We start from the raw sequence: 123,416 nt of genomic DNA, 5'->3' as shown, positions 1-123,416 counted from the left end.
TGAGGGAATCCATGGTGGAGAAGGATCTGGGGGGTTCTGGTAGATCATAAGCTCAATAATAACATGCAATGCCAAGCTGCGGTTTCCAAAATGAGCAAAGTCCTTTCTTGTATTAAGGGAGGTATGGACTCCAGAGAGAGAGAGAGATATAATTTTGCCCCTGTACAAATCATTAGTAAGACCTCATCTGGAATATGCAGTTCAGTTTTGGGCACCAGTTCTCAAAAAAAGGATATCGGGGAACTGGAGAAAGTGCAGAGAAGGGCAACCAAACTGATAAGAGGCATGAAGGAGCTCAGCTATGAGGAAAGATTAGAGGAACTGAATTTATTCTCTCCTGAGAAGAGGAGATTAAGGGGGGATATGATCAACATGTACAAATACATAAGTTATTCACTTTAAAGTGGGGTTCCACCCAAAAAAACAAAAATATCTGAAAACTTCTAAAAAAAACCCCAAAAAAACATTTGGATATATATATATTTTTTTACTTACCTCTAAATGCCTGTTGCTAGGTGGTCCCTCGTAGTCTGCCTCTTCCTTTGCCTGGGCTGGTGACATCACTTCCCCCTCAGCACAGGAAGGGCTCGGCTCTGCTCCCTCCCTCCTGTCAATCATCTGGGACCCATTACAGGTCCCAGGTGATTAAGCGGCCAATCACGGCGCGCGGCGCCGCGTGCGCAAGCGCAGTGGGTGCCAGGCTGTGAAGCCACAGCCCGGCGCCCACAGTTGAAATGCCGCCGCCGACGAGTGGAGGGGGGGGACGAGCGGGGCTTCGATCCCCCGCATCGCTGGACCCAGGGACAGGTAAGTGTCCAATTAAAAGTCAGCAGCTGCAGTATTTGTAGCTGCTGACTTTTAATTTTTTTTTTTTTTTTTAATGGACCCCCTGGGTGGAACTCCTCTTTAAGGTCATCACAGAGGACAATGGAGCACTCTTTACATCTAGAGGAAAAAAGATTTAATCTCCAACTATGGAAAGGTTTCTTGACAGTAAGAGCTGTGAAAATGTGGAATAGACTCCCTCCAGAGGTGGTTTTGGCCAGCTCAGGAGATTGCTTTTAAAAAAGGCCTGGATTCTTTCTTAAATGTACATAATATAACTGGGTACTGACATTTATAGGTAATGTTGATCCTGAGAATATTCAATTGCCTCTCGGGGGATCAGGAAGGAATTTTTTTCCCTGCTGTAGCAAATTGGATCATGCTTTGCTGGGGTTTTTTCACCTTCCTCTGAATCGACTGTGGGTATAGGATTGTGTATATGGGATTGTATGATATATATATATTTTTTTTTATGGGTTGAACTAGATGGACTTGTGTCTTTTTTCAACCTGACTATGTACCTATGTAACTATTTGACTTGAAACATAGTAGCAGCAACCAGAGCACAACACACAATATAAAATATAAATAATCCCAAAAATGTTATGCTCTGCTTGCTGCTGCAATGTTTCACTTTGTTCAAATAAAATGTAAATGTTTCTAATGCTAATAGGCGTTAGTGGATGAGCATGCATAATGATTTATATTTATATTGTTTGCAAACTAGTTATATGATGGTGCACCTGTTTCTTCTATAGAAAAATTAATTTGGTGGGTGCTTTCCTCCATGGATGGCATCACTCCCCTCCTTCCCCCTTCTACTTCTATTGACATTCAATGACTGAAGATTTTTTACCTTATAGCGGAGTTCCACCCAAAGGTGGAACTTCTACTTTTAGGCCTCCTGACCCTCTGACATGCCACATTTGGGATGTAATTTTTTTGGGGGGGGTACCTAGTTTTGGCAGGTACCCAGCTTCCACCCGCGCCACCTAGGGGACTCCTCCCTCCCTGCAATCTTCTGGAACACATCACAGGTCCCAGAAGATTGCCTGGCCATTCACGATGTGCAGCGCCACTCGCGCATGCACAGTGCGCATCCGGCTATGAAGCCGGCTGCCCACAGTAGTAATGCCGGCATCGCAGGCAGGCAGGGGATAGAAAGGAGGCTTCGGGTGGCTGCATCGCTGGATTGTGGGACAGGTGAGTGTCTGTTAAAAGTCAGCAGCTACACTTTTTGTAGCTGCTGACTTTTCATAAACACGGGTCCAGCTGGAACTCCGCTTTAATGCAGTGGTCTCCAAACTGTGGCCCGGGGGCTGGATAAAGCCCTTTACTTGCCTTTATCCAGCCTTGAGGCATTTTTTCTGCCACTGACACCAACAATGGGGCACTATTCCTCCCACTGACACCAACACTGGGACACTATTCCTTCCACCGACACCAACACTGGGACACTATTCCTTCCACCGACACCAACAGTGGGACACTATTCCTTCCACCGACACCAACACTGGGACACTATTCCTTCCACCGACACCAACACTGGGACACTATTCCTCCCACCGACACCAACACTGGGACACTATTCCTTCCACCAACACCAACACTGGGACACTATTCCTTCCACTGACACCAACACTGGGACACTATTCCTTCCACCGACACCAACACTGGGACACTATTCCTTCCACCGACACCAACAGTGGGACACTATTCCTTCCACCGACACCAACACTGGGACACTATTCCTCCCACCGACACCAACACTGGGACACTATTCCTCCCACCGACACCAACACTGGGACACTATTCCTCCCACCGACACCAACAGTGGGACACTATTCCTTCCACCGACACCAACAGTGGGACACTATTCCTCCCCCCGACACCAACAGTGGGACACTATTCCTCCCACCGACACCAACAGTGGGGCACTATTCCTCCCACCGATACCAACAGTGGGGCACTATTCCTCCCACCGATACCAACAGTGGGACACTATTCCTTCCACCGACACCAACAGTGGGACACTATTCCTCCCCCCGACACCAACAGTGGGGCACTATTCCTTCCACCGACACCAACAGTGGGACACTATTTCTCCCACCGACACCAATGATGAAGCATTATTCCTCCCACTGACACTAACTATTTCTCTCCCTAATACCAAAGATCGGGCATTGTTTACTGGGCACAGTCTGGCCCCCCTAAAGTCTGAAGGGCAATAAACTGGTCCTTTCTTTAGAAAGTTTGGAGTCCCCTGCCCTAGAACGTTCATTGAGCCAGAAGAGTGACTGTTGCTGTGTGCCTGGCTGCTATTGCACTAATCTGGGAAAGGAACCTGGGACAAATCAGCGGGCCCTTATGTGAGAACTACAGTAACATGCAGGCTGAAAGGGCAAGAATAACAGATTCCCTCAGTGCCCTCCCACAATGTTTTTTTTTTTTTTTTAACAAAGCAACCCTGTCTCTTGGATGATTGTGTTTAAGTGAGAAAAGGACCTAAAAGTACAAACTTCAAGATGCTTATATGTACTCTTAGTTCTTAAGTGCTCCATGGGGTCCCTGTACTGTATATAGTGTCTGCGTCTAGCTCCAGAGTGGGAGTTTTGCTGCACATTCTCCAAATCAGTGGTAAAGTTGATATTTGCATATTGTGTAATCTGGGATCAGAGGCTCCCAGGTTGCTTAACTTTTCAGCATTTGCAAAGCACAGACCGTCAGATTGGAAATCCTATATGTTCATCAGGCATTGCAGAGTGCTGTGTTAATCTGAACTAGACTTGTGCACAACAGAAAATTTTGTTTAGTTTCGGTTCGTTGTCATTCGTAAAATACATAATTTCGTTCTGTTATATTCGTTATGTTAGGTTAATAAGTTTTCGGATAATTCGTTATTATTCGTAGAGTGCCGATATTTGTTATACTGAATCTCGAATCATGTTGAATTCATTTGTTATATGCGCTATAATTTCGTTTGTATTCGTTGAAATTCGATATTTATGTATGTATATATATATATTCGTAATAATGATTCGTAGTTTGGAAAGTCGTTTGTTTATTGAATCTATTAACACACACAATGACAATATCTCTTCTCCTCTGCTCAAATACAATACAACACCCTTCTCACTCAGTTCTCAGGAATGCACTTTGCCAGTAATCCAAACTCCAGCACAAAATTAATCAGCTGATTGGACTGTAAGATTTACTTTGAGTTGACCTTTTGTTTCATTAGATCTTTAACGAACTACTGAATCATGTCGAATTCATTCGTCATATTCGCTATAATATCTTTTGTATTAGTTGAAATTCGTTATTTTTTTATTCGGAACATTCGGATGCATCCGAATGTCCGAAAGATGCAAAATTCGGCCGAATTTTCGATTAGTTACGAAACGAATTGCACAAGCCTAATCTGAACGTTACATATATGTATTGGCCTGGGCTAGGCACTCATGCCAATAGCTTTCTGCCAGAGGAGCAATAGCAACTCAGTCTGGTTGTTGGCCAAAATAAACTCAGCTTCTGGATGTGCTTTGCATCCAATGTCCATGTAGACACTTTCTAACTGAGCCCAGGGCCGGTGCTACCACTAGGCAAACTAGGCAGCCACTTGGGGCATCCTGCCACTGGTGTTCCTACTCTCTTCTCTCTGCAGCAAGCAATTAAGTCTCAACAGGCAGCCGCCGTTCCGATCGCACATAGTGTCAGAGGCGCAGCACGGCGGGGGACTGTGTCTGTGTCCCGACTCCAGAATGAATGGAAGCAAGCAAACATTCATTGATGGGCATTGGTAGGCTGCATTGATGGGCGCTGGTGAGGCTGCATTTGATGGGCGCTGGTGAGGCTGCATTTGATGGGCGCTTCATTAAAAAGGTGGGGTTTACATAGGCAGGGGAAAGGGGGTGGAGCCAGGGGTGGAGCCAAGGGGTGGCAAAATGAGGTTTCGCCTAAGCGAACCTTGGCACCCCAGATATTTTTGGAACTACACTTCCCATGATGCTCATGCACTCTGCAGTGTAGTTGAGCATCATGAGAAATGTAGTTCCAAAACATCTGGGGTGCCAAGGTTCGCCATCACTGGCCTAGGGTGTTAAAAATCCTTGCACCAGCCCTGACTGAGCCTGTACCCATAAAGATAACCTGCCAGGATAAAAAAAATTAAACAAATGGTAGCCACCACTGGCGTCTAATTTTGGAAGCTGTAACCCTTACCTTTTGCTTTACTGCTTAGTGAATGACTAACCCAGCACTGATTTGCGGCCAATAAAATGAGCAATGCATTTATAAAGTCCTGGAAAATAGAAAGGTCTGCAGAGTAGATGGCTGTGCTCTTGATGTAGCTCAACGTGTAGAAAGCTTGGCTTTTAGCTTCAAGGTTGAGTTTTTGAATCTGTATGCAGAAAACACAGTTTTGTGTTTCATGAGCCACCAAATATTTTTCAGTTGTTCTCATCATGTCCCATTTGGTATATAGTTCTACAGAGAAGTTGCAGAGAAGAAACCTTGCAAAAAGACCTGAACAAATTAATGGGGTGGGCGACTACATGGCAAATGAGGTTCAATGTAGAAAAATGTAAAATAATGCATTTGGGTTGCAAAAATATGAATGCAATCTATACACTGGGGGGAGAACCTCTGGGGGAATCTAGGATGGAAAAGGACCTGGGGGTCCTAGTAGATGATAGGCTCAGCAATGGCATGCAATGCCAAGCTGCTGCTAACAAAGCAAACAGAATATTGGCATGCATTAAAAGGGGGATCAACTCCAGAGATAAAACGATAATTCTCCCACTCTACAAGACTCTGGTCCGGCCGCACCTGGAGTATGCCGTCCAGTTCTGGGCACCAGTCCTCAGGAAGGATGTACTGGAAATGGAGCGAGTACAAAGAAGGGCAACAAAGCTAATAAAGGGTCTGGAGGATCTTAGTTATGAGGAAAGGTTGCGAGCACTGAACTTATTCTCTCTGGAGAAGAGACGCTTGAGAGGGGATATGATTTCAATTTACAAATACTGTACTGGTGACCAACAATAGGGATAAAACTTTTTCGCAGAAGAGAGTTTAATAAGACTCGTGGCCACGCATTACAATTAGAAGAAAAGAGGTTTAACCTTAAACTACATAGAGGGTTCTTTACTGTAAGAGCGGCAAGGATGTGGAATTCCCTTCCACAGGCGGTGGTCTCAGCGGGGAGCATTGATAGCTTCAAGAAACTATTAGATAATCACCTGAATGACCGCAACATACAGGGATATACAATGGAATACTGACACATAATCACACACATAGGTTGGACTTGATGGACTTGTGTCTTTTTTCAACCTCACCTACTATGTAACTATGTAACTAAGTTGTATTTCAGCCTAGAGATTGTGGTGCAAGTTGTTAGTGTGCTGCTCTTCACTACAGAAAGCCCTAGATTTCTTAGTTTGAATCTCTGATGTGTTAATAGTTTTATGTTTCAAAGGTTTAGAGAGTCTAGATCCTTGATATAGGTGCACTAACAACAGCTTCAAGCATCTTCTGGTTCTGTGGCATGGTATGTAAGTGCTCCATGGTTGTAAATCAGAGGGCTTAAGGTTTGATTCCCATGAGAAAGCAAAGATGTTTTCTCAAAATAGTACCAAGACTTCTAAAGTGTTAATAGTTTTATGTTTCAAAGACTTAGAGAGTCTAGATCCATGATATAGATGCACTAGCAAGTAAGTCTGATGTCTTCTAGTTCTGTGGCGCAGTGGGTAAGCTCCTGAAGTTTGAATTAGAGGGCTGTAGGTTTGATTCTCATGGCTGAGCAAAGATGCTTCCTCAAAGTAGCACCAACACTTTGGGGGTTGTGTGAAGGGCAGCTGAAATTGCAAAGACCACTATGAAGTGGTCCAGAACTAAGTTGGTGGTGCGGACCAACGGTGGATAGGCTTGAGTGAGTCTGTGACCCTAGGACTGGGGCAGGAATACTGTGAGGGAGAGGGCATGTTGATGAAAAATGTGAAATAAATTGGTAAAATGCCTTAAAAAAAAACCCACTCTTGGTCTTATGTTGTTTCCTTAGTGCTGATTAACCCTTAAGTTCTTTACCACCCTCTTTGTGGCACAGTACTGACAGCTTGGGGTTTTCATTCACATTGCTTCAAGGATGCCCATTCAATGGTTACATGGCTCAAGCTCATTTCCTTGAGGCTTCATTCACATGATGGGTACATGGCTGGGAGTCATTTCCTTGAGGCTTCATTCACATGATGGTTACATGGCTGGCTCTCATTCCCTTGAGGCTTCATTCACAGCCACATGATGGATACATGGCTCAAGCTCATTTCCTTGAAGGCTTCATTCTCATGATGGTTACATGGCTGAGACTCATTTCAATGAGGCTTCATTCACTTGGTCTGCTCCTTAACTTCTCATTACACAGAAAGGCCTCTATTCACATCGGTGCTGTTCCAACCCAAACAGCTTTGAGTAGACATCTGTTTGATCTGCTTTGGGAATCAAACTCATGGCCTTCAGATTCCACATTCAGTGCCCTACATGCTGCGCCACAGACCTGGATGCTCAAGCCTGGCAGCAGTGCCTATACATCCTTAATTCAAGCTGCAAAGTGTAGTAACACATAGCAACCGCAATGAAAAGGATTCAAAAGAGGATTGGTTGCTATCGGTTTCAGCAGTTTGTACAGCGTTAATAAATAAATCTAGAGAGGTGATCACCTGAGGATTTGAACTGATGACCATTTTGTTGGTAAGATCACCAACATATCCTAAAGGCTACAATCTAAGATAGTAAGTCCTAGCCCAAACCAGAGTTGTAATATCATGAAATACCATATGATCAATGGAGTAATGTTCAAACATTGTACTAAATAGCCATCATCTAGCAAAGCCTAGTCTCCCAGTTGACCTTTCAAATGATATTCCCATCTGATTTCAAGAATAAGTTACCTTGGGTATCATCCTAATTTGTTGCTTGCAAAGTACAATAACCCAAAGCAACCATAATGAATTAATACCTAGTCTGAAAGGTAATTAGTTATTATGGGCTTCTTCAGTATTTGCAAATTTAATAAATGAATCATGAAAAGGTGGTTGCTTGAGGATTTGAACTTGCAAACTTGTCGTTTGTGAGATCAGCAGCATAAATGCATCACCATTGTCTCAGATGGTGGGAGGGGCTGAAAACTAGTCCTTTAATATCATGAAATAACACGACTAGGGGCTTAATAGTTGAATATTTTACTATTGTTAAAATTAAATTACTAAACTAAATTGCTACCATCAGACCCTGGACCAGTCTGCCACTTGACCTAGAGGAAATTCCCACTTGGTAAAACTATACTTTGAAGTGTCCATTGCCATGAACCACGGGGCACCATCTCAACTACTGCATACAAAGTGCAGTAATCCATAGCAATTAATAAGAAAGGATGAGTTGATTGATTGCTTTAGGTTTTCACATTTTTAATAAATGATTCTGAAAAAAGTGGCCACAGGGATTTGAACTTGCAATCAGTTTGCTTACCAGCCCGATGACTTACATACAAGGCCACTGCCTCAGATAGAGAGTAGGGCTCAAAACTAGAACTTGATTGGTGGCATAAGGTTTCTGCAACTTTAATAACTAATTCTAAAAAGGTAACCACTAGAGGATTTGAACTTCCAACCTTTCATTTGCTAGCTCTGTTAGCATACAAGGGCATTTCCTCTGATGGTAAGTGTTTCTTGGAACTAGAGCTTCAATGTCATGGAATATTGTATACCTAATGCATTAATAGTCAAACATTTTACTAAATTGCTACCATCAGACCTAGACTAGTGTCCCACTTCACTTCTTCCTAAGTGCACTTTCAAGACTCCATTGCCTCGAACCACAGGACACCATCTCAACTGCTGCCTACAAACAAAGTGCAGTAACCCCCAGCAACCAAGGGCCTAGTCTGAAAGCCAAATTATTGCTATGGATTTCTGCAACTTTCATAAATAAAAGCAAGCAGGTGATCATCTCAGGATACAAACAGACAGGCGTTGGCCAGGCCATTTATGGACCCACTGCCATATACACAATGCCACCAGCAAAGATGATGGGAGGGGTTAAATCAGTAGTTGTAATAGCATTAGATATTATCATATCCATGCCTTCACATCTAAAAATTTTACTGAATTGCTATCCAAATACTTATGCCCCATACACAATACAATAAAAATAAAATAAAAATAAATAATAAAAATAAAATCAAGATAAAAATAAAATATTTATTTTATATATATTTATTTTTATTATTTATTTTATTTTTATTATTTATTTTTATTTTATCATTTATTTTAATTTAATTTTAATTTGTATTATTTATTTTTATTTTTATTATGTATTTTTATTTTATTATTTATTTTTATTTGAATTTTATTTTTATTTTTCCCACTGACGTTGGGACCTTTTCTACTCCCACTGGCCCCTGTAAAGTCTGATAGACTGTAAACTGGCCCTTTGTTTAGAACGTTTGGAAATCCCTGCTTTAATGCATTCGCTACCATTAATATCTGTGTGACTTAAAAGAAGTCCCTGTACTACTTTGGTCCGACTTTGATGCGAGTTGAGGTCCATAAGGCCCCTGAGGCCCCTTTCACACTTGTGCAACTTTTCCTGTGACTTTGGACATCAGAGTCGCATGACAAGTCGTACCCCATGATTCTCCTTGATAACCATTCATATCTGTGCAACTTCAAAGTAGTCCCTGTCCTACTTTGGTCTGACTTTGATGCGAGTTGAGGTTCCTAGACCTCAAGTTTACATAGGCATTCCCTAAAATCGCTGAAAAATCGCGGCCACAAAATTGCGTTAAAATCGCGGCAAAATTACATGACTTTGTGAAAGGGGCCTAAATGAACCCCAATGTCTCACAGATAAATGGTTACTTTAAGAGCTAAGAAGAGTAATTATAGTGAAGGAACACCAGATGGTGCTAACCACTTAAAATAAGTAGAGAACAAAAAAATAATACCAGCTCAGTTGCTAATACAGTGCGATACGGCACTGCATAACTTTAACTGACAATTGCGCGGTCCTGCGACGCTGTACCCAAATAAAATTGATGTCCTTTTTTTTCCGCAAATAGAGCTTTCTTATGGTGGTATTTGATCCATTCTGCGGTTTTTATTTTTTGCGCTATAAACAAAAAAAGACCGACAATTTTGAAAAAAAAAATATTTTTTTTTTTACTTTCTGCTATAAAACATAACCAATAAAAAAATATAAAAAATCAAATTTCTTCATCAGTTTAGGCCAATATATATTCTGCTACATGTTTAGTAAAAAAAATCCCAATAAGCGTGTATTGATTGGTTTTGTCTACAAACTATGGAATATATTTATGGCATTTTTATTTATTTATATTATTTACTAGTAATGGCGGGGATCAGTGATTTTTAGCGGGACTGCGACATTGCAGCGGAAAAATCGTACACCTAACTGACACTTTTGACACTTTTTTGGGAACCAGTGACACTAATACAGTGATCAGTGCAAAAAAATATGCACTGTTACTGTACTAAAGACACTGGCAGGGAAGGGGTTAACACCAGGGGTGATCAAAGGATTAAGTGTGTCCTTAGGGAGTGCTTGCTAACTCTGTTGGGGATGGACTCCCTGGATGAATACAGAGATCCGTGTTCCAGCTTAGCAGGAACAGAAGATCTGGGTTCCTCTGTTAGAATGGGGATCTGCCTTGTTTACATAGGCAGATCCCCGTTCTGCCGCTCTGTGGAGCGATCGCAGGAGGCGCAGCCCCGCTGTCTATTGCACGAAATGACATACAGGTATGTCGTTTTGCGCAATAGAGCTGACCTACTGCAATATATGTACTGTGGCCGGTCGGGAAGTGGTTAATTACATCTCTTTTTTTATTTATTGCAGTTTATCAGTCCCTTAAATGTGATGGCTGCATTCGTTTTCATTTTTCAGACTTTAAAAAAAAAATGTTGTCCCTGACGATCCTGCTACTAACACACTTCTGGGGCATCTCAAAACCTGAAGTGCCTGAACAAAGCTCCTCAGGGCTGGATCACCAGAGATTTATTTAAAGAAAGCTGAAAAATGTCAAAGGTACATTAACAATGATCATCAATGGGAAGAATGTTCCTTACATTGGTGATCAGTGGGAAGAATGTTCCTTACATTGGTGACCAGTGGGAAGAATGTTCCTTACATTGGTGATCAGTGAGAAGAATGTTCCTTACATTGGTGATCAGTGAGAAGAATGTTCCTTACATTGGTGACCAGTGGGAAGAATGTTCCTTACATTGGTGATCAGTGGGAAGAATGTTCCTTACATTGGTGATCAGTGGGAAGAATGTTCCTTACATTGGTGGTCAGTGGGAAGAATGTTCCTTACATTGGTGGTCAGTGGGAAGAATGTTCCTTACATTGGTGGTCAGTGGGAAGAATGTTCCTTACATTGGTGGTCAGTGGGAAGAATGTTCCTTACATTGGTGGTCAGTGGGAAGAATTTTCCTTACATTGGTGATCAGTGGAAAGAATGCCCCTTACATTGGTGGTCAGTGGGAAGAATGTTCCTTACATTGGTGGTCAGTGGGAAGAATGTTCCTTACATTGGTGGTCAGTGGGAAGAATGTTCCTTACATTGGTGATCAGTGGGAAGAATGTTCCTTACATTGGTGATCAGTGTAAAGAATGCTCCTTACATTGGTGATCAGTGGGAAGAATGTTCCTTACATTGGTGATCAGTGAGAAGTATGTTCCTTACATTGGTGATCAGTGAGAAGAATGTCCCTTACATTGGTGGTCAGTGGGAAGAATTCTCCTTACATTGGTGATCAGTGGGAATAATGTTCCTTACATTGGTGGTCAGTGGGAAGAATGTTCCTTACATTGGTGGTCAGTGGGAAGAATTTTCCTTACATTGGTGATCAGTGGGAAGAATGACGCTTACATTGGTGGTCAGTGGGAAGAATGCCCCTTACATTGGTGGTCAGTGGGAAGAATGTTCCTTACATTGGTGATCAGTGGGAAGAATGCCCCTTACATTGGTGGTCAGTGGGAAGAATGCCCCTTACATTGGTGGTCAGTGGGAAGAATGTTCCTTACATTGGTGATCAGTGTAAAGAATGTTCCTTACATTGGTGGTCAGTGGGAAGAATGCCCCTTACATTAGTGATCAGTGTAAAGAATGCTCCTTACATTGGTGTTCAGTGGGAAGAATTCTCCTTACATTGGTAAACAGTAGGAAGAAAGTCCCTTGCATTGGTGGTCAGTGGGAAAAATGCCCCTTGTATTGGTGGTCATTAAGACGAATGTCCCTTTTAATGGTGGTCAGTGGGAAAAATGCTGCATACATTGATGATCCTTACGAAGAATGCTCCTTACATTGGTGGATCCTTGGGAAGAATATTTCTTACACTGGTGTTCAGTGGGAAGGATGCCCCTTTTATTGGTGGTCATTGAGAATAATGCCCCCTACATTGGTGGTTTATAAAAGGGGGGAATTTGGGACTTTAAATGAGGCACAATTAGGTGTCTCCATCCCTGTCTCAGGTATATAACAAAGGGAAGTTGGGACTTTAAATGAAGCGGGTGGAATGCGGAGGTAGGAGTAAAACGTTTTTTATTTGTAACATAGTAATGATAGACAAAAAGAATTTCATATATAAACATGTGTAGCGCTGACAACTTTTGTTTTTAGTCATATATGTTTTATAAAGGTGATAAGTTGATATTGTGCCATCTTGTGGACAATTGAAAAGGTACAATACTTTTATGTTTCATCATTAAGAGAAGTGACATGGAAGTGATTGATTGTTTACTTATGAACATTAACTATGACCTACCCACAATGCTTATGGACCAGAACTGAACTGAACTGCATTGTGGGAGGGTATAAAAGGTTTGTGAGCAGGCATCTTAGCTCTCTTGTTCCTGGGACGCGTGGCCTGCCAGCAGAGCTCTGTGGGTGTGTGTGTGTCCCACGGGGTTGTGGCCTACCTTGTGAAGGAGCGGAGTAGCGGCAAGGATCCTGCCATCGTATCACAGTGTGCTGAAGCAGCAGAAGTGAATATTCCGGAGACCAGTGGAGGAGGTAACCGAGGACTCCTGGTCGTTAGTGAACGGAACAGTGTGACGGCGTGGTGGCGGCTCCATACGGACTGAGAACTGCTGAAACTGAGACATCCACCTGCCCGGATCCCGTGTGGTGAGAGGGTTAACACCCAGAAGTTTGTTTAACACTACACACATTTAGAACTTTTACAGATTGTTGCTGGGACAGACAGTCCCACGGAACAAGTTGAGTTGGAGAATATTACATTTGCATAGACTACAATATTCAAGAGCTGACACTAGATGTCTGTCTTCTTCGTATAAGAACACTTAATCAGTTTGCTGGATTATAATTGCCCTTGTGTATTACCTTACACTGCACAACACCTCAGAAGAACTCTCTGTGGATTACAATTACCATTTCATAGCTAGCGAAGTTTGAAGACGTGAAGACTATCTCTTTTATTGCAGGGCCCTGCATCTAGTTACAAAGGGTAGTGACTTTACGGTTTAGAGCAGGGGGAGCTCCCTGGTACAAATATATATTTAGGTATATTTGTGTATGTTACCAAGACTGTCATAACTATTTACTGTACTGTTGCACTACGTTGGGGTGATAGTGTAGTCACTGTAATAACTCTTTATATAAATATATAATTTACTAAAGAAAAATAAGTTATTTTGGTTATTACAGAAGTTTGTGTGCAGTGTTGTTATTTCTCCTGCAGGTGGAGCTACAAGCACCCAGGTAGAGGTAAATATAAATATAAGTGTGTATTGTGGGTTAAAGTTGGTACTAATATCATTACAACACTGCACTACAGCTGTGTCAAGGGGATTGAACAACTTAAGAGGGGTGAAAAGAATATAGGACAGGCCCAATAATAAACCAGCAGCTCCACCGTGAGTTATTGCTACACATGTATATCCTTAGCACAAGATGTAAACATAATAAACAAAAGTACATATCAATGAAACGCATGTTATATTAGATACATGTATGCCATTACTTTTATTACCATGTATCTAATATGACATGTGTTTCATTGATATGTACTTTTGTTTATTATGTTTACATCTTGTGCTAAGGATATACATGTTTATATATGAAATTCTTTTTGTCTATCATTACTATGTTACGAATAAAAAACTTTTTACTCCTACCTCCGCATTCCACCCACTTCATTTAAAGTCCCAACTTCCCTTTGTTTTATACCTACATTGGTGGTGGTCAGTGGGAATAATGCTCCTTACATTGGTGGTTAGGGGGAAGAATGCTCCTTACATTAGTGGTCAGTGGGAAGAATGCCCCTTACAATGCTGGCCATTGGGAAGAGTGCTCCTTACATTGGTGGTCAGTGGATAGGATGCCCTTTTTATTGGTGGTCAGCTGGAAGAATGCCCCTTTTATTGGTGGTCAGTGAGAAGAATGCTCCTTGCATTGGTGTTCATTGGGAAAAATGCTCCTTACATTGGTGGCCAAACAAAACAAAAAGAGAGAAAAGCAGGCCTTTGAAGGTATGGTTCCTCAGTTAGTGAATCACACATCAAAGTTAAATAAAGTTCATGTTTTTTTTCATACAGTACAGATACACTCTGCTCCAGTGACAGGAAGGCTCCACACGTCGGAAGCTTTTTCTCTATCGGGATTCAGGCTAAAACAACAATAGATCACCTATTGAAATATTGTGCCTGCGGACACCCTTCTAAATACTTGTGACTATTTTATTTCTTCTGCAAGATTTATATACACATCTATTAAAGTGACAGGCATAAATATCCGGAATTTTGTGCTGTTGGTGGTCCTGTGGACACAGTGTGCCAGACCATATCCATCCCGACATGTGTGAATACACCACACTGCCGGTTCTTCGGCTCTTCCTGACCTATGGGCTGTTTTCTTTTGATTTTAGATACGTTTATGTTCCACAATACAAATTGTTCCGCTCCTGAAGAAGCGTGAAGACACGTGAAACATGTTGAGCATTGAACATCTACATGATATGAATTAATTGATTGCGAAGTTGCTATCCAGCCATTTTCTCGGATTGGTTGCTATTTGGGATGGTTATCCTCACGTCCGAAGAACTATGTACCTAGATGGTGTTGTATAGCTATCGCTTTAATTTATATACATGAATTGTGTTTTTTTATTAATGTTCTTTTTGTACGTACTTTTCAAATTAAATAAAATAACCTTTTATAGATAACTTTTGTACTCGTGCCTAAAAAGTCCAAAGTCCCTCCTTTTGCTTTTTGAATAGTAGTTTGTAGGACGTGGCACAAGCATATTTTCGGTGTATCCACGGTATCACTCCGTGCTACGATACAATTTCAGTTTTGCAAGGGGATTGAACAACTTAAGAGGGGTGAAAAGAATAGAGGACAGGCCCAATAATAAACCAGCAGCTCCTCCGTGAGTTATTGCTACATGTGGGGGCTCGTCCGGGATAACTGTCACTCTGAAGTCAAGCACCCCCTTAAGAACCATAGAATGGATCCCCCCACTGTGGCACAGTGGTGTGAGGTGGAAGGCACCTGTTCAGAAGCGAGTGTGGCCATGGAACTCTGGGGAGATATCTGGGAGAAATAACACATTAACCGAGTGGTAAAAACTCTGTCCCCAGAGAAAAGAGCCAAAGTGGTCGCAGTAAGACCTAACCATGAGACATTCCGCACTTACGCATTATTGGAGTGGAGGAAGGGAGTTCCGGAAAATTTCAAGGGTACAAGTGTTGAACTTGCTGATAAGACCAAATTTTATCTGACCCACCCAATAGAGCAGGGGGTGAATCCTACCACCCTCCCACAGATGAGACCAGCAGAAATCAAGGTTTCATCACAGTCAGCACCGGCTGCAATTGAGCCAGATCTTTTCACAGCCCTGGGAAATTTGGTGTCCCAATGTCAAAAAGGGAACCCAACATCTTCAGGAATTGGGTACCGGAAACTGGGCATTTTCTCGGGCCAACGGCCTGTACCCAAAGGAGAAGACACTTTTGAAGAGTGGTTTGAATGGGCCACGCAAGTGTCAAGAAACAGGAGAGAAGTTGTCAGAATATATGAGACGGTTAGACAAGGTCATTCACCAGATACTGTTAAAGAAGGAATTAGATCCTAGTAAGGTGGATGAAATTTGAGCCAAACAAGTTTTAAGAGGTGCTCAGCCTTTGGACCCCATCAATCTCCAGTTAAGAACTCGCCAAGATGGAGGCAAATTGAAGTACCCAGATCTAATTCGAATTGTACGGGAGGAAGAAGCTATTCTAGAAAGGAAGAAGGAAAACATTCAAGAACCAAAACACACTGTTGGGTTAAGGACAGTTAGTGTGATGGATGATGATCCCCAGATTTAGCTTCTTAAGACTCAGGTGGCCCAGTTAATGGAGATGATGGCTTTGCTGACCACAAGATCCCCTAATCCGCCCAATGGTTGAACTAAAAAAATAAAAAGAGTTTCAGACTTCACATTCAGAAGGTAATCTGGACTTTGTTTCAACTGTGGAGGGGCTGGACATTTTGGGAAAGTGTGCCCAAGTCCAAGGGCAGCAGTACAACGTCAAAAGTCGGCGGAAAACTTCAAAGGGCCCCAGTGAAGGAGTCAACTGGGTGCCCTGTAACAGTCGTCAACTCTAACGAAGCCCAGGTTCACAAAGTTTTGAGAGTAAGAGGAGGAATGAAGTTGAGTGGGCATCCATGGAAACGAGGAGTCAAGATGCGCACTAACAAGCAAAAGAAGCCAAACACTCATGGTGAATTTCCCCTCAACCTAGTGGGACCCTCTCCGATCATCCCCATTCAGGTAGAAGGAATCTACGCCAAAGCACTGCTGGATACCGGAGCCCAAGTGACCTTATTATATAAAGATTTCTATATGAAGCATCTCAAGCATCTGCCCCTGCAAAAGTTGGAAGAATTGGAGATATGGGGTCTAGGTACCCAGAACTTTCCTTATGAGGGATATATCCCTATCAAACTCACCTTTGACCCGAGTGTGGCTGGAAAGGCGGAGACTTTTGACACCCTGGCGGTTGTGTGTCCTCGGCCCCCTGGGGCTTATAGAAGTTCCCTTATCATCGGAACAAATACTGATCTGGTCAGAAAACTCCTGACACCGCTTGTACAGAAGGAAAGTGCCCCGGCCGTGAAGGTACATCCCATGCTAACCCAGGTGTACAAGGATATAGTACACAAAGAGAAGGCCCCACCAGAAGGGGTGGGGAAAGTTTAGCATTTAGACCGAGGTGAAGAACTGCTACAACCGGGTGAAGTGATGTGCATGAGGGCCTCTCTCAAGTTGAGTTGGAGACAACCTGGTCCTTTTGTTGTCTTGGAAACGGACACTCGAGAAGAGGATGCGGGTCTGTAAATACTCCCAAAAGTGTTATCAACTGAGGAGCTTAAGAGAAGCAGAGGGAGGGTTCAGTCAGTGTTCAGAAAACGACAGCCTTGCCTGTGAAGATACCAGCAAGAATGCTGCTAGGGCAGGCGAATCAAGCAACCCCGGTCTCGCCAAGTGATGTCAAAAGAGGACCCGAAGAGGAGATTCCCATAGAGAACCTCTACCCGAAGAACACCTCCCTTACGCTTGTTTGGATGGAGAGGGCCAAAGCCCAGCTCATGAAATGGAAAGAGGTTTTCTCAAAGAGTGAGTTTGATGTGGGGTATGCCAAGAGTGCAGAGCACAAGATCCGGCTGGAGGAAGACAAACCTTTTCGAGAAAGGGTTAGGAGGATCCCACTGGGAGATCTTGAGGACCTTCGAGAACAGCTGGCTGAGCTGAAAAGGACTGGGATTATCAGGGAGTTCAGGAGTCCATACGCCTCCCCGATAGTGGTAGTGAGGAAGAAAAATGGGTCACTACGGCTGTGTATCAACTATAGGACCCTGAACCGACAGACCATTCCTGATCAAAACACTACCCCTCGTATAGAAGATGCCCTACAGAGCCTGTCAGGGGCGAAGTGGTTCAGTGTATTCAATTTGAAGAGTGGTTATTATCAGATCCCCATGAGTCCTGAGGATAAGGAGAAGACTGCTTTCATTACCCCCGTGGGATTCTATGAATTTAACCGGATGCCACAAGGTTTGTCTGGGGCCCCAGCAACTTTCCAGCGGCTCATGGAGAAGACGGTAGGCGACATGAACTTGATTGAGGTCTTAGTATACTTAGACGATATCATAGTATTTGGCTGAACTCTTGAAGAGCATGAAGAGCGACTGGAGAAGGTTCTGAAGAGATTACATGATGAGGGACTGAAACTTTCAATGGAGAAATGTCAGTTCTATCAATCTTCGGTGAACTATCTGGGGCACATTGTGTCTGAAGAAGGGATAGCAACTGACCCTGAGTTCTTGGCCCAAGCCCACGAATGTGACTGAGCTCAGGTCATTCCTAGGATTCTGCTCCTACTATCGGAGGTTTGTGGAGGGGTTTGCGAAGATAGCCCACCCACTCACAGAGCTACTGAAGAATCAGGAAGTGGCTGATGTGGATTCGGAGGAACCTGGGAGGCGAAAGGAAGGGCCTCGGAAGAAAAAGGAGTCTATCCTGGATCAGTGGACTCCGCAATGTGAGGAGACATTCAGACAATTGAAGTGGAGCCTTACCACTGCTCCAGTGTTAGCTTATGCAGGGCCTACCAAGCCCTATGAACTGCATGTGGATGCTAGCCGAGATGGTCTAGGTGGAGTACTCTACCAAGATCATTATGGACATTTAAGGCCCATTGCTTATGTGAGCCGGAGCCTGTCTCCTGCTGAGAAGAACTACCCCACTCATAAACTTGAGTTTCTGGCCTTGAAGTGAGTCGTGGTAGAGAAGTTGAGAGATTACCTGTATGGTGCAGAGTTTGTAGTCAAAACGGATAACAAGCCCCTCACATACTTGCTTACCACCGTGAAGTTGGATGCCACAGGCCATAGGTGGTTAGCTGCTCTTTCAACATTCTCCTTCAGCTTGAAATACAGACCAGGAGTGGGCAACAGAGATGCAGATGCGCTGTAAAGAAGACCCCACAGTCCCCTGAGCTCCCAAGAGGATTGGACTCAGCTTGCCCCCGAAGGGTTAAGAGCCCTTTGTGAAGGAGCAGAAAAGCAAGAGAAAGGTGGAGCCGGAGCTGAAGAGATTGGAGTGACTACAGCAGGGGTAACTAGGTATTACTGTAATGTCTCTCAGATTGCAGCAGAAGGTCTACCTAAGTTATCGAGAAAAGACCTTGGGAGAGACCAACAGGAAGATCCACTCTGCAGTTTGATATTGGAAGCTCTGGAGAGTCAGCACCCTGATTTACTTTTGAAAAGTGCTCGGAAAGAAGCTCTGTTGTTACATAAAGAGTGGAGTCGGTTGCAGTTGCAACAAGGGGTGGTCTACCGAAGGGGCCCCTCTGAAGATCCGGAGGAGAAGTGGCAACTGTTTCTGCCAGAGAAACACAGAGAGACAGTGTTAATCGCTCTGCATGATTGTCATGGACATCTGGGGGCAGAAAGAACTCTTCAATTGATAAGGGATAGATTCTATTGGCCTTACATGAGGAAAGAGGTGGAGAGTTGCTGTCATTCCTGCCATAGGTGTATCCAGAGAAAGACTTTGCCGCAACGGGCAGCCCCGATGGGTCATTTATCAAGCCAAGGTCCCATGGATTTAGTTTGCATAGATTTCCTGTGTCTAGAATCTGACTTGAGTGGGCAAGGAAATATTCTGGTAGTCACAGACCATTTTACCAGATATGCTCAAGCTTTCTCCACGAAAGATCAGAAGGCAGTCACAGTGGCAAAGACACTAGTGGAGAAGTTCTTCGTCCATTATGGCTTACCACAGAGGATACATCAGGAGATTATTGGATCTGTTGGGAATTCAGAAGTCTAGAACTACACCTTATCATCCGCAAGGAGACCCTCAGCCAGGGAGGTTTAATAGACCTCTTCTCAATATGTTGGGGGCACTGACCTCTGAGCAAAAGTCCAACTGGAGTAAGCATATTGCCGCTTTAGTACATGCATATAACAGCACCAAGAGTGACGTCACAGCATATTCACCTTATCGGCTGATGTTTGGGCGAGAGGCTAGATTACCAGTGGACCTGGCTTTCGGAACTTCTCTAGACCACACCTCAGAGACCTCTCATCGAGGATATACGAACAGGCTGCGAGAGAGTCTGAAGATTGCTTATGAGAAGTCTCGGACTAGTTCCTCCTCAGTCAATCTGGAAAATGAGAGCCCTGTGTCATCCCTTGGCACATCTGTATCTGATACTAAAGTGACAGTTGTGGGTACACAGAATAGCTTTCCAACACCTGAGAATTGGTGGGAGGCTCCTCTGTCGGTCCCGTGCACTCGTCTAGAGGCTAAGATGTGTAGCAGAAACAAGGTCTTGCATATCTTTGGGGACCAAAGATTTAAAGCAGGGGGAGTATGTAACGCTGACAACTTTTGTTTTTAGTCATATATGTGTTATAAACATGATAAGTTGATATAGTGCCATCTTGTGGACAATTGAAAAGGTACAATACTTTTATGTTTCATCATTAAGAGTAGTGACATGGAAGTGATTGATTGTTTACTTCTGAACATTAACTATGACCTACCCACAATGCTTATAGACCAGAACTGAACTGAACTCCATTGTGGGAGGGTATAAAAGGTTTGGGAGCGGCCATCTTAGCTCTCTTGTTCCTGGGACGCGTGGCCTGCCAGCAGAGCTCTGTGGGTGTGTGTGTGTCCCACAGGGTTGCGGCCTACCTTGTGAAGGAGCGGAGTAGCGGCAAGGATCCTGCCATTGTATCACAGTGTGCTGAAGCAGCAGAATTGAATGTTCTGGAGACCCATGGAGGAGGTAACCGAGGACTCCTGGTCGTTAGTGAACGGAACAGTGTGACGGCGTGGTGGCAGCTCCATATGGACTGAGAACTGCTGAAACTGAGACATCCACCTGCCCGGATCCTGTGCGGTGAGAGGGTTAACACCCGGAAGTTTGTTAATACTACACACATTTAGAACTTTTACAGATTGTTGCTGGGACAGATAGTCCTACGGAACAAGTTGAGTTGAAGAATATTACATTTGCATAGACTACAATATTCAAGAGCTGACACTAGATGTCTGTCTTCTTCGTATAAGAACACTTAATCAGTTTGCTGGATTATAATTGCCCTTGTGTATTACCTTACACTGCGCAACACCTCAGAAGAACTCTCTGTGGATTACAATTACCATTTCATAGTTAGCGAAGATTGAAGACGTCAAGACTATCTATTTTATTGCAGGGCCCTGCATCTAGTTACAAAGGGTAGTGACTTTATGGTTTAGAGCAGGGGGAGCTCCCTGGTACAAATATATACTTAGGTATATTTGTGTATGTTACCAAGACTGTCATAACTATTTACTATACTGTTCCACTACGTTGGTGTGATAGTGTAGTCACTGTAATAACTCTTTATATAAATATATAATTTACTGAAGAAAAAGAAGTTATTTTGGTTATTACAGAAGCTTGTGTGCAGTGTTGTTATTTCTCCTGCAGGTGGAGCTACAAGCACCCAGGTAGAGGTAAATATAAATATAAGTGTGTATTGTGGGTTAAAGTTGGTACTAATATCATTACAACACTGCACTACAGCTGTGTCAAGGGGACTGAACAACTTAAGAGGGGTGAAAAGAATATAGGACAGGCCCAATAATAAACCAGCAGCTCCACCGTGAGTTATTGCTACACATGCATATCCTTAGCACAAGATGTAAACATAATAAACAAAAGTACATATCAATGAAACGCATGTTATATTAGATACATGTATGCCATTACTTTTATTACCATGTATCTAATATGACATGTGTTTCATTGATATGTACTTTTGTTTATTATGTTTACAACTTGTGCTAAGGATATACATGTTTATATATGAAATTCTTTTTGTCTATCATTACTATGTTACGAATAAAAAACTTTTTACTCCTACCTCCGCATTCCACCCACTTCATTTAAAGTCCCAACTTCCCTTTGTTATATACCTACATTGGTGGTGGTCAGTGGGAATAATGCTCCTTACATTGGTGGTTAGGGGGAAGAATGCTCCTTACATTAGTGGTCAGTGGGAAGAATGCCCCTTACAATGCTGGCCAATGGGAAGAGTGCTCCTTACATTGGTGGTCAGTGGATAGGATGCTCTTTTTATTCGTGGTCAGCTGGAAGAATGCCCCTTTTATTGGTGATCAGTGAGAAGAATGCTCCTTGCTTTGGTGTTCATTGGGAAAAATGCTCCTTACATTGATGGCCAATCAAACAAAAAGAGAGAAAAGCAGGCATTTGAAGGTATGGTTCCTCAGTCAGTGAATCACACATCAAAGTTAAATAAAGTTCATGTTTTTTTTCATACAAAAAAGATAAAATATCCATTAAAACATCTAGTCAAGTATGTGAAGTCTAAGTAAGTATGTGAAGTGAAGTAATGTATATGATGTTTTTATGAAGCAGAAATTGTGAACTACCCAAGGAACTTCTAGCAACCTCTGGAGGAACCCTAGGGTTCTATGGAACTCTGGTTGAGGTGACCAGATTTAGAAACATCAAAGAATTTCAACCAACCTTACTACTCTATAACTTGTCAGGGATTGCTGTTGGAGCTATAATGTTGCAGTTGCTCAGTTCATTACATCATTTTCATTAAATGTTTTTGATCTCTTCCACAAATATAATGCACGTGTGGAATCTTCCTGAATGTCATGGGATAGGGGGGCAAATAAAAAAAACTCCAGGAAGCAGAAATGGATTTATCTTCCCTTAGTGAAAATGTCAGTCATGAGAAGAGGGATGAGGAAAAAAATAAATAAATGAGAACATTTCTAAAGGCGCCTTTGTTATAAATTTGACGATTCGGGTGAAGTTACTCTTTCATATCTCGGGAGAGGGCGGTGTCACCACCATGTTTGTGTCTTTTAGACATCCTGATAATATCGAAAAATGATAAAGAAGATATAAGTGCACAAATCTCAGTAAGAGCACGGAATCACACACAGCGCTGTGGGAAAATTTTTTTCCTTCTCGTTTCACTCATAAATTAGACATTATTTTTAGGCTGGCACAAGAAAAAATACTGTATACAACCACCTATCATAACTTTATAACTCTCTAAGGAGAAGTCCAGTCAAGACAAAAATCATCAGTATTCAAATATGAACACTACATCAACATGTCAACCTTTTGTAGACATTTGACTACCACTATGGTCAAAGCTATTTTCAGGTGTTTCCAGTGAAGGGTACTGTTAATACTACAGCATGCAAAGGCTTTTTAGAAATTTGCGCTCTTCCAACCTTGTGGTGGCAATTTGCTGAAAGCCTTTTTCTTTTCCAGCAACATCAATATCTACCTCAACTCTAATAAACACCTTTGGGATCATTTCTTCTCATCCAACATCAACTTTCCCTCCCTCTTTTTCCCTATCTCTCCTCTCCCCCATCTCTCCCTCTCACCTCCTCTTTCTCCCCCTCCTCTCCCTCTCCCTCTCTCCTCCCCTTTCACCCCTTCCTCTCCCTCTCTCCTTCTCCCCCTTCTCTCCCTCTCTCCTTCTCTTTAACCTCCTCCTTGCCCTCTTTCCTCCTCTTTCTCCCCCTCCTCTCCCTCTCTCCTCCTCCTCTTTCTCCCCCTCCTCACCCTCTCTCCTCCTCCTCTTTATCCCCCTCCTCTCCCTCTCTCCTCCTCTCCTCCCCCCTCTCCCTCTCTCCTCCTCTTCCCCCCTCCTCTCCCTCTTTCCTCCTCTTCCCCCCCTCCTCTCCCTCTCTCGTCCTCTCCCCCCTCCTCTTTCTCCCCCTCCTCTGTCTCTTTTCTTCACCCATATTCTCTCCCTCTCTTCTCCTCTCCTCTTTGTATGCCCCACTCCTCTCTTCTCCTCTTTATCCCCCTCCTCTCCCTCTCTCCTCCTCTTCCCTCCATCCTCTCCCTCTCTCCTCCTCCTTCTCCCCCTCCTTTGTCTCTTTTCTTCACCCATATTCTCTCCCTCTCTTCTCTTCTTTGTATGCCCCACTCCTCTCCCTCTCTCATCATCCCCCTCCTCTCCCTCTCTCATCCTCTTTCTTCCCTTCCTCTCCCTCTCTCATCCTCTTTCTCCCCCTCCTCTCCCTCTCTCATCCTCTTTCTCCCCCTCCTCTCCCCCTCTCCTCCTCTTTCTCCCCCTCCTCTCTCTCTTCTCCTCTTTCTCCCCCCTCCTCTCTCTCTTTTCTTCACCCACTTTCTCTCCCTCTCTCTCATTCTCTTTCTCCCCTCCTCTCCCTCTCCTCTTTCTCCCCTCCTCTCTCTCCTCCTCTCCCTCTCCTCCTCTTGCTCCCCTCCTCTCTCTCTCCTCTTTCTCCCCCCTCCTCCTCTTTCTCCCCCTCCTCCTCTTTCTCCCCCCCTCCTCTTTCTCCCCCCTCCTCTTCCTCTTTCCTCCTCTTTCTTCCCCTCCTCTCCCTCTTTCTCCCCTCCTCTCCCTCTCTCTCCTCTTTCACTCCCTCCTCTCCCTCTCTCCTTCCCTTACTCCCCCTCCTCTCTAATGGGTAACATAATGGGGGATTGGGGGACGAGTCTGTGTAAAGGATTTTTAAGTCCTCGGTTTTTTTATATCCCTCTCAGTCTTTGACATGTTCTCATGTATTGTGCAGCTATATTTACCACTGGCTCCCCCTCTCCCAGTAGAATTTGAAGTTTCCTCTTATCTTCTATAGAACTGAAGTCCTCTCCCTCTTTCCCCTCCTCTCTTTTTTTCCTGAAAAAATTAATTCAAATAACCTTCACTGATAGGACTGAATACATCTTAGCATTGCCAAAGCGATTGAGAAGTTTGTATAGGTTGGATGGGAAGAGGTGGTGGTGGGGTAGGAATACCACTCTCCTCCTTTCTCTCTCCCCTTTTATCCCTCTCCCTCATTTTTTCTCTCCATTTCTGTTCCCAAGTTGTTCAGGTTGGAAGTATCCCATAACCCAGACATATGCCAGTCTCCTTGGACCTCTGCCTGCAGCATTGCGTCATGAGAAGCACCAAGTGCTGACAACTATTTGGAGTCGCCTTTACTTTGTAAACACTCGTACTATACTCCAATAAAGGCCAGCCTTTGCTCAATGCAGACATATCATCATCCAAAAAGAAAAGAATTCAAAACTACCACCAAGAAAGGAACACAAGAAAGGCGATAATGATAAAATAGTTTCCATGTCAGCCACTGCTTAAAAGAATTGCTGGCTGATGGTGTATCCTTCTAACATATGGACAGGCAAATTATTAAATGACCAAATAGTTACATAGTTACATAGTTAGTCTGGTTGAAAAAAGACACAAGTCCATCTCGTTCAACCAATAAAAGGGAAAAAACAAAAAATGTTTTCTAACATTTCTAATAGCTGGATTAAAACCTAATAAAATGTATGTACAGACGTGGCAAAAGTTTTGAGAATGACACAAATATTCATTTTCAAGTCTGCTGCCTCAGTTTTTATGATGGCAATGTGCATATACTCCAGAATGTTATGAAGTGTGACCAGATGAATTGCAATAAATTGCAAAGTCCTTCTTTGTCATGAAAATGAACTTAACCCTATAACAAAAACATTTTCAGTGCATTTGTGAAGAAGGCTTCAGGGCACCCAAGAAAGTCTAGCAAGCGCCAGAACCGTCTCCTACAGCTGATTCAGCTGCAGGATTGGGGCACCACCAGTGCAGAGCTTGCTCAGGAATGGCAGCAGGCAGGTGTGAGTGCATCTGCGCGCACGGTGAGGAGAAGACTTTTGGAGGATGGCCTTGTGTCAAGAAGGGCAGCAAAGAAGCCACTTCACTCCAGGAAGAACATCGGGTACAGGTTGATGATCTGTCAAAGGTACAGGGATTGGACTGAAGACTGGAGTAAAGTCATTTTATCTGATGGATCCCCTTTCCCATTGTTGGGGGCATGAAGAAAAAACCTTGTCTGGAGAAAAAAAGGTGAGCTCTACCATCAGTCCTGTGTCATGCCAACAGTAAAGCATTCTGAAACCATTCATTTGTGGGATTGCTTCTCAGCCAAGGGAGTGGGCTCACTCACAATTTTGCCTTAAAACACAGCCATGAATTAAGAATGGTACAAAAAAAAAACCATCCTCGAAGAGCAACTTCACCAAACCATCCAAGAACAGTTTGGTGAGGAACAATGCCTTTGCCAGGATGATGGAGCACCTTGTCATAAGGCAAAAGTGATAACTAAGTGGCTTGAGGAACAAAACATCGAAAATTTGGGGTTCATGGCCAGGAAACTCCCCAAACCTTAATCCCATTGAGAAACTGTGGTCAATCCTCAAGAGGCGGGTGAACAAAATACCCCAGAAAAACTGACAAACTTTGAGCATTGATTATGCAAGAATGGGCTGCCATCAGTCAGGATGTGGCCCAGAAGTTCATTGAAAGCATGCCAGGGTGAATTGCAGAGGTCTTGAAAAAGAAAGGTCAACACTGAAAATATTGACTCTTTGCATAAACTTAATGTGGTCGTCAATAAAAGCCTTTAAAACAGTGCAGTCAGCAGCTACACATACTGTCCTGTCCTGGAGTCCAGCGATGTCGGCACCCCAGACGATGTGTCCATTGGCTGTCGGGTGCTACTGCCGCTATTGCCGGTAAGGGAACCCGGCAGTGAAGTCTTGCAGCTTCACAGCCAGGTCCCTACTACGCATGGGGGAAGCTCGCTGGGCTTTCTGAATGGCCCGGTGGCGCGGAGAGGAGGGGGGCCAAACTCCTAACATACCTGTTGATCCTGCCAGTAAAACTTGGAGGTCACGTTTCCTCTGTGCTGCCACCAAAATCTTCACAGTGTTGTCAGCCCTTGGACTGCAGCCTCACGTAGACGTGAAATAGGTTGCCCCGCCCTTTCTCCCTTGTGGTTGGCGATGTAGCAAAGAGACCTAGCTCAAAGTTCTCTGGGATTTGTAGTATGGCATGTGATGTCACAGCGCTATGCCCTCCTACAGTTACCTGCTCCCCCCTACCAGCGGTTGCACTTTAATGTACACAAAAAGACATTGCATGAGTGAATTAATTTGCAGTTTATTTAAATAGTTACAACTGTGTTGTAGCACAGAGAATGTGAAGGCCATGTGACAGCAGAAACATAAGAGAAAACAGGCTGCGTAGACATCCTTGAACATGAATCAGGCACAACATCGTCCTTAAATAACATTCAGAACACACATGTTGTCTTAAGCATGGGATCATGATTATGCAACCTTCAAGAATTCATATTGGATGAATTATTACCTATTACTGTATAATGGAAATCATTATCCATGACTTTAATATTCATTGTGTTAGACCAACAGAAACCGCTAATGGGACTTTTTTCAGCAACCAAATTCCTATTCATATTCTTTGGAAAGAACCTTAAACAATTGCAATATGTTTATGTTTTGTTACAACAAATTCATAAAATAGGAGCATCAGGCTTACAATTAATAGTCACTTTTTTCAAAAGCAATGGGGTTAAAAACGGTGTGATTAGTGTTCTTCCACTTTACTAAAATCCGGACTCACACCATGATTAATAATACAATAATATCGCCCACAGAGATATTATGTTTCAACCTGCTGCACTTCAAAGTGTGAACCATTCTCTAAATACTATTTTGTTTTAGTAATCCTGTTTTACTTTTTAATTTGTTTCATTATCAGATGTTCATGTGCTCTTTATGGTCAACAGTTTGTGGACACCTGACCCCCTTATGAGCTTCTCGAATATCCACCTTTTAAAACCATGGACCATGAAGGTGGCCCCACTTTGTGGCTATACAGCCTTCAGTCTTCTGGGAGGGCGATACAATTTTGTAGTACGTCTGGGGGCATTGGTGCCCATTTAACCAAAAGAACATTTGTGAGGTCAGGTACTGATAATGGATGGGAAAACCTGGCTGCCAGTTGAGTTTGTTGGCACGGGCCATGTAGTTGGCCCCAATTTGTGGTTATACATCCTCCACACTTCTGGGAGGGCTTTCAACAAAATGTTGTAGTATGTCTGAGGGCATTTATATCCATTTAACCAAAATAACCTTTGTGAGGTCAGATACTGATAATGGATGGGAAAACCTGGCTGTCAGTTGCATTTGCTAGCCATGGGCCATAGAGTTAGCTCCAGTTTGTGGCAATACATGCTCCACTCTTCTGGGAGGGGTATTGACAACATTTTGTAGTATGTCTGTGGACATTTGTGCCCATTTAGCCAAAATAACCTTTGTAAGGTCAGGTACTGAAAATGGATGGGAAAACCTGGTTGTCAGTTGAGTTTATTGGACATCCCATTCCAAAAGGATAGGCATTAATATGGAATTGCTCCCCATTGTGGCTATAAGCACCTCCACTCTTCTGGGAAGGAACATTTTGGAGTGGATATTTGAGTGTTTGTGCCCATTTAACCATAAGAACCTTTGTGAGGTCAGGTACAGATGATGAATGGGAAAACCTGGCTGGCTGTTTAAGTTTATTGGGCATCCCATTCCCAAGCGATGGGCATCAAAATGGAGTTGGCCTCCCATTGTTACTGTGAGAACCTTCGCTCTGCTTTGAGGGTTTTCCACAAGATTTTGTGTGTATCTGGGGGAGTTTGTGCCCATTTAGCCAAAAGAGCAGGTATTGCTATTGGATGACAAGACCTGGCTCAAAAGTGATGTTCTGGTTCATTCCAAAGGTGTTCCTTCAGTTCCTCCACAATAAACTGCTCAAGCCATCTTTATAGATAGCACAGACATAAAGCCTGACCTGCAGAATCTAAGAATGTTTCAACATCTTGTATCATTATAGACAAGTATCGACCAGCACCTCTCTAACATTTGCATAAAATCAATTTTCAATAGAAAATCTTCATCATTGCATGGCCTCAAATGGCTTGGATAGGAAAAGTTGGCTCATTACCATCAGATCCAAATACTATGGCTATTAATATGTAGTTAGCCCCTTCTGTCACTATAACATCCTCCACTCTTCTGCAGAAGCTTTCCATAAGGTTTTGGAGTAAATCTGTGGAAATATGGTTTGCAATCTAAATTCCAATTCATCCTAAAAGTTCTGTAGGGTTGAGGTCAGGACCTCAAAACCAAAACTGGTCAATCTATGACTTTATGAAGCTGTCTTTGTACACAGGAGTACAGTCATGCTGGAACAGAAAATGTCCTACACCACACTGTTATTTAGATAATTGTACTCTTCCAGTCTTGTAATGTCTTTGTATGCTGTAGAATTTATAGTACCCTATACTGTAAACACCTAAATCTAGAGAGGGGACCACATACGTTCAGTCATATCGTATATGATATACCGTACACTGCTGTAAGTTTAATGTTGTATAATGTTGGCAGAAGGAAGAAATATTTCTCTGAGACTTGAAGTCTAATAATAGAGTTTATTTCCACTCTTCTGCATACCCTGTTTACATTTAGTACAATATACTAAGAAATTCCCCATATGATATTTTCCATAATTTTGAACTAAATGAGGAATTACAAGAGAGTGCACGACATATGTTAGCACAAGCATGAACCACTACCCTATAGGTCTTAGCCCTTCAACAAGCAAATACAAAAAAAAAAAAAAATCTATCCAACTTTGCCACAACCCACACAGTCCTCACAAACCTCCCCATAACCTGCTAAACCACTTCTCTAAACCATTTAGACGTTCGGCTGTTATGGCCGCATCTCTGAAAAGCAAAGCGGTGAATTGCTTTTTGAAACCTGTATAAAATAGATCATGCCTTGGCCCCAAACATTCTCACATGTTACACACTACCCTAAAAGGATAAGTCGGCTTTAAAACAAAGTGGATTTATCCTTTTTGCCCCCTTATCTAGCCCATCCTTCCCAGCCAAAGATACATACTTACCTCGATACGATGAGGGTGGTTTCGCTGTTTGTTTACATTTAGCGGTCTTCACTGTCCTGGCTGCACCTGTGCATTACAGCCCATAAGACTTCAATGGGACTCTATGATTTGTCTGCAGTCTTGGGACACAACCCCATAAAAGTGTATGGGTCTTAAGGCGTAGGTGAGACCAGGACAGCTAAGGCTTGCAGGCTGGATGTAAACAAATAGCTGAACTGTGGCCATCAAATCAAAGGTAAGTATGCATCTGTGGTGGGGAGGGTGGGTTAAGTTAGGTCAGAAGACGGGCGCAAAAAAACACTACCCTATAGGTCTTAGCCCTTCAACAAGCAAATATAAAAATAAAAAATCTGTCCAACTTTGCCACAACCCACACAGTCCTCACAAACCTCCCCATAACCTGCTAAACCACTTCTTTAAACCAAGGCTACATTTAGATGTTCGGCTGTTATGGCCGCATCTCTGAAAAGCAAAGAGGTGAATTGCTTTTTGAAATCTGTATAAAATAGATCATGCCTTGGCCCCAAACGTTCTCAGATGTTCCACACTACCCTTAAAGGATAAGTCGGCTTTAAAACAAAGTGCATTTATCCTTTTTGCCCCCTTCCTTTGATCTTATCTAGCCCATCTTTCCCCTACAAAGATGCATACTTACCTCAAAACACTGAGAGTGGTTTCGAGGTTTGTTTACATTTAGCGGTCTTCACTTCACGGCCCAATAGACTTCAATGGGACTCTACTATTGTCTGCAGTCTTGGGACACAACCCCATAGAAGTGTATGGGCTCTAAGGCATAGGTGAGACCAGCACAGCTAAGGCTTGCAGGCTGGATGTAAACAAATAGTTGAACTGCGGCCATCAAATCAAAGATAAGTATGCATCTGTGGTGGGGAGGGTGGGTTAAGTCAGAAGATGGGGGCAAAAAAGGGTATATGCACTTTGTTTTAAAGTGCACTTATTCTTTAAATCTGCCTTTCAAGTAGTACCAATGTATATGTTAAAACGTGCTAAATTCTCTCAAATCACCTACGTGCGTCATTATTAACATTCCTTTTTTCACCAATTTTATTGTAATTTCTGCATGCTAGACTTTGAAGCTTTTCTACTGTTTCACCCATAGAGCAATAGAGGCATGTGTAAATTAAAGCTGAACTCTGGGGGAACAGATAAATACCTGTGTCCTAACAAACTCCATCGGTTCCTTGCCTAGACCCCACCTATCAAAACTCATCTGTGATGTAGGGGTCAGTGCAGGGGCATGGCGCCAATGAGGCAAATTGAGATGGCCATTTCAGGTGGCATTAGGTGGGATGTGACAGTGAGGTCAGAGTGTTCATACCGGACACTCCATCCTTACTGACGTTCATTAAAGTTGCCCTGTATACACGGGGCAGCATTACTGGACCGGTTACTAGGATGCTTGCTGCTGGGCTAAACAGCGTCATTGGTTTTAATAATACAAGTGGCCATCTGCACAATAACAACCAATGACGCTCTGTGCCCCTGCCGCCAGTATCCTAGCAACCAATGATGCATAGCTTTTTTATTTGTTAGGACACTAGCGGCTGATCCACGGCATTATTGGTTATTGTGCCAGAGTCCTAGCAACCAAGAGGGGCTGGCAAAAATGGGGCAGTTTCTTAAGCATCCATAGGACACAGTATAGCAGGATCACCAAACCATACACTCCATCCTCACTGCAGCATTACATTGCTGGTTGCTAGGACGCTGATGGCTGGGTGACACAGCATCATTGTTTTTTATGGTGCAGGTGGCTGCTGCACTGTGACAACCAATTACTTTGAATAGCCCAGCCGCCTGTGACCTTGCAACCAATGATGCTCAATATCACTGATTGCTGTGCCAGAGTCCTAGCAACCAAAGGGGGGGGCTGTCAAAAATGGGCTGGCATCTGGAGCATCCATGGGACACAGTATAGCAGGATCCCCAAACCACACACTCTATCCTCACTGCAGCTCCGTAACATTGCCCTGTAAACACAGGGCAGCATTACAGAGTTGGTCGCTAGGATGCTGGCGGCTGGTCTGCACAGTATCATTGGTTGTTATGGTACAGGTGTTCACCTGCACCATAGCAACCAATGTACAGCCCAGCCACCTGTGTCCTAGCAACCAATGATGCTCTGCATCTTTGGTTGCTGGGGCACAGGCAGTCAGGCCACAGCATTGTTGACTGCTGTGCCAGAGTCCTAGCAACCAAAGGGGTACTGGCCAAAATAGGGTGGCATCTGTATGGTCCATGGGACACAGTATAGCAGGAGCACCAGAAATATTCAAAAAACATACAATCTCTGACAGGCATCCCCATTATCATGTCAACCCATCAATCCAGGAGCAGGAACAATATAACAAATGCCCCCCTCAGGTGGCAACCAACATAGGCACACTCCTTGGTCGGAGAAAGGTACCATACTCCACTACCTTTACTGTTAGGGCAGCACTGCTAGAACTAGACTAGAAAAATGGAAGTTGTTACTGTCAATCTGACCAAATATCTATTTGTATGACTTCAACTCAACCTTTTATACATTTTGTCTGCTCCTCTATTCATCAGGTTGTTGCATAAGGAGAGAACTTGGTCTTTAAAGAGTAATAAAATAAAAATATGCAATGCATGTGCCCCTTGGGGAAATAAAAATATTCACAAAGGAATTGCTAAGATCATTTAAAGAATGAAGTTGGTTGTAACTGTCTATGTGGTCTTAAATTAATTACAGCCTGCACAACAGAAAAGTAATTACAATTCTCTACCGTTTTACTGCGGTTTAATAACATTTTACATCATCTTGCCTGTGGGGGTGGTAAGTTGGTGCAGTTCTTACAGGATCTACAATGCCAGCTGTCTCTCCAGCTCCATCGTGTCTCCTACTAGAAATTAAAAGTGCTTGCTGGAAGCCGAAGAAGATTGGGGGCATGTCCCATGTTGGACTGGCTTGTATCGTTACCTTGGCCCCCGTCTTACTCTCCCAGGATACACCTGTGAATTTTTATAGACATGTGGCCAAGAGAAAGAATTCCAATCACCATAGTGTCATGAAATGTGTCAAGGCAGATGATGATTGTCCAAGAACATGATGGGAGTGGTGAAACTACCCTGTTCTATTTCCATAATTGAGTCACCTTTATCCATGTAACCAATTAAAGCTGAACTCCACACACATATAAAAACACAGCTCTGTCATAATTAATGTACCATTAAATGTATTTCAATTGCAAGCAGCAAGTACCTGAATATAACTTGGTATCAGCCTCCTGTCGTTCCTCTACAGTAGAGCTCACGGGGGAGGGGGGCAGTATTTTGTGCTGCACTTCAAACAGTTATGCTGTTTGGTGGAAAGAGTGACACAGAAATTAGCTCATCAGTCGGTTTGTTCTTCTATCACTGTCCAGTCAACCAGTCACAGGTTGAAGGTGGATACCTATAAGTCAAGGGTCCCCAAACTTTCTAAACAAAAGGCCATTTTACTGTCCTTCAGACTTTAGGAGGGCCAGACTGTGGCCATTGGAAGTAGAAAATGTCCCGGCATCAGTGGGAGTAAACAATGCCCATCTTTGGTGTCAGTTAGAGGAATTGTGCCCCATCCTTGGTGTCATTTGGTGGGAAGAATCATCCCCCATTGTTGATGTCAGTCGGAGAAACTGTGCCCCACCATTGGTATCATTGGGAGGAACTGTCCCTCAACGTTGGTATCAAGGAGGGCAATTGTGCCCTTTTTGTTGGTGTCAGTGGGGTGAATTATGCCCCAATGTTGGTGTCAGAGGATGAAATATTGCCCCAAGGGTCAGATAAAAGCCAGAAAAGGGCAACATTTGGCCCCCGGGTCGCAGTTTGGAGACCACTTCTCTAAATGAAAGTGAAACTAGAAGAGAAAGATTCGATTCCCTAACCAATCGGAGCTGTGCAAACGACAGGCCTGGTTGGACAGAATACCAATACTTTGGGAGGAAAAACAACTCCCATGTATGCATTTATTCTTTGTATTTTACTGTTTTTCTGGAGTTCAGCTTTACCACCTAGAATTCATGGCACCATACTGATTGGGTTATGAAACTAGGACATGTTGGGCACCATCATGTCCTAGTTCCATAATCCAATCAGTATGGTGCCCTTACACCTCCCATCTTGTTCTTGGACAATCAACATCTGCCTTGTCACATTCCATAGTGATTTGGTAGTTGAATTAACAGCGTGGCTTTAAATACAGGGGTATCTTCCTGACACTCATCAGTACTGAGGAAGAAACTTGGATGAGTGGTGAAAGGTCTTCAAATTTCCAAAACAGGTTCAGTTGAATGTGACTAACACCTACTAGACAGAGCATCATAGCATGACTTGGATAAATGAGAACCTTCACAGGCATAAAAACGAAGTCATTTAAAATTAACTTTACAAAACCATTAAAATCCTTGAAGTTTACAAAAAAACCCTTTACACTGGAGCTTTATACAACCAAACTCTTCACATAGAAAACATTTTACAATATGTTCTTTTCTTGCATTATCTTGCATCCTATACAATATATTTACTACATTTTTGACACTCGCTTTATACAAAAGACTCCAAAGTCCAAACAAACATTCCTGCTCCTATGTCCCTGGGTGGTCCTCTGTACCCCGTGAGTTTTCATTTTTCTCCTGGACCACATTATTTGTGACACGGATATCATGAGAGGTGGGAGATTTAGGGTCACCGTGCTTAAAATATTCCCGCACTGTGTTTTTCACAGAGGATGGTAAGATGATACGAATTGTCTGACTAAAAGTTGTGATGGACTTGGTGTGACTTTTGGGAAGTTGGGTTTCTTTGGTAGATTGAGATTCTTCATGCTCTTGTTTGCTGGTGACTTCTTTGTCTGTAAAGGCCGAAGATGAATCCCCATTTTTAGTTACTATATCATTTGCAGAGCTTCTTCTGACTACATGTGTGAGCTGTGTTTGCCATTGGGGTTTTTCTACTTCCGGGTGTTGCTTTCTGGAAACGGAATGCAATACCAACGGGGTGTTTTGGCCATAGAAGACAGTCTGAGGTATTTTGAGCTTTGTGACTTCATCACTGGGACTGCAAGAATCCTCATTCAGGTTTTGTTCATTAAGGTTAGTTATGGACATGATGTTAGGCGAGGCATAGAAAGCCACTGTGGCTTCTTGGGGCCTCTTGTCTTTGGAGGACTCTCCTTTTTTAATCTCAATTTGCTTCACGGAGATCTCCTTATGAACACAAGTCCCATTTTCAGAAAGTGATTTGGTTTTGACATGGCTAAATTTGAATTTTGGCGTCTGTAAATATGTGACACTCTCTTTGCCAGTGGAACTGAAAGGTTTACTGGATTCCTTGTCCAAGCATTCTTTGTGAATGCTACCTTGGTCTGGAACCACACTGTTTCCTCTCTCTGTTTCTTTAACATTATTTTTCTTCTTGGATTCCCATTGCATCTCCCATGAGTCTAGGTCACAAGAGTTGGTCCCAAAGAGCGTAGATAGAGGTATGTGCCACTCTCTTAGTTTCTTTCTGGTAATTTCTGGGGATATTGTGTTTAGTCTAGCTGATGTTCCAAACATAAATGGTAAGGAGGTAACATCGCTTGAATTGAACACTGATGACTCTGAGCAAGAGAAGGCACTGTCTAGAGAACTTAGGGAAGAAGCAGAAGGAGAGGTGGTTGTTGAAGAAAGGCTTGAAAAACTTGACCTATTGGAAGGGTTTATCATTTGAGAACTTTTCTCCTTGGTGTTGGGTTTTGTTTGGGTTGACTTCCAAAAACCATATTGTGCATTTTTTATACTAGGAGCCAGATCTTCATGTAGCAGGTTTTGACTTTCTAGCTGTAACTGCTTCATCTGATTTATATAATCCAGGTGACTGTGTATAATGGTGGCATCACAACTGGACTGGCGAGCTACTGGTTCATGACTCTGGACTGTAAGCCTAGAACTTTGACATACGCTTGGTTCTGAAGAACATCTGTCCCGAGCAGGACTAAGGCAGCATGCTGAATCCATACAGTTCAAGATGTCCATCTTTGTTTTGTTCAGGTAGCAGGCAGATATTTCACTAAAAAGGTCCCAGTCCTCCCTTTCCTGTAGTAGCAAAGACTCATCAAACAATACATCTTCATCTTTTAGCAGGTTTGACTCTGACTTGTCCAAGTCTGAAGCTGCAAATTCAAGCTCATCAGAGGAATCTTGCCGTTGGATCATGTGTATATCTGTTAAAATAAGTTATGTCAGAGTTATACTAGATGTCGTGATTGCTCTTTGAGAAAATTCAAATATTTATTTTCACTTTTTTATATTCACTTTTTCTACTAGACTCTAGCACAGACATTCTCAACTAGGGTTCCAAGGATTCCTAGAGTTCCTGTAGAGCAGTGGTCTCCAAACTGCAGACCGGGGGCCAAATGCGGCCCTTTGCGCGCCTTTCTCCGGCCCTATGGGTACTATTCCTCCAACTGACACCAACAATGGGGCAATCATTTCTGCATTGACACCAACAATGGGGCACTATTCCTTCCACTGACACCAATAATGGGGCACTATTCCTCCCACTGACACCAATGATGAAGCACTATTCCTCCCACTGACACCAATGATGAGGCACTATTCCTCCCACTGACACCAATGATGGTGTACTATTCCTCCCACTGACACCTATGATGGTGTACTATTCCTCCCACTGACACCTACGATGGGGTACTGTTCCTCCCACTGGCAATGATTAGGCACTGTTTCTCTCACTGACACCAACGAGGGGGGAACTAATAATTCCCCTAATATGAAAGATGGGACATTGTTTACTCCCACTGACCATGCTTTGGCCCCCTACAGTCTGAAACACAGTAAACTGGCCATTTGTTTAGAAAAGTTGGAGACCCCTGCTGTAGAGGTTGCTAGGGGATCTCTGAGCCTTGCCGGATTGAGCCCCCCTGTTCCAGGACCAATGCCTCTTTGCCAATCCAGCAGCACTATACCAATTATCTTTTTAGCTATCTGTAAGGGTGGCATTTGGACCGCCACTATAAAGGGCATTGTTCCCATTTGCCACCAATGTAAAAGGCAATTTTGCCATTAATAACCAATGAACTGGTCATAGTAAGGGATCCTAAGAAGTAAGAACTTAATTTTTTTTAGGAGTTTCTCTTGAGTAAAAAGTTTTTCCTTCAAACTTTGCTCTCTTGCAGAAGTAAGGCCTTTGGTAGAATCTTCCCATCTGCTTCTCACACCACATGCTGTGGTTCCATCCTCTAGCCCAGCCTTTCTCAGCCTTTTCAACACAGATGAACACTTAAAATAACTTCCTGGTCTCAAGGTACCACTGCTAAAAATTACTATATCTACTACTCATGATGCATTAGTATGATGGTCAGTGGGAAGGATACCCCTTACACTCTTATTGAGAAGATTAACCTCCTTACAGTTAGCTGAAAATATCAATAATGTCAGTGGAAACTTATCCAAGAGGCAGAAATTGCTCAGTGCTCAAGGAGCCCTAGCAGCCTTTGGAGGAACCCTAAGGAACCATGGAACCCTGGTTGAGAAAGTCTGCACTGGATACTAACTACACTTTTTTGCACTAGACTCTACCACAGCCATTCTCAACCAAGGTTTCCGTTGAATCCTAGGCTTCCTCCAGAGGTTGCTAGCGATTCCTTGAGCTTTGGCTGATTGACCCCTCTTTTGATTGTTCCTGCATAGTTCCAGAACTAAGCCCACTGCATGACATCAACTGTCTTGGACCACCGCATGTAAGGGAGACATTCTTCACATTGACCACCAATGAGGCAGATTTACTTTTAAACCCAAATGAACTGGTCTTAGAAAGGGATTTCCCGAAAACTGAAAATTATTTTAGGAGTTCCTCTGGGGTAAAAAAAAAAAAAAAAAGAAATGTCAAAGACACTGTTCTAGCATGTCCTTGCTATAAGAACAGAGGGGATTTTAGGCTTATCTGTTAGATTTAGCTTGTGAGTCTAATTAACACCAGGGTAAAGCTACAGTTTAAATCAACCTTGTCGCTATTTAAAAATAGAAGAATAAAAAAAATCAAGAAGAGAACTAATACGAGAAGCCTATCTGGCCCCCACCTAACAACTGTACATTTATCTTCTCAATTAGCACATCACCCACAGTTATTACCTCTTGTATCTCTTGACCTTCTCTCTTAGATTGTAAGCTCTAAGGAGCAGTGCCCTCTGATTCCTACTGTATTAAAGTGTATTATATTTGTACAGTCTACCCTCAAGTTGTAAAGTGCTACGTAAACTGTTGGCGCTATATAAATACTGTATAATAATAATAATACTTAACTGTATCTCTCCCTTTTCCTCCAAACGTTGTTCTCTTGCAGAGCTCAGTCCTTTGGCAGAATATAAACAACTACTTCCAACACCTTGTGCTACAGATTCATCCTCCAGCCCCTATGCTTGTACTGGGTCCGACAGCAGATAGAACCCTATGGCGGGTAAGGGGATGATGTGAAGAACCTTCAAGATTTCAAAGCACCACCAGCCTGGGTAGGGTAATGTTGGATGTTTGCCCTCTCTGGGGAAGCAGTAGTCTCTTTGCAGGGGTAAACACATGCTTCCCTACTGAGTCAGAACTACAGCTGTGCAATCAGCAAAGTTCATGACTCAGCAGGGGGAATATCAGACCTCTGCAGACTGATCACTGCTTCCCTACTGGGGGCAAGGGTCCCACTCTGCAGCGTGCTTGCTGAGGACAGGCCTTTTTGTTCATTGACATTAAATGCTGTGTGTTTTCATGCACCCAGAATTGTACTAAGCTGATTTAAACTGAGAGGGATTTAAAGACTTTTTTAGATCTCTTGTAAAAACTTGAGGATGAATTGTTCCATTGTGTCTGTAGCTACAGAGGTCAGTGAGGTCTTGTTTTAAACGTATTTACTACTTGTTATGAATATATTAATAGCTGAATTTCATTGCCTAGTTTCTTTTCTATTTTTTAAACTGGAAACTTCTTATTTGTAGAAAACAAATCCACACCACTTTCCTTTCAGTTTTAATATATGTGAATGTGAGATGCAACATCTGAGAGTCAACTTACCTGCCAAGTCATCAGTACTTCCTGAATCTTGCTGTCTGTGTTTGCTGAACAGAAAGGAAGCATCTTGTTCGAAGATGAGTGAGTAATTCTCTATAAGAAATTGCACCAGCTGAGCCACCTGCACAAAAAGAACAGTTTTAAGCAGTGTGATATTTTTGTTGCCAGATTAATTAATACATTATTGATACATGTGTAGCACCCTTTAGTGTACTAGCTGTAGATAGGTTTGTTGTTAGTGTAGCTAAATATTAGTTTAGCTCAGGGCAAAGCCTGAGCTATGAATCTGGGTCAGGGTTTAGTGACTCAGGGCTGGGTGACTCATCCTAGCAGCTTCTCTGGTGCTTTCCCGTTTCAGGGACATTGAAGAATGTTCTAGACATAGTGGGTGGAGGTTAGGAGGAGCTGCTTGGAATATTTATGAGGGTCTCAGCCAATTCCCAGCAAGGGACTGGCAGGGGGCAGGCAACCCCATAAATAGGCATGAGTCATGCAAGGAGGAGCATTCGGTGGAAGGTGTAGTGCTAAGGAGGCTGTCAGTGGCCCTCGAGGGTTCTCCCTAGTCAGGGGGGGGGGTCACCTCAGGTCTGGGGCTCAGGTGCTGGAAGGTTCCTACAAAAACACACAGAGGAAGCCCTTCCTGGAGGCACAGGAGCAAGGAGAGAGGACAGCGGGAACAGGTCAGCAGGTCTGGGAGATCTCCTGAGAGTCAGCCGGGTGGGCTGGTGAGTGTCAATCTGGAGGACTGTGGGGGGGGGGTAGCCTGGAGGGCTAGTGAAAGAGGCAGCTGCAGCCAAGTGGGTTGGGGCAGTGCCTGAAGAGGTGGTGCTGGGATCAGTAGCCACAGGAGTGATGCAAGCTGGACACTAAAATTCTGCTGCACACCTAAAGGGCCTCGGGTTCCTGCCTGTAATGGGTCATTGCTTTCATCTGACTGAGTGAATGTCAGCTATTCACAGTGTTCCAGCTAGGTTCTGCAAGTAAGTGTGTGCTGGAGGAAGACGAGGATCTGTATATAGAGACAGCTTATAAGAAAAGTGTCCCTGAAGTTGTTGTTGAAGTCAAATGGGCATCCCGTAACCTCCCATCCCTATCCAAGTTATTACCCTCAATAAGTACCAAAAAAAACAAAGTCATGGACTGTTCTCTGCCTCAAGAGTGCCTGTGAAAATTTGGTGTGCCTGACTGTGCAGGGTGGGGGTTCCCAGGTTACTTGCGGCTCCTTAGGGGGTGCACTACACATATTTAGCCACTACGACTCCTGTATACTACTTTCATTTTCTATACAATCTACAGGAACAAAAGGGATGTTTCAGTTACCTTGACTATAACTCTCTGAGTCAATGTGTAACTCTCTGAGTGAATGTGTCACTTTACAGCATGGTCTGAGAACTAGGAACGCACACAGGTGCACATTTCTAGTTTTCTGCTGTAGCTTGCATGGGGATTTAAAAGGTTGTATTGTGGTCACAAAGTCGTAAAAAAGATCTAGTGTTACTGCATAGGAAAAATACAAATGATATAGTTTGTCTCATTTCTAATGACAGTAAAGCACCCTAGAAACGTTGATGAACTTTTTTAGTACATATGTCATGTACTAAATATCTTACCAAGTTAAAGTATGTGTATAGCAAATTTATTTAAGTTTTGCAAACAGTAGTAAAGAGTTAACAACAAAAAACTGTTTGCTTATTTAATGCCTCCTGTATCCTGTTGGGGAGATTTCCCTATACTTCCTGTCCTGAACATGCAGTAGGAAGTGAGAATAAATCTCTCCTATGGGAAAGAGATGGATGCCAATAGTCACCAAGATAAAATAGAGAATGCAGGTCCAGTGGCGGCTGCTCCATTAGGGGTGCCGTCCCTCTAATCCATGCACCCAGCCCCTAAACTACATGCAGGGCGCCAGATGCATGGATTTCAATCTTTTTTTTTTCTTTCTTTGAAGCACATGATTAGAGCTTGAGGCTCTAATTTGCTTCAAAAAAAGGTGGGCTCGGGGCGCAGAGCACTGCGCCCTGAGCCCACCCAGTTGTGTGACATTAGTGAATTGATATTCGCTAATGTTATCCTGCTTCTCCTCCCAGCCAATCAGGAAGCGGTTCCTGAGACCTGATTGGCCAGGGAGACCAAATCGGGTCTCAGGACCCACTTTGGGAGCCGAAGCAGCCTCCTAAGGTAAGGCCGGACTGATCGCCGCCTTCCCGTCCGATCGTTGCCTTCCCGTCCGTCTCCCGCAGGGGGGTGATGGTTGTGCGAGTGAGCTGGGGTAGGTTTGTTTGCCACCCCCCCTCCAAAAAATATTAAGCACCAGCCACCACTGCTCAGGTCACTCCCCAGCAAGGGCACAGACAGCAATGAAATCCTGACAGAGGGTGGATATCGAGACATATTTTCCAGTCGTAAGTTATTTTTATCTTCTTTACAGAATTACCTTGATAAATAAATTGTATATCCTTAAGTCGGAATGTCTGGATATTAAGGATATCCTTGAAAAAGGGAACAAAGCTTCAAGTTGTGCCAAAAATACACCGTAATATGAAAGTGGACACCAGCCAGGAGACCTTATTTTGGTGTGAACAGACTCCCTGGTACTGGAACTATTTTTGGAATGTACAACAGCAAATATACAAAATAACTACTTGGAGGACCCTACTCCCAACTATTAGTTGCCAAAAATCGAGAATGTCCTTTTTCTTCAGACATTTTGGTGTGTTGCTGTTTATTTTAATAGGCTACTTTAGCACAGTGCATGTCAAAGCATGGAAAAACAAAATGCAAAATGTGAACCCAGCCTACAAATGACCATATGTTGCTCCCACCTGCACAATACTATCAGGTTGTAGGTACGTTGACCTCTTTTATTTAAGGCTCAGGTTTAACCAAATGCCTACTGGACACTTTAATCCCTTCCTGCACAGGCCAATTTTCAGCTTTCAGCGCTGTCACACTTTGAATGACAATTGCGCGGTCATGTAACACTATACCCATAATGACAATTTTATCATTTTTTTCACACAAATAGAGAATCACCACTGGATTTTTTATTTTTTGCTAAACAAACGGAAAAAGTCCGAAAATTTTATTTAAAAAAAAAAAAGTTTTTCTTAGTTTCTGTTTCGTCTTCACTGATGTGTGCTGATGAGGCTGCACTGATGAGCACTGATAGGCACTGATGGGCACTGATGAGGTGGCACTGATAGGCGGAAAGCAGTCTTGTTTAAAAAATATGATTAGCGGTTAATGAAGAGGGATGAAAGGAGGAACCAGGGAGGGCTAAATATATACATGTAGCACCAGGAGCAGCCCCCCCATCCATGCATCCGGCCCCTTTCAGGACACTGGCGTATGGATTCCAATGCGGGGGGGGGACTGTTTTTTTGAAGCACCAATTATAGCCAGAGGCTCTAATAAGCTTCAATATAGGGTGGGCTGGGGTCGCAGGGAGTGAGCTCCGATCCCACCCAGGTGTGTTACAACAGCGAATGAATATTCACTGTTGTAACATTTATCCTCCTCCCGGCCAAGCAGGAAGCAGGTTTTGACACTGGTCTGATTGGCTGAAAGGACAGGCGATCCTATTGGATGCCCAGGAGGAGGAGGGGAGGAGCTGGAAGCCGCCATGGAGGAGAGGACATGGAGCCGCTGCACCACACTGCCTGCCACCTGCCGCCAATAGGGAAAGTGGCGGAACGACCTGCAAACGGCGGGTGGGTGTCGCTGGGGGGGGATTGTTGTTTGCTGCCCACCCCCCCAAAAAAAAACAGCCACCATTGTGTAACACCCTCTAACTAGTTGCAAGTGTACATAGTTGTTAGTGTAGGAACATTTGGCCTGGCTGAGAGCCAGGACTGGGTTAAATCTGGGTCTGGGCTTAGTGACTCAGGGAGCCTGTATGGGGGCTAAGAATATGAACGCATCATACATACTAGGGGGGGTACAACTGGGGGAATCCATAGTGGAGAAGGATCTCAGGGTATTGCCTAATAATGGCATGCAATGCCAAGCTGCGGTTTCCAAAGCGAGCAAAGTACTTTCTTGTATTAAGAGAGGTATGGACTCCAGAGAGAGAGATATCATTTTGCCCCCCTGTACAAATCATTAGTAAGACCTCATCTGGAATATGCAGTTCAGTTTTGGGCACCAGTTCTCAAAAAAGATATCGGGGAACTGGAGAAAGTGCAGAGAAGGGGAACCAAACTGATGCATGGAGGCACGGAGGAGCTCAGCTATGAGGAAAGATTAGAGGAACTGAATTTATTTCCTCTTGAGAAGAGGAGATTATGATCAACATGTACAAATACATAAGGGGTCCATATAGTGAACCTGATGTTGAGTTATTCAGGTTAAGGTCATAACAGAGGACAAGGGGCCACTCTTTACATCTGGAGGAAAAGAGATTTCATCTCCAAATACAGAAAGGCTTCTTCACATATAGAGCCGTGAAAATGTGGACTAGATTCCCTCCAGAGGTGGTTCTGGTCAGCTCAGTAGATCCCTTTAAAGAGGAAGTAAACTTCCCCGGCCTATATTACGGCTTACATATAGGTACTGTAAATATCTCCTAAACTTAAATTTACTGTATATCCCACTGATATTTACTGTAATCCCACTGATTATGTCATCGACGCATTCGCAATGAAGGAATGGCCGCTGGTGCCATTTCTTCTGAGCCGTGTGCTGAGACCGTGGGGTCCCGCCCACATCCACGGGAGTGAACAGGAAGAAACACCAGGGAAAAGGTCAGCTGTTCAGCAGTGTGCAGGTGCAGCTGCGGGGGCTTTGTTCTAAGGTAAGTATTTCACAATGAGCTAGTATGCAATGCATACTAGCTCATTATGCCTTTGTCTTACAGGGTTTTTTTGGGGTTTTTTTGGGTGGGTGTTTCCAACCTCTTACAAAGGCCTGGATTCTCTCCTAAATGTGCATGATATAACTGGGTACTAACATTTATAGGTAAAGTTGATCCAGGAGAAATTATAAATGCCTCTCGGGGGAACAGGAAGGAATTTTTTCCTCTGCTGTAGCAAATTGGATCCTGCTTTACTGGGGTTTTTCGCCTTTCTCTGGATCAACTGTGGGTATAGTATTGTGTATATGGAATTGTATGATTTTTTTCTTTTTTTTTCTAATGGTTGAACTAAATGGACTTGTGTCTTTTTTCAACCTGACTAACTATGTAACTACTGTATGTAACTCAGCAAGCAGCACCCGTGGTAACTCCCCCTGCTCTCTGGAACCTTGGAGAAGCTTCCAGAAGTAGAGGGTGGAGTTTAGGAGGAGCTGCTTGGAGTATTGATGGAGGCTTCTAGCCAATCCCAAGCAAAGTGGTCTGGCAGGGGGCAGGCACCTCATAAATATTTATGGGCCATGCCAGCAGGGGTAGATGGGTAGAAGATGGAGATAGAGTGCTGAAGAGGTTGTCAGTGGCCCTTGAGGGTGTCCCCCAGTCTAGGGGGGTAACCTCGGGCCCGGGGCTTGGGTGCTGGAGGGACCCTCTACAACACACAGAGGAAACCTTTCCTGGATGCACGGGAGCAAGTGCGAGGACAGCGGAGAGATTCAGCACATCCGGGAGATCTCCTGAGGACTCTGAGCTGGGTGGGCTGGTGAGTGTCCATTCTCGGAGGACTGTGGAGAAGTAGCCAGGAGGGTTAGTGAAGGGGGGAAGCTTTAGCCAGGCAGGTTGGCAGTGCCTGAAGAGTTGGTGCTGAGATCAGTAGACACAGGGATCCATGCTGGACACTGAATTTTTGCTACACACCTAAAGGGGCCTCAGGTTCCTGCCTGTAAAGAGCCATTGCTAAAAGCCTGACTGAGTGCTTTGAGTCAGATTAACTATCAGTGTGCCAGCTGAAGTTCTGCAAGCAAGTGCTGAAGGTAGAAGTGGAGTGTATATAGAGACTGTATATAGGAAGAGTTGTCCCTGAAGTTGTTTGAAGCCAAGTGGGCATCTCATAACCTCCCCAATCCCTATCCAAATGTTATCCCCCCAATAAAATACTAAAAAACCCCAAAGTGCTGGACTGTTTCCTGACTCTGGGAGACTGAGGAGATTCGGTGTGCCTGGCTGTGCAGGGTGGGGGATCCCATTTCATTTGAGGCTTCTACATGGGGTGCGCTAAATATGGATTAAACTTCTAATTTACACATTAACTGCATGTGACCAGGTCTGGTACAGGAATCAGGCATTACCTTTTTGGTGGACTTGCTCTCTTCCTCTGGGTCCCCTCCGGTAGGCAGCCATAACATATTGGGAGCTATGCAGAGAGCAAGATTGGAAGCGGTCATTTGATTTTCTTCTGAGTTCTTCCCAATGTGATTCAGTACAGCAAACAAATGTTGCAGCAAACTGAAGTTGGCTTCAGGGAGCTGGTCCAACAGGCTAGGGATTAAACAATGGAACAGTCAAGATGTGTCATCTACCAACTTACAGTATAGATCATAATGTGTACTAATTCATCAGCAAGTTCTAATCCGTTAAATAACTGACCTTTTTATCACTTTTATACTGTTTTCCGGTTCCTCAATTTCTGTGACTTCCATCCAAAGCCCATACATGTCTGAGGATAGAATACTGTCAGGAATATTGCGGAGAAAATCCTAAATCAAATACATATACATACAGTAGGGGGGTCAGCATTTTGTAGTACTTATAATAAAGTAAAAAAAAACAGGAACACAACAGGACAGGCAAAACCTATTCTAAAGATTCATGTTATGGGATCTGTTCACAAAGCTGAAACAACAGGTTCCTAATTTTCCAAAAAAGTGACAGTTATTTTCAGATCAGTTCAATGAGATGTGAAAATTACAGTCACGTGATTGAAAACAAAAAACCTTACCTCTGTGTTAAAGCTTTGTGAGGTGAGATAGAACGTTATAAGAACTTAAATATATCACTTTAGTATTAAAGTAGTTCTAAATGCAGGCTTCCTTTTCCTTAAGCCCCCCCCCCCATTATACTTACCTGAGCCTGATCCAAATCCAGCGATGTGCACGAGAGCAGTGTCATTCCTGTGTCTCTCTCGCCTCATTGGTTCCTGCTGCTGTCAATCATAGCCAGTGAGCCAATGAGCAGAGAGCGGGGGCAGGGCCGAGTTGCGCTCTGTGTGTGAATGGACAAGGTCCATTTACAGAAGTGTGGCTTGGGAGTGAGCCTGCTCTAGTGCCCCCATAGCCACAAAAGGAAGAGAATGAGGGCTGCTCTGTGCGAAACCACAGAGCAGGTAAGTATAACGTGTTTGTTGTAAAAAGAATTACAGCCTTTATAATCACTTTAAATATACAATATTTGGCCAGGCTTTTGTAGAAGCCTGACCGTCACGTGTGAGCATCCCTTTCAAAAATAATGGGCGTTCATATGAAGTTGGCCCCCGTTGGTAACAGCCTCCACTCTTCTGGGAAGGCTTTACACAAGATTTGAGTATGTCTATGGGAATTTTTGTCCACTTGTGAGGTCAGGTACTGATGTTGGATGAGAAAACTTGACTCACAACTGGAGTTCCAATTCACCTCAAAGGTGTTCAGTAGAGTTGAGGTTAGGGCACTGTGCAGGCCACTCGAGTTCCTGCAACCCAAAGTGATCAAGCCAAGTCTTTAGGGGGTCACTGTGGAGCAAATCATCCTTAAACTCTCAGCTCACTCTATTCCACCCTTCAGCAGTGACTCAGCAATTCAGTTTCCTCTTCCCCCCTCCCAGAAATCCCTCAGCAACTTGAAGCTTGTAGCTCAAAAAAATTACATGAGCTTCTTTTTAACTTCACACATTACTTCAATGGGAACACGCGAAAAAGGCAAGAAAATGTGAGCATTACACTTTTTCTTTGTGCGTTCCCATGCTCATTTACTATTTGTAGAGAATTTGTAAATGTTTGAATGGTCAAAACCCAAGTCACAGTTCTACTTGAAGGACAACATTTCACTCTTTAAAATAAGGAATATTTTTGTAATATTTAGGATATCATTATGTACCGTGATCACTGCAGCTGCCACAAACACAGATTCTCCACCCATCTGGACATCGTCTCCGCATAACAACTTCTCCTTGAGCTCCTTGCATGTTTTGGCATTGGCTGAGCGCCTGAAAATACCCCTCGTGTGCGGCCCTTCTTCATATAACAGCAGGAGCATATCCTAGAATTGTTCAGCAACATGATGTGAGTGACAAAATTATCCTGTACTAGAATTACAAAAATATTTTACTGTCTTCTGATACGGAGTCTCAGATATCCGGTCCCCCAAATCATCATCAATAGCAGTAGTTCAGAACCTGCTTATAATTGTTAAACTGGGCATCTTTTGAAATAGGCAGCCAATTTTTTGCAACCTTGATTTAGCAGAAAAATTACAGATTTTGTCTTGCTGATATTTCTACAAAATTAGCCTCTAATTTCATGGCCAAAACTAGATAAAAGTTCCCATTGTAAACTAGATATTACGAATGCCATGACTTTATTTATTAACAATGTGCGGATACTACATGACTTTGTTTATAATTTTGGATAAAAGAACAGGTCCAGGATGGTTAGAAGGAACTTCCAAGTTGGAAGGAACTACCCAATTTCATGGCACTGAAATTGTCGAAATTACCTGAAAAAAGTTTCCATTTTAAATTAAACACGCCCAGTGCCAGACCGTGTGAGTATTAGAGTTTTTGGGGAGAAGAGCAGGTCCAGGATGGTTGGAAGGAGCCTCCAAGTTGAAAGGAACATGATTTTGTTTATAAACAAAGTGATAGGATTATCAGTAGGAGAAGTGATAACATTAGGGTTATTATTAGGGTTACTGTGATGTTAAGAGTTTTTGGGTAGGAGAACAGGTCCAGGGTGGTTGGAAGGAGCTTCCAAGTTGGAAGAAACTTTCCAATTTCCTGGCACTGCTAGTCAAAACTACCTGAAAGTTCCCCTTTTAAATTATACATACCTCCTGCCATGGCCATGTGAGTGGTAGAGTTTTTCGGCAGAAAAGCAGATCCAGGATGGTCAAAAGGAGCTTCCAAGTTGAAAGAAACTTCCCAAATTTCATGGCATTGCTCTTCAAAATTAACTGAAAGTTCCCCTTTTAAACTAGACATGCTCAGTTCCATGGCTTTATTTATTAAGAATGTGCTGACATTCCATGACTTTGTTTATAAATAAAGTATTAGGGTTATCAGTAGGATAACTGATAATATTAGGGTTATTATTATGCCGCGTACACACAACCGGACTTTACGGCATACTTTGCCCCGCGGACTTTTTGACGGACTTTACGACGAATGAACAGACTTGCCTACACACGATCAACCAAAGTCCGACGGATTCATACGTGATGACGTACGACCGGACTAAAACAAGGAAGTTCATAGCCAGTAGCCAATAGCTGCCCTAGCGCCGGTTTTTGTCCGTCGGACTAGCATACAGACGAGCGGACTTTTCGACCGGACTCGAGTCCGTCGAAAAGATTTGAAACATGTTTCATTTCTGGGGCCGTCGAACTTTTGGGGAAAAGAAGTCCGCCCACACATGATCGAATTGTCCGACGGACTCCGGTCCGCCGAACCAAGTATGCCGTAAAGTCCGGTCGTGTGTACGCGGCATTAGGGTTACTATGAGGTTTTTAACATTTTTTTGGAAGAAGAGCAGGTCCAGGGTAGTTAGAAGGAGTTTCCAAGTTGGCGAACAAACGAATGAGCCTGGATGGCAGCACTCCGATACAACACCTTTATTGGATTAAAATCCAGTGTACAGCAGTCAATCCATACGGTACAAAAGAGGGGGATACAAGCAGCTTACATGTTTCACACCTGAATCTGGTGCTTAATCATAGCTGAGTTTCCAAGTTGGAAGGAACTTCCTAATATCATGCACTGCTAGCTGAAATTACTTCCCCATTACTTCCCCTTTTAAATTAGGCATGCCCAGTGCCATAGCTTTGTTTATTAAGAATGTGCTGACATTACATGGCTTTGTTTATAAACAAAGGGTTAGGGTTATCAGTAGGATAAATGATAACATTAGGGTTACCATTAGGGTTACTGTGAACGTTTAGAGTTTTTGGGCAGAAGAGCAGGCCCAGGATAGTTAGAAGTAGCTTCCAAGTTGAAAGATACCTCCCAATTTCATGGCACTGCTAGACAAAATTTGTGGAAAGTTCCCTTTTTAAACTAGACATGCACATTATTAGGAATGTGCTAACATTGCATGAATTTGCTTATATAAATAAAGGGTTAGGGTTATCAGTAGGTTAAGTGATAACATTAGGGTTATTATTAGGGTTAATGTGGGTGTTAGTTTTTGGGCAGAAAAGCAGGTCTAGGATGGGTAGAAGGAGCTTCCAACTTGGAAGGAACGTCCCAATTTCATGGCACTGCTAGTTGAAATTACCAGAAAGTTCCCTTTTTAAACTAGACATGCCCAGTGCCATGGCTTTGTTTATTAAGAATGTGCTGACATTAGACGGCTTTGTTTATAAACAAAGGGTTAGGGTTATCAGTAAGATAAGTGATAACATTAGGGTTATTAATAGGGTTACTGGGAAGATTTAGAGTTTTTGGGCAGAAGAACAGCTCCAGGATAGTTAGAAGGAGCTTCCCTAGACCTCAAGAGCCATAGTGATTGGTTTTAATTTTTTTTTTGGATGGTTTGGATTTAAGTCAGGCAGCACATCATTTAATAAGAATTTCAAGAAATCTCCTGATGAGGCCTACACAATTTTTTTTTTATCCTGTTGTGGAGAGATATGAATAATTTTTACATGTATAAAGTAATTAGCTGTTATCTAACTCCACCAGCTGCTGCAATCTCATCATATTAGTCTGAAGGCTTCTAAATATGGAATGCTTTCAAGTGGTTACAGTTAACATTAGAGAGTCTTATCTTACCATTATGGGCTTGGGTAGATTCCCATTGGGACACACCGATGACAGGGAATGACCAAAGAGCTTGCGTGGTGTAAGAGGTGATTGAGAAGAAGCTGTGCTCAATGTGGCGCTGCCAGTACGACGTAAAGCCCAGTCAATCAGTGACTTTTTCCTCCTGCATTGTTTTTGTGCAGACTCTGAAAAAAAAATCTATTTCAAAAATGTTTTCTGCCATCTCCGCCACTTCACACTATGTTCTCTGACAGGCCTCCCATCCTCCCCATTGTCCAGAATACATTCTCTCGCATTCCTCCCTCCACACTAAGTTCTCTGGTAGCACTGCCCACTTCCTTACACTCACCATGTTCTTTGGAAGTTCCCCTTCCTATTAATGTTATGTTCTTTGGTTCCTTGCCCTCTTCTACCCTCCATGCTATGTTCTCTTGCAGTCATCTCCTCCACCCTTCACACTACTTTCTCTGGCAGCCCCCTTTTCCATACTATGTTCTTTGGTAGCCACCTCCTGGATCCTCCACACTACATTCACTGGCAGCCACCTCCTCCACCCTACTTTCTCTGGTAGCCAGCTCCTCTTCACTACCTTCTCTGGTAGCCGCCTCTTCCAACTTCCACAGTGCATTTTCTGGTAGCCAACTAGCCCATACTACATTCTGGCAGCAACCTTTTGCATCCTTCACACAACATTCTATTGTAGCCACCTCCTCCACCCTATGTTCTCTGGTAGCTGCCTCCTCCAACCTCCACACTGAATTCACTGGTAACCATCAAAGAATGCAGATTTAACATATTCACGGCATTTCAAAAGACATTTTCCATCCTCTCTACACTACATTCTCTGGCAGCCACCTCCTCCACACTTTCTTCACTGGTACCTACCTCCGCCAACCTCTACAGTGCCTTTTCTGGTAGCGCTCTAGACCACACTATATTCTGGCAGCCACCTCCTACATTCTCCACAGTACATTCTCTGGCAGCCACTTCTTCTACATTACGTTCTCTGGTAGCTACCTCTACCAACCTCCACAATGCATTCTCTGGTAACCACCTCCTCCATCCTCTACACTACATTCTCTGGCAGCCAACTCCTCCACACTTTCTTCACTGGTACCTACCTCCGCCAACCTCTACAGTGCCTTTTCTGGTAGCGCTCTAGGCCACACTATATTCTGGCAGCCACCTCCTACATTCTCCACAGTACATTCTCTGGCAGCCACTTCTTCTACATTACGTTCTCTGGTAGCTACCTCTACCAACTTCCACAATGCATTCTCTGGTAACCGCCTCCTCCATCCTCTACACTACATTCTCTGGCAGCCAACTCCTCCACACTTTCTTCACTGGTACCTACCTCCGCCAACCTCTACAGTGCCTTTTCTGGTAGCGCTCTAGACCACACTATATTCTGGCAGCCACCTCCTACATTCTCCACAGTATATTCTCTGGCAGCCACTTCTTCTACATTACGTTCTCTGGTAGCTACCTCTACCAACCTCCACAATGCATTCTCTGGTAACCACCTCCTCCATCCTCTACACTACATTCTCTGGCAGCCAACTCCTCCACACTAGCTTCTCTGGTACCTACCTCCTCCAACCTCCACAGTGCATTTTATGGTAGCCCTCTAGACCAAACTACATTCTGGTAACCACCTTCTCTATCCTCTACACTACATTCTCTGGCAGCCATCTCCTCCACACTACCTTCTCTGGCAGCCATCAGCCTAGATACTAGTACAGTATCTTCTCCCTACCAAGTCTAAGTTCAGCCTCTGATTCACCTTCTATTTCTTCCCTCGTGGTCCATGATCAGCTCCCTCTCTGCTTCTTATTCCCCCCTACTCCATCTCCCCCAATAATTAGTTCTAGTGAGATGGCACACAAGTCCAGCTACGCTATTTTCTAATTGGCTGTTCAAGCACATCAGTGTGTTATGAATCACTACCAAAAACCATTTAGTTAAAATGATTCCATCCACAATGAACAGGTTCACATGAAGCGTGACAAGTGACAGTTGGTATATAGCAAAACGGCATTGTCACCCCAAAACAGGAAGCGGCTGAACAAGGGCCTCCACGGCAGGGTGCATGGGGATTATTTTAAAGGCAGCTGTAGATTTGAAATGATAGAAAATGTCTTTGTAATGTCAATTACATGGATGTGTTAAATCTTATATGAGATTTATTAATATTAGATTTTAGTGACTGGTGTAACAAATATAATATTACAGTTCCAGTTGATACCTACCCCTCCTCACTTCCATGAGGCCCTGGGGCCGAAGCTTGATGATGAACTGGCACTGTCTTTCATGAGGGAACTGTTCAAGAATACTATCTGCACTGTATTCTAAAGAAAGGTTATTCCCGAGTCCTCTGGCCATAACCGCAGATTCCTGTAGACAGCTCATTGCAATACTGTAAGGGTACTCATGACCTGGAAAGACACAAGGTACAGTAAGTATAGCACTGCCCATGGAGAAAACATATGACATAATACAGCCATAGGTGAACTCAAAGCTTAAAAATGTTTTTATCAAAGCTGAACTGAAGAAAACATCTAAATACATATACGGGAAGCCAAAATAAGGATGTACCAAAAGATTTTTTTTTTTTTTTTAAAGATACTCTTCATTAAGTATTTTGAATTAAAGTACAAAACAAAGCCTATCGTCGCTACCCTAAAGACGTTCCCTGTAGGTCAGTAGAATGTATTTTAAATTGAATTAATCTGTGTTTTGCCAAAACCAGCTGTAGCATAGGATATTCCCAGACATCCACTCAGTCCTCCCAGTCCATATCCGGGGCCTCCACGTGCTAGCTGGCCAGCAGTTTAAAAAGGCCTTCATGAATAGATGGAAGGAGAGCTTTGTATATTGTGGATAACGTTTTTTTCAGCGCATCATCCCACAGCATGCATATTTCTAAAGGCTCATCCAGTCCTGAGATGCACACAGCACAGCCAGGTAGATGGCACCACTTACAGTTAAATAATATAGCCTGCAGCCTACTGATTGGACAGATGAGTGGCAGATGAGGTCACCCATCTGCTCACCCTGCTCTTTCCTCCCATCATCACGTTTATCGTCAACATATTTGCAGTGGCGGGGGGTGTGGAGGACACAACAGTCATCGCCCGACCCACAGCTTGAAGCTGCCTGACCCGCTGCCTGTCCCACAACTCGCCGCCGTCACCTGCTGCCTGACCCGCCACCAAGATAGGGTAAGAGCGGTCAGACAACAAGCGGGCGGGCGGGGGGGTGCTGGTTAAATATGCCACCGGGGGGGGGGTCACAGTGGCTGCAATGGATGGACACAGTGGCTGCTATTATTGGGCACAGTGGCTGTAATGGATGGGCACAGTGGCTGCAATGGATGGGCACAGTGGCTGCAATGGATGGGCACAATGGCTGCAATGGATGGGCACAGTGGCTGCAAAGGATCGGGCACAGTGGCTGCTATTGATGGGCACAGTGGTTGCAATTGATGGGCACAGTGGCTGCAATTGATGGGCACAGTGGCTGCAATTGATGGACGCAGTGAGGCAGCAATTGATGGGCACAGAGAGGCTGCAATTGATGGGCACAGAGAGGCTGCAATTGATGGGCACAGAGAGGCTGCAATTGATGGGCACAGAGAGGCTGCAATTGATGTTTTTTTTTTCAGAATTTTTTTGTTTGTTTGCACCCCCCAAACATTTTGAGCACCAGCTGCCACTGATCCAAAGGACACAGCTGCAACATAGTGAAAAGGGAATTCTGTGCAAAATCTCTCTTTAAACAGGCTTCTGGGAGGTGACATATCGCCCCTGATTGCCTGCTAATCGTGACCAGTCGCTGCTAATTCACCGCAGCTATACCTATGTGAAAGGATCTTGCTTAATTGAAAAAATAAATGCAATGATGAATGAATAAATTCTGAGCTGTGTTAATGTTAGTCTTTTATATCCCTCTGGAATTCAACTTTTGCTATACCTTTATTTTTTATTATATTTTACATTGAATTATAAACAATATGTTGCAAACCTTTTGCCATAATGTACATAATAAGATGCATATTTTCTACATGTTTCAGTATAAGGAAATTGAAAACAATTGAGGAATACACATTTTAAAATCCAGAGTAGATTGCTGGAAGGGAATATCACTTTATAACCGATGCTATACATAGAGGACAGAACATGTGGTGTCCATATACCCCTACTGAGTATTCAGTGAAGATCTTACCGCAAAGAGCATATGGAGGTTCATCCTTTCCAGATGTCACCCACAGATGGTAGTCACTGTGTCTGCCCTGCACAAAAACAATTGTTAAACATTTGGCACTGTGAGCAGGCATATTCATTTCCTATTGGAATATACTATATGGCCAAATGTAGGTGGACTTCCTCCAATTGCTTGAGTTCAGGTGTTTCCAGTGAAGGGCACTGTCAATGCAACAGCATACAAAGATATTTTAGAAATTTCTGTTCTTCCAACCTTGTGGTAACAGTTTGGGGAAGGCCCTTTTTGTTTATTCCAGCATGAATGTGCCCCTGTGTACAAAGCCAGCTCCATAAACACATAGTTTGATGACTTTGGTGGGGAGAAACTTATGTCCTGCCCAGAGCCCTGACCTCAACCCTACTGAACACCTTTTGGGATGAATTGGAATTCCAATTGTGAGCCAGATCTTATTGTCCAGAAGACTGGAGGCTGTTGCAAAGGAGGGCCAACTTCATATTAATGCCCATTGAAATGGATGTCCATTAAGCTCACATAGGTGTGACAGTCAGGTGTCCACAAAAGTTTTGCCATTGAGTGGATATTTAATTCTAAAATAATTCATTAAGGTTCAAGCCAAGTCTTCTTTTCCAACCTGAGTACCTCACCTCAACCCAACTGAACACTTTTAGGACGAATTGGAACTCCAACTGTGAGACAGGTCTTCTCATCCAAAATCAGTATCTGACCCCAACCCAACTCAACCTTCGGGATGAATTGGTATGCCAATTGTAAGTAAGGTCTTCTCATTCAAGCTCAGTACCTCACCTCAACCCAACTGAACACTTTTAGGGTGAATTGGAACTCCAACTGCGAGACAGGTCTTCTCATCCAAAATCAGTATCTGACCCTAACCCAACTCAACCTTCGGGATAAATTGGGATGCCGATTGTAAGTAAGGTCTTTTCATCCAACTTCAGTACCTCACCTCAACTGAACACTTTTGGGGTGAACTGGAACTCTGACTGCGAGAAGGTCCTTCTCACCCAAAGTCAGTACTTGACCTCAACCCAACTGAACACATTTGGGATAAATTGGGATGCCCATTGTAAGCCAAGTCTTTTCATCCAACATCTTGTATTTAATACTTTTTTGCTTAATGGGCATGAATTCCAACAGACACCCTCAAAAACCATGCGTATAAGCCTTCTAGGAAGAGTGGAGGCTGTTACAGTAGCAAAGTAGAACCAACTCTAAATGTCATTACCCATATTATTACAGTAAGTGGATTTGTCTAATGCATTATAAAACCTACAATCCAAAGAAGATCTGCAAAATATACACCCACCAACTTACTGTCTGCTCTGCTTCTCAGTGCAAACCCCCCAAATTTTTGATTTCCGTTGGAGAAGAAAACCTCCTGCCTCCTATCAGCAATACTGGAGAACCCATCGCTATGAACTCCTCCCCAGTATTGGGTAGATAATTAGAGCTTGTATTTTGCAGACTTAATGTAGTACTTAATAGTAATCAAGCAGAACACATCTTAGGGGGCCAACCCACCACCCCTACTCAACATCTACATACATATATGTTTAAAAGAAGTATGTACAAGTGCAGATTTTTTCTATTTACTTTTAATTACGCTACTCCTCCACCCACCACATTGAAAAAAATAACATCATAGTACATTGTTTTGGAGCCTTAAAGGGCCCCGTCATGATGCGTCACGACTGGTGAAGGGGTTTTAAGTGAAGGTTATATCATTTAGTGCAAGGGTTTTACATTTAGCTTTATAGGTACAGTCAATATGTTAGGTTCACTTACGGGAAGTTCAAGCTGTTGAGATACCAGTTTAATCACTTTTTCCGTAGTGTCCATGTTAGACACAGTAACTGTAGTACTCTGCAGAGACAAAGAACATCAGCTTATTGAAAAAACATAATAGAGGCTCTACATAAAACACTCATATTTGCATCATTACTGAACCTTCTTTGTTAAAAAAAAAAAAAAAAAAAAAAAAAAGAAGAGTCTCTTACTAGCCGACTGCTCCAACTCATTTATACCCATCTTTGGCACACAGGGTTTTTGATCACTTGGTACCCCAGTTAAAGCAACCAAACTGTGCTAAATAATTTTCCCAAAAAGATGTACCTGCAAAAGGACAGAATTTATACTCAATTATCCCACTGTCACTGGTTCTTCCCATTGACCTCCTTATCATAACTACATCTTATAGTGATGCGGAGGTTGAGGAACCACAGAGTGCAGAAAGGACACGAAAGAGACTCTTCTAGACTCTATTTTTTTTGGTTAATATTATTACATATATTGCACATTGCAAGATACATATATTACATATGAAATTTTAAAGTGACACTGTTATCACTGTCCAAAAAAAAAAAATTACATAAATTACAAAATAAAATACATATATATATATATACACACACATATTTTATATATACACTTTTTTTTAACTATGACATTTATTTTTTTTTTGCAAATAAAAATTTAAAAATGTAATGCGACACTTTCACCACCATTCTTCTCTAAAAAAAATAAATTATATATAAATATATATGTATATATATATATATATATATATATATATATATATATATATACACACACACACATTTTATATATATATATATATATATATATATATATATATATATATATTTATATTTATTATTATTATTATTATTTATTTATTAAGTGCTGGTTTAAAATTGATTCTGAAGAACTGAATTACACCAAATTTTTCCAAACCATAGTATATATACACTTGGGATGCAGGTGTGAGCGGTGTGTGTGTGCTCTCTCCCGGCCCCGGCTCCGATGCTGCTCCAGCGCGGTGAAGTGGGGACCTTGGCAGCTGTGTGTGTGCCCTGTGAAGCTGCCTGAATCCTGCTTAGCTTATGCCCCAAGGATCTCACAGGTTACCATCGGTCTTACCGGCTTCCCGACCGGCATCCTGACTTGTGGGGAGATAAGAGAGGAGAGGAGGAGAGCCTGGGAAGGATCAGCTGTCTGTGGTCAGCTGACCGCTGTGTGATTTTGCTGAGTAGAGCTCCGAGGGGGAGCCGAAGGGAAACCTGGACACAGTGCCTCCGCTGTGTACGAGCACGGCGGTGGAATGTTGCCTGGTGACAGCTCACAGACACTGCGGGAGGCTGAATAAGGAAAGTTGAGTGAGTTAACCCAGAGACAGATACAGGAAAGAGCGGTGGAGATATGGTGGCTAGAGAACTGCTGAGGAAAAGGCGGCTATATTGAATGGAGGACGGTGGAGCTGGATGGATTACCTGCAGAGTCCCAGGCAAAAGACCGGCAGACATCCTTGAAGCCAACTAAAGACAGGTAACAAACCTGATCTATATATAAAAGCAAAGTGTATTGAATCTGTGTTAAAAGAGGGAACCGGGAGCTCATCTCTTGTTGTCTTAGAGGCTTGGACTTTTAAAGCGTGAAGGGACTGTTTGTTGGACTGGTTAGGCTGGAGGGATACAAATTTCCAAAATAGTGTCCTGGGTGGCTATGACCAAGAAGAAAGGGGAAGATCAGCATCATCATCCCCATGATAATATGCCTGTTCAAGCTACCCGCTCAGCCAAAGAAAAGGAGAAGGGGTCCCTAAACGCAACCGCAGCAGCGGCTGCGGCAAAGCTGGAAAAATTTGCCCACAGTACCTCGCAGTCCCCAGCCAAAAATAATCAGCCACCTGCGGGGAAGATGTCAGCGGGGGGCTCTGGGGACAGAAAAAGCCTGGGGAAAGGTCCCGATATCCCGGTGGTTAGTACGAGAACAGCGAATAAAAAAAGCCCGGAGAGGGAGCCCCTGGGAGGAATAGGGGATAGTACCCCCATCGCAGCTGTAGCCAGTGAACAGGATCCCACTTTAAAAGAGATACTATGCGCCATAAATGCCTGTAGGAGTTCGATAAGTGGGATGTGGGAAGAGCTGAAAACTCTAAGTGAGGAAGTTGGCAATATTAAACAAGAAATCCAGCAATCAGTGGAGAGAATTAAATGTGTGGAGGAAAGGGTTAGCCAAGTAGAAGACACCGTATCCCCACTGCGACAGGAGTTTAAGAAAATGCAAGCTCAGTTAGAGGCTAACAAGCTCAAAATGGATGAATGGGAGAATAGGTCGCGAAGACAAAACGTAAGAGTGATGGGTCTCCCCGAGAAAGTTGAGGGCCCCCGCCCTGAAGAATTTATGGAAAATTGGCTGAAAGAAGTCTTTGGGGTTGAGGCTTTTTCACATTTTTTTTCTATTGAGCGAGCCCACAGAGTCCCTTCCAGACCAGTATATTCAGGAGACCGCCCAAGACCAATGATAATTAGATTTTTTAATTACAAAGATAAGCTGAATTTAATGCAAAAATCCAGAGAAAAAGGAGATGTCCTTTTCAACGGTGCAAAGGTTTCGATCTATCCAGATTACTCCCCGGAATTACAAAGGAGAAGAGCAGGTTTTCTGGACATTAAGCGCACTTTACGGAGCCACAATATTTCATATGCGCTATTGTATCCAGCACGATTGCGTATTGAGGCGTTAGGGACTACCCGTTTTTTCGAAACGGTTAAAGGAGCCACGGACTGGTTTGAAGAGAACAAAAGGAACTTATAAATGCGTTTTTTTTTTTTTTTTTTTCTCTCTTTCTGGGCTGCTCGGCAGCATTAGGGGTTGGGAGGGAGAGTGTAGGGTGGTTGAAGTGAAGAGTGAAAGAAATGTTTAGTGTGGTGAAGAGGGTTATTTTAACCCTTGGGTTGATGGGTTTATTGGGGAGGAAGGGGGAGGGGGGTGGTGGGTGGGGAGGGTGGAGGGAGGGGTGGTGGATGAAGTGGGGTGAGGGGAGTAGTAAGGTCACAAGGAAGGCCCCTAGGGCATGCCAAGTGAGGCACAGGGGGGGGGAGGAGAAGGGATTATTTAAAGTAGGGGGATCCACAGTTGCAAAAATTAAGGTAAAATCGCACAGAGCACTGTTAAAAAATGTGTTGAAGATAAATGAAATGAAGTGTAAATATTTAAAGTTTAAAAAATTTAGGTGGGTTAATGACACTGTTGTGGATGGAGGTGGGAGGGAGGGATGTGGGGGTATAGGTCCCCCGGAGTCGCTCGCTTCCCTTCCCATAATAATAGCACTGAGGGTGGTAGGTAGGACTATTGAGGATTTGAAACACAAAAGCAAAAGGGGTATGTGGGCACATGCGGTAAAGCAGAACATGAGGTGGGAAATGCTTTCTTTGGTATCTCTTCAAAAAAGTACTGGTATGGAACAGTGTCAATTTTCAGCCGTGACTGTCCATTGTATAAGGAAAAGGGTAACTATACCCTGGTATTTGCATAGCGGGTATTTATTGTGTACAAGGTTGAATGAAGCCTAGAACATTTGGTTTAAGCTCATGGAATATCAGGGGGATGAGCGATTATGTGAAAAAAGCCACTGTATTCCAGGAGTTAGATGCTTGTGCTGCTGAGGTGATATGCTTGCAGGAAACGCATTTGACCAGCGAGACTAAATTATTAATTAAAAATAATAAATTTCAGATACAATATCATTCAGTGTACTCCTCCTACTCGAGGGGAGTGAGTATACTGATTAGGAAGGGGTTGACGTTTTCCTGCAGGGATGTCAGTATTGATAGATTGGGCTGTTTTATTTTTTTGCATTGTTTAATTGAGGGCAGATCTTTTGTCATAGCAAATTTATATATTCCCCCACCATTCAAAATGGAGATATTGCTCCTGCTGCTTGAGTTTTTGGAAGATAAAAGAGAGGTCCCAGTTATTATAGTAGGGGACTTCAACACTGTCCTTGATAGCAGATTAGATAGGTTCCCCCCAGGGCTTAGTGGAGGTGGAGGGCCGGGGGGAAGGTTGGCACAGTTTTTGGAGGAGGTTGGGTGGTGTGATATGTGGAGAGCGCGCAATCCTAATAGTCAGGAATATTCTTGCTTCTCAGCGACCCACCATACCCTATCCCGTATTGATATGGCCATTGGTAACCAGGAAGCCCAGCCCTTAATAAATAGTATTGAATATCGTCCAAGGGGGGTGTCCGATCACTCGCCACTGACAATGATAATAACCATGCAGGAGGATAGGGGTCGGAGATTGTGGACAGTTAACCCAGCATGGCTGGACTTACTGGGGAATAGAGAGGAAATTAGTTTAAAACTGAGAGAATTTGTTCAATTTAACACCGGTACTGCCTCGGAGGGTGTGATTTGGGACGCCTTAAAAGCATACCTCAGAGGGCTCTTGATTCAACAGATATCCAAAATAAAGAAACAAACAAGGGCGAGGGGAGAGATTATTAGGGAAGAGGTTCGGGAGTCAGAAAGAAAGTATGTTCTAGACCCAACGAATGAAAACCGGGAAGACTGGGTATTGAAACAACAAAAATACAAAAAGGAAGAAATTAGAAGAGCAGAGAATAGGAAGGTTTTTCAGAGGCAGGGGAGCTTTGAAGAGGGCGAAAGAGTGGGCCGGACGTTGGCCTTGCTGGCCAAAACTAATTCGTCCTCTTCAACAATCCCCATGATCAAAACAAAGGAGGGGGATATCTCTTCAGATCCTAGGGTAATTAACAAAACATTTGTAGAATTTTATAGGGATCTATATAAATCGCGTCATAGCCCTGAACAAGCAGAGATGGAGGAGTTTCTGGGAGGTACTGAGTTGCCGGTGCTCTCAGACGCAGATAGGAATAGTCTGGAAGCACCGATAACATTGGAAGAGGTCTGGCAGGCAATAAAGAACATGCCGAATCAAAAATCACCAGGCCCGGATGGATTGCCATCTGAGGTATATAAACAATATGGGGAGGTGCTGGCCCCGGAACTGTGGAAAACATTGAACTGGTCGGCTGCAGCTGGTAGCTTGCCGTTGTCAATGTCTGAAGCCATTATTGTACTGATTCAGAAAGAAGAGAATAGTCAGTTAGATACCTCGTCATACAGACCAATTTCATTGCTGGGCACAGACGCCAAGATCCTGGCAAAAATCCTGGCTGCCAGGTTGAATAGATGTATATCTACCTTGGTTCACCCGGACCAGTCAGGGTTTGTGCAGAACAGGTCTACTAGTAAAAATATAAGAAGGGCGTACTTGAACCTCCAGACCCCGGTAGAGAACCCAGGCTCCAGGGTGATGTTGTCCTTGGACATTGCCAAGGCATTTGACACCCTGGAATGGGAGTACTTATGGTGGACATTGGAAAAATTTGGGTTTGGCCCCCTATTTATTAAGTGGCTTAAGACCCTATATCGACACCCCAGTGCTAGACTGAAAATAAATAATACATATTCGGAAGGGATCTCTCTTGAGAGGGGGACTAGGCAGGGGTGTCCCCTGTCCCCCCTGCTATTTGCCCTGGCAATGGAGCCCTTCGCGGAAGTAATAAGAAAATCAGCAGGTCTACAGGGCTACAAAAGGAAAGAGGGCGAGGATAGAATAGCGTTATATGCTGACGATGTATTGTTATTCCTGGGGGACATGGGGCCATCGTTAGAAAATGCAATGCAGCTGGTGGAAGGGTTTGGGAGAGTATCAGGGTTAATAGTCAATTGGGGGAAATCTTCACTCCTCCCGATTGACTCGACCAACGGTTCTCTCCCGCAGGTGGTTTCGCGTCTCAGGGTGGTGGAGAAGGTTAAATACTTGGGTATAATGGTGACCAATAATCCAATGCAGTATACTAAAGACAATTTAGCTCCGCTGTTGGAAAAGTTCAGAAGGAAGAAAGACATTTGGTCTCGGCTTCCTTTATCTATGGCGGGGCGTATAAATCTGATTAAGATGATTTGGATGCCTCAACTGTTGTATATATTACACAATTCACCGATTTGGATAGGGAGGGATTGGTTTTTAAAAATAAATGCTAATTTCCGTGAGTTAATATGGAGAAAGGGCCAGGCCAGGATCAGTCTCCAGACCTTGCAGCGACCCAACAGGGAGGGGGGATTGGCGGTGCCCCACCCATACAGGTACTTTTTGGCGTCACAACTGCAACACCTGGGTGGGTGTGAACATGGGGGGGAAGTGGACTCCAGCGTTAAAATCATGCTGTCAGGGAGCCCGCACAAATCCTTGGCAGGGGCATTGGAAGCCGGAGCATTAGGATGCCCATCTCCAACAAACAAACTGGCCATAAAAGTTTGGCGGTTAGTAAAGACTGAAATGGGATATAAGGGGGCTACGGAGTTCACACCTATATGGCAGAATAGGCAGCTACAAGAAATGCAGGCGATAGGAGTAAATAGGATCTGGGAAAGGGCGGGAATAACTAGGCTAGCACAATTATATGTTGGCAATATATTAAAATCTTTTGTGGATCTAAGGAGGGAGTTTCCTATCCCCAAGGAATCATTTTACTATTATCTCCAGATTAGACACGCATTAGACAAGCAATTTAAGACCAATGCACTGGAATGGTGTAGCGCAGCACTTCTTAATAAGGTGGTAAGGGCACATAGCCCGAAGGGGCTAATATCAGTAAGTTATGACCAACTAATGAACAGGGCAACTGGCCTGACCCCACTCTTGCGCGCAAGGGAGGGGTGGGAGGCCGATGTGGGGGAGTTGAGTGAAGAACAGTGGGGGAGAATACTGGAGCTTGGTCCGCTGGTGTCCCTCTCTCCGTCGCAGCGGGCTTCGCACCTCTTGCTTGTGCACAGAGCCTACTACACTCCCAAGAGGCTGCATAGAATGGGTCGTAGACTAGACGACAAATGCCCCAGATGTCTAGATACGGGCGATCTTATACACATTATGTGGAGATGCCCGAAGCTAGTGAGGTACTGGACCGAGATCCTAAACATCATAGAGGTTAGGACCGGGATAGGGCTGGAGCCCGAGGCTAAAGTCTGTGTCCTGGGGCTAATCAAAGAGGATATGGGGGATGCCTACATAAGAATAGCAATTATACGATGCTTATACCAGGCCAGGAAACTGATCGCAAAAGCATGGCTGTCAACAATGCCCCCTACCCCTGAAGAATGGATTAGTACCATGAACGTACTAGTGAGAACAGAAAGGACTATATATATTAGAAGGGGAAGCTATGAGAAGTTTATTAGGATTTGGGGTAGGTGGTGTCAAGGAGAGAATAGGGAAATTTGAAACCGTATCGAGGAAAGGAAGTTATGCACGAGGAAATGGATAATAGGGAATAAGTAATGTGCACAATACTCTCAGTGGGGTAGGAAGTATTACCAAGCGTAGGATTCAACTATTTCTAAAAATTAGCAACTGGTGGGGAGGAGGGAGGGTGAACAGGGGTGGGGGGAGGGTTTAAGGGGAAAAAGGTAGGGTAAGATATATTTATAATTGATGGTGATTCTGGGAAATATTTATTGTAATATGTGTTTTTTTTGTTTGCCTTTTGTACTCTACACTGGTTATGACGTATATTGTATAAATTGAAAAACCAAATAAAAAAAGATATGAAAAAAAAAAAAAAAAAAAAAAAAAAAAAAAATAGTATATATACACTTACCACCTGTATATGTACAGTATATAATATTTTGCCTATTCTCCCTTAAAAAAATTATTGACGATTCATTCTTGAGAATATGCGTCTTTTTTCCTAATTCTATTTTTATTTCAGTTAAAATCTCAAAATGATTTTCATGAGTCTCCACCTTTGTGTCCCTCGGCCATAAATAGCCATAACACGCCATAAATTTGGAAACGACTAGAGATTTTAGTGGGAAATGGAACAGTCCCAACAAACTAGAAATCAGATCATGCAGCCACATAAAAAATAAAAATAAAAAAAAGGGACAGAAGGGTAATACTCACAGACATGTATTCATCTGCATCCAGATATAAAACACCAATTGCAATTTTTCCAGGGAACTCATCTTTCTTTACTTCTTTAATATGCCTGAAAAAAAAAAATATATGAAAACCCCAAGATAGTTTGTCGGCACATAAGCAAGGATCCTTATCTGCAGCATTTTGGCAGGGGACAGGCTTTTATACTCAGGTAGGGGCTGCTTTCTAAAAAAAAACAAAAAAAAAACGAATTGTATGACTTTGCACACACCTGGAATGTATTTACCTGAAAGCTCAGCCAGCATTTTAATAAAACCTTATATACTTCACCACAAATAAAACACACATTTATTAAAACGGACTTTCAATTAAAAGTGAAAACACTGCAAATCTGCCTCTCTCCCCTCCATCCCTAACACATTTAAATTTTTTATTTTTTTGGCAATGGGTATCTTTTTCTGGCAGGCACCTGCTCCCACTTTCACAATTCTTGCTGAGGCAAGAATTAAAGCTAGGTACACACTATTAGTTTTTTTTTTCCGTATAAACCCAATGGGTTGCATGAAAAAAAACCTGTCAGCTCCGGTCGGAGACACTGTACTAACCATGCAAAGTTAGTTCAGCGATCTCCCCCACTGAGGTGTTGTGTTCTGACAGGGGGACGGCCCCCCATTGGCTGAGAGGAAGTCGGTTGGCTGCTGGTTTTCCAGCATGCATGTCCGACAGAAGCCGGGCGAACGGCCTGCTTCTGTTGGACAGACTGACGTACACACAGCAGAACGTTGGTCGTTTTTTTTATTTTTGAACCGGCAGATGCCTCCCGACATTCTGCCTGTGTGTACAAGGCTTAAGTAAGCTTGGCCCAATAATATTGGGCAAAAATTTAGGCATCTTACTTTTGTACTTTTTTGGACACCTGTCCATCAAACCACGAGTTTGTTGGACATCTGACTTCAAAACCATGGCCTCTAATATAGAGTTGGCCTGCTTTGCAGCTATAACAACCTCCACTCCCGTGGGGAAGTTTTCTACAAGATTTTGGGGAGGGGTCTGTGGGAATTCAGTGTTCAAATTCCTTCAAGAGGTGTTCAGTAGGGTTGAAGTAAGGACTCTGTGCAGACCACACCAGTTCCTCCACATCAATCTCATCTAACCATGTATTTATGGAGCTGGCTTTACAATGGTACAGTCAGGGCTTTTTGTTCAGCTGGAACTTGGTGGAACTCAGTTCCACCACCTCTGGCTCAGGCCCTCTGCTCCATACTCACCACTATCACTTGTAAACACAGAAGTCCGGCTTCTGTGTTTACAAGTGTAAGCTTGTTTCCCAACGGCTCCCATAGATTTGATCTCCTGAGTGACTGCCACTGAGTGCAGGATGGGGGCAAGAGAGATGCAGGTGCAAATCCCAACACCCCAACTGAATGATCCCTCCCAAGTGAGAGAGGCAGAGCCACCTACAGTGTGCAGGGAGGTACTAGAGCCAGCTGGGTACTTCAGCTTAATACACCAATACAAGTAAGACATGTGGAAGATGGGGGTTGCATGCAGAGGTCAGAGTTGAAGAGGGGGGGAAAGTGAAGAGGATAGGAGATGCATAGGTAAACAGCTGTGGAAGAAGGCTGAGCTCTGCACTGTGTGTGTAGTGCACCCCTGAGCTTTGCACTCTGTGTGTAGTGCATCCCTGAACTTTGTACTCTGTATGCAGGGCACCCCTAAACTCTACACTATGTACATAGCCCACCCCCGACATCACCACCTGAACTTTGCACTCTGTGTAACACTCCCATTCCCCCCCCCTCGAAACTCTGCACTCTAAACATAATGTGCTCCAGGTATTTATTGCCCCTGTCCTGACAAAATACGCAACTCAACAGAATATAGAACCACTTCCGGTTTCATAAAACCCACAGTAATTCCAGATTTTCATGAATTTGCGTTTGGACACAACAGTGGCAACCGAATGCAGTCAGCTAAAGGAACATTTGGATGTTTTCACAGCACAGTGGATAACGGGGATGAAGTTGCCGTCGCCTCGGAGGCGGCCATTTTGTTGGTTAGTGTTGGAGCGGAGTAACAATCTCCGTTCATAATACCGTGCACCGGATTTTATTCGGTTGCCACTCTTTTGTCAAAACACGTATTTCTCATCATGTGAAAATACTTCATAGAAATCTACAATTAATCACGTTTTTAAATAAACTGGAAGTGACGAGGTTTGATATTCTGCCGAGTTGCCTATTTTGTCAGAACACCCCTTCCGCTGTTAGTGAAATCTGACCACACTCACTATTTTATGCGGTTTGGAGGGTTTGTGTGGGGTGGGGGAGGGTTTTTTTGAGGGGTCGTGGTTGAGTTCCTGCACCTATTTTCTGAGCAGGGGCGGACTGACCATTGAGCTACTCGGGCACTGCCCGAGGGCCCTGGGCCACTAGGGGGCCCCATCAGGGTTTCCAGCCTCAGTAAAACCAGGGACAGTATGTAAAAATCTGTGTTTTTTTTACATCTGTCTCTGAAATGTCCCTTACCTATATCCTTTTGGTCTAAAAATCCTGAGATTATAGCTGCCCCACCTCTCCAGTACCTTCTCAGCCAATAGAAACATGTCTATGTATACTGTGTGTACATGTATGTGTATACTGTGTGATTGTATACTGTGTGTGTAAACTGTGTGGCCCCATAATCTCTGATTGCCTGGGGGCCCCATGAGTTGTCAGTCCGCCCCTGTTTCTGAGAAAAGGTCCTTCAACAAATTGTTACTGCAAGGATGGAAGAATTTAATATTCTAAAATATATCTTTGTATGCTGTAGCATACCCTTCATTGGATACACCTGAACTCCATCATTTGGAAGGTGAGTCCACATACTTTTCTCTATATAATGTAGGTTTGATGGTTAGGTGTCCATACATATTTTCTGGCCATACAGTATGTTTTGCAGCATGTGAAAGAGAGCTAACTGTGAACACTTGGCAAAACTATACTTAAATATGCAACCAAAGTACTAAAATTACTATACAAACTATACGCCAACATATCTAGGTTAGAAGACTGATCTGAGAAAAGGACAAAGTAGTCCGTTGAATTTTTTACATTTTTTTTTAAGATCTCTGTTTGATTTTAGACTTGTTTATGTTTAACAATGTAAACATGGCAGATCAACGTTTTGACAGGGAAGAAGATGGAGAACAGGAACATCGATGTCTGTCTTCATTCAGTCAGAGCAACCCACCCCCACACAGTTAGCAAGCACCAGCTAGGAGCACACTTAACCCTTTGATCGCCCCTGATGTTAACCCCTTAACTGACAGTGTCATTAGTCACGGTTCCCCAAAAAAGTGTCAAAATTGTCAGTTAAGTGTCCGATTTGTCCACGACAATGTCGCAGTCCCGCTAAAAAATTGCTGATCGCCACCATTACTAGTAAGAAAAAAAGAATGCCATAAAAATATCCCATAGCTTGTGGACGCGATAACTTTTGCGCAAACCAATCAATATACACTTATTGAGAATTTGTTTACCAAAAATATGTAGCAGAATACATATTGGCCTAAATTGATGAAGAAATTCGATTTTTTTTACATTTTTTTATTGGATATGTTTTATAGCAGAAAGTAAAAAATATTGTTTTTTTTTTTTTAAATTGTCGCTCTTTTTTGTTTATAGCGAAAAAAAATAAAAACCGCAAGGGGGTGATCAAATACCACCAAAAGAAAGCTCTATTTGTGGGAAAAAAAGGACATCAATTTTATTTGGGTACATCGCCGCATGACCGCGCAATCGTCAGTTAAAGTAACGCAGTGCCGTATTGCAAAAAATGGCCTGGTCATTAAGGGGGTAAATGTGTCATTCCTGGGTTGAAGTGGCTAACTAAACCTCTATATAGTGGTATCTATATGGAGGAATCAGGACCTTCTTCCTCTTGCTGGTGACCCCTCTAGTGATATAAAGATCTATATAGAGGAACCAGGACCTCATTCCTCCTGCTTGATATCCCTCTAGTGATATAAAGATCTATAGAGAGGAACCAGGACCTCCTTCCTCCTGCTGGTGATCCCTCTAGTGATATAAAGATCTATATAGAGGAACCAGGACCTCCTTCCTCCTGCTGGTGATCCCTCTGGTGATATAAAGATCTATATAGAGGAACCAGGACCTCCTTCCTCCTGCTGGTGATCCCTCTAGTGATATAAAAATCTATATAGAGGAATCAGGACCTCCTTCCTCATGATGGTGAGCCCTCTACTGATATAAAAATCTATATAGAGGAATCAGGACCTCCTTCCTCATGATGGTGACCCCTCTAGTGATATAAAGATCTATAAAGAGGAATCAGGACCTCCTTCCTCCTACTGGTGACCCCTCTAGTGATATAAAGATCTATATAGAGGAATCAGGACCTCCTTCCTCATGCTGGTGAGCCCTCTAGCGATATAAAGATCTATATAGAGGAATCAGGACCTCCTTCCTCCTACTGGTGACCCCTCTAGTGATATAAAGATCTATATAGAGGATTGAGGACCTCCTTCCTCCTGTTGGTGATCCCTCTAGTGATATAAAGATCTATATAGAGGAACCAGGACCTCCTTCCTCATGCTGGTGAGCCCTCTAGCGATATAAAGATCTATATAGAGGAATCAGGACCTCCTTCCTCCTACTGGTGACCCCTCTAGTGATATAAAGATCTATATAGAGGATTTAGGACCTCCTTCCTCCTGTTGGTGATCCCCCTAGTGATATAAAGATCTATATAGAGGAACCAGGACCTCCTTCCTCATGCTGGTGAGCCCTCTAGCGATATAAAGATCTATATAGAGGAATTAGGACCTCCTTCCTCCTGCTGGAGATCCCTCTAGTGATATAAAGATCTATAAAGAGGAATCATGACCTCCTTCCTCCTACTGGTGACCCCTCTAGTGATATAAAGATCTATATAGAGGATTTAGGACCTCCTTCCTGCTGTTGGTGATCCCCCTAGTGATATAAAGATCTATAAAAAGGAATCAGGGCCTCCTTCCTTCTACTGGTGACCCCTCTAATGATATAAAGATCTATATAGAGGAATCGGGACCTTCTTCCTCCTGCTGGTGATCCCTCTAGTGGCAAAGATCTAAATAGGGAAATCGGGAACTTCTTCCTGCTGGTGATCCCTTTAGTGATAACTAAAGATCTACATAAAGGAACCAGGACGTTATTTCTCGCTCTAGTGATACACCAAAAAATTGATTTCCTTTCCTCACTGCCAGGCCACACTGTTTACTCAGTATGAAGCTTCACATTGCGGTTTCCACCACTTTGACCAATATTCCAACAATCCTACATAAAGTTCAATATTACAAACGCCTACAAAAGTATCAACCCAAATGCACATCTTTACATCATCAGCATAAAGGCATACATTACCCACAAGAAAACTGGAATGAATGTTAAGCTATAAATGTGGACACAATAGGGTTAAGTGAATTTCTTTAGAAAAAAAAAAAAAAGGAGATCTTACCAGCTTAATGTGGAGAGCCACTTCTCCTTTGTGTCTGAGGAACTATAAGAGAAAAAACAATGCAGACAGAAATGAAGTGACTACCACATATCCCAGTTCCTTCCTCCTACCCCCAACCTAAGCACACGGCCCTTCCTGCTTCTATTTTAACACTAAAAACAATGTCCAGCCTAGATTTCCTTCTCCTGATGTCAAGATTTTGTAACCTGCCAAGTCTTCATTTTGTTTACATCTTCATTGACCCGAACACTTTGTTGCCATCGCTTAGGTCCCACGCCACACATATAGCGGCAGTGCCTACTCTCATTGCTTATTATACATATTTGTAATTCAGGCGCAATAAGGTATGCCGGTATGTGTTTGCAAACCTTTTAGTACAAATGGAGACACCACGGCACATATTACTAAAGTAGTGAATGTGACCTTCATCAAACATTCAATGGTGGTGAATAAATAACTGTTATGTAAAACACATGAGGTAGATTCACCTACTGAATGGTGAAAAACAGATTCATTGCTTTATTGATTTGCCCCGTATGTCTGAAGGTTTGTGGATACCTGACCATCACACCTATATGAAATTGTCGGGCATCCTATTTTAAAACCACGGCCATTAAAATGGAGTTTCCTTAGAGGGTAAGTATGCAGATTAGTGCTCAGTGTTTTTGTGGAGGGATTTTTGCTCATACATCTTGATGGGGAAGGGGGGCACAGTTTGGTATGTTCGCCCTGGGCTCTAGGTGACCTTGTCCCAACACTGATCTGAGCCACACGTGCGCAGCTCAGTGTACAGTACCGGCACCTGCTGGCTGACAGAGGAATTACCTCCTGTGTGCATGCGCAAGTGGTATGCCACAACGGGGGCAGCCAGGAAGAATATTGGAAGATTTCAGAGGCAGCATTGGAACAAGGAGGGTCATCACAGCTGTTGTGGTGCTGAAGTGAGCCACCTTGATAGGTAAGTCTGCCTTAATTTGCAAATATGCTGGGCATACTTTATTACAGATTATTGAAAAAACCCAAGTTTGGGGGCTTTAGAAGAGTTAAATCCTGCTTTAAAAATTAGATCAGAAACGTGTGGGTACAGTTGTCCTAAATACAAACCATATTTCTTAAGAATGAGTAGCTAGAACCCTCTGTGGCAGTGTGAGAGACATATGAACTGAATTACCTAAATGTAACAACGTAGTTTGTTGTGGGCCACCCAATAACAAAGGAATCATCAGCGGAATGCCTCCTTTCTGAAACATCCCAAAGGTTGGCAGAAATCCACACTTCGCTCAAACGAACTTGTTTTTTAAGCTTCATGCTGGAAGAAGACCTTACAGGAAGAAAACACATTATGTTACTGGAGAGATTGGAATATGTTACAAAATTGTATGGTGAAAATAAGAGTAATTTTCTTAAGAAAAGAGAATATACAGTTGTGTTCATAGGTTTATATACCCCTGGCAGAATTTCTAGGATATTTTTTAAGAAAGCATACAGTAAGTGATCAGAACAAGCACATTTTAGGGATCCACCTCCATGCTTCACAGTAGGGATGGTGTGCTTTTCTTCATCGCCCTTCTTGACTTCTTTTCAAGCATACAGTGGAATTCATAAAGAGTGTCGTAGACACTCATAAGAACACTGTCTTCTATGCGTGCAACAAATGTCACTACATGTGAAAGACTCATGTATATGACAGAAACTCGCACATTTATTTTGTCACATGGAGCCATAGTGGGGGCAGCACTGAGGCCGAAGTGCCCATACTTTGTCTGAAGTGCAGCTCAGTAATGTTGATCCTGATAAAGTCACAGGCTCAGCATTATATAAAATACAGAAAAGTGCAGCACCGGTCAAATGTCCTAAAATCAATAAAAATCTGCCAACGAATAATGGTAAATTGATAGAGATGATATCTCGTCACCAGCAGAGGTGGAAAGGGATGAAATGCACTCGTCACCTCTGTGCATAAATGGGGCAATCCTGCTTACCAGAAAATGTTGACTCTTAAATTATAAAGAGTCAACCTCGCATGTATGGAAAGGCTAAATCGTCCATCAGGCTCCTACTGCAAAGACTTCTCCAAGTCATGCGAAAACCCAGACTGCCCAATCCTGGAGCAAGCAGCTCAGAACAACAGCGGTGGAAAGGTGCCCAAACCAATCTTTCCCTTAAAAGGATTGAAGAGTATCACAATTAGTATTACACTATTACGATACTCTTCAATCCTTTTGAAGGAAAGATTGGTTTGGGCACCTTTCCACTGCTGTTGTTCCGAGTTCCTTGCTCCAGGATTGGGCAGTCTGGGTTTTCGCTTGACTTGGAGAAGTCTTTGCAGTAGAAGCCTGATGGATGATTCAGCCTTTCCATACATGCGAGGTTGACTCTTTATAATTTAGGAGTCAACGTTTTCTGGTAAGGAGGATTGCCCCTTTATGCACGGAGGTGTCTGGTGGACAAGTGCATTGGATGGAGCTCTGCAGTGACTGCATGGCAGGTTTCAGGTCCTCCAATCTGCCGAATAAAATTGGGCTGTTGGGTGGTATGGTAACTGAAGAATTGATTAAGACTGGTTCCTCATTAGGTCCACCTCCTCTTAGATCAACAGTAGATGATGCCTGATGAGTGATACTGAGAGACTAGTTCCCCATCAGGTCCACTTCCTTTTAGATCAACAGTAGATGGAGCCTGATGGTGATGCTGAGATACTAGTTTCCCAATAGGTCCACCTCCACTTAGATCAACAGTAGATGGAGCCTGATGGGCGATGCAGAGACTAGTTGCACATCAGGTCCACCATCCCTTAGATCAACTGTAGATGGAGCCTGATGAGTGATGCTGAGAGACTTGTTCCCCATCAGGGCACCTTCTTTTTGATCAACAGTAGATGGAGCCTGATGGGTAATGCTGAGAAACTAGTTCCCCATCAGGTCCACCTTTCTTGAGATTAAGAATGGACAGCAGGGAGCAGATTCAATAGCTGCTAGCACGCCTTCTAGCGGATTTGGAATCCACCCACTGTTGTCCACTGTCAAACACAGTGAAGGAAGGCAGTCCTGATGGGGAACAAGCCTGTCAACATCACTTATCAGGTTCCACCCACTGTCAATCTAATGGTGGGGGGGGGAGAACGATGACATATGATGCAGTTTGTTCAGCCCTGCTTCATGAGGGTGGTCCAGTAGCGATATATACAGCCAAATTAACATTGGTCTTATCTACCTTGTTACCGCGTTAGCATAGAAGATTGACCATATAATTTCAAAAGTAATGTCTCATATTTTTAAATTGGCAGCCTTCATTACATGACATCCTTCTTCAACCCTTCCTGTTATGGGGTGACCACGTTCTGTCCCTGTGTTTCAGTTGAGCACCTGAGTTGTTACTCTGTAACACAGACTTGTGAAGGAAACTACAAATGAGAGTAACCAAGTGAAGGTACTTATTCAGGCACTTCCTGTTGTAGGGTGACAATATTCTGTTTTTGTCTCCTAATTGTGCTCCTGTGTGGTCACCTTATCACACGGGTATCTTCTGGAGACTACAAGTGAGTGTTTTAACACACATGACACACACATAATCCACTATGGTCATCATCAGGAAACCGCCCTGAGAAATGCCATGCAGCCAATCCTTGGAGTATATGTAGACAGCAATGGAGTGCAAAGGGACTGCAGGTGATCCATAAGATATGAAATAAAAGTAAAACCAGTATTTTATAATTAAAGAAAATGGCGGCCGTTTATGATATGCAGTGCTTTAGCAAATACAATGCCAATAAGTTAGGGTTTGCATCTACTTTATCTTTGGCTGGACTTGTTAATGGAAGGTGACTTCTTAAATAAATGGGTAAAAGAAAAAGCTGTCCGGGATGGAAAGAGGTACTTACTTTGACTTGGCGATAATGAGGGAGTCACTGAAGAGGAACATGTACCTCTCTTGTGTGTGCCACCCGCTCGACAGCTGGGCTCTTTCTTTCAGTATGAACATGTTGTTAGGGCTACAGAAAGATCCCAGGAGAAGACCACTTCCACAGTGAGAAGGAATAAGTGTGATTGGCCTATGGAAAAAAAAAAAGAAGAAAAAGTTTAATACTTAAAATTTGTAATACTTAATATTTCTTATCCAACATTTATTCCTGCCAACGAATAATGGTAAATTGATAGAGTTGATATCCCGTCACCAAAAGAGGTGGAAAGGAATAGAATGCACTTGTCACCTCTGTGCATAAAGGGGCAATCCTGCTTACCAGAAAACGTTGACTCCTAAATTATAAAGGTAAGTATTACACGTTTTATAATGCTTGAGGGTGATTGTAGCCATATTAGTGCACTTGCAACAAAAACAATTAAGTACTATCCATGATACTTTGTTCTATTTGCACTAACATTACCATTTTCAGGACAAGCTTTCAGGGTTCACCCCCTTCCTCAAAAAAAGGGGGTACACCCCACCCCACCAAAGCTTGTCCTAAAAATAAAAAAAAAAAATATTATGGATAGTACTTAATTGTTTTTGTTTACATCTTAGAATAAAATAATATGTAATTATACTTTTTAAAATGTAATCTAAAAAAATGTATATTTCTGTTATAGCTTTTTTTCTTTTAGTCTTTCTTTAATGCATTCAGAGTTTCTTAATTACCTAATTTTGGAAGCATCTGTGCACAACACTATATATATATATATATATATATATATATATATATATATATATTGTGTTGTGCACAGATGCTTCCAAAATTAGGTATATATATATTTAAAGTATAAATAAGGGCAAAACTTTTTTTTTTTTGGATAGAGTGGGGAGGGATTAGAACACCTGTCAGGTTTTTATTACTGTCTGTGCCCCTGTTAGGGAGATTCACCTTCTCTTGTCCTGTTTATCATTAAAAGTGAAAGTTAAAGAAAAATCACAAATTTTGGGTTGTCCCGAGAGAAGTAATAGAGGGGACATTTTCCAACGGGGACACTAGTTCTGGAGACCTGGGGGTCCCCAAGGAATTCCTTTAATTTGCAGGGATTACCTCTCACTTCCTGTTTAGCTATGAGACAGGAAGTGACTGAAAGTCTCTGCAATGGGACACAGATGACAAAACAAATCTCATAGGGGTTATAACCCTCCCTTGCTCTATCAAGAATGAAAAAAATAAAATAAAGTTTAACCTATAGTTCTACTTTAACTACTTTAAGTGGAGTTCCACCCAAAAAACAAAAATACCTGTAAAAATTCTAAAAAAAAAAACAAAAAAACATTTGGATATTTTTTTTTTTTTTTCACTTACTTAAAAAATCAATTTCTGTTAGAGAAATGGGACAGGTGGCGAATTATATAAAGATGATAGGGTGCGTAAAGTTCCATTTTAACAGGATAGCAGTAGAAAACCAACTGAGGTTCTAAACTCATCCCACTTTCTAAAACCAAAAAATGTTTTGGCTGGACACAAAATAAACCCCCATCATGTCCTGATCTATATATGGACAAATGTGTAATTTTAGGTTTTCCTTGGATTTTCCCATGTGATCAATGGTCCCTCCACCAAATGTATTCAAGGACCAGACGAACTTAGAGTCTTGCGATCTCTCAAGAACGTCTCGTTGCAACCTCCTAAAAAATTTCCACTGCCAAAATAAACGTCCCCAAAACAGGACAGCACTGAAATTTGGAAAATGAGATCAGAACAAAAAGGTTAAAGGTGTCGATATCAAAGAATTCTAAAAAGGTAAGCTCAGGAAAGAGACATTGAACTGGTACAAGAACACAACAAGAACAGACAGTCTTGGCTTATTAAGGCTGGGCGCATTGCGGAAATGGGAATTGGCATAATGGGGTTCTGTTCTAAAATCAGAGTTGGCAATAACACAAATTGTAAATTCTAAGTAAATGCAGAATTCCAAGCAGGAAAACCAACAGGATGCCTGAAGCATTTTATTCTCCAGAGTATGACTATAAAACAACAGGAAAATAACAGGCTTCCGTGAAACAGTTATAAATGTAATCTCATCTTCAATTCTGCCTATCTGACCTTGCGCTGTCCTTGGTCACGCCTTGCTTTCCAAGTTATGAAAGGACATGCCTCAGCCTTATTGGAGCTTGTGACAGATGCTCGAAATAGCATTTCTTCACTTTGCATGGAATGATATAACTTCACGGAAAATTGTAGATAAAAACAAGCATCAGTATTTGTAAAAGATAACAGAAAGGAAAGAGCAAAATGAAGAGTCCTCACCCTAAAATATTCTATCAGTACCAAATTCCAAGAAACCAATTATAAAATATTAACCTGATGGTACAGAACATCGACAATCATCCATAAATATAACCCAAACGGTTCTAACAAATGCTGGTGGGGCAACCCGGAGAAAGGCTCGCTACTCCATGTATTTTGGTCTTCTCCAAAACTTCTCCAAAGTCAGAGAAATGTACGGACTATCATATCCCAGGTGACCCTGCTTTGTTCCTCCTACATCACCACTAATACATAACAGAAATCTTTCATTTGCCACCTTTTAAATGCCTCTAAATCATGCATTCCTATGATGGCGGATCCCTCCCTTCCCAGGTGGACATGCAAATTATTTTGGTGTTCTCCAAAGTCAGATAAATTTCTCCAAAATTTACGGACTAGCATAACCCTGCCTTCTTCCTCCTATATCACCACCACATTCCCACCAAAACATACCAGAAATCCTGCATTCCTACGAATCCCTCTCTTCCTCTGATATCATTATGGACATGCAGAGTCTTTTGGTTTTCTCCAAAACTTCTCCAAAGTCAAAGAGATATATTAATAATTTATGGACTATCATATCCCACATGACCCTACCACCTTCTTCTTACATGATTACCTAATTTCCACCAAAACATATAAGAAATCTATCTTTTGCCAACTATTAAATTCCACCAAATCCTGCATTCCTATGATGGCAGGATCCCTCGCTTCTCCCGGTATCATTGTGGACATGCAGAGTATTTTGGTCTTCTCCAAAGTGAAAGAGCTTTCTAAAACATTTATGGACCAGCATATCCCAGATGACCCTGCCTTCCTCTTCCTACATCACCACCACATTCCCACCAAAGCAGAAATCTATCCTTTGCCACCTTTTAAATGCCACCAAATCCTGCATTGCTAGGAGGATTGCCTCCCCTTTCCCCCATCATTGTGGACAGGCAGAGTAGAAGACATTAGGCAAATGAAAGATGTTATATTGACCCCCCAAAACAGACAGGAGACATACCACAACATGTGGTTCTATTGAAATGACTTTATTATTCTTTGCAAAATGCAAAACCCTCCAACCAGGAGAAACCCAATCCTAGATGCATTAAGCCCATGCCTGGTAAACAGGTGCTTCGCCCCGTCCCTGTAAACACCCACTCCCCTTTCCTTATCCTCACCTCCCCAATGCTGAGGATTCAAAAGAGCTGGGAGAGGAAATTTACCCTAAAGGGTCACATAGTCATTACCCCCTTGCTGGAAGTGAAGATTTTCCTAATTATAGTAAGTTTGGTGTGGAGAAGCTTGAGTGGCCTGCTGGAGATATGACTGCTACTAGCCAGAAGGGGCTAAATATGTACATGTGTGAAACCCTTCCTGTTTTAATGGGGGGAAAAAAACAGGAATACAGAGACCAGAAATGTTATCATAGCTATGTAGTTCCACTAGGAAGTACATTATATAACACAAGGACACTATTACCTAGAGGCAGGGCATCTAATCACAGTAAAATATATGAGAATGGTTGCTGCACCTACTATGTCTGGATGAACAGTGTGCTAAAACCCCACGCACAGAGCCCTTACCTCAACTCCATTGAACACCTGTGGGATGAATTGGTGCACTGGTGCCAGCCAGGTCTTCTCATCCAACAATAGTACCTGACCTCAACCCTACTGAACACCTTTGGGATAATATGGAATGACAATGTTGAACCAGGTCCTTTTAGCTAACATCAGTACCTGACGTCAACCCTACTTAACACCTCAGGCAATCAGGTCTTCTCATCCAACATCAGTACCTGATCTCAACCCTCTTGAACACCTTTGGGATCAGGTCTTCTCATCCAACATTAGTACCTGACCTCAACCCTACTGAACACCTTCAGGATGATGTGGAATGACAATGTTGAACCAGGGCCTCTTCTCCAACATCAGTACCTGACCTCAACCCTACTGAACACCTCTGGGAATCGGGTCTTCTCATCCAACATCAGTACCTGACCTCAACCCTACTGAACACCATGGGATGAACTGGAACACTGATTGTGAGCCATGTCTTTTCATCCAACATCAATACCTGACCTTACTTGTAGCGGTTGGTTACAACATCCACACATATCACCCTGCTTCCAGACATCCATTAGACACACTCCTTTAGTCAATGAACAGTCTCTTGCTTGTTTTTGTTATTTTATTAGGGGATTGAACTTGGTTAGGGAAAAGGGACATGGGATGCCCATAGGATGAATTAGTACTTTGAAGAATATAGTAACACACTTCTCAAAAGGACAAGATGGCTGACCCTAAACTTGACAGTCTTTTACCTCAGAACACTTCTTCCTCCAGTACACTACTTTTCTGTCACAGTCTTAGTAATCCGGTCACACCATCAGAACATGACTAGGCCTCACTCTGAATAAGTCCCAGTAAATTTACTTGATGACCCTTTGTAGGCCGGGGCCTACAGCACCCCTTTATGGCAGCAACCGTTTACCTGAGAAGATTAAATGGAGATGGACTACTGATCCCAGCAAGTCCGACTTGCAAATCCTGCCCGCCCTCATGGCTGCATCGATTTGACACAAACTCCACAGACTCTTCCTCTGGCTCTACATCCAACTTCCCTGGCATGTCTCTTCCAGATCTCTCCCCTCACCGACACCTGCCCTGGATCCTTCCTGAAGGACTTACTCTGGACGTGCGGACCAACTGTCTCCTCCATCTCCTGTTCCAGGGCACCTCTCCATGGCCATGTAAGGAGAGGCTCCCTCTCACCTCCTGAGCTCCTCCTCCTGAGGTACACCCACCCTCAGATGGGGGTTCCCTCAGACATGACAGTCTAATACTCCATCCTCCAGTTCACCCAGCCGACCACTCCTCCCCCAGCAGGCTGACCATGGGTATATGTAGGAGCCCTGCCAATCCTACATGGGGATTGGTCAGAGCTCCTCACATGTACCCCATGTCACTCTAGCTCTCAGCCCTGCCCCTTTTCCAGAACATTCCCCCTGGAAACAGAGGAGGTGCCCAAGAACTAAAGTACATGTCAGGCACCTACTGCTACACTAAACCACTCCCCTGTCCCCAGGTGCTTAAATTTAACTGCACTGGCAGCTTACACAAAACCCTTACACTTAGCACCTACCTAAGGTAGAGGTTGATACATACAAATGGGCACAAATTCCCATAGATAACCCACACCTCCCAACTTTTTGAGATGGGAATGAGGGACACCTATCAGCAAAAACAAGCAGGCATAGGACACACCCATTGCCACGCCCCCTTAAAAGAGAATTGTACAGAAAAACAAGATTGGTTAAACCCACAAGTGCTTTTTTTTTACCACTACTATTCCTTTATATTGGCTTTTGGAATTTACAAATGAAGCAATTTAAAAATCAGATAAAGGTTTAGCACTGCGAAATACTTTTTGATGGATAAAAAGTGCATTTTATATACAACGTTATAGATCAGACCAAAATGAGGGACTAATGAGGAGGAATGAGGGACAGAGGGACATTGTTCCAAATCAGGGACAGTCCCTCCAAATCAGGGACAGTTGGGAGCTATGGATAACCCCCCCCCCCCAAAAAAAATAAAAAAATAAAAAGCTTTCCCAGAGTGGGGGCTGTATAGCCACAAAGAGGAACAGCTCCAAATCACTGCCCGTGGTTTTGAAATGTGATATCCAAAGTTCATATAGGTGTGTTGATCAGGTGTCTACAAACGTTTGTTCATATAGTGTATCACTTTGTGCTGCTCTGATGTTAGAGATGACGACGGCATCAAAAGACAATGTCAATACACATTGTCTACTGATGTCACCATGAGGAAATCCGTCTTGAAAATTGCCATGCAGCTGTTACAAGAGGATATGTAGCCAGGAAGTGGCTGCAAAGTGGCTGCAGAACTGGCATGCAACTATGGATAAAAAAACAAAAAATTGGAACAACCAACCATCTTGAATAATATTTTTTTTTAAATGGCAGTTGGTTCACAACCAACTGCCATTTTTACTGATACACAGTGCTTTAGCACATTTATTCAGATGGGATTTACATGTATTTTAATGAGTGCTACATTGTCTGGTTGGAACTTTGTTTTTAGTTCCTACTTTTGTTTTGTATTGAATTTTCTTGCAAAATTATGAATAAATAAAAAATGACAACTTCAAAATAATATGACAAAAAAATTACATATATTTCTTTTTAAATGGCAGTTTGGTTCTGATTCAGCAAACTCATTCAGTTGGTTTTTACATGTATTTTAATGAGTGCTATATTGGCACTTTGTTTTTATTTTCTACTTTTTTTTTATTGAATTTTCTTGCAAAATGATGAAAAAATTAAAAAAATTACAACTTCATAAAAATATGACAAAAAAAATGACATGTACTGTAAATAACATTTTTGAAAAATGGCCCTTCTTATACCCAATGCTTTAGCACATTCATTCAGATGGGATTTACGTTTTACGAGTGTTAGGTTGGCACTTAGTTTTTATTTCCTACTGTTTTATTATTGAATTTTCTTGCAAAATGATGACAAATATGACAAAAAAATGACGTGTAAATAACATTTTTTGAAAAATGGCGGCTCTGATACACAGTGCGTTTAGCACACTCATTCAGTTGGCTCCTACATGTATTTTAATGAGTGCTATTTTAGCACTTTTTTATTTCTTATTTTTTCAGAATTTTATTGCAAAATAATGAAAAAAAAACAAAAAACTTTTTAATTAAGCAGTCACCTAATTAAAAATTCACAAGCCACTGAAACCCAAATAGAATATTTATATTATGAATTCTAAATCCTAGGATACCCCACACGTGCGATGTTCTTGCGGTTTCCATGTCTCGTAGGGGCCCGAAGCTAACGCTGCATATTTTTGGGCTGCAATTTTACAGTGGAAATATTTTCTAACAATGCATTGTCTTTGAAATCAAGTTAATAAGCAAAAAGGAAACTACTGGAGGAAAACAATACCACTGGGGATTAAATGAGTGCTATATTGTAACACTGGCTTTTTCCTTTTCTGTACTGTTTTAATCTTTTGGATGTTTATAAAAGCTTAACAAAATAAACAGAACAAAATAACACAAAGATTCTAACATAAATAACCCACTACAAGATGAAAAAATAATCAGATCAACCTTACTATATATTCTATAAGCAGGGCTTTTTTGGGGAATGTGGGGCAATGCAGTTCCGGCACCTCCAGCACGGAATTAGGTAATGATAAGGGGTGCTGGGGTGTGCTTGAGAGTTAAGTAATGCTGGCTTCTGGGGGATCAATTGTTGCTGGGGGACTCTATTGTAGAGGGTGGAGTCTATTTTTCCTGGGGGGGGGGATATGTACCTGGGGAGTCAACTGTTGCTGGGGGGGTCTACTGTTGAAGGAGGAGTCTATTGCTGGTGGTGGTCTATTGTTCCTGGAGTGGACCTGTTTTTGCTAGGGGGTATTTTGTTGCAGGGGGCCCTATTGTTGTTGGAGGGGATCTGTTGTTGCTGGGGGGATAAGTTGTTGCTTTGGGGAGGGGCTATTGTTGCTGGCTGCAGAGGATCTATTGATGCTGGTAGGGATCTATTGTTCCTGGAGTGTTGCAGGGGGATCTATTGTTGTTGGAGGGGATCTGTTGTTGCTGGGGGGATCTATTGTTGCTGACTGGGAATTATTGTTGCTGGTGGGGTCTATTTTTCCTGGAGTGGATCTGTTGCTGCTAGTGGGTGTTCTGTCGCAAGGAAATCTATTGTTGCTGGGGAGATCTGTGGTTGCTGTGTGTGGGGGGGGGGGGGTGTATTGTTGCTGAGGGATCTATTGTTGCTTGTTGGGGGGGGGGGGCTATTGCTGCTGGCTGCAGTGAGTCTATTTTACTGCTTTTCTTTTTTTCATTAAGAAATGCCATACTTAGCACCACATATTGATACGTTGTCTAAAAGTGGCGGTAACTGAGAGGTGGGTGGAACCAAGGGACGGTGCTTGGAGGTGGGTAGGGGGTGCACACAAGGGGTGAATTGGAAGAGGGGAGTACCTGCACATATTCTCTGAGACAAAAAGCTCTCTCAAATTAGTAAAATTTAATTATTCATTGCTATCTATCAGTTAAGCAACCTATCTAAGCAACTATATTTTAACAGTCTGAGACAGTCTACAACTGCTTGAATTTTGGCCATGTAGAGATCTGGTAATCAACACAAAGCCCATTGGCCCTGTGCGAGTAACCTGCAAATTATTGGGCACCAGTTAGGCAGCAGAGCGTGTGTCGGGGTTCTGGACACTGAAACACTCTCTGTGTTCCAGCACTCAGCACTGAGGTGGCGTTATCCTACCACCATGACCACCAATGGTCACCACCATGACCACTGAGGTGGAGTTATCCTACCACCATGACCACCAATGGCCACCACCATGACCACTGAGGTTGAGTTATCCTACCACTATGACCACCAATGGTCACCACCATGACCACTGAGGTGGAGTTATCCTACCACCATGACCACCAATGGCCACCACCATGACCACTGAGGTGGAGTTATCCTACCACCATGACCACCAATGGTCACCACCATGACCACTAATGCCGTGATCACTAATGCAGGAGGTGAAGCGTTAATGCAACACTGCCATGACCACCAATGCAGGATACAATATCCCACCTATGGCCAGGGACCCATGTGTTGCTGGATAGAGGGGTGGGTTACCAGCAAATGCCCATTCCCTGATCTCCCCTGCCTAGTAAGAATCCAAAAACAGTGAGAATTTCTTCACGTTGTTTTCTACTGTCACTTTGACTGATTATATGTCAGTATTACATTGTATATCCCTGTATGTTGAGGTTGTTCAGGTGCTTATCTAATAGTTTCTTGAAACTATCGATGCTCCCCGCTGAGACCACTGCCTGTGGAAGGGAATTCCACATCCTTGCTGCTCTTACAGTAAAGAACCCTCTACTCAGTTTAAGGTTAAAACTCTTTTCTTCAAATTTTAAAGAGTCACGTGTCTTGTTAAACTCCCTTTCCGGTTAAACTCCCTTCTGAAATCAGTAGAGTGCAGGAGAGGAACATCTGGGGTTTAATAGTCTCCTTATGTCTCAAAAAAGAGAAAAGAGAATCACAGTAAAACTTGTTATCACATAGGGAGCAATTGGTACCCTATGTGAAAAATACATTTTGGTGAAAAAAATGTTAAACATTAAAAAGGTACAACCAAGCACTTAAACCCCACCCACAAAAAATTATGAGCCCACCCCGCCTCCATGTACATGCACATACATACACTGTATTACCAAAAGTATTGTGACGCCTGCCTTTACATGCACGTGAACTTTAATGGCATCCCAGTCTTAGTCCGTAGGGTTCAATATTGAGTTGGCCCACCCTTTGCAGCTATAACAGCTTCAACTCTTCTGGGAAGGCTGTCCACAAGGTTTAGGAGTGTGTCTATGGGAATGTTTGACCATTCTTCCAGAAGCCCATTTGTGAGGTCAAGCGCTGATGTTGGACAAGAAGGCCTGGCTCATAGTCTCTGCTCTAATTCATTGAGGTTGAGGTCAGTCAAGTTCCTCCACCCCAAACTCGCTCATCCATGTCTTTATGGACCTTACATAGTTACATTTGCATAGTAAGGTTGAATTAAGACACCAGTCCATCCAATTCAACCTGGAGGGAGTGTCTACAATTGTCCCTATCCCTGTACATTGTGTCTCATTAAGATGCTCATCTATTATATCATTATTTATTTAAGGTACCCATATAGCGCCATCAGTTTACACAGCGCTCCACACATACACACATCAGTCCCTACCCTCAAGGAGCCCACAATCCAAGGTCCCTAACTCACATTCATATACTAGGGGCCAATTTTGGACAGAAGCCAATTAACCTACCAGCATGTCTTTGGAGTGCACCTTGCTTTGTGCACTGGTCCAAATCATTTGGTGGATGGGGGATTATGATGTGGGGTTGTTTTTGGTCATGTTTACTGGTTTTAAGCAATCTTCAGGCCTAAAATGATTTTTTAACATGTGTACAAAGATCGCAAAAAAAACAGCTCTGGTAGTGAAAGGATTAAGCACCAATGACAATTATAAAGAAAACATTACACGGATTAGACAAGATATGCAAATGTTTGAAAGTCACTGAAAACTTGGGAAGTGTTCTCAGGATGGATGAGCGATCGTTCTACTGAAACGTGATATGAAAATCTCGTTCCTTATGACCGGCTGGCTAAAGAAACTCTTAGTGAGAAATAAACACGCAGAGGAATCATTTATACAAAAACGCAGACAGATAAACAGAATGAAGAAGCGTTTGGCCGCTCTTGTCTCTCGTCTGTTATTGTTTAGGAAGGAAAATTATTTTTCTTTGGGCCGAGAGATCAGCGAGATTCCCTTCAAGCCTGTTGAGTCAACTTATACATGCAACAGTGTCACATGGAGGGGATATGAAGGTGTATCGATTAAAGCCGGTATTTACTGCCACATAAAATGTGCGCTTAAAGGGACACTAAATTATATTTTAATATATTCTATCATCGAAGTCCCTAAGGTTGTCAGTGGGAGGGCCACGTTATAAATTTTACAAATACTCACAGTCAGTTTTAAAAATTAATAAAATGTTTTTCGTAAACGGTATAATATTCTTCAGAACAAAGGAGAAAAACTTTGCAAAACTTCAGTGTCCCCATCAGATTCCCCCTTACATTAAGGTCCTCATCAAAGTCCCCTTTACAGCCAGGTTCCCATTAGGATACCCGTTATTATAGGGTCCACATCAGAGTCCTCTTAACATCAGGGCCCCCATCAGAGTCCCCTTTACATTGAGGTCCCTATTAGGATCTCCCTTATATTAGGGTCACCATCAGAGTTCCACCTTACATCAGGGTCCCCATCAGAGTCCCCCCCCCTTTACACCAGTGTTTTTGTCAGCGTTCCCCTTACTTCGGGGTCCCATCAAAGTCCCCTTTACATCGGGATTCCCATCAGAGTCCCCCCCTTTACACAAGTGTTTTCATCAGGGTCCCTAACAGGGAACCCCTTAAATCAGAGTCTCCCTGAAATCAGTATCCCCCTTAGAGTCCCCATTATATCAGGGTCCCCATCGGAGTTCCCTTTACATCAGGATCCCCATTAGGATCCCCCCTGATATTTAGGTCCCCATCAAAGTCCCCCTTTACATCAGTGTCCCCATCAGAGTCCCCCCCTTACACCAGTGTTTTCATCAGGGTCCCCAACAGAAAACCCCTTACATCAGGGTCACCATCAGAGTCTCCGCTTACATCAGGATCCCCCTCAGAGTCCCTGTTACATCAGGGTCCCCCATCAGAGTCCCCCCATTACACCAGTGTTTTCATCAGAGTCCCCAACAGGGAACCCCTTACATCAGGGTCACCATCAGAGTCTCCCTTACATCAGGGTCCCCATCAGATTTCCATTTACATCAGGGTCCCCATTAGAATACCCCCTAATATTCAGGTCCCCATCAGAGTCCCACCTTACATCAGGGTCCCCGTCATAGTCTCACTTTACATCAGTGTCCCCATAAAAATCCCCCCCTTACTCCAGTGTTTTCATCAGGGTCACCTTTATATCAGGGTGCCCAACAGAGTCCCCCCTTACATCAGGATCCCCATCAAACTCCACCCCCTTACATGGGGGTGTGCTAGAGACTGTGGGGGACGTGGAGATCAACTGATCCATATCCTCAATCTATTCACTGAGGATCTGAGTATGAGGATCTGCCACTGACTGTAGTTAAGGGCCAGATAAAAACTTGTAGCAGACCAGATGTGGCCTACGGGCCGTAGTTTGGAGTCCCCTGTTCTATATTTTGTTATTATATAATATTAATAACTAAAGATGGAGCCATCACAGGCTGTAGAAGACTTCAAGAAGGCTTTCTGCTTACATTCTTTGAACTGAAATGGATCCCTGGCTAGTAGGTAGGTTTAGCACACTACTACTATACCCATATGGGACAGGATTGTTTTTTTCTTCATTAAGATGAACTTACACTTTAAATTTAAAGTCTAGGCACTGCCATACGCCATAGGATAACCAATAACTTCACAATCAATTGCTGCACAGCGCCCACAGAACCCCTCTACTTGGATGCACTGCAGTACATTGGGGAACACAGAATTGCTCTATTGCTATTTGTACAGGGGTCCCCAACCACCGGGGCTGCAGTCTCTCTGCAGCTGGGCCACGAGTGCCACGGGCTGGCTGGTAGGCCAGTGAGCGGACCTGCGGGTGAGCAGGCTGGCGAGCGAGCAGAGAGATGACATCATCTCTCACCACTCACCCTGCATCACCGCAGTTCCACCCTCACTGTGCAGCCAGAGAGAATACATCATCTCTTACTGCCCGCCCTCAGTCTGGGACAAAGCCACTGGCAAGTGACAATCTGCATCTGTTGGCAGGCGAGGTGGCAAGTGACATGGCAAGTGACAATCTGCATCTGGTGGCAGGGGACGGGGCAAGTGACAATCTGCATCTGGTGGCAGAGGACGTGGCAAGTGACAATCTGCATCTGGTGGCAGGGGATGTGGCAAGTGACAATCTGCATCTGGTGACGGGGGACATGGCAAGTGACAATCCGTATCTGCTGGCAGGGGGCGTGCCAAGTGACAATCTGCATCTGGTGGCAGGGAACGTGGCAAGTGACAATCTGCATCTGGTGGCAGGGGACGCGGCAAGTGACAATCTGCATCTGGTGTCAGGCGACGTGGCAAGTGACAATCTGCATCTGGTGGCAGGGGACGTGGCAAGTGACAAACTGCATCTGGTGGCAGAGGATGTGGCAAGTGACAAGCTGCATCTGGTGGCAAGTAACTTGGCAAGTGACAAGCTGCATCTGGTGGCATGTGACGGTGGCAAGTGACACGCTCAGGGCTCCCACTGATTCTGCATTATGGTGAGTTGCACTATTTCATTTTATATTACAATGTAATAATAGAAATAATGCGCTTCAATCATCCTGACATCATATCAACCATGGTGCCGTGATGATTGAAGCGCCAACACCAGCCATTGCCCCGACAAATTCCCAGTGAAATCCCCCCCCCCCTTGGGCCTTTGCATAATTTTCTTCCACACAGCCGGTCCCCGGTGCCAAAAAGGTTGGGGACTTCTGGTTTAACATGTATCTATACTCAAGAACATACAATGTAATACATGGCACTGTACTAGCCCTTAGATCTGATGGCTGCAATAGTCTTCTTCTGCAGGTTTTTTTCTGTTCTTTCACTTGGTGATCCTGCCAGTAAGTACCACACTTTCTGTCCTATAATGAGAATGCTCACTTACTGTAGTGTTTCTATGGAGGAGCAGTGTTTTGGAGGAGGTAAGTAGCACACAAATGTGGATAGCTTCTCTAACTCGTTTACCTGGGTTGTTCCTTGTTCTTGCTCAGGGCCTTGCCGATGGCGGACGCAGAACGTCTTCTTTGGACCGAGGCTTTCATTTTCTGCAAAAAAAAAGCAATACTGAATAAAACACAAAAAATTGTTTTCCAAAAATTTGACAACATATTTTTTGGGCTCAATGGCAGAAACTTCAAAATAAGAAACGTTTGTTCTTATAATGGCTAAAATGAGTTTAGTATCTAGAGAAGAGGTCTCCAAATTTTCTAAACAAAGGACCAGTTTACTGGTCCTCAGACTTTAGTGGGGCTGGATTGGCCAGTGGGTGAAGGCAACGTCTTAGGCTTGGTGGCCAACGGGAGTTAAAAAAAATTTAGCGCCTATGGTCAGTAGGAGATGTAGTGCCCCATCATTGGTTTCCGTAGGAGGAATAGTGCCCCATCATTGGTGTCCGTGGAAGAAATAGTGCCCCATGATGATGGTGTCAGTGGGAGGAACAATGCCTCATTATTAACGTTGGTGGGAATAACAGTGCCCCATCAATGGTGTCAGTGAGTGGAATAGTGCCCATCGTTGGTTTCAGCGGAAGGAATATTGGATAGTTAGTGGATTGAATAATGCCCCATCATTGTCAGTGGAAGGAATTGTGCCTCACTGTTGGTGTTAGTCAGAGGAATAGCAAAACAAAACCAAAGAGAATTCCCAGCTCAACTCGCCAGCCAATCTGCTACCAACCAAATTATCCTAACAGCAGTTTAGTTAGCACACATTTGCAAATACATGTGTAAGCTGCAGAGCTGCTCCAAGGCACCCCAATATTTCTGCAGTCCTAACTCTTGTACATTTATGAGAGCCTCCACAGTGGAAGCACATGCATTCTAATGGATAGAGGGCAGGTGAGCCTGGAGGTAGCCCAGGCTCACCTGCCCTCTATCTATTCATTAGAATCCTTAAAGTCAGAGGAATAAGGCCCCATTATTGGTGTCAGTGGACTGAATAATGCCCCAACGCTGATGTCAGTGGGAGAAATAGTGTCCTATCGTTGGTATCAGTGGAAGAAATATTGCTCTATCATTGGTGTCAGTGGATTGAATAATACCCATCGTTGGTGTCAGTGAGAGGAATAGTGCCCCACTGTTGGTGTCAGTGGATGGAATAGTGATTCAAATCCATTGGAGGAACAGTGCCCAAGGGCCAGATAAAGGCGAACGAAGGACTGCATCCAGACTAGAGGTTGCAGTTTGGAGACCACTAATCTAGAGGATCTAGAGATGCCTGCACAAATCTAAGCCAATACCTTATAATTAGGAGGATCATTGGCAACCTGACACTTGTACCTCTCCAATTGGCTTTTGGCTTTCCTATCAGGTCTGTCATGTAGTCAGCCCAAAAGCCAACTGAAGAACCTCACAGGCTGGCAACAATTGAAGGTGAAAATCTTCCAAAGATGTAAGAAAAGCCATGCATTAAAAAAAGATGTGTTGAGAATGAGGAAAAAACAGTGGTGTGCAGCCTGGACAGCCTGCCTGTGACAACCAGGTAGACCAGTCCTCTGATTGACAGACTCTGCATCTAAAGTTTAATGCTACATTGACAAGGGCTACAAAAAAATATAATTTTCATGTTGGTTCCAAGAGTGCAAATGTATACGGTTCATGTAGAATGGAATGCTTTCGCATTTGGACAACAGAAACCCACCACACAACATGGCAGCCACAATATCAAAATTGTTTGTGTAAAAAGTTACATACTGTAGTAAATTAAACACAATTTGACCTCAATCTTTGAGGCTATAACCTTCCTATGGACATATTGTGAACCCACATCTCAGTGACACTGAAAGACTGTAAGACTTCACTCAATTAATACATTATAGAACGATTTCCACTTAAAAGATCTTTGCCAACATTTCCTATAATAGATTATTACCTTACTTACAATCCATAATCCACCTGGACTAGGTAGGCTTCATTCCCAATAGAGAGTCACAAGAAAGCATCATGAGAATCGTGATTGCCATCCAGCTAGCCCACACACAAAATCCCCATGTACCTGCCTTCAACTGATACCAAAAAGTCATTTGATATGCTCAACTGGCTATTTTTGAAATCTACCATCATATGGGCCTTAAGAACAATATATGTCAGTAGCCAGATGCCATTTAAAAAAAAAAACAGTGGCTGTGAGAGCCAGTTAAGGTTTGCATATTTCCTCCTGAGCAAAGGTACCTGACAAGATTGTCCACCATTACCCCGAACTTTGATTCGTACACTTGAACCTTTCCTTAGACACGTCCCACAGAACCCTAACATTGCTGGTTTCTCGCAACGAGGGAAACAGCACAAGGTAGATCTTTATAACGTCACCTGAACTAATCATTCCTAACTTACTGCCTGAAATTAATAGCGGGATTGGGAATGATCCAATTTCAAAATCAACTTACATAAATCAAAGGCCCTCAGAATTATCCCTGTACCTATCAGACTTGTAAATATCAAACCCAACTTCTCTTTCAAATGGGCAGACTCTCATATAACCTGCCTATGGACCAAGATCACCTCTACCATTGACAAAATATTGGAGTCAATTTTTCCCCTTCCGCTCTTACGAATAATAAAAAAAGATCTAAGATAGTGGAGTAAAAACTACACATGGTTTGGCAGAAATGCCTTCCTAAAATGAACATCTTACCACATGTACTTCCCATGTTCCAAACTCTACCAATACTGATACTGACTTCACTTTTTATAATATTATGCTCTGAATTTACATAATACATATGAGCCCAAAACGACCCTAGAATAGCCTATGGGATTCATAACTATGTCTACAACCAAAAGTGGTATTGGACTGCCTGATCCCCTGAAATAATTTCAAGAACAAAAGACTAGAGCAGAAATTCCATCAACAAATGATCGGTTGACCTGGAACAAGTAAACTCAGGCATAACCCTTCAATGGCTCCCCTGGCTGGAGAAAAAACACATCAAGTTTCTAAGAGCCTATCCCATCACTGGAGACCACATGTGGCAGTTTCAGCACACATTACACAGGCATGGTCCACTGTTGTCACCATCAGGAAACTCACCCTGAGAAATGCCATTTAGCCATCCTTGGAGTGCATGTAGATGGGAAGTGACTGCAAAGAGGCACTGAGATGTAACAAAAAAAAGACGAATACAGGTCATTTACTTTGACTAAGATTAATAATTATGGTATGTCAAGTTTCTGTACTCAAATTCCCTGGAAATATCTTGTGCAAGATCTTTTTTTCTTTCCATAATATATTTATTGAAAGTTTTACAGAAATACAAGTAAGGAACATAATGAAATGATGTACCCCAGTGGGGCCATACCAATAATATCAACAATAACTACTATCACTGTGCTTACAAAGGTCTGCCTAAAGCACACCACTGTTTCACCACAGAGAGTGGGTGTCTCCTGTCAGTGGGATAACAGTGCATTAATAACGGATCTCCAACCTCCCTCTCACCACACCAACCAGGGGGGTGGATATCCACCAAAGAAAAATGAATTTGTAACACAGGAGCCAAACTAAATACGGAGCTCCAAATCAAAGCAGAGATCTTGTGCAAGATCTTTAGAATTGCATGGCATTTACTGACTTCTAAAACATTTGTTTATTATTTTCTTTTAGTGTGGTCAACAAGGATCACTGCTGACGTTCGGGTTTGCCCATGTTCTACAAATCTCAACTGGAGATGTGTTCTTATAAATCTTTCACGCTTCCCACTAAGTCATTCCAAACTGGGAGCTGTTCCTTCTGGTGAGGCCATATTGGGTAACGGACTTGGACTTTGACTGGGCTTCGATTTTCAACCTGTCACTTGGACAGATTCATCAACAAATCTTTGTCTTTGTTATGTTCCCAAGGCAACTCCTCATCGCTCAGTTCGCTTTGGGCTCTGTGCTGTAACTGTGCATTATCTGTCAGCTAACTGCCAGCTTCAGATCTGTATTTCTTGGCACAGAAAGATCTTAATATTGTTCATTTTAAACCCATTTATGGCTTAAAGCAACATTAAGTTGTTTTGTTTTTAATCTGCTCCAGCTAAATACTCCTTTTTAAAGATATATTACACCATGTCCAAGAAAAAAGTACAAAACATGAAAACACAGTAGAAAACAGAATAATAAACTAACTAATATAATTAGAATACAGAAATTCAAGAAATCATTGAAATATTTATGTTTTTTGGGATACTATCCAGCCAAACATTTGTGCACACCTAGAGGAGCTAGTTGGACTTTCCATTCCAAAACCACGGGCATTCATTTGAATTTGCCCTCCTTTTGCAGCTATAAGAGCCTCCACAAAAACCCATCTTAATGTTTCCAGGGATGCTATATTTAATGGTCAAACATTTGCGGACACCTGACCATCACACCTAGAGGAGCTAGTTGGACTTTCCATTCCAAAACCATGGGCATTCATTTGGATTTGCAGCTATAAAAGCCTCCACAAAACCCCATCTTAATGTTTCCTGGGATTCTACAGTATATGGCCAAATGTTTGTGGATACCTGACTGTCACACCTAGAGGAGCTAGTTGGAATTTCCATTCCAAAACCATGGCCATTAAATTCATAGCTTTTGTAGCTATACCAGCCTCCATGAAGCCTCATCTTTCCAGTGACACTGTAAGGAAAAACGTTTGTAGACACTTGACCATTGCATTTAAAAGGAGCTTGTTGCACATCCCCTTTAATAGTCATTATTATGGAGTTGCCCCTTTATGCTGCTTTAACAGCCTCCATTCTTATGGGAAGGTTCCACTAGATTTTGGAGTGTGTTTGTGGGAACGTGTGCCCATTCAGCCAAAAGAACATTTGTGAGGTCAGTAATGACATTGGATGAGAAGACCTGGCTCACAATTGACATTCCAGTTCATTCCAAAGGTGTTCATTAGGGTTTAGGACACTCAAGTTCCTCCACACCAAACTCATCAAACCATGTTTTTAAGGTCCTGGTTTTATGCAGCTGAAGGGATAAATGAGACAGATTGCTGCTCCAGGTGAGTATAACAATCCACTAAAAAGGAAGGGCTGGGTGCTAGCTCCGGCTCGCAACCGTGAACATGTAGACAAAGTGAAAAAAAATTAGCTGCACACCAACATCCGTCCAACAGGTTTATTGAAAGACCACCAGGACTAAAACAGACCAAGTGGTGAGGACGTTTCACACATACATTGTACTTCTTCAAAAACCCAGCTGAACTCAGTCATTTGAAGAGGTGTCCACATCCTTTTGGCCAAATGTCACCAATAACCGCTGCTTAGCATTTAAAATAAATATTTGCCTAGTGAGTGGAAATGTCGCCAACACGAAACAAAGATATATGAGCAAAACACTCAAAAATCCAAGCTCGCTACAATTTTTTTAGTCTATTAAACCAATAAAAATTTACATGTGTAGCCATCACATTTTGGAGCTCAAGGGTGTCCCTTTCATCAGAGCTTGAAGTATTTACTTCACATCAAAAGTGGACTCAAGAATTTACACCAACTTTGGGGATCCAGCACCACCCACCCGCTCTCTTGACTCATGTCTCCAACAGGGATACACAAGAAGGTGTTTATTTTGAATATTGGGCTGTCAGCTTCTGCAAATCAAAGAATTTCCATGACCACTTTGAGTTGTGACAGGACTGTGATAGTCAAGCCAAGATACAAGTTTATTCCAAAGAAAGATTGATTACAAAGCCAACGTGGTTCAGGTTTGTAGCTACAGCCCCTGAAATGTGTTGGCTTTGGAAACAATCTGTATTTTTAATCGAAATTTCATACCATGATATTAAAGTCTAGATACAAGTTTATTCTAAAGATAGGCTATTTACAAAGCCGACGTGGTTCAGGTTTGTGGCTACAGCCTCCGAAATGTATTAGGTTTGCAAACAATTTGTTGTGAGAACTAGCTTTGAGAGGTAGCACATTAAGGCCACTCACTGAATTCCTCCTTTTAAGGGCTTTTTTGCCCTTTTTTATTAAAAGAATTTAAAAAAATATAAAAATAAAATTGATCAGTTTTCCTCACAGGGTCTTTCATCATTTATCTTCCATCCAAACAACAAACAACGTTTAGCTTCCTGGCCTTTAGTCTGGTCCCATAGACCATAACACAGTACCATTCAGTAACTCTCCCAAAAGCTTGACCCATACACTGGGCAGCCCCTTGCTGCTCTGGCTCCCATCTGTACTCCTGGACAGAGACCTTCTCTTTCTGCCAGGGTGTAGCACAGAACCCTGGCCAGGTCTCTACAAAAAGCCCAGCACACACCCGCCCAATTAGCATGCTGGTGGTTTCCGAAAACCAGGACCCAGGATTGGAGATTTCATCCCTCCCAGACCACTACAAAATCTCTGGACTCCAGTTTCAAAAACAGATTTAGCTAAACAATGAAGAAACAGAAAAGCCAGTGTCCTCAGAATGATAAAAGCCCCCTGGAGCCCCTCAACCTTCCTGGATGAGAATCCTGGGTCAGTAACCCATTTAACTACCTGGCAGGGCACAGCCTGCCACACTCTCTTTAGAATTTAAGTATCACACCCTGATTTTCAAGTCTAGATACAAGTTTGTTCCAAAGACAGATTGATTACAAAGCCAACATGGTTCAGGTCTGTAGCTACAGCCCTTGAAATGTGTTGGCTTTGGAAAAAAAATCTGTCTTTGGAATAAATGTGCATTTTGAATAAATTTGTATTTGGGCTTGATTATCATGGTGTGACTCATCAATTCTAGATGTATTCATCCAACAGGGATACAGACAGCAATAAAACACATCCCAACCACAGCACTATCTGCATGGAGTTTGTTCTTCCTGTCCCTGCGTGGGTTTCCTCCAGGTACTCCGGTTTCCTCCCACACCCTAAAGACATGCTGGTAGGTTAAATGGCTCCTGTATAAGTTGGTCCTAATATGTGTATGTACGAAATGTGAGTTAGGGACCTTAGATTGTAAACTCTTTGAGGACAGGGACTGATATGAATGTACAATAAACTTTCTGTGTAAGGAGCTGAGTAAATTGACGGCGCTATATAAGTACCTGTAATAACCATCGTTTTAGCAACGATATTCGGCCGCTAGCAGGGCGGTTTTAACCCTTTTTCGGAGTGAATTGAGCGGCTCTTTCAGGACGCTTTGCAGGCGCTATTTTTAGCACTATAGCGCCTACAAAGCGCCTCGGTGTGAAAGTAGCCTTAGACAAGGCTATAAATAGAGCTACAAGGTTACACTTGTTGGCTACCTATGAGGCTTTGCACCCTTATTAAGAATTAAATTACCTAAAACTTTGAATTGTCAGAATAGATGAGTGAAAAGTTTGTTCAGTTGTGGTTTGGCCAGGCTTTTTAAAAATTTGAGAACTTCCAAAATTCAGAATTTCTGGACTGGAATTCCCCTTGAAGTTAATGAAATCCAAACTAAGCTACAAAAAAAAATAAATGACCAAAAATTTTGAATTGTCAAAATAAACCACTAAAAAGTTTGTTCAGTTGTGGTTTAGCCAGGCTTTTTAAAAATTTGAGAACTTCCAAAATTTAGAATTTCTGAACTGGAATTCCCCTTGAAGTTAATGAAATCAAAACTAAGCTACAAAAACGTGTGTTACAGAGCAGTAATGGATAAAAAAATTGTACAAAATGGTTTTGGAAAATGGCTGGTCTGATGAGATGGTGGGACCAAAAAAAACAGCCTGAGCCATTTTCTTTAACAATTCTACCAGGGATATTAAGATTGAAGGACAGGACCTGGTGGGACTGGTAGTTAAGCGAAGGGTGTTCACGCAACAGCAGAAGCCTTTGGAGCAACCTTTGGTCCTTTTCTCCAAACAGCCTTTTGAATGTCCAAACCATGAAAAAGAACACTGAAATTCAGATTCGGAAACTTAGTCTGGATTGATCATCATCCGAAATTTGAGATTAACTTTATTTGCCCGTCCCCTCTGTCTATGTGAAACAGTATAAGAAATAGGCAAACAATTCAAAATCAAAATGTCAACATTTTGTCCAACAGAACAGGTTTGAAGAGATACACTGTAGCGTCTTCCTATGGTGTGATCTGCTCAGACTCTGCACTTCCAGTAAACTTGGCTGTCTGGTTAGTGTTATTCTAGTAATGTAACCCAACCCTGCCCCTTGGTATGTTGATATTAAGCTATGAATATCATCATTTAACTTTGTGCTGAAAATCTCCAGGCCCGGCATTTGTTGTTAGTCGTTTGGAGCTGTCACAGTGGCACTGCTTTAAAGCCCAACTTGAGCCAGATAAAAAAAATATCCTTTGCAGTGGGGCTGTGTGCTGATCCTCCACTCCCCAACAAGTGGCATTCCCCCATGTTCTGGCTGTGGATTGTCCCTGAGGCTATGGACCCTGCTCTGGTCTTGATGACGTCAAGACCCTAGACCAGTGGAGAGTGCGGGTGCAGAAGCTGCAAGGACAGGTCTAGCTGTGGGGAGGATCAGGTGAGTATCTTTCCTTTTATTGTTCCCCTAGACATAACAAGCAATTTACCCTTAATGTTGGTATGGCCCCACTGCAGGGGATCATTTGTTATTTGCCCAGAGTTGGGCTTTAACAAAGTAATGCAATAAGAAAAAGCAAAGTGAAATTGGAAAGGTGCTTTGAAATTGCAAACAGTTTATGGATTGAAACTGACCATGTCCATCCCTTAAACCAGTGGTGGTCCACTTGTGGACATTGGGTGCAGCCCTATGCCTTAGAGTTTTGCCAAATGGCTACACATAATGTTCACTGAATGTAATCCTATAGAAAACTATTAGAGACTGCAGACATACTACAGGAGATGGTCAATGATGATAAATACGCAGAAAGAGATGGTCAGAGACCTTTAGGCAAGCTACAAGAGATGGTCAGAAAAGATATGAATATATGCTAAAGGAGATGGTAAGGCTACAGGCATGTTTCAAGAGATAGTCATAGATGGCAGACATGCAGCATGAGATGGTCAGAGACGTATAGGCATGTTGCAAGAGATGGTCAGAGACAGAAGATATGCTACAGGAGATAGTCAGGCTACAGGCATCCTACAAAATATGGTCAGAGATTGAAGAAAGGCTACAGGAATGCTACAAGAGATGGTCAGAGACAGCAGACACACAGAAAGAGATGGGCAGAAACTTTTAGGCATGCTACAAGAAATGGCCAGAGACTGAAGAAATGCTAAAACAGACAGTCAGGCTACAGGCATGATACTAGTGATGGTCAGAGACTGAAGATATGCTAAAGGAGATGGTCAGAGACTGAAGAAATACTACAAGAGATGGTCAGAGGCCTTTAGGCATGCTACAAGAGATGGCTAGAGATGGCAGACACACAGAAAGAGATGGTCATAGACCTTTAGGCATGCTACAAGAGATAGTTAGAGATGGCAGACACACAGAAAGAGATGGTCATAGACCTTTAGGCATGCTACAAGAGATGTCCAAACACTGAAGAAATGCTAGAACAGATGGTCAGGCTGCAGGCATGCTCCAAGTGATGGCCTGAGACTGCAGACATGGAGGAAAAAATGGTCAGAGACTTCTAGGCATGCTACAAAAGATGGTCAGAGACTGAAATATGCTACAAGAGATGGTCAGGCTACAGTCATGCTACAAGGGATGGTCAGAGACTGCAGACAAGCAACAAGAGATGGTCAGAGACTTATAGGAATGCTGCAAGAGATGGTCAGAGACTGAAGATACACTACAAAAGATGTTCACAGGCCACAGGTGTGCTACAAGAGATGGCCAGGGACTACCCCTCCTAGGTTAGGTTACTAGTGAGGTTAAAGTACATTTAGTATTTTTGGCTATGGAGCTGAGTGTAATTATTTTTGTCTGATCTGGGTTTCACAGTATGCAGGCTGGCTCAACTACTCCCTGCCTTCTAACAGGTTCTAAAATATAGCGGGCTGGAAGACGTAGACCTGAGCTTGAATATTTATGGAACACTAGCCAATCGCTGGGTAGGTGTGCCCAGAAGGTGGACAGAGAGCCCATAAATTATCTAAATCCTAGAGCAGTGGGGTTCTTCTCCTGAAGGAGGAGATCCCAGTCTGGAAGAGATTCTGCTCTTCTGGGCAAGTCAGCTGAAGCCTGCAGAGATTTAATCGAGATTCCACCTATTCTAGAGCTGGGGGGGGGCTATTGCTTTCAGCACAGAAAGTTAGGCCACCCATAGGCTCTTTTGCTGCTGCATATATGTGTTATGAGGGTAGCTATGGTGTAAAATACACAGTGCACATTGCAAATGACTGCGATTATCAGGGTTTCTTTGACTGACAACGGTAAAAAGATAACACAAGCTGAGAACAGCTGCTTACCAATTTCAGCATCGGATACAATGTTATTCTGGTCACTGCTAACGAATTGTAAAGCAGGTTTAAGACCAAAATAAAACAAAAGTCGATACCCAATTACATTTCCCTTTTCAACACATACAAATTATCTCTATTAATATGTATATCTAAAAATGAGGGTGTTATTTTTGCTAATACAGTTTTAGGCTCTCCATTGTAACCCTTAATTTCTAAATTTGGCTCGGCCAAAGATTTTAAAGAATTTCAATTATGGCATTTTTTACATTGTTACTTTGTTCCAGCTTGGACCAATGTAACTATGTATATACCATATCTGGCCAATGTCCCTAGAAGCTGGAAATCACTGTATTAGACTTGCTACTACACGGCTACGCGAATGATCTCCACTAGCTTCTGTATTTTTGGTGAGCGGCTGTCCTGCTGCATTCTAAATACAGATCGGCCGCTTGGCACAGGCGACATTCAAAGAAAGCTTTGTATGAGGTTGAAGAGGCAGGATGGTGGTCCTCCAAGCACCTAAAATCCCCTAAAAAAATTTGAGACACTAACTTTTTGCTGTGCACGCCGGAGTGAGAGCAATAGTTCTAAGTCCATTCTTCACGGGTAATGCTAAACCAGGGGTAGGCAACCTTTCAGAGGTTGAGATCTACCTGGACAACATGGAGGAAATCAAAGATCCCTGGGGGGGTGGCGCCCTTTTAAAAAACAAAGCTATCAAGCCCCCAATGAAAATACGGCATGAAGAACACATGGTGCGTCACAGTAGTATCCTCTGTCCCCTTTCACATCCCCCCCCTCCAGTAGTGTCCTTGCCCCCCCACCGTAGTGTCCTCTCTCGCTCTTACAGTTGTGTTTTCTGCCCCCCTTCACAACATCCTTCCCCCACAGCAACGTACACTGCCCCTCCATTGGAGTGTCCTCTGCTCCCCTTCACATCACCCCCCTACTGTAGTGTCTTCTGCCCCTTCACATCACCTCCCCACACAGCAGTGTCCTCTGCCCCTCCATAGGAATGCCCTCTGGCCCCTTCACTCCCCCCCACACTGTAATGTCCTCTGTCCCCCTTCACATCACCCTCCTACTGTAGTTTCCTCTGCCCCCCCCCCCCACATAGTAGTGTCCTCTGCCCCCCTTCACACCAATCCCCCCATTGTAGTGCCTCTGCCCCCCTTCACATCACCCTCCACTGTAGTGCCCTCTGCCCCCTTCACATCACCCCCCTCCCATTGTAGAGTCCTCTGCCCCCTCCACATAGTGATGTCCTCTGCCCCCCTTCACATCACCCTCCACTGTAGTGTCCTCTGCCCCCCTTCACATCACCCTCCACTGTAGTGCCCTCTGCCCCCTTCACATCACCCCCCTCCCATTGTAGAGTCCTCTGCCCCCCCCACATAGTGATGTCCTCTGCCCCCCTTTACATCAACCCCCCCATAGTGTCCTCTGCCCCCTTCAGGTCACCCTCCACTGTAGTGTCCTCTGCCCCCCTTCACATCACCCTCCACTGTAGTGTCCTCTGCCCCCCTTCACATCACCCTCCACTGTAGTGCCCTCTGCCCCCCTTCACATCACCCTCCACTGTAGTGTCCTCTGCCCCCCTTCACATCACCCCCCACTGTAGTGCCCCCTGCCCCCTTCAAATCACCCCCCTCCCATTGTAGAGTCGTCTGCATAGGAATGCCCTCTGCCTCCTTCACCCCCCCCCCACACTGTAGTGTCCTCTGTCCCCTTTCACATCACCCTCCTACTGTAGTTTCCTCTGCCCACCCACATAGTAGTGTCCTCTGCCCCACCACTGTTGTAACGATCAAGAAACCCGCCTTGGGAAATGCCATTCAGCCCTTGCTGGAGTGCATGTAGGCATGAAGTTATTATTAGATTGTAAGCTCTTCTGAGCAGGGCCCTCTTAATCCTATTGTATTGTATTGTATTATATTATAACTGTATTGTCTCCCTTTTATATTGTAAAGCTCTGCGTAAACTGTTGGCGCTATATAAATCCTGAATAATAATAATAATAATAATAATGAAGTGGCTGCAAAGAGGTTGCAGGAGGTAAAAAATAAATAAATATATATATGTAGATATAGATATATATCTATATATATATATATATATATATATATATAGATATATATCTATATCTATATATATATAGATCTATCTGTATATATATAGATATAGCTATATATATATATATATATATATATATATATATATATATAGATCTATATATATATAGATCTATATATATATATATATATATATATATATCTATATATATATATATATATATATATATACAACCCCTGGCAGAAAATAATGGAATCACCAGTCCCTGAGGATGTTCCTTCAGTTGTTTATTGTTGTAGAAAAAAAGCAGATCACAGACATGGCCAAAAACTAAAGGCATTTCAAATGGCAACTTTCTGGCTTTAAGAAACACTAAAAGAAATCAAGAAAAATAATTGTGGTGGCCAGTAACAGTTAGATTTATAGAACAAGTACAGGGAATAAATTATGGAATCACTCAACTCTGAGGAAAAAATTATGGAATCATGAAAAACAAACAAACAAAATAACACTCCAACACATCACTAGTACTTTGTTGCACCACCTCTGGCTTTTATAACTGTTTGCAGCCTCTGAGGCATTGACTTAATGAGTGATAAACAGAACTCTTCATCAATCTGGCTCCAGCCTTCTCTGATTGCTGTTGCCAAATCATCTTTGCAGGTTGGAGCCTTGTCATGGACCATTTTCTTTAACTTCCACCACAGATTTTCAATTGGATTGAGATCCGGACTGTTTGCCGGCCATGACATAGACCTTATGTGTCTTTCTTCAAGGATTTTTTTCACAGTTTTTGCTCTATGGTAAGATGCATTATCATCTTGATAAATGATTTCATCATCCCCAAACATCCTTTCAATAGATGGGATAAGAAAAGTGTCCAAAATTTCAATGTAAACCTGTGCATTTATTGAAGATTTAATGACAGCCATCTCCCCAGTGTCTTTACCTGACATGCAGCCCCATATCATAATTGACCGCGGAAATTTTCATGTTTTCTTCAGACAGTCGTCTGCATAAATCTCATTGGAACAGCACCAAACAAAAGTTCCAGCATCATCACCTTGCCCAATGCAGATTGGAGATTCATCACTGAATATGACTTTCATCCAATCATCCACAGTCCACGATTGCCTTTCCTTAGCCCATTGTAACCTTGTTTTTTTGTGTTTAGGTGTTAGAGATGGCTTTCTTTTAGCTTTTCTGTATGTAAATCCCATTTCCTTTAGGCGGTTTCTTACAGTTCGGTCACAGATGTTGACTCCAGTTTCCTCCCATTTGTTCCTCATTTGTTTTGTTGTACATTTTCTGTTTCCAAGGCATATTGCTTTAAGTTTTCTGTCTTGACGCTTTGATGTCTTCCTTGGTCTACCAGTATGCTTGCCTTTAACCACCTTCCCATGTTGTTTGTATTTGGTCCATGTTTTAGACACAGCCGACTGTGAACAACCAACATCTTGTGCAACACTGCGTGATGATTTACCCTCTTTACCTACATACTAACAAGCAGATTTCATCTGATGTAGGTGTTAGTGTTTGTAATGAAAATTTACAGGGTGATTCCATAATTTTTTCCTCAGAATTGAGTGATTCCATAATTTATTCCCTGTACTTGTTCTATAAATCTAACTGTTACTGGCCACCACAATTATTTTTCTTGATTTCTTTTAGTGTTTCTTAAAGCCAGAAAGTTGCCATTTGAAATGCCTTTAGTTTTTGGCCATGTCTGTGATCTGCTTTTTTTCTACAACAATAAACAACTGAAGGAACATCCTCAGGGACTGGTGATTCCATCATTTTTGCCAGGGGTTTTATATATATATATATATATATATATATATATATATATATATAATTGTTTATGACACTATAAACAAATACAAAGTATTTTCTTTCTTTCCCAATCAGAAAAAGCTGGGTCCTACTTCATATACTGTTCATTTTTGGTGCCTGGAATCTGCAGCCCAAGCTGGTCGTGTACACTAAGCTTCCTGATGTGAACATCTGCTTCCTACCGTTGAAATTCTACTAACCACTTCTGCCTTTTGAGTTGTCTAAAATGATATAGACAGCCGTCCTCTTACGAAACCGTGTCTGAAGACTGCAAATGGCCTCTGGGTTACCAACCGTACATTGGTCTGATTCAATGGGCATTTTAGTAGCAATAATATAAGCAGAACGGCGTGGCGCCAAAACTTTTATTTAACCACTTGCCGTCCGGAAGATTTACCCCCCTTCATGACAAGGCCATTTTTTTGCGATACGGCACTGAGTTACTTTAACTGACAATTGTACGGTCGTGCGACGCTGTACCCAAATAAAAATGAAAAATTCTCACAAATAGAACTTTCTTTTGCTGGTATTTGATCACCTCTGTTTTTTTATTCTAGATGTTTATTCTGCACATCTAGAGAGGACATTTTTTCCCATTCTTATTTGCAGAATATCTCAAGCTCTGTCAGATTGGATGGAGAGCGTCTGTGATCAGCAATTTTCAAGTCTTGCCACAGATTCTCAATTGGATTTAGGTCTGGACTGTGACTGGGCCATTCTAACACATGAATATGCTTTGATCTAAACCATTCCATTGTAGCTCTGGCTGTATGTTTGGGGTCGTTGTCCTGCTGGAAGGTGAACCTCCGCCCCAGTCTCAAGTCTTTTGCAGACTTTAAAGCCACGTACACACGAGTGGAATGTCCGACAGAAAAAGTCAGACGGAAGCTTTTCATCATCTATTCTGATCGTGTGTGTGCCTCATCGGACTTTTTTTTTCAAAAATTCTGACGGACCTAGAAATAGAACATAAATATTTCCAGAACCAATTCCTATCGGGAAAACCGATCGTCTGTATGCTGTTCCGATGGACCAAAAACGTTGCATGCTCTGAAGCAAGTACGAGACGAAAGCTATTGGCTACTGGCTAATGAACTTCCTTTTTCTAGTCCCGTCGCACGTCTGGATGGTTGGACTTTGGTTTGATCGTGTGTAGGCAAGACCACTTGAATGGATGTTTTGACGTCACTTCCGCCCTGCAATGGTATGGAGACGGGAGGGGGCCATCTTTCCCCCACTCAGCTCCATACCACACTTGGAAGAGGACCCGATCGCTTACCGGAGCCGTCGGCAGAGGCGGAGGGCACCGGAGACTGGCTGGGGGGGCCCTCTCCCGCCAGCGATAAAAGTGATCTCGCAGCGAATCCGCCGCAGAGACCACTATTATCGGAAACCGGACCGCCCGCTGAAGAAGAGAATACTGGGGTTATGGCAGCTAGACGCTGCCATAACAAAGATATCCCTCTTCAAAGTGCCGACGTATATCGGCGTGCAGCAGTCCGGTTAAGGTGTAGGAAAAAGAAGAGGGAAAAAAATGCACCGGAACGCATCAAAAAAGGCACGAGAAACACATCAAAAACACGCATGCAGAAACGTATCCGGACTGCATTTTTATGGTGTGAACCGGCCATAAAAGCGGTATTTAAAATGTTCTGTCTGCATAAAGCCAAATGGTTCTATTCCCCTCGGCTGTGGTTTATTTTCTTATCAGAAATGTTGTGTTTACAGCAATGGACGGTAATCCGGCAAACTCAGCACGGAGAGCGATCCATTGAATAAACACCATCCTCACCATCTGGTCCTCATTACCAAAGAGCTCCCGCAGCCTTTACTAATAGAACCGGGGCTAAAGAACAAATGCCGCTACAAATTGGAGAAGGGGCAAATAGATTTAGAGTCTTTAGCAGGGAGAAGTCTACTATCCAGACATCAACATTGGAGCTCCGTGTTCTAGGGATGAACAGAGGTGCGACCGTGTGCTCCCATAAATTTGCATGCAGGGCAGCCCCATTCATTGCAATAGGCTGCCCTATGCACGAGAAACATGGAAAATAAGACTCTTTTCCACATAGGTTATACTGAAAATAGAATGCGGGCGATATGAAATGTGCTGAACTCCGGGCACAAAAACTTATATCTATATATACAGTGGGGACGGAAAGTATTCAGACCCCCTTACATTTTTCACTCTTTGTTATATTGCAGCCATTTGCTAAAATCATTTAAGTTCATTTTTTTTCCTCATTAATGTACACACAGCACCCCATATTGTACACACAGCACCCCATATTGACAGAAAAACACAGAATTGTTGACATTTTTGCAGTTTTATTAAAAAAGAAAAACTGAAATATCACATGGTCCTAAGTATTCAGACACTTGGCTCAGTATTTAGTAGAAGCCCCTTTAGATCTAATACAGCCATGAGTCTTTTTGGGAAAGATGCAACAAGTTTTTCACACCTGGATTTGGGGACCCTCTGCCATTCCTCCTTGCAGAGCCTCTCCAGTTCTGTCAGGTTGGATGGTAAACGTTGGTGGACAGCCATTTTTAGGTCTCTCCAGAGATGCTTAATTGGGTTTAAGTCAGGGCTCTGGCTGGGCCATTCAAGAACAGTCACGGAGTTGTTGTGAAGCCACTCCTTCGTTATTTTAGCTGTGAGCTTAGGGTCATTGTCTTGTTGGAAGGTAAACCTTCGGCCCAGTCTGAGGTCCTGAGCACTCTGGAGAAGGTTTTCATCCAGGATATCCCTGTACTTGGCCGCATTCATCTTTCCCTCGATTGCAACCAGTCGTCCTGTCCCTGCAGCTGAAAAACACCCCCACAGCATGATGCTGCCACCACCATGCTTCACTGTTGGGACTGTATTGGACAGGTGATGAGCAGTGCCTGGTTTTCTCCACACATACCGCTTAGAATTAAGGGCAAAAAGTTCTATCTTGGTCTTATCAGACCAGAGAATCTTATTTCTCACCATCTTGGAGTCCTTCAGGTGTTTTTTTAGCAAACTCCATGTGGGCTTTCCTGTGTCTTGCACATAAAGCCCCAAATGGTGGAGGGCTGCAGTGATGGTTGACTTTCTACAACTTTCTCCCATCTCCTGACTGCCTCTCCGGAGCTCAGCCACAGTGATTTTTGGGTTCTTCTTTACCTCTCTCACCAAGGCTCTTCTCCCCCAATAGCTCTGTTTGGCTGGACGGCCAGCTCTAGGAAGGGTTCTGGTCGTCCCAAACGTCATCCATTTAAGGATTATGGAGGCCACTGTGCTCTTAGGAACCTTAAGTGCAGCAGACATTTTTTTGTAACCTTGGCCAGATCTGTGCCTTGCCACAATTCTGTCTCTGAGCTCTTCAGACAGTTCCTTTGACCTCATGATTCTCATTTGCTCTGACATGCACTGTGAGCTGTAAGGTCTTATATAGACAGGTGTGTGGCTTTCCTAATCAAGTCCAATCAGTATAATCAAACACAGCTGGACTCAAATGAAGGTGTAGAACCATCTCAAGGATGATCAGAAGAAATGGTCAGCACCTAAATATATTAAATATATGAGTGTCACAGCTAAGGGTCTGAATACTTAGGACCATGTGATATTTCAATTTTTCTTTTTTAATAAATCTTCAAAAATGTCAACAATTCTGTGTTTTTCTGTCAATATGGGGTGCTGTGTGTACATTAATGAGGAAAAAAATGAACTTAAATGATTTTAGCAAATGGCTGCAAAATAACAAAGAGTGAAACATTTTAAGGGGGGTCTGAATACTTTCCGTCCCCACTGTACATTCTTCAATAGACATGTGCACTGCTAAAAAAATGTGTTCGTTTTCGTTTCATTCGTTTTTTGTTTTTTTTTCCGGGTCATTCATTATGATGGAAATTCATTATTTTGAATACATTTGTAAATACGAAAATTTGGAAATTTGAAAACCTGAAAATAAGGAAGAAAATCCAAAAATAAGAAAGAAATTCCAAAAATCGAAATAATAACTAACTGTTAAATTATAGGTATTGGAATTTCCTTTCAAATTTGCAGTTAGTGAAGGTAACAAATACGAATTTATCCAAAGTTATGAATTATCCGAAATAACGAAGGCCGCATCTAAACGAATGGAATGTAACGAATTAATAATAAAACGTTTTTATTATTATTATTTATTATTATTAATTCGTTACATTCCATTCGTTTAGATGCCGCCTTCGTTATTTCGGATAATTCCGTATTCGTTACGTTCCCTAACAGCCAAATTTAAAAGGAAATTCCAACACCTATACTTTAATAGTTAGTAATAATAATTATTAGTTCGTTTTTTCAGATTTTCGAATTTTTGGGTTTTCTAGTCTTCGGATTTTCGTTCTTTTGAATTTTCGATTTTAACATTTTTGAATTTCTGAATTTCCGAGATTTCAGGAAACATTTGTTAAAAAGGTTTTTGTTAATTTGAATATTTCTGAATTTGTCGATGTTCGTCAGAAAATGAAACAAATTGCGCATGTCTATTCTTTAATAACTACAGGAGGAAGTTTCTAATCATTAAATTTGCTCCCGTCCAACTGAAATCCTAACTAGACTATTGCGCATGCACTTGTCAAAGTTAATCTGGAAGTAGAACACTCATTCTACAAAAATCTAGGTATTGCAATGATATTGGAACGAAAAGTCATTGGAAATTAGTGGCGTCCATGAATACACCATCGGATGGTCGAACCAGAGATTGTTTATACTTTCTGGTTTGAACATTGGAAAAAAAATGGTTGGACCAGAAAAGTATAAAAATCCAGTATAATCCACATCAGCTCCACCTGCTCCCCCTCCCAGCAGTTACTCAGCTTCCCCTACTCCACCCTTCCAGCAGTGCCTCAGTTCCCCCTACTCCCTCATCCCAGCAGTAATTCCAAAGCTCAACTCCCCATGCTCCCCAATTCCAGCACTAACCTGGTCACTGAGTCCACTCTGCTTCCCCGTCCCAGCATTGTAGTAGATTGACTTCCATCAGAAACTCAGCAGCTCAGCTCTACTTCCTCCTCCTCCCAGAAGTGACTTACCAGCTCAGTTCCCCCTGATTCCCCCCTCTCACCAATAACTCAGCAGCTGAGCTAACCCTGCTCAACCTCCCAGCAGTGACTCAATAGCTCAGCCACCCCCCCCCCCCCATTTCCCCTCACAGCAGTGACTCACTCAGCAGCTCAGTTTACCTTTCTTCCCCAGCAGCTCAGCTCCCCCTCCTCCCCTTACAGCAGTGACTCAGCAGCTCAGCTCCCCCTCCTCCCCTTACAGCAGTGACTCAGCAGCTCAGCTCCCCCTCCTCCCCTTACAGCAGTGACTCAGCAGCTCAGCTCCCCCTCCTCCCCTTACAGCAGTGACTCAGCAGCTCAGCTCCCCCTCCTCCCCTTTACAGCAGAGACTCAGCAGCTCAGCTCTCCCTCCTCCCCTTACAGCACCTCAGCTCCCCCTCCTCCCCTGACAGCAGTGACTCAGAAGCTCAGCTTCCCCTCCTCCCTTTACAACAGTGACTCAGCAGCTCAGCTCCCCCTCCTACCCTTACAGTAGTGACTCAGCAGCTCGGCTCCCCCTCTTCCTCTCACAGCAGCAACTCTGCAACTCAGCACCCCCTCTTTCCCTTACAGCTGGGACTCAGCAGCTCAGCTCCCCTTCCTCCCCTAGCAGTGACTCAGCAGCTCAGCTCACCCTCTTTCCCTAGCAGTGACTCAGCAGCTCAGCTCCCCCTCCTCCCCTTACAGCAGTGACTCAGCAGCTCAGCTCCCCCTCTTTCCCTTACAGCTGGGACTCAGCAGCTCAGCTCCCCTTCCTCCCCTAGCAGTGACTCAGCAGCTCAGCACCCCTCCTCCCCTCAAAGCAGTGACTCAGCAGCTGAGCTCCCCCTCTTTCCCTTACAGCTGGGACTTAGCAGCTCAGCTCCCCTTCCTCCCCTAGCAGTGACTCAGCAGCTCAGCTCCCCTTAGAGCAGTGACTCAGCAGTTCAGCTCCCCCTCCTCCTCTTACAGCAGTGACTCAGCAGCTCAGCTCCCCCTCCTCCCCTTACAGCAGTGACTCAGCAGCTCAGCTCCCCCTCTTTCCCTTACAGCTGGGACTCAGCAGCTCAGCTCCCCCTCCTCCCCTCAAAGCAGTGACTCAGCAGCTGAGTTCCCCCTCTTTCCCTTACAGCTGGGACTCAGCAGCTCAGCTCCCCTTCCTCCCCTAGCAGTGACTCAGCAGCTCAGCTCCCCTTAGAGCAGTGACTGAGCAGTTCAGCTCCCCCTCCTCCTCTTACAGCAGTGACTCAGCAGCTCAGCCACCCCTCCTCCCCTTACAGCAGTGACTTAGCAGCTCAGGCACCCCTCCTCCCCTTACAGCAGTGACTTAGCAGCTCAGGCACCCCTCCTCCCCTTACAGCAGTGACTTAGCAGCTCAGGCACCCCTCCTCCCCTTACAGCAGTGACTTAGCAGCTCAGCTACCCCTCCTCCCCTTACAGCAGTGACTTAGCAGCTCAGCTCCCCCTCCTCCCCTTACAGCAGTGACTCAGAAGCTCAGCTCCCCCTCCTCTTCTTTTAGTAGTAACTCAGTAGCTCAGCCCCCCCCCCCCTCCTTCTCTTACAGCTTGTGGCTCTGCAGCTTAGCTCCCCCTCCTCCCTTACAGTAGTGACTCAGCAACTCAGCTCCCCCTCTTCCTCTCACAGCAGCACCTCTGCAGCTCAGCTCCCCCTCTTTCCCTTACAGCAGTGACTCGGCAGCTCAGTTCCCACGATCCCCCCCCCCCCAGCAGTGATTCTGCAGCTTAACTTCCCCTGCTCCCCCTCCCTGCAATAAAGCATAAGCTGAGCTCCCCTACTCCCAGCATTAAAGAAGAATGACTTCCATCAATGACTCATCCTGCACCCCACCCTTCTGCTGACACTCAGCTGCTCATTCACTCTAATTTCAATAACTCAAGCAGCTCAGCTACTCTGCTCCCCATCTCAGCAGTAACTGAACAGCTCCTCCCCCTCCCTCCCCATCAGTTAATCAGCAGCCCTCCAGCCTTCTAAACTCAAAAGAAAACACAGAGCAAGTCAGTGCTGAGAAGGAGGAGTGAGGGGAGCTGAGCTGCTGAGTAGACATGAAGTGGCTGCAAAAGATCTGCAGCACTTTTTATTTTTAAAGTTTGGATTTTTTATGATAAAGAGAGCACAGAGCTAATGACGTACCTACCCTGTAAGGATCCACATCTAGTTTAATACATACATGAAGGCCAGTGCTTGCTTGCATAAAAAAAGCTAGAAAGGCTTCAATATACATATCTGGAGCTTTATATTCCTATTACATCAATAGGATCTAGAGATGTGTGTTCTAGATACACTCACCGACCACCTTTTTAGGTACACCTGTTCAATTGCTTGGTAACACAAATTGCTAATCAGCCAATCACATGGCAGCAACTCAATGCATCTAGACATGGTGAAGACGACTTGCCGAAGTTCAAACAGAGCATCAGAATGGGGAAGAAGGGGGATTTAAGTGACTTTGAACGTGGCATCGTTGTTGGTGCCAGAAGGGTTGGTCTGAGTATTTCAAAAACTGCTGATCTGCTGGGCTTTTCACACACAACCTTCTCTCAGATTTACAGAGAATGGTCCAAAAAAGAGAAAATATCCAGTGAGCAGCGGATGTGTGGAGGAAAATGCCTTGTTGATGTCAGAGGAGAATGGGCAGACTGGTTCCAGATGATAGAAAGGCAACAGAAACTCAAATAACCTCTCATTACATCCAAGGTATGCAGAATACCATCTCTGAACGCTCAACACATCCAACCTTGAGAAGCAGATGGCCTACAGCGGCAGAAGACCACACCGGGTGTGATGTCACTTCTGTCAGCTAAGAACAGGAAACTGAGACTACAATTGGCACAGGATCGCCAAAATTGGACAATAGAAGATTGGAAAAACGTTGCCTGGTCTGATGAGTCTCGATTTCAGCTGCGACATTCAGATGGTGGGGTCAGAATTTGGTGTAAACAACATGAAAGCATGGATCCATCCTGTCTTGTATCACCGGTTCAGGCTGGTGGTGGGGGTGTAATGGTGTGGGGGATATTTTCTTGGCACACTTTGGGCCCCTTAGTACCAATTGAGCATGGTTTAAACACCATGGCCTACCTGAGTATTGTCACTGACCATGTCCATCCCTTTATGACTGCAGTGTCCCCATCTTCTGATGGCTCCTTCCAGCAGGATAATGCACCATGTCACAAAGCTCCAATCATCTCACCACTGGACAATGAGGTCACTGTACTCCAATGTCCTCCACACTCACCACATCTCATCCAATAGAGCGCCTTTGGGCAGTGGCGGCTGGTGCTCAAAATTTTTTGGGGGGGAGCAAACAAACGAAAAAATTATGAAAAATACTGAAAAAAACCCATCAAATGCAGCCACTGTGCCCGTCAAATGTCGCCACTGTGCCCAACAAATGTCGCCACTGTGCCCGTCAAATGTCGCCACTGTGCCCAACAAATGTCGCCACTGTGCCCGTCAAATGTCGCCACTGTGCCCAACAAATGTCGCCACTATACTGGTCAAATGTTGCCACTGTGCACGTCAAATGCCGCCATTGCGCCCGTCAAATGCCGCCACTGTGCCTGTCACATGGCGCCACTGTGCCCGTCAGATGCAGCCACTGTGTCTGTCAAATGCAGCCACTGTGACCCCTCCACCCGCCCACCCGCTCGCTGTCTGCCCGGCCCTTAACCCATCTTGGTGGCGGACCAGGCAGCGGGTGATATGGGACGGTAGGAGGAGCAGCGGGTCAGTCGGCGGCTCCTGTGTCCTCCATTTGTCTCTTCATGTCTCCTTCTTGCTAGGCGTCCAATCGGAGCGCCTGTGCCTTCAGCCAATAAGGTGACGGGTATTAGACCCGAGCCTCCCGATTGGCTGAGAGGCGGTTTAGTGTTAGAAAAGCGAATATTCATTTGTATTTCTAAGACACCTGGGTGGACTCCAAGCGCAATACTCTGCGCTCCGAGTTCACCTTTTTTGAAGCCTATTAGAACCTATGGCTCTAATCAAGTGATTAAAAAAAAACACCCCCCCCCGGCGCTGTAATTTAGGCGCCCGAAAAGGGGCCGGACGCCTGAATAGGGGGGTGGCTACAGCGGCCATGGATAGATTCATGCTTTGCATGAATCTATCCATTGTACACAGAGGGGGCAGCATGACAGAGGGGGCGGCCAGGCAGCCGCCACTGCCTTTGGGATGTGGTGGAATGGGAGATTGGCATCATGGATGTGCAGCCGACAAATCTGCAGCAACTGTGTGATGCCATCATGTCACTATGGAGCAAAATCTCTGAGGAACGTTTCCAACACCTTGTTGTATCTATTCCACCAAGAATGAAGGCAAAAGGGGGTCAAACCCGCTACTAGAGAGGTGTACCTAATAAAGTGGCCGGTGACTGTATGTCCTTATGTGTTCCTCTAAAACAAATATGCCCAGTGTAGTATCCATGGCCTGTTCTATACAGACAAGCATTCATTCTGTTGATACCATGAAATCGATTTTCAGGGCAGGAATGCTAATAAATTTTTCATCCTTCACGCTTCTCAAGTGCCCGGCGTATCTATAGATGAACTACTGCGGTAAAATAAATTCATTTCAAGAGACTAAAATAATTTTAGTGTATTTTTTACGAAACACATATGGGTTTGATAAAAATATGCACTAATATCGTGTGACATAAAAAATACAAAAAATGCAAATGCCACCATTTTATTCTCCATGGCCTCTGCTTTCAGAAAATACACCATGTTTTGGGGTTTTAACTAATCTGCAGGCCTCAAATGATGTGAATTTGGTTAATGTGTGTCAGTGGGCACCGGGTTACAAAAGATTCTTGTATCCTACAAACAGCGTTCAGGTACTTCCTGGTAAAGGGTGACAACACTCTGTCTCCGTCTCCCAATGGAGCTCTTGTGTTGTCACCCTTTCAATGGAAAAAACAAGTGGTGACTTCAACACACACTAAAGGAGGTTCACCATTCATCATCTGGAAACCCGCACTGAGAAATGCCAGCCCGCCATCGCTGTACTGCATGGAGAAAAGGGAAGGAAAGGAAGAGAAAGGGAAGAGGAAGGGAGGGAAGGAGAAGGAAAGGAAGGGAAAGGAAGGAGGGGAAGGGAAAGGAAAAGTAAAGAGAAGAGGAAGAAAGGGAAGGAAGGTAAGTGGAAGAAAAGGAGGAAAGGGGAAGGGTGGGAAGGAGAAGAGAAAGAAAAGCAAAAAGGGAGAGGAGAAGGAGAAGGAAAAGGGGAAAGGAGAAGAGAAGGTAAGGGAAGGGGGAAAGGAGAGAGGAAAGGAAAAGGGGGAAGGAAAAATGGAAGGGAAAAGGGGAAGGGAGAAGGGAAAGGAGAAGAAGGAACAGGGGAAAGGAGAAGAGAAGGTAAGGAAAGGGGGAAAGGAAAGGGGGAAAGGAGAAGGGGAAAGGAGAAGGGAAAGGAGAAGGAAAAGGGGAAAGGAGAAGGAAAAGGGGAAAGGAGAAGGGAAAGGAGAAGAAGGAAAAGGGAAAAGGAGAAGGGAAGGTAAGGAAAGGGGGAAAGGAAAGGGGGAAAGGGAAAGGAAAGGTGAAGGAGAAAGGAGAAGGGGAAAGGAGAAGAGGAAATGAGAAGGGAAAAGGACAAGGGAAATGAGAAGGAGAAAGGAGAAGGGGAAAGGAGAAGAGGAAAGGAAAGGGGTAAAGGAGAAGGGAAAGGAGACAGGAAAAGGGGAAAGGAGAAAAAGAAGGGAAAGGGAAAAGGAGAAAGGAAAAAGGGGAAAGGAAAGAGGAAGTGGGAAAGGAAAAAGGGGAAAGGAAAGGGGAAGTGGGAAAGGAAAAAGAAAGGGAAAGGGAAAGGAGAAGGGAAAGGAAATGGAAAGGAGAAGGAAAAGAAGAAGGGAAAGGAAAAGGGGAAAGAAAAATCAAAGGAGAAGGGAAACGAAAAAGGGGAAAGGAGAAAAGAGAGGAAAAAGGGGAAAAGAGAATGGAAAGGAAAGGGAAAAGGGAAAAGAATGGAAAGGGGAAGAAAGTGAAAGGGAAGGAAGGAAGGGAGGGAGGGAGGGAGGAAGGAAGGAAGGAAGGAAGGAAGGAAGGAAGGAAGGAAGGAAGGAAGGAAGGAAGGAAGGAAGGAAGGAAGGAAGGAAGGAAGGAAGGAAGGAAGGAAAGGAAAGGAAAGGAAAGGAAAGGAAAGGAAAGGAAAGGAAAGGAAAGGAAAGGAAAGGAAAGGAAAGGGGTGTATTGATAAAAATGAAGTCTATAGCTGCCTGTAAATTTGTTCTGTGTGATTGGGGCAAAATCAAATGGTCTCAGGTTATATTCTCTGCAGATCGAATGTTATTCATTGAACAAAAACATGTGTGAATAGGGGGAAAAAATACCATGTTTTGGCCTCTAGGGTCATTGGAAATAAATATGCTCCTCAGCTCCATCTAATGGCCAAAATGTAGTATTTTTTCCCACTCATTTTTTCAATGAATAACGTTCAATCTGCACAGAATATAACCTGAGATCAATTCATTGTACCTTATTCGCACAGAATAAATCTACTTACAGATTCGCTGGATGAGTAGCCATGTGGATTTTTTTACAATATCACCACAGTTTATATAAACTTTCATTCTGAATGGCTGCAGTTGCTGGTTTGTTGTTGACTCTGCTGCTTTTTTTGATGAGATTTTTATTCTTTTTATAATAAAAACATGTTGGCAGAAACTATGGCAAAGTACAAAGTGAAGCTGCGCCTTCAGGAATGCGAATGATGTCACTAGCGTTCCAGTGACTGAGAATGGCGACATACTGACGTCATCTCGGTGGCAGACGGAATGAAATATGTTAAAAATGAATCTCGATTGAAGCCAAGAGTACAGTTTTACTTTTGCGTGAAATAAAATAAATATGCTATAAAATTGCAGGGGCCAGGCACACCCTTGGATTTTGTCAATGTGCCAAAATGGCAGGAGACAGACTGGCCTGATATGTGCAATGTAAACTCGGTAGGGATAAGCGAAGCGATTCTGGCGAGTTTTGCTGAAGCACAAAATCTCAGTTTTGCAGTTTTTTTGCTTCTTAGGCAAAATTTGATTAAAAAAAAAAAACAAAACAAAAACAAACGAAAAATAAATTATTCTTGGGTTACAGTTATTAATTTTTTTTTTTTTTTTACTGGGGTATTTAGGTTATTTTCCTTTTTTACTTTATTTTTTTACTTTTTTTGCATTTCAGTTTTTTCCTTTTTTTTAATGTACTGGATCATTAGTTGTATTCTGTCTCTTAATTTTTTTATTGAGCTTACTTAAATTTCTGGAAAAACAAAAAACACTAAACAAGGGGCATTTTTGGAACAAGAACAGGTTCAGGCTAGATAAAGAAAACCCTGCAAACCTCAGCCCACTGCACCTATAAAAAAAAAACAATACTTGTATATCACCTTCGTCTTGAACTCCAATGCATTTAGAGGGAGTGGCTATTTATTTATTAATTTATGCGTTTTGGAGAGGGTTCATTTTTCTTATTTTATTTCTTGTGTATCCATCTATCTATTAAAAATATAATATAATACACAGTATACTATATATACAATATATCTTATTTTATTTCTTGTATATCCGTCTATTAAAAATATAATATATTGTATATATAGTATACTGTATATTATATTATATTTTTAAAAGATGGATATACAAGAAATAAAATAAGATATATTGTATATATAGTATACTGTATATTATATCCTATTTTATTTCTTGTGTATCCATCTATCTATTAAAAATATAATATAATATACAGTAAACTATATATACAATATATCTTATTTTATTTCTTGTATATCTATTAAAAATATAATATATTGTATGTATAGTATACTGTATATTATATTACATTTTTAATAGATGGATATACAAGAAATAAAAAAAGATATATTGTATATATATAGTATACTGAATATTATATTTTATTTTATTTCTTGTATATCCATCCATTAAAAATATAATAAAATATACAGTATACTATATATATATATACCTGACATACTATATTACCAAAAGTATTGGGACGCCTGCCTTTACACCCACATGAACTTTGATGACATCCCAGTCTTAGTCCGTAGGGTTCAATATTGAGTTGGCCCACCCTTTGCAGCTATAACAGCTTCAACTCTTCTGGGAAGGCCGTCCACAAGGTTTAGGAGGGTGTCTATGGGAATGCTTGACCATTCTTCCAGAAGAGCATTTGTGAGGTAAGGCACTGATGTTGGACAAGAAGGCCTGACTCAGTCTCCATTCTAATTTCATCCCAAAGGTGTTCTATTGGGTTGAGGTCAGGACTAAGACTGGGATGCCATTAAAGTTCACGTGCGTGAAAAGGCAGGCGTCCCAATTCTTTTGGTAAAATAGTGTGTTATATATGTACCGGTATGTATGTGTGTGTATATATATATATATATATATATATATATATATATATATATATATATTTTTTTTTTTTTTTTTTTATTATTATTTTTTTTTCTTCTTTCATTTTTTGTCTATTGTGTTGTACCATCACTTTGAATTTTTTAATTTGACTCAAATTTCTGAACATTAGGGACCTTTTTTTTTTTTTTTTTAACAAGAACAGATCCAGGCTAAATGAAGGGAACCCCATAACCCTCAGCCAATTGCAACCGTAAAAAAAACGCTTCTATACCACCTTCGTCTTGGACTCCAATGAATTTTGACACAGTGGAGAAATGTTGAGGATATCTCTTTAAGTGGACTGATTTTTTTTCTAAAGTGGAAATGCTTAGGTGAATCTTTTTTCTTTTTTTTTTTTTTAGAGAGTGTAGTTATGGAGTTTAATTTTTGTAGGGTGCATATTTAAGTTATTTTTTTTTGTATTCTGCTTTTCTTTGTCTATACTTGATTGCTGTTTGGCACCTTTGCTTTGAAAATTTTTGTTTTACTTATTTTAGGTATCCCTATAGTGCTGATAATCTAAGCAGGGCTTTCCATACATGGTACATTCAGATCAGTCTCTACCCAGAGAACTTACAGTCAAAATGCTCGTACACACAATCAGAAAACCGTATGATGATCGGATCGTTAGTACACAGCTTTCGAGAGCCGATCATGACAGTTCATCCAATAGTATCCAAAAGGCACAAACACGAACATTTTTCCCGTACAATACCAGATCGTATAATTTTAGTCTAATCAGTACAGTTGTTGACCGAAAATACAATACAAACACAACTACAACACATCACTTCCTAATTTTTATTCTGTCATACGAGAATTTTCGTAACTTTTATTTTCGATATGAGACTAGCATGAAAAAAAAACAGAAAAAAAAAAACAAAAACAAAAAACCAGAAGATCATTCTTCTGATAATTTGTGTTTACGAGGCAAAAGGTTCCCAACTTACCTACAAGGACCAATTAGCTTACTGGTAGGTCTTTAGAGCCTGGGAAGAAGCCCAGCCTGCTGCCCCCCTGAAAACCACCTTCACCTTGAACTCAAATGCACTTTTCCAAATCCTGAAATGGTGATGAAATCTCCAGACTGTCATCAAGATGAGCTTTCACTTAGGGTAGCATTGTGGCTTGGTGGTTAGCACTTCTGTCTTGTAGCACTAGGGCAGGGGTCTCCAAACTTTTCAAACAAAGGGCCAGTCTACTGTCCTTCAGACTTTAGGAGGGCCGGATTGTGGCCAGTGGGGGTAGAAAATGTTCTGGGCCCAGCATCAATGAGAATAAATATGGCCTCAGGGTTGGTGGTCAGCAGGAGGGGTAGTGCCCCATTATTGGTATTAGTAGGAGGAGTAGTGCCCCATTATTTGTATTAGGAGTAGTGCCCAATTATTGGTATTAGCAGGAGGAGTAGTATTCCATCATTGGTATCAGTGGAAGAAATGGTGCCCCATTGCTGGTATCAGTGGGAGTATTAGTGCCCCAAGGGCCGGATAAAGGCTAGCAATGGGCCACATCTGTCCCTTGGGCCGCAGTTTGGAGACCCCTGCACTAGGGTATTGGTTCTAATCCTGGTAGGTCTATAGCAGCCTTTCTCAATCTTTTTACCCAGAGGAACCCTTACATTAAAATTCATGTCTCAAGGAACCCCTGCTAAGATTAGTCTATTAGTGGACATTAGGAAAACACCCCTTACATTGGTGGCCAGTGGGAAGAAAGTCCACTTACAGTGGTGGTTAGAGTGCACACTAAATCCGCGTACACACGAGCGGAATGTCCGACAGAAAAAGTCAGACGGAATCTTTTCATCGTCTATTCAGATCGTGTGTAGGCCTCATCGGACTTTTTTTTCCGAATATTCTGACGGACCTAGAAATAGAACATGTTCTAAATATTTCCGACGGAACAAATTCCTACCGTCTGTATGCTGTTCCGACGGACCAAAAACGACGCATGCTCTCAAGCAAGTACGAGACGGAAGCTATTGGCTACCGGGTATTGAACTTCCTTTTTCTTGTCCCGTCGTACATGTTGCACGTCACCTCGTTCTGGACGGTCGGACTTTGGTCGGACTTTGGTTTGACCGTGTGTAGGCAAGACTGCTTGAATGGAATTCCGTCGGAGTTCCGTCGGAAAAACCTTCGGAGTTTATTCCGACGGCAAAACCGGTATTGTGTACGCGGCATTACAGACAGCTTTGAAGATCAGTGGTGTCATGCTACTGGCTCTGCCAAGTGGTGATGGACCTGGATCTATGAAGGCACCTTCACACGGGAGGTCAATTATCCACAGCTCAAGGAACCCCAAGCAACTTGTTGAGGAACCCTAGGGTTCCATGGAACCTTTTTTGAGAATAGCTGGTCTATAGCCTGCATGGAGTTTCAAGGTTCTCCCTATGTTTGATGAGGATGCTGGTGGCCAAATACATGTTTTTTTTTTTTTAATGATGTGTTCCCTTTAAAGAACCCAGACACTAAAGAGATGATGTGTACAAATGTTCATGGGTTTATATTTAGTGCCGCTTAATTGCTGTAGTCAGCCAACACACAGCCCTATGACTACTCCATGCCTGATAAGCATACTTCCCTGAATTAGCAGCAAACATTCATTTTTTTTTTTTTTTTTTTTTTAGGAATTCAATCAAATTAATGACAGTCTGTGCCTCAGTGGCTGAAATGAACAGTTAATCACTTCAGCCCCGGAAGATTTGGCTGCTCAATGACCAGGCCATTTTTTGCGATATGGCACTGTGTCGATTCAACTGACAATTGCGTGGTCCTGCAACGTTGCACCCAAACAAAATTTACCTCCTTTTTTCCCCACAAATAGAGCTTTCTTTTGGTGTTATTTGATCACCTTTGCGCTTTTTACTTTTTGCGCTATAAACAAAAGAAGAGCGACAATTTTGAAAAAAAACACAATATCTTTTACTTTTTCCTATAATAAAATATCCCACATTTAAAAAAATAATAATAATAATTTTTCCTCAGTTTAGGCTGATATGTATTCTTCTACATATTTTTGGTAAAAAAAAAAATTGCAATAAGTGTATATTGATGGTTTGCGCAAAATTTTTAGCGTCTACAAAATAGGGGATAAATTTTTGGCATTTTTAAAATGTATTTATTTTTTACTAGTAATGGCGGCAATCTGCAATTTTTAACAGGACTGCGATATTGCGGCGGACAAATTGGACACTTTTGACACATTTTAGGGACTATTGACAATTATACAGCGATCAGTGCTATACAAATGCACTGATTACTGTATAAATGTCACTGGCAGGGAAGGGGTTAACACTAGGGGGCGATCAAGGTGTGTTTTAACTGTAGGGGGGATGGGACTGTCTAGGAGGAGAGAGAGATCTGTGTTCATACTTATTGGGACACACGATCTGTCTCCTCTCCCCTAAGAGAACCAGGATTTGTGTGTTTACACACACAGATCCCGATTCTCGCTCTGTCACGAGCGCACAGCGGGTGCCCAACGGTCATTGCGTCGCATCTGCTCCGGGTGCACGCGCGGGCCTCCGGTGGCGCGCGTGCGCCGATAGTGGTCAAAAGGCGAAAGTAACGCTATTTATCCCATTACGACCGCAGTAAAACTGCAGTGGCTGGTCGGCAACCAGTTAAAAACAGCCAGATATATTCCAAGTGCATCATAACACAAGGCGTGCAAAGTCTTACAGTTTGTTTTCTTTAGAAAGCAGCCACAGCCCAGGTAAAAAATGCTGTCTCCTGCCAGCGCGCTGCAGAAAAGGACAGTTGCTGTCTGTGGGAGAGCAGTGGTCTCTCTGCAGAGGCCCAACGTGTCCCATGCTGAGTCAGACCTATAGATCTCCAAGGCGCCCCCTGCTGAGTCAGAATTGGAGCTTGCCAATCGGCATGAGATTTACTAAATGTCATGCCCAATGCTGATTGGAGAGCTCAAGTTCTGACTCAGCAGGGGGCGTTTTGCACATCTGCGGAAAAGCCAATGCTTCCGTGCAGAGAGCAAGGGTCCCTTCTCTTGCCTTACGACCCCTTTAAAAGGCCGCTGGGAGGGGATTAATTGAAAGTTAAAATGGGCATTGGGGACAAGGGGTCACCCTTACAGGCTTACAAAGCAAGTAGGAGCATGGGAAAAAGTACTACATACGTCTCTTGGGGGAGAGAACACTGAAAAGAAATTGAAGTGAGAGTCTCCCTTACATCAGGCTCCCCATCAGAGCCCCCCTCACGTCAGGATCTACACCAGAGTCCCCCCTTACAACAGGGTTCCCATCAAAGCCCCCCTTTCATCAGAATCCCTGGTTACATAAGGGGAGACCATAGGCAGCTTATGTGCCCCATCAGAGTCTCCCTTATATCAGGGTTCCCACCAGAGTCTTCCTCACATCAGGGTCTCCATCAGAGTCCCTGTTGCATCAGGATCCCCACTGGAGTCCTCACCAAATTCTCCTCACATCAGGGTCTAAACCAGAGTCCCCCTCACATCAGGGTCCCCATGGGAGTCCCTCTTACATCAGGGTAACCACCAGAGTCCCCCTCACATCAGGGTCCCCATCAGAGTCCCCCTTACATAACGGTGCCCACCAGAGTCCCCCTCACATCAGTGTCCCTATCAGAGTCCTCCTTATATAAAGGGTCCCTGTCAGTGTCCCCCTCACATTGGGGTCCCCATCAGAGTCTCTCTTACATCAGGGTCTCTACCAGAGTCCCTGTTGCATTAGGGTCCCCATCAGAGTCCCCCTTACATCATGGTCCCCACGAAAGTCCCCCTCACATCAGGGTCTTTATCAGAGTCCTTGTTGCATCAGGATATCAATCAGAGTCCCCCTTACATGAGGGTCCCTATCAAAGTCCCCCTTACATGAGGGTCCCCATCAGAGTCCCCCTTACATGAGGGTCCCCATCAGAGTGCCCCTTACATGAGGGTCCCTGTTAGTGTCCTCCTCACATCAGGGTCCCCATCAGAGTCTCCCTTACATCAGGGTCTCTGCCAGAGTCCCTGTTGCACCAGGGTCCCCATCAGAGTCTCCCTTACCCCAGGGTCCCCACGAGAGTCCCCCTCACATCAGGGTCTCCATTAGAGTCCCCAATGCATCAGGATCCCCATCAGAGTCCCCCTTATATCAGGGTCCACACCAGAGTCCTCCTCACATCAGGGTCTCCATCAGAGTCCATGTTACATCAGTGTCCCCAACAAAGCCCCTTACATCAGGGTCCCCACCAAAGTCCCCCTTACATCAGAGTCTCCAAAGTCCCCCCTTATATCAGGGTTCCCCACCAGAGTCCCATCAGAGTCCTCCTCACATCAGGATCCCCATCAGAGTCCCCCTTACATTAGGGTCCACACCAGAGTCCCCCACTTATACCAGGGTCCCCATCAAAGCCCCCCCTTTCATCAGAATCCCCGGTTACATAGGAGGAGACCATAGGCAGCTTATATGCAATCTGTGCACCCTAAACCCCCGAAGACACGATCAGAAATTGGTACAAAAAAACACAGCTTTCGAAGCGATTGTACAATAATCCAATTGTTAGTACACAGCTTTCTTCCGAAATTATCCGAAGGCACAAACAACGTTTTTTCTTGTATAATACCAGATCGTACGATTTTCATTTAATCAGCACAGTTTTTTTCCGAAAATACAATACAAATACAATACAACACATTACATAACTTCCCAATTTTTATTCTGTCATATGAGACTTTTCTTACTTTAGTAACCTCTTCATTTTCGATATGAGACTAACATGCAAAAAAAACCCGTATGATCATTCCTCCGATAATCTCATTGTGTGTGCTAGGCTTAAGGATAAGCCTCTATCCCTAGCTGCAGGCTAGATAAAATATTTCAATTGGCCAGGAATATCCCGCCAGCCATAGTTTGGAGACCCCTCTAACGCAACAAATAAAACTAATCAAGTTTAGCGCATAATGGATACTTCAAGAGCCTGCTCACGCCACATTGGATGCTATTAGAATTACAACCACTTCTAATGAAACAGTTCTGCCGCACATGGAAAGGTGGAGTCCTTCCTTAATCCACAGTCAGGTCCTCGCAAAAGATAATGCTTAGAGCTTCCAAACCCAACACAAGTCCTCTTAAGAAGCACAAATAAGCCTGGCGGGGTACGAACCTTGCCTCCTTCCTGAATCCACGATCCCAGGTCCTTGCTAGGCGCCTTCTGCTGGGGAGTCATCTTCATCCTACGCCCCCCGCTGTTCCAACCATGACACCTTCACATCCAGGGGACACGGGAGGGAGAAGTCCCAGGCTGGAGGTCCTGGAGAAGAACCTCTCTAGGTCATGGAGGGAGAAGTCCCAGGCTGGAGGTCCTGGAGAAGAACCTCTCTAGGTCATGGAGGGAGAAGTCCCAGGCTGGAGGTCCTGGAGGAGAACCTCTCTAGGTCATGGCAGGATGCAGGAATGGCAGGCACTTCTGAGAGTTAACATTGACTTCTGTCTGCCTGTTCCCCTAAGCTGAGGGAATGCAGGGAGAGAGTGCTCCACCTCGCAGGCTGACTAAATAAGGACATTCATATAGTAGGCAGAGCTGCTCCTGTCTGCTCACAGCTACAACCTCTCTCAGCTGGAAACAGACAGCAGGCTACAAATACCACAATCACACCCTCCGCCAGCTGGGCAGCACAGCACCAGCTCTGTCTATGGCACTCGCTGCATATAGGGGGCCCCTGACATCAAGGGCCACATATAATATCCAGTGAATATAATGCTACAGAGACTACAGACATCACACAGGGGATGATCAGAGACTGCAGACATACTACAGGAGATGGTTAGAGACTGCAGATATGTTACAGGAGATGGTCAGAGACTGCAGACATGATACAGGAGATAGTCAGAGACTGCAGACATGGTAGAGGAGATGGTCAGAGACTGCAGACATGGTAGAGGAGATGGTTAGAGACTGCAGACATGGTAGAGGAGATAGTCAGAGACTGCAGACATGGTAGAGGAGATGTTTAGAGACTGCAGACATGGTAGAGGAGATGGTTAGAGACTGCAGACAGAAGATGGTCAGAGACTGCAGACTACTACAGGAGATGGTCAGAGACTGCAGACATTTCACAGGAGATGGTCAGAGAGTGCAGACATGATACAGGAGATGGTCAGAGACTGCAGACATGATACAAGAGATGGTCAGAGACTGCAGACATGATACAAGAGATGGTCAGGGACTGCAGACATGATACAAGAGATGGTCAGAGACTGCAGACATTTCACAGGAGATGATCAGAAACTGCAGACCATCTCCTCCTCTTAGTAACCTGCTTTTAATTGGAGAAAACAAAATGCAAGCGCCTTCAAGACCCCCCCTCCCCCCGCCGCTTTATTTGTATCCTATAGAGACCCCTAAAAATGACTGGTGCGACAATGTATATTTTTCTCAGCCAGATCCATTATAAAAGTATAAGCAGAGAAAAGGGATGAACAGCACAAAAATAGTTACAATGTATAAGAAATAAAAGGAGCTCCGAGGGCCACACAAGAAGTGTCAAAGGTTGGGTATCGGGGGTCTATAAGGGAGAAATTACTTTAAAAAATGAATTGTGTGAAAGCCTCAAGCATTCGAACATCCCGGCATTGTGTCTTATCTGCTTAATTCCTATGATCGTCAGCTCCATCTAGTGGCCATAATGCAGTAATTTTCACAGTTGAGATATTTCAGGAAAATAATGCATTATGGCCACTAGATGGAGCTGATGTTCATTTCATTTTAATGAATTTAAATGTAATTTTTTTCCTGAAATGTCATGACAGTATTTGCATGGATTTTGCATTGTCTCCCTGTGTTTGCACAGGTTTCCTCCCCTAACAGAAAACCAACGCAGCTGCACAGTAGCACTTCTCTAGACCTGTATTCCCAGTGTAATTCTCAGTATCTGTTCTTATTCTGTATGTATGGACTCTGCACAGTACTACTTCTCTTGTCCTGTATTCTGGGTGTAATTCTCAGTATTTGTTCTTGTTCTGTATTTATGGAGTCTGCACAGTACTCAGTAATTCTCAGTATCTGTTCTCATTCTGTATGTATGGAGTCTGCACAGTGCAACTTCTCTTGTCCTGTATGTCGGGTGTAAATCTCGGTACCTGTTCTTATTCTGTATTTATGGAGTCTGCACAGTACTACTTCTCTTGTCCTGTATGCCGGGTGTAATTCTCAGTATTTGTTCTTGTTCTGTATGTATGGACTCTGCACAGTACCACTTCTCTTGTCCTGTATGCTGGGTGTAATTCTCATTATCTGTTCTTATTCTGTATGTATGGACTCTGCTCAGTACTACTTCTTTAGTCCTGTATTCCGGGTGTAATTCTCAGTATCTGTTCTTATTCTGTATGTATGGACTCTGCACAGTACTACTTCTCCTGTCCTGTATTCTGGGTGTAATTCTCGGTATCTGTTCTTATTCTGTATGTATGGACTCTGCACAGTCCTATTTCTCTTGTCCTGTATGCTCATTCAGTGTACTACTACTGAAGGGAAGGCTGGAGGTCTGATTTTGAGAAGACGGGTCCACTTTCTGCTCTGTACAATATGTAGAAACAATTACAGGGAAAAGCACAGCGTTCGGTGAAATATCACTAATCTAATACATTTTATGTGTTTTCCACTCCGAATCCCGGCTGATCCCAGCTCCACTGTCCTGGTAATGGCACAAGCCGTGAAGGGACCACACCCCGTCATCGGGGCCAATGCCTGGAAGGGAGCCAACGCTTAACTCTTCATGATTTACAGTATTCAGTACTAACTATGCTGGGAGAACTTTACATCTCTCTTCAAGATCTTTGATGTCTCTTTCAGTTCAGAGATCACGCCCATAGGGTCCCTGGGACATATAAGAAACATAAATATACAGTATATATAAATACACTGTATTACCAAAAGTATTGGGACGTCTGCCTTTACACGCACATGAACTTTAATAACATCCCAGTCTTAGTCCGGAGGGTTCAATATTAAGTTGGCCCACCCTTTGCAGCTA

The 123,416-nt window shown here is 43.2% G+C and overlaps 1 protein-coding gene across 1 annotated transcript; it reads right to left on the bottom strand.

Moving 5' to 3' along the window:
* Positions 1-26,899: 26,899 nt before the first annotated feature.
* LOC141108700 (rho GTPase-activating protein 20-like) lies at positions 26,900-121,004 on the bottom strand. The gene is made up of 15 exons (XM_073600569.1): positions 120,548-121,004; positions 86,755-86,834; positions 73,040-73,210; positions 70,331-70,480; positions 69,160-69,201; positions 63,688-63,772; positions 55,699-55,776; positions 53,896-53,962; positions 51,921-52,106; positions 49,678-49,853; positions 46,788-46,949; positions 45,307-45,416; positions 45,009-45,198; positions 38,817-38,934; positions 26,900-35,962 (listed from the first exon to the last, which is right to left on the bottom strand). Exons 1-15 carry the CDS (start codon positions 120,614-120,616, stop codon positions 34,344-34,346), a joined length of 3,303 nt encoding a protein of 1,100 aa, XP_073456670.1. The 5' UTR covers positions 120,617-121,004; the 3' UTR covers positions 26,900-34,343.
* Between the last annotated feature and the right edge of the window lie 2,412 nt (positions 121,005-123,416).

This window comes from Aquarana catesbeiana, linkage group LG09, assembly GCF_042186555.1.
Source record: "Aquarana catesbeiana isolate 2022-GZ linkage group LG09, ASM4218655v1, whole genome shotgun sequence".
NCBI lineage: Eukaryota > Metazoa > Chordata > Amphibia > Anura > Ranidae > Aquarana > Aquarana catesbeiana.
This window is presented reverse-complemented; position numbering and strand designations above follow the sequence as displayed.

Excerpts from the sequence above, each read along its gene's own strand:
- LOC141108700 (XM_073600569.1), bottom strand. The coding sequence starts at position 120,616 with ATGAAGATGACTCCCCAGCAGAAGGCGCCTAGCAAGGACCTGGGATCG. Across the intron at positions 53,963-55,698 it reads CTCAACAGCTTGAACTTCCC|GGCAGACACAGTGACTACCA; the intron begins GTAAGTGAACCT and ends GTTTTTGTGCAG. Across the intron at positions 38,935-45,008 it reads AGAGCAAGTCCACCAAAAAG|GTGGCTCAGCTGGTGCAATT; the intron begins GTAATGCCTGAT and ends CTTTTTGTGCAG.